Below are 144,179 nucleotides of genomic sequence, written 5' to 3'. Positions count from 1 at the left end.
ATTTACATGGGGCCTCAGGGCATGAATTTGGGAGGAAGAGTAGGCTATCTGTAAGGTGGCATTTCGTCCAGGGGTCGTGGCCCCTGGTCCCGGTCGGGCGCAGACGGGCTTGCCTTTGGCGCGCCGCCGGCGCACCCGCTGCACGCGTGCGCTGGTTCTGTGACATAAATATACTGGCAGTATCCAGGGACTGCTGCGCTAGCCCGGACATCCGCCGGAAGTGGGTACAACTTGCCCGTACCAGCCCTTCGAGCAAACGGGACAAGCCGCGTTGGAGCGGGGCTGCGGGGGTGAAATCTAATGTGCAGGTAAAAGGCTCAAGTTGATTATGTCCACACAATTGTTAAAACAAGACTAGTTGTGCAATTTAAAATCTTTTCGTCAAAGGGGCTAGCGGCAGCGATCTCACTCAGCAGCCAACGTTGTCCAAAGTGCTCGCGTTAGCTCTGTGCCCTAAGTAATCTAGCAAGAAAAACACCAATATTGCCACCTTATTTGAATACTGGATCTCGGGTGATCTCTCGAATGACTGAATTAAGCAGTAATTCTCAATGAACCATGTTTCAAAATGAATTGATTTTGTTTTATTTTTTACTTAAATGCATGTATCAGTTCAATATGCAATGTTTTGTTTTTTTGATTCAAGGAACAGTTTCTTTAGTTCCACAATGAGCACAGATTTGAAACAAATAACAATACGTAAAAACAATAATTAGACAGCAAAATCACAACTAACACTCATCATTCATACCACACAAAACAATCAAGATATAATACAATTATTTACAATCTATACAATGTCACAATTGAAATACAGACACAGCATTGGAAATCAGTAAGTACACAATGTAATTATTTCCTGAAATGATCAAAAATTCCTAATGCTGAATAGAAGAGGTCTACGCGTTTCGATAACCCCTGGTTATGGGGAAATCTCATCAGGACCGTGTGCCTGTGAATGGAGAACGAGATTCGATCAGAAGGGGGGGACAAAACCAACTTCTTCACAACACTACAGTGGGAGAAGAGAAAACTAATCATACCTCTAAGTAGCTGGCTTTGCTTTTGTGGTTATCACTGTTGGTAAAAAATGAGGTGGATTTTAATCCTCTAACGTGAAAGTGCCAGAGAGGCAATTATTCAATCTCAAAAAGAACATTCACTCGTGTCTACTTACATCGTGTTACGCCTACTGCGGCTGTTTGTTGAACTTGAAAAAAGGGTTGGGTTGATGCGGGTAGCTGAGGGGTAGAGGAAATGGTTTTTAAACTTTTTGGAGGGGGCAACTCGGTTTCTTTTGTTATTGTTGTACATAAGGAGACTTACTGTTATTTATTAAGCGCAGGGAGTTCACATGTATCCCAGTTTTTGTTGAGCTAGTCAATAGCGTGCTCCAGTTTTCCTGCAAGTAAAAACGGAGCAGGTATCAGGTATCCGGATAAATAAAAAAGATCGCCTAACTTGCGGTGGTTAACTGGCTTGTGTAAGCGTTTTACCTGAAAGCGTCGTGTCCGCTGTCTTACTCGGGGGGTCTGCGCTCATCGATCTCTGTTCAGTTAGTCCAGTGACCGGCACCTTCCAGTCGGTAGCTTGGCTCTCGCGTTTGGTTAGGTTTAAACTCACTTCCTGGTTACCCGGGGATTCTAGGGATTGTAGTTCCTTCGCCCGTTGCCATGGAGACGGGCTGCATTTGGAGTATAGAGTATAGTGGGTCACGGTCTCTTTGGGAAACAGCACGCTGAATCTCAGTTCTTTCATTATCATCAGCCTATTGAAGGCGGTAGAGCTCGGAGAGTTCATTAAGACCGTTTATAGCAGAGTTGAATTTAACTATCAGCATTGCTTCCGTGTGTGATAGTTTCTCTTCTATGTCACCACCTCTGGGGTCTTTCTCAATTTTAGCAATTACTGTCCATCTTAGCTCGTCAACGGTATGTTTGTGATTGATCCAATGGTTAACCAGTGGGGCCGTTAGAACATTCTTTTTAATGCGTGATTTGTGCTGGGTAATGCGACATCTCACCTCTTGACTTGTTTTACCGATGTAAATTTTATCACAGGGGCATTTGATACCATATACGACGAACTTGGATTTACAATTTGTAAATTTGTCATGTTTCCACGATATCTGTTTGTGCTGGAACAGATTTCCTTCCTCAGTACTGGCACAGCAGATACAAGAGCCACATCTATGGTGGCCTTGGATCGGTGGTAATCCAAGCATGGTACTGATTGTTGGTATGCTCGGTTTGACTGCCGCTCGAACTAGGTGGTTGGCTACGCTTTGGTCCTTTTTGAAGGCAAATAATGGTTTATCTTTAAGTGTCTCATCGATGTTTTCCACTAGATGCCAATTTTGTAAAATTGTTTTTTTGAAATCATTTGAGTTTGGGCAAAAAGTAGATACACAAACCATCCTATTTTGGGGTGGTTTAACCTTATTTGTTAAAAGAGTGTCTCGGGGGATCCACCATACTCTTTTCATTGTTCTTCGGAGAAGTTTTATGGGGTAGCCTCTTTGGGAAAGTTTTTCCGTCAAGTTGGCAGCATGTAGCATATATGCATCCTTGAAAAAGCAATTTCTCTTGATCCGCAGGTATTGGGAAAAAGGAAGATTCTATTTTAGATTCCGTGGGTGACTGCTGTTAAAGTGCAGTGCCTTGTTTCTGTCCGTCAATTTTTTGTACAGTGTTGTGACCAGACCATCATCTGTCGGGTACACTTCGACATCGAGGAATGCCATTTTAATTTTAGAATAGTTGATGGTGAATTTGAAATCAAATTCACCATCAACTATTCTAAAATTAAAATGGCATTCCTCGATGTCGAAGTGTACCCGACAGATGATGGTCTGGTCACAACACTGTACAAAAAATTGACGGACAGAAACAAGGCACTGCACTTTAACAGCAGTCACCCACGGAATCTAAAAGAGAATCTTCCTTTTTCCCAATACCTGCGGATCAAGAGAAATTGCTTTTTCAAGGATGCATATATGCTACATGCTGCCAACTTGACGGAAAAACTTTCCCAAAGAGGCTACCCCATAAAACTTCTCCGAAGAACAATGAAAAGAGTATGGTGGATCCCCCGAGACACTCTTTTAACAAATAAGGTTAAACCACCCCAAAATAGGATGGTTTGTGTATCTACTTTTTGCCCAAACTCAAATGATTTCAAAAAAACAATTTTACAAAATTGGCATCTAGTGGAAAACATCGATGAGACACTTAAAGATAAACCATTATTTGCCTTCAAAAAGGACCAAAGCGTAGCCAACCACCTAGTTCGAGCGGCAGTCAAACCGAGCATACCAACAATCAGTACCATGCTTGGATTACCACCGATCCAAGGCCACCATAGATGTGGCTCTTGTATCTGCTGTGCCAGTACTGAGGAAGGAAATCTGTTCCAGCACAAACAGATATCGTGGAAACATGACAAATTTACAAATTGTAAATCCAAGTTCGTCGTATATGGTATCAAATGCCCCTGTGATAAAATTTACATCGGCAAAACAAGTCAAGAGGTGAGATGTCGCATTACCCAGCACAAATCACGCATTAAAAAGAATGTTCTAACGGCCCCACTGGTTAACCATTGGATCAATCACAAACATACCGTTGACGAGCTAAGATGGACAGTAATTGCTAAAATTGAGAAAGACCCCAGAGGTGGTGACATAGAAGAGAAACTATCACACACGGAAGCAATGCTGATAGTTAAATTCAACTCTGCTATAAACGGTCTTAATGAACTCTCCGAGCTCTACCGCCTTCAATAGGCTGATGATAATGAAAGAACTGAGATTCAGCGTGCTGTTTCCCAAAGAGACCGTGACCCACTATACTCTATACTCCAAATGCAGCCCGTCTCCATGGCAACGGGCGAAGGAACTACAATCCCCAGAATCCCCGGGTAACCAGGAAGTGAGTTTAAACCTAACCAAACGCGAGAGCCAAGCTACCGACTGGAAGGTGCCGGTCACTGGACTAACTGAACAGAGATCGATGAGCGCAGACCCCCCGAGTAAGACAGCGGACACGACGCTTTCAGGTAAAACGCTTACACAAGCCAGTTAACCACCGCAAGTTAGGCGATCTTTTTTATTTATCCGGATACCTGATACCTGCTCCGTTTTTACTTGCAGGAAAACTGGAGCACGCTATTGACTAGCTCAACAAAAACTGGGATACATGTGAACTCCCTGCGCTTAATAAATAACAGTAAGTCTCCTTATGTACAACAATAACAAAAGAAACCGAGTTGCCCCCTCCAAAAAGTTTAAAAACCATTTCCTCTACCCCTCAGCTACCCGCATCAACCCAACCCTTTTTTCAAGTTCAACAAACAGCCGCAGTAGGCGTAACACGATGTAAGTAGACACGAGTGAATGTTCTTTTTGAGATTGAATAATTGCCTCTCTGGCACTTTCACGTTAGAGGATTAAAATCCACCTCATTTTTTACCAACAGTGATAACCACAAAAGCAAAGCCAGCTACTTAGAGGTATGATTAGTTTTCTCTTCTCCCACTGTAGTGTTGTGAAGAAGTTGGTTTTGTCCCCCCCTTCTGATCGAATCTCGTTCTCCATTCACAGGCACACGGTCCTGATGAGATTTCCCCATAACCAGGGGTTATCGAAACGCGTAGACCTCTTCTATTCAGCATTAGGAATTTTTGATCATTTCAGGAAATAATTACATTGTGTACTTACTGATTTCCAATGCTGTGTCTGTATTTCAATTGTGACATTGTATAGATTGTAAATAATTGTATTATATCTTGATTGTTTTGTGTGGTATGAATGATGAGTGTTAGTTGTGATTTTGCTGTCTAATTATTGTTTTTACGTATTGTTATTTGTTTCAAATCTGTGCTCATTGTGGAACTAAAGAAACTGTTCCTTGAATCAAAAAAACAAAAAATTGCATATTGAACTGATACATGCATTTAAGTAAAAAATAAAACAAAATCAATTCATTTTGAAACATGGTTCATTGAGAATTACTGCTTAATTCAGTCATTCGAGAGATCACCCGAGATCCAGTATTCAAATAAGGTGGCAATATTGGTATTTTTCTTGGTTTATCATTGTTCTGGTGAGGCTTGTCCTTATTGCCAGTCAGCCCAGACCCTGTATACGGTGTTAACTAAGTAATCTAGCGGCATCCAAAGACTAAAGCGCTAACCCAGACTTCTGCCGGAAGTGGGTACAACTTGCCCGTACCAGCCCTCCGAGCAAATGGAACAAGCCATGTCGGACCGGGGCTGCGGAGTTGAAATCTAATGTGCAGGTAAAAGCCTCAAGTTGATTATGTCCACACAATTTTTAAAACAAGACTAGTGCAATTTAAAATATTTTCGTCAAAGGAGCTAGCGGCGGTGATCTCACTCAGCAGCCAACCTTGTCCAAAGTGCTCGTGTTAGCTCTGTGCCCTAAGTAATCTAGCGGCATCCAGAGACTAAAGCGCTAACCCAGACTTCCGCCAGAAGTGGGTGTAACTTGCCCGTACCAGCCCTCCGAGCAAACGGCACAAGCCATGTCGGACCGGGGCTGCGGGTTCAAATCTAATGTGCAGATAAAAGGCTCAAGTTGATTATGTCCACACAATTTTTAAAACAAGACTAGTTGTGCAATTTAAAATCTTTTCGTCAAAGGAGCTAGCGGCGGTGATCTCACTCAGGAGCCAACCTTGTCCAAAGTGCTCGCGTTAGCTCTGTGCCCTAAGTAATCTAGCGGCATCCAGAGACTAAAGCGCTAAGCCAGACTTCCGCCGAAAGTGGGTACAACTTGCCTGTACCAGCCCTCCGAGCAAATGGCACAAGCCACGTCAGACCGGGGCTGCGGGGGTGAAATCTAATTTGCAGGTAAAAGGCTCAAGTTGATTATGTCCACACAATTTTGAAAACAAGACTAGTTGTGCAATTTAAAATCTTTTCGTCAAAGGAGCTAGCGGCGGTGATCTCACTCAGGAGCCAACCTTGTCCAAAGTGCTCGCGTTAGCTCTGTGCCCTAAGTAATCTAGCGGCATCCAGAGACTAAAGCGCTAAGCCAGACTTCCGCCGAAAGTGGGTACAACTTGCCTGTACCAGCCCTCCGAGCAAATGGCACAAGCCACGTCGGACCGGGGCTGCGGGGGTGAAATCTAATGTGCAGGTAAAAGGCTCAAGTTGATTATGTCCACACAATTTTTAAAACAAGACTAGTTGTGCAATTTAAAATCTTTTCGTCAAAGGAGCTAGCGGCGGTGATCTCATTCAGCAGCCAACCTTGTCAATTGTGCATTATATATAAACATGTATTACAATCAAATTCATTCATATAAGTTAAACAGTGAAGACATTGAAACTGAACAGTGGCTGATTTATTTTACAATTTAATTGTGGGAGACCCCTCACCTGGTTGGAACTTAAAGTCTTGGTGGTGATGATGACGACTCCGAGTAACATTTTGCTCTTGTTCGTACTCATAGAAGGGAAGCTTCTGTCTGTTATGAGAAAAATGGTGCGTGGTAAAAAGCAAGCATTCATCAGCTTTGCCAAAAAGTGTAGCTTCTTATCATGGCTAAGCATAAAAAAAAAACACCCTACCCTTCCGAAAAGGGAATTTTTAGTTTAGACTAGAGAGCCACAAATAATTCAATTTGTTTAGTAACATATTTTTTCATTCCTAGACAAAATAGGGAGTGGTGTATGGCATCCAAAAATGTCACATGTATTTTCTAGGCGTAACACCATCGGCACAGCCAACCACCAGTGCCGTGGCCAGCGCGGAGGCGGTCACTCCAGGGGCGGATGCAGTGCCAGCAGGAACTGCTGTTAGGGATGCCACGGTGGTGGCGGGCAGTGGTAAACTTAAGCTATTATATTCCTTCCTTATTGAGATTGCAGAGTAGGCTTGCTGCAGGGGTGTATATGTTGTATAGTACAAGTAAGTACACTTTACTGTTAACAAGTCTTACAAATTTAGAAGTAAGTTTTTGTCAACCAGGTAGAACTTAGAACTGAAGACAGTCACCCTTGACTTCGCATTAGCAATAGCATTAGTGGCAGGAGTTGACGAGTACCCAATGGCCTACTCTAAATTTGACTTCAACTCAGCTGTGAAAGTGTTATCGAGAAGCCAAATCAGATCAGAGATGAACTTGATGAATGGGATGAACGAAAAGGGAAAGAAGGGTGTAAGGAAGGACGAGCAAGTTAAGTTAACGCCTGGCAAAGAATGATACGTGTTTTTGAATGCAGGCACAGTTGGCTGTGAATCTGATGCATGGCCGGTTCAAGGCTGAAGCAAGGATGGGTGGAAGGAGAAATAAAAGAGGACTGCCTGGGTGGGTGAAACAGAAAATGTATGTGTGCGCAATATAGCCTTTGGTGCAAATTCAAATGCAAGTCAAGCACGGATGCATGGCTGGCGGCTTTCAAAAAACAAATAAAAAGGGTGTTTTTGGTGAGAAAAAGTAAGGGTTGTTCAATAAGAAGAATGATTGACATTTACTTTGAATGGATGGATGCCTGGATGGTATCTTCCTCATAGATAGCATAGGTGTATGTAGAGTAGACAGAGTAGACGGTCACTGGATGAAGAATAAGAGTGTTACTTTGAAGAGCTTGTAACACCGCATGTCCGTGCCAGAGTAGCAAAGCCGTGGAAAGTAGGAGTTGTCATTTTTCAGAATACTCCCTTGACTAACAGTAGTTTGCAAGCACAGCATATATTGTGTATCTATATTGTATAGTTCACATTATCAAGTCAAGTCCCATGTGCCTTCCTCCGGCGATTTTGGGTACCACTCACTACCTCTGTTAATCATTTTTTTTCAACTCTGTCATTCATGTGTGGCCTATCGGTGTTCACTCAATCAATAAAAACCAAGCACGTAAACTCATCCCTTATATAAACAAATATCCTGATCATATTATCTTCTTCATTTTCCATTTGTAGTAGTCAGGGGCAGGGCAGGGTGAAAGTTAAATTAATTGAGCAGTAGCCCTTGTAACAGAGTATGGCCTGTGCCACCCGTAATATAAAAGTAAGAGCTTCACCACCTGCATGTACTGGACTGGTAACAGTAACGCAAGTCTGCGTCATCATGAATTGCGTCTCTTTTTCTTGGGTGCAAGCTGACTGCGCTGGCATTAAGCTGACTTCCACAAGTTTACGTACTAATTTCGCAATACAAGAGAGAAGAAGACTGGCGTACTGTCTAAGTCTAATGTAGTGAGCCCATATAGTGCTAGTAGAATTTTTAAAATTATGTTAGAGCAGAGGCCGACAAAGTTGGAGGTTCGATAGATACATGCCACACAAATGTTATGTACTGTGCTTGCAAGTTGCTAGTGCAACTGTGACACAACCTTCTGTGGAATTATTTTGTGTTAATCTTAAAGAGTACTGGACTTGGTTACAGTATTTTTCTGTTTCTTCATCTAGATACTCCTTAGTCTAAACTATCTCAGAAGGAGTTGGCTATCCGGGCCAGGTGCCGGAAGCTGGAGGCAATTGTCACCTAATATCGGCGGCTGGTGGCCCAGGAGTAGGAGGAATTGCAGTCAACATCGACAACGGCTGCATCCTCCTCTGCTGCCCCTGGGTCATACGGTCAGCGCAATCCTCCAGCGGTATGGTGCTGTTGTCTGGCAGCCACCCGCCGCCGCCGAGCAGCGACAACAACACCAGCTGCCCCCGCCCCCCATAGTGCCTGCAAGGCAAGGATGCACCGTTTGTCCCTAAGAGTGGCCTACCTTGAGCAGCAGGTGGCCCAACTGTCGAGGCAGAAAGCCCTGCTCAAGGTCCTCCGTTTAGAGCTCCGCGACCACCTGGCCACAGGACACCGCCGGCGGAAGTAGATCATGGAGAGAGACAGTCCCTTGCCCCTTTTTTAAAGACTTTTGGGGGGGGGATTGGGCGTTCGGGTTTTTGGACTTTTGATTTCATGGACAGGGGGGTGGGTTGGTTCTTGCAGGATAGTTTTTTTTGTTAGGGACAAAATAATTATTTATTTTCTACTGAAACATAGCATCGGCATTTTATGTTTTGTGTGGGAGGCAGGGTGGGGTTAACTCAACTGTACGTTTGTTTTCCTGAAACTTAACTGGCTGCTTGATTTTAATTGTCTAAGTAATCGCCCAAATTGCTACAAAAGTGCCACTGACAGAGTTAGTGAATTCAATTGTCCTAGTACTTTACTAGTACTACTGTCAATCTCTCCTCTCCTCTTACTCCATTATTCTTCCTCCCACAAAATGCTTATCTTACCTGTCATTAGTCTTTGAGAATAGGTCTAGGCACAGGGCTGGCTGCATGGCAAATGGCGATTAAGGTTGGCAATGGAATCCTGGACGGATGAAATGGCATTGTTGTGGTGGTAGAAGTAGTGGTACACACTGGCAGTAGCAGCATATGAAAAAAAAGGAAATTAGACATTGAGTCGCCTGAGAGGAGTGTTAGAACAGTACAGTACACAAGAACAGTGCCATAAATTAAATTGTAGCCTAAGCAATGCTAAAGTATTCAATCAAAAGTTTAGTTAACTAGTACTTGCGTGGATTATGGCTACTACAAGAACTTGTACTGAAGGACACAGCAGTGTAAACTTTCGGCACATGTAGGAGGAGGTTGTTGTTTATGAATCCACTCAATGGCAGACATGAAATTCTGAAATCATTTGCAAATACTCATGGGTGTGTGTCAAGCAGAATAGGAATATATCCTCGGATTCCTTAACCTGCCTTTAAATTGATTTTCTGTTGCTCTGACCTTATCCTCCCCAGCAAGCGTGTGGCTTTATTTCTGTCATTTACTCACACACCTCAATGAAACCCACACAGCCCGGGGGAAGAGGGTTAGAATTTGAAAAATGGATGGGAATGGGGGTTTTTGGGAACGTTTTTTGGAGAGAGAAAAAGAAAACACAGCATGGAGAAACAACAAATGAAGAAAAACAAATCTACGATACAACCATATCCAAATCTTTGAAGGGACTTAAAGGAAGTGCATGCATGAATAGGTTTGCTAAGTAGACAGTTAGGTTAATGAAAAGCAGTACTACTTATACTACAACTTACTAACTAGTACTAAACAATTAAACAGTACATGCTGCACGAATTACGCAATTTAACTTGCATATCTGTCCTCCGAAAGAATAAACACTTAGTAGTGCATTACACTAGTTTTACAAATAGCAAAGAAACTTATCAAATAGCTGTAGGGATGAATTTGAAGCAGAGAGCAAACACACCGAGTCGCACACTCATAGAAGTTCACAAGCAACAATAACATTATTTAAAAGATAAGGACAAGTGAAGTGGATACTGTACCTATATGTTGTAGTTGTCCTGGTCAAATTGGGAAGTTGCATTCATCCAGCTATTCCTCTTATTCGCGGTACTCCTCCATTCCATCGGGAGCTCCGTCGATCAATCTTGGTAACCACACTGTCCACTGCCTGCCTGGGGGATGCAGAATTGCGAATTGCTATGGTAAGTAATGTGTTTCCCATTGCACAGGGTAAGTGCCGGCCTGTAATTATCGATGGAAAAACAGAAAGGGAATGGATATTAAGACACCCCAGAGGAAAAATATAAGGTACAGTGTGTGGTTCAAAAATAACACTTTCACTTTCAGAGGCGACAGTATTACATGCATGCATCATTTCTAAAGTGCCTACTCTGAGTCTCTGTTTCCAGGATATGAATTAGCACACAGAGGCCAGGTCCATGAAGACTGTCAAGGCAGACACCACTGAGTGAACCAACCTCCATGTAGCATACCTCTTGACACAGACTAGACAGACATGTAGTTCTGCTGTGGTTGTTGTTGACTTTTTACCTGTTTGCCACTCACGAAATGGCCACAGTTCTTCCATAAACCAATGATGATGATCCCTCCATCCCAGTGAGTGACTGTAAAGATATTATGTAACTTTGATCATCAAGGCTCATCATCATCATCATGGTATTGGAAAACTCAATGTTGTTCATGCAGTCACAGTCTACACACAGTGAGTCCAAGCACATTTTCCATGTTAAAAAATACAACGTAGTTGCCCCTGCAGTAGAAGTACAATTTGCATTAAACAAGGTAAAAACACTAGTAGACTTGAGCATTTATTGTGTAAAAGATTAAATAATAACAGAACACATAGGATTCATTTCATGCACAACAAACAAACAGCAATTGCTTTCATCAGAGCCAGACAGCCAGTGTTGTCCAGTGCATGCCATCTCACTATTCATTCATACATTACCTGTACCACTTTTTGTCAGCATCTGAAGAGCCACAGGGCAGTCTCTCGTGTGTCAATTTCAGAAGTAACAGTCAGCATAGTCAGTAATTCCAGTTCCACTTCTTATGAGGGGACTCGTCTACGAAGCGACAGTTTCTTGATTCTGTGTAATCCAGCCATCTGCCTTGAGGGAAATGGATAGGGGGAGTCTGGAGGAGAAGGATAGAGGAGCATGACTGAGTTGTGTACGTGTGAACTTCAGGAACGCAGACAGTTGCACCTTCAATAAGGAAATAAGACGAAGACAGTGCTGCTGATGGATTTGTTGTGATTAGAGTTTTGTTGTGGTAAAAGGTGCAAAACAAAGAAAGACACACAGGAATAAAAGTGAATAAGGACGAAAAAAAGGAAGTCAGTTTCTGGCCTAGGTGTCAGGAAAGCAGAGCTTGTCCTCAAACTCTGTGAATTGAGACTGGAGTAGGTCAGCTAACAGAGAAGAACTTCCGTCACCTAAGTCAGTGTCCTCTTCTTCCTGCTTGGATTCACCTATTTTGTAATCTGGTGGTGCTGATTCATCTTGATCATTGTTAACCTCTCCACATTTTTGGGCGAGAGGCGGGTCCTTTTTGAATTTACAATGGCACCAGCAGCACTGAAAACACGTTCAGAAGATACGCTTGCGAGTGGGCAAGACAAATAATTTAGAGCCAGCTTGGTGATCAGTGGCCATTGACCCCTTTTCCCATACCAAGACAGCAATGGGTTGTAATCAATGAAGACCTATGTTGGGTCATTCAGATAGGCCTGCACCATCCACTCAAGGTCATCCAGGGGTGCTGAACTTTGGGTACCATCCGAGGCCTTTGCATCAACACTGGAACGAGAAAACCCTTGATGAGTTATCCTATCCGCTTCCAACAATATCATGGCTGGGCCTGGTGCAAGTGAGGATGATGATTATATGGTTGCTGGTGTCGGTAACGGCTGTGAGGGAAAGTGACTGCCTTTGGCCACAGAAGTGGACCTTGACGCCGGATGGCCTGCTGATTCAGTAGTACTTCTGCCGGTTCCTTCAGTTTCCTTTTTTTTTGTCTTTATTTGAGCAAGACCAAAATACATTTATCAGTAAACAACCATCAAGGAAACTGAATCATTTAAATATGCATCACAGATTTAAAAAAAAACTAGAAGAGTAATAATCGCGAACTATGTGAATACAACAACAAAGAATACAAATATTTACAAAGGAAGAAAAAATCAATTCACATATTTGTATACACAAAGGAAATAAATAATATATAATTCAAGTCATTGAAAGTTCTAAGAGTTCATTTTGTTCTCATGCCATCTAGTGATAGGAGCCCAAATCTGAGCCCCAAGTGTTCTTGATTTCCTTCCTCTGGTTTTATAGATGGCTAGTGCATGCTTATAAATTCCTAAGAACCGGCATAGCCACATTTGAAAAGTAAGGGCTTCTGAGTCTTTCCAACGGGCAGCCAGTATAATTCCGAGCACTGCCATACCCAGAAATACTGACGACAGTTCTTCCCTACTATAACCCATGGGTTCATCATGACCCAAAATATATATCGTCATTGAAGTTCTTAGTTCATGCCCGAAAACTTCAGTCCAGTATTCTGAGATCATCTTTTTAATTAGATCTAGGTTAGGGCATTCGGCAAACATATGGGTAAGATTCGCAGGAGATTGACCACATCTTGGGCAGTTGTCGTTTGTCCGGAAACCCCATGAGAATAATTTGGAAGGTGTAAAATAAAGATCATAAACAGTTCTGTAGTGCTGGGCTTTTAAATTGGAGGCTATAAATAATTTAGATGACAGGATAAATGAAGTGTCAATGTCTCTATATGGGTTAACTAGTTTAGTAGCCCAGCCTGTCTCAACTCGCTCCATATCGTCGCTAAGATTTTCCATCAATATTTCATAGATGGTCCCTATCCTAGCGGTTCGCCTATCTATAATTTCAAAGAAGGGAATATTGTCTAGTTCAATCTGCGGTAAGTTAAGCCGAATACACGAATTAATTCGAATACATTTTAAAAAAATCGGTTGGGGGTATCTGAAAATGTTGTTGTAAGCTCTCAAATGTAGGTGTAGGTCCCTGTCCAATAATATTACCCAAAGTAATAATACCTGATTGTTCCCATCTTCTGGAAGTATTGTCATTGAGATATGGTGGTAAGATCGAGCTATGCCAAAGAGCGGTATATTTAGTATACTTTGGTATGGCTATATTTTTTGATATCTGTTTCCACACCTTCCACGCATCAACAATAACCTTAAATTTGATCTTTTTAAAATATGAAGGTTCTACCTGTCTTAGTAGCAACCCTCTAGCGGTGTCCCCTAATATTAGTTCATAGATTGAAGGTATGTGATGGTCTGTTATAGTAGTCGCTGTAGGTTTAGTGTTAAATAGGGGAGCCATTTGCTAAATAAGAGTTGCCCAAAGATATAATGTCAAATTTGGGAGGGCTAACCCTCCCCTATGTTGAGGTAGCGAAAGGAGTAGTAACGCCCTCCTGATTTTCCCAAAGTTCCAAATAAACTTTGACATATTGGCATCGAGGGCCTTGATGATATTATCCTCAATCATCAGTGAAATTGCTCGAAATAGATATAGAATTTTGGGGAAAATATTAATTTTAAGGTAATTCCCCTTACCTATTATTGACAACCGGAGATTATTAACTCTGGTGAGATCTATTTTTATTTTCTTAATTAGGGGGTCATAATTAATCTGAGTAATTTCTTTAAGTATAGGAGATATGACCACACCTAGATATGTGGCCTGGCCAGTTCTATAAGAACTCTCAAAAACAGTATTTTCAGTGCACAGCACCATGCTTTTATCCCTATTTAGGGAATATCCTGAATAGGAGCCAAAAGTCTGGGTAATTTGCTCTATTTCTTGGATGGCCTCGGTGGGGTTAGAGGTTAATACCGCCACGTAATTGGCATAGGCTACAATTTTAGTGCTAGATGTTCTTGTAATTATAGGTTCTATTACTGGAGATATGAGTAGTTTTAATATTAACGGGTTGATATAAAGGGCAAATAGAATTGGGGAGCACGGACACCCCTGCCTCGTGCCCCTTTGGATGTTAATAAACTCTGATTCGATACCACCTATGGAAAGTTTGGCTCTGGGTTCTACATAGAGAGCCTTGATAGCTTTAATATAGGCCTTTCCGAAGTTGTTTAATTCCAATACTTCCCACAGGAACTGCCAAGAAACACGATCAAAGGCCTTCTCGGCGTCGAGTAGGATCTTTGACATCCGGACCCCCGTGGCTCCCATGATGTCAAAAAGAGAAAAGGCTCTCCGGGTATGATCTGTTGTGCCCTTACCGGGAATAAAGCCATGCTGCCACGGGGAGACCAGACGCTCAACAACCCTGCTCAGCTGGTTAGCGAGTTACTTGGCATAATGTTTCGAATCAGAGTTTATTACTGAAATGGGACGATATAAAGATGGTAACTTGGCAGGCTTCCCTTTTTTAGGAAACATAACAATATGTGTGTTTTTCCAGGATTCAGGTGGTGTGCCACTATATTGTACTCCAAGGAACAAATCCAATAAATAGGGGATAATCTGCTTCCCAAGAATTTTATAGAGGGCCAACGGGATCTTGTCGGGACCTGCTGCCTTACCATTAGCAAGTTCTAATAATGCTAATTTAAGTTCTATTTTCGTAATCTCTTTATCTAGATCTTTCCTGACTAGGCCGTCAATTGATCTAGTTTCCGTGTGTAACAGCCAGTGATGTAAGAAACATTTAGTATCTGTTACATGCGGATGATATTCATTTTGAAAAAGTTTTTGGTAGTAGCGTTGGAAAGTGCCTGCGATATCAACAGGGGATGTATATTCCTGCCCCTCAAACTCAATTGTTTGGATAGCTCTATGGGATTGTTTCTGGCGTGTTCGTAGGGCAAGCTGTTTACCAATTTTTTCTCCATTCTCGTAGATATTTCTTTGGTTTGCCTGAAAGGTCTCGGCCGCTTTTTGTGTAAGGCCAGAATTAATCTCTGTCTTAAGAACTAGTATTTTCTGCAGGGTGTTCTGACTTTCTTCTCCAAGCTGTATCTGGGTAGCGTGCAGAGTCTCTAGATTTGCTAGTTCTAAGTTAAGTTGTTGATTTAGGTTGTTCTGATTCTTTTTTTGCTTGGCCACAAACGCGAGAGTCTCACCTCGGAGAGCCGCCTTGAAGCAGTCCCAGACCACGAATTTAGGGGCACTATATTGATTGTAATCGAAAAATTCCTGAGCCTAGATCGTAATATATGTTATATAATCCCTATTGACAAGGAGCTTACGGTCAAATGTCCATTGAGAAGGTGGTTTCCTATAGCTGGCAACATCAAAAGTAAAGGTTAGGACATTGTGGTCTGATATAGTTTTAGGCAATTTAGCTATCCTAGAATCTGCTATGTTTTCATTAGATACCAATACGTAGTCTATCCTGACATATTTGTTATGGGGAAAGGAAAAATAGGTGTAACCAGGATCATTTATATTTTTTCAGACCCCAGACTTCAGTTTCCTGCGGCTCTTTTTCAAACCGAGTGGCTGACAGAGCTAGCCAATGTTTGTACTTTGAAACATCTGCTTCACTAAAAGGAATGAACGCATTGCTGGCCACTGCCTTTTTGTACCGTGGATCCAGAATAGTGGCATGAATGTATTGTTGTTCATAATGTATTCCTTTAAGCCTTACATTGTCAAGTAGGCGGGTTAATAAGCTCTCCGCCAACTGATATGCATCTTGCTTGTCAGTATCATCTTTGAACGTTGAAGACACCACCTTCAGTTGGTGCTCTAGCATGCGCAACAATGGGATAGCTTTGCCCAAAGTACAGTCCTCCCTGCTGGCTTCCTGTGTGAAGACCTCAAAAGGACCAAGCATGTCTGTCAGGCTTTTAACTAGGTCCCATTCCTCCACCTCTAGCCTCATGTCTTTAATACAAGAACCCAGTGCAAAGACTTACTCATTTATTACCAAGCCCTGCTCAAATAGACGCTCAAGCATGTAGAAGGTTGAGTTCCAATGTGTTGCCACCTCCTGGAGGAGTCCTCTGACAGGCATTCTACAGACACGTTGAATGATCCTCAGCTGCTTCCGGGCCTTAAAAAAATGGCTAAAATGTGTGAAGATTCTTCGGCAGGTGGTCAGTAGCTTGCTGACTTTGTTTTCTTTTTTTAAGAAATCTTGAACAACAATGTTAATACTGTGCGCCAAACACGGCACTCTGAAATAGCCACCATCATTCATGGCCCTAACTATATTATTGACAGTGGGGAGCATAAAGATGCTCCGCTCCCAGTCGCACTGCTGAAAAGGATGTTCCGTCCTAACTCAGTTTCCAAAGATCTCAAAAAATCATTTTTATCCATTTTAACAATTTTTGTCCAGTCTATTTTATGCTTTTCACTTTTATGTTCCACAGGCATATGTAATCCTGCGTCTTGAATGCTTCATATATTCACAGCGTGCCACAGGCCTCATCAGGAATACGACCAAAACTCAAGATTTCGTCGAGCCAGCATTTCTTTATTAATACCCAATGCATTTCGGGCTTTACATAGCCCTTCATCAGGGGTAACTGCAATTAAATCATTACAAAAAAATCATTAATTTTATCGTGTCCTGGGTCAGACATATACAGTTCTCTGTCCTTTGGTTTCGCACAACATTGTAAGCAAGAAACCCCGTGTACCCCCATGTGAAAAAAACCCATGTAATCACGATCAATACTACATATGCATTCTCTGTGCCCTCATTTGCTTTTTTTCACCCTGTGCATTTCCAAGTTTTATATTCACTCCTATCATCATTCCACGAGCGTCGTAATTCAACCCCCCACTATGTTTCACAACATATCTTATTAAGTTTCCTTCATCTGCCCTTCTGCATTATCCTATCTAAACTTCCCCGTTACCTCTGTCACACCCTTCTCTACTATCTTCCGCTCTCCCCTTATCCATTTCTACACAGCACCATCCCTCGCATTAGTCATTAAATCAAAAAACGTCTCCCAGCTTCTATGCTACTTTTAACCCTACGACAATTGCATCGGTTTCATAACACCACTACATTCTTGTCCTCCTCTCTTCCCACTGGTTATACTTTCATCCGTGTCTTCCCCTGTTTTTTTCACAAAAGACTAAAACACAACCTCCCCTTTTCACATACCTGACTCGACACCACGTTTTTCTTAACCCTCTTCGTTCATCTTTCAAATGCAAATGAAGTTTCCCCTGTGTGAAAACTACTATTTGAAACCAACACTCCTCCCCCCTGCCTCTGAAGATTTGCACCTGGGCGAAAATCCTTGCCTACAGTTCCCATGATACTTTGCCTCTCTCTGTGAAAAACACTAACGTGAATCATCAAATAAACAGTGAACTAAATATAAAACGAAACTAGTAGTTTTGCTTCCAGTTGCTCGAATGTAAACTCATACATCTGTCCATTTCCAGATTATTTCTGGCGTGTTCGTAGGGCAATCTGTTTACCAATTTTTCTCCATTCTCGTAGATATTTCTTTGGTTTGCCTGAAAGGTCTCGGCCGCTTTTTGTGTAAGGCCAGCATTAATCTCTGTCTTAAGAACTAGTATTTTCTGCAGGGTGTTCTGACTTTCTTCTCCAAGCTGTATCTGGGTAGCGTGCAGAGTCTCTAGATTTGCTAGTTCTAAGTTAAGTTGTTGATTTAGGTTGTTCTGATTCTTTTTTTGCTTGGCCACAAACGCGAGAGTCTCACCTCAGAGAGCCGCCTTGAAGCAGTCCCAGACCACGAATCTAGGGGCACTATATTGATTGTAATCGAAAAATTCCTGAGCCCAGATCGTAATATATGTTATATAATCCCTATTGACAAGGAGCTTACGGTCAAATGTCCATTGAGAAGGTGGTTTCCTATAGCTGGCAACATCAAAAGTAAAGGTTAGGACATTGTGGTCTGATATAGTTTTAGGCAATTTAGCTATCCTAGAATCTGCTATGTTTTCATTAGATACCAATACGTAGTCTATCCTGACATATTTGTTATGGGGAAAGGAAAAATAGGTGTAACCAGGATCATTTATATTTTTCAGACCCCAGACTTCAGTTTCCTGCGGCTCTTTTTCAAACCGAGTGGCTGACAGAGCTAGCCAATGTTTGTACTTTGAAACATCTGCTTCATTAAAAGGAATGAACGCATTGCTGGCCACTGCCTTTTTGTACCGTGGATCCAGAATAGTGGCATGAATGTATTGTTGTTCATAATGTATTCCTTTAAGCCTTACATTGTCAAGTAGGCGGGTTAATAAGCTCTCCGCCAACTGATATGCATCTTGCTTGTCAGTATCATCTTTGAACGTTGAAGACACCACCTTCAGTTGGTGCTCTAGCATGCGCAACAATGGGATAGCTTTGCCCAAAGTACAGTCCTCCCTGCTGACTTCCTGTGTGAAGACCTCAAAAGGACCAAGCATGTCTGTCAGGCTTTTAACTAGGTCCCATTCCTCCACCTCTAGCCTCATGTCTTTAATACAAGAACCCAGTGCAAAGACTTACTCATTTATTACCAAGCCCTGCTCAAATAGACGCTCAAGCATGTAGAAGGTTGAGTTCCAATGTGTTACCACCTCCTGGAGGAGTCCTCTGACAGGCATTCTACAGACACGTTGAATGATCCTCAGCTGCTTCCGGGCCTTAAAAAAATGGCTAAAATGTGTGAAGATTCTTCGGCAGGTGGTCAGTAGCTTGCTGACTTTGTTTTCTTTTTTTAAGAAATCTTGAACAACAATGTTAATACTGTGCGCCAAACACGGCACTCTGAAATAGCCACCATCATTCATGGCCCTAACTATATTATTGACAGTGGGGAGCATAAAGATGCTCCGCTCCCAGTCGCACTGCTGAAAAGGATGTTCCGTCCTAACTCAGTTTCCAAAGATCTCAAAAAATCATTTTTATCCATTTTAACAATTTTTGTCCAGTCTATTTTATGCTTTTCACTTTTATGTTCCACAGGCATATGTAATCCTGCGTCTTGAATGCTTCATATATTCACAGCGTGCCACAGGCCTCATCAGGAATACGACCAAAACTCAAGATTTCGTCGAGCCAGCATTTCTTTATTAATACCCAATGCATTTCGGGCTTTACATAGCCCTTCATCAGGGGTAACTGCAATTAAATCATTACAAAAAAATCATTAATTTTATCGTGTCCTGGGTCAGACATATACAGTTCTCTGTCCTTTGGTTTCGCACAACATTGTAAGCAAGAAACCCCGTGTACCCCCATGTGAAAAAAAACCATGTAATCACGATCAATACTACATATGCATTCTCTGTGCCCTCATTTGCTTTTTTTCACCCTGTGCATTTCCAAGTTTTATATTCACTCCTATCATCATTCCACGAGCGTCGTAATTCAACCCCCCACTATGTTTCACAACATATCTTATTAAGTTTCCTTCATCTGCCCTTCTGCATTATCCTATCTAAACTTCCCCGTTACCTCTGTCACACCCTTCTCTACTATCTTCCGCTCTCCCCTTATCCATTTCTACACAGCACCATCCCTCGCATTAGTCATTAAATCAAAAAACGTCTCCCAGCTTCTATGCTACTTTTAACCCTACGACAATTGCATCGGTTTCATAACACCACTACATTCTTGTCCTCCTCTCTTCCCACTGGTTATACTTTCATCCGTGTCTTCCCCTGTTTTTTTCACAAAAGACTAAAACACAACCTCCCCTTTTCACATACCTGACTCGACACCACGTTTTTCTTAACCCTCTTCGTTCATCTTTCAAATGCAAATGAAGTTTCCCCTGTGTGAAAACTACTATTTGAAACCAACACTCCTCCCCCCTGCCTCTGAAGATTTGCACCTGGGCGAAAATCCTTGCCTACAGTTCCCATGATACTTTGCCTCTCTCTGTGAAAAACACTAACGTGAATCATCAAATAAACAGTGAACTAAATATAAAACGAAACTAGTAGTTTTGCTTCCAGTTGCTCGAATGTAAACTCATACATCTGTCCATTTCCAGATTATTTCTGGCGTGTTCGTAGGGCAATCTGTTTACCAATTTTTCTCCATTCTCGTAGATATTTCTTTGGTTTGCCTGAAAGGTCTCGGCCGCTTTTTGTGTAAGGCCAGCATTAATCTCTGTCTTAAGAACTAGTATTTTCTGCAGGGTGTTCTGACTTTCTTCTCCAAGCTGTATCTGGGTAGCGTGCAGAGTCTCTAGATTTGCTAGTTCTAAGTTAAGTTGTTGATTTAGGTTGTTCTGATTCTTTTTTTGCTTGGCCACAAACGCGAGAGTCTCACCTCGGAGAGCCGCCTTGAAGCAGTCCCAGACCACGAATCTAGGGGCACTATATTGATTGTAATCGAAAAATTCCTGAGCCCAGATCGTAATATATGTTATATAATCCCTATTGACAAGGAGCTTACGGTCAAATGTCCATTGAGAAGGTGGTTTCCTATAGCTGGCAACATCAAAAGTAAAGGTTAGGACATTGTGGTCTGATATAGTTTTAGGCAATTTAGCTATCCTAGAATCTGCTATGTTTTCTTTAGATACCAATACGTAGTCTATCCTGACATATTTGTTATGGGGAAAGGAAAAATAGGTGTAACCAGGATCATTTATATTTTTCAGACCCCAGACTTCAGTTTCCTGCGGCTCTTTTTCAAACCGAGTGGCTGACAGAGCTAGCCAATGTTTGTACTTTGAAACATCTGCTTCATTAAAAGGAATGAACGCATTGCTGGCCACTGCCTTTTTGTACCGTGGATCCAGAATAGTGGCATGAATGTATTGTTGTTCATAATGTATTCCTTTAAGCCTTACATTGTCAAGTAGGCGGGTTAATAAGCTCTCCGCCAACTGATATGCATCTTGCTTGTCAGTATCATCTTTGAACGTTGAAGACACCACCTTCAGTTGGTGCTCTAGCATGCGCAACAATGGGATAGCTTTGCCCAAAGTACAGTCCTCCCTGCTGACTTCCTGTGTGAAGACCTCAAAAGGACCAAGCATGTCTGTCAGGCTTTTAACTAGGTCCCATTCCTCCACCTCTAGCCTCATGTCTTTAATACAAGAACCCAGTGCAAAGACTTACTCATTTATTACCAAGCCCTGCTCAAATAGACGCTCAAGCATGTAGAAGGTTGAGTTCCAATGTGTTGCCACCTCCTGGAGGAGTCCTCTGACAGGCATTCTACAGACACGTTGAATGATCCTCAGCTGCTTCCGGGCCTTAAAAAAATGGCTAAAATGTGTGAAGATTCTTCGGCAGGTGGTCAGTAGCTTGCTGACTTTGTTTTCTTTTTTTAAGAAATCTTGAACAACAATGTTAATACTGTGCGCCAAACACGGCACTCTGAAATAGCCACCATCATTCATGGCCCTAACTATATTATTGACAGTGGGGAGCATAAAGATGCTCCGCTCCCAGTCGCACTGCTGAAAAGGATGTTCCGTCCTAACTCAGTTTCCAAAGATCTCAAAAAATCATTTTTATCCATTTTAACAATTTTTGTCCAGTCTATTTTATGCTTTTCACTTTTATGTTCCACAGGCATATGTAATCCTGCGTCTTGAATGCTTCATATATTCACAGCGTGCCACAGGCCTCATCAGGAATACGACCAAAACTCAAGATTTCGTCGAGCCAGCATTTCTTTATTAATACCCAATGCATTTCGGGCTTTACATAGCCCTTCATCAGGGGTAACTGCAATTAAATCATTACAAAAAAATCATTAATTTTATCGTGTCCTGGGTCAGACATATACAGTTCTCTGTCCTTTGGTTTCGCACAACATTGTAAGCAAGAAACCCCGTGTACCCCCATGTGAAAAAAAACCATGTAATCACGATCAATACTACATATGCATTCTCTGTGCCCTCATTTGCTTTTTTTCACCCTGTGCATTTCCAAGTTTTATATTCACTCCTATCATCATTCCACGAGCGTCGTAATTCAACCCCCCACTATGTTTCACAACATATCTTATTAAGTTTCCTTCATCTGCCCTTCTGCATTATCCTATCTAAACTTCCCCGTTACCTCTGTCACACCCTTCTCTACTATCTTCCGCTCTCCCCTTATCCATTTCTACACAGCACCATCCCTCGCATTAGTCATTAAATCAAAAAACGTCTCCCAGCTTCTATGCTACTTTTAACCCTACGACAATTGCATCGGTTTCATAACACCACTACATTCTTGTCCTCCTCTCTTCCCACTGGTTATACTTTCATCCGTGTCTTCCCCTGTTTTTTTCACAAAAGACTAAAACACAACCTCCCCTTTTCACATACCTGACTCGACACCACGTTTTTCTTAACCCTCTTCGTTCATCTTTCAAATGCAAATGAAGTTTCTCCTGTGTGAAAACTACTATTTGAAACCAACACTCCTCCCCCCTGCCTCTGAAGATTTGCACCTGGGCGAAAATCCTTGCCTACAGTTCCCATGATACTTTGCCTCTCTCTGTGAAAAACACTAACGTGAATCATCAAATAAACAGTGAACTAAATATAAAACGAAACTAGTAGTTTTGCTTCCAGTTGCTCGAATGTAAACTCATACATCTGTCCATTTCCAGATTATTTCTGGCGTGTTCGTAGGGCAATCTGTTTACCAATTTTTCTCCATTCTCGTAGATATTTCTTTGGTTTGCCTGAAAGGTCTCGGCCGCTTTTTGTGTAAGGCCAGCATTAATCTCTGTCTTAAGAACTAGTATTTTCTGCAGGGTGTTCTGACTTTCTTCTCCAAGCTGTATCTGGGTAGCGTGCAGAGTCTCTAGATTTGCTAGTTCTAAGTTAAGTTGTTGATTTAGGTTGTTCTGATTCTTTTTTTGCTTGGCCACAAACGCGAGAGTCTCACCTCAGAGAGCCGCCTTGAAGCAGTCCCAGACCACGAATCTAGGGGCACTATATTGATTGTAATCGAAAAATTCCTGAGCCCAGATCGTAATATATGTTATATAATCCCTATTGACAAGGAGCTTACGGTCAAATGTCCATTGAGAAGGTGGTTTCCTATAGCTGGCAACATCAAAAGTAAAGGTTAGGACATTGTGGTCTGATATAGTTTTAGGCAATTTAGCTATCCTAGAATCTGCTATGTTTTCATTAGATACCAATACGTAGTCTATCCTGACATATTTGTTATGGGGAAAGGAAAAATAGGTGTAACCAGGATCATTTATATTTTTCAGACCCCAGACTTCAGTTTCCTGTGGCTCTTTTTCGAACCGAGTGGCTGACAGAGCTAGCCAATGTTTGTACTTTGAAACATCTGCTTCATTAAAAGGAATGAACGCATTGCTGGCCACTGCCTTTTTGTACCGTGGATCCAGAATAGTGGCACAAATGTATTGTTGTTCACAATGTATTCCTTTAAGCCTTACATTGTCAAGTAGGCGGGTTAATAAGCTCTCCGCCAACTGATATGCATCTTGCTTGTCAGTATCATCTTTGAACGTTGAAGACACCGCCTTCAGTTGGTGCTCTAGCATGCGCAACAATGGGATAGCTTTGTCCAAAGTACAGTCCTCCCTGCTGACTTCATGTGTGAAGACCTCAAAAGGACCAAGCATGTCTGTCAGGCTTTTAACTAGGTCCCATTCCTCCACCTCTAGCCTTATGTCTTTAATACAAGAACCCAGTGCAAAGACATACTAATTTATTACCAAGCCCTGCTCAAATAGACGCTCAAGCATGTAGAAGGTTGAGTTCCAATGTGTTGCCACCTCCAGGATGAGTCCTCTGACAGGCATTCTACAGACACGTTAAATGATCCCCAGCTGCTTCTGGGCCTTAAAAAAATGGCTAAAATGTGTGAAGATTCTTCGGCAGGTGGTCAGTAACTTGCTGACTTTGTTTTCTTTCTTTAAGAAATCTTGAACAACAATGTTAATACTGTGCGCCAAACACTGTACTCTGAAATAGCCACCATCATTCATGGCCCTAACTATATTATTGCCATTATCCGTGGAAACATAACCAATCATGCGCTTTCTTGGATGCAGCAAGAACTTACTGTTAAACCCCTCCAAAATGTTTACTGCAGTATGAGATTTCTCCATGGCAAACATGGCTACTGTTGCATGTTTCTGACTAGCTTGAAAAATTGTGGCACTGTCAACACCTGCAGCTATCTTATCTCGAAATCTGCAAAAGAGACCCAGTGTGCAGTGACGCACATGTAATCAAGGGCTTGGCAGCTGGTCCACATGTCAGTTGTCAGGTGGATAGTGTGAACAGCACTCTTCTGCAAAGATGCCCCAATCACCTCCAGCACATCTTGATGTAGTGCTGGAACAGCAACTCTGGCAAAATAGGACCGGCTAGGAACCTTCCATTTAGGGCAGACTGTTGCCACAAATTCTAGAAAACCCACCCCTTCCACGAAAGAAAAAGAGAGAAGGTCCAGCGATAACATTGTAGCTAGCATTGCATTATAAAGACGTTCAAATGGTTGCGTTCAAATGGCGCCTCCGACCAAAACATGCTTTTTTTGGTGGTCTGGACCGTTTATATATGTGATGAGGATGATCCAGACCTCTTCAACCCAGTTAGGCTCATTGATGTACTTTTTCGCATTGGTGTCTCTACTAGTCTACTGTGCCTCCTTGATGTTGTTGGGTAGAGGAGGGTGTGGGCGCTACCACTGCAGTGCTGCTGCCAGGGGTACTGTGTGTACCAGAAAAAAATGTCTCTCTGTTGTTCACCTCCCCCTTGCAGGATCAGCTCCTCCTCGTCATCAGATGTCATCAATGTCTAAATTTGGATTTGTACATTTGGCTTTCTGGATGTTACTTACGTGTGCCTCCCACTGGATAATGTGGTGTTTTTTTAGATGACCTCTCTGGCCTCCGGTACCATAGTTGGTACCAAGCTTCCCCCTGACTAACTACTTGTTTACAAATCGAAAAAATGACTAGGTTTTCCACCTTTTTGCTAATACTAAAGAAGTCCCAAACTGGAGACTGGAGATTTCTGGTGGTGGTGGAGGTGCTACTTTCAATGCCAGATGAAGTGGAAGATGGGCGCGGCTGAATTTGACTCTGATGTGCACTTACAGCACCACTACCTGAGGTAATGGAGGTCGAGCTGGATGGAGGTCCCTGCCGGCCCTTCGGATGAGAAAATATGGAAGCTGTAGGTCGTGTTGGTATAGTAGTTACCCGTTTTGGTGGTGGTATCACCAGTGGTGCCACTCCACACACATCCTGCACAGCAGCATTTTTGGATAGGATAAAAATGTCTGTCTGCTGCATGCCCGCTGGGGCTGGAGTGATGACTGTGGTGACTGGGTCGTCACCGCCAGACTGTTCATCAGCAGCAGAATACACCACTTCTTCTTGTTCGCCGTCATCACCCATAGGTTAAAGCCCTGCGGGAACCTTCCTTTTAGCTACCTTTGTCGGCTCATGGCGTGCCTCCCTCTCAGACTGCATTGGTGGGTTCCAATCAAGATCTAGATCATCAGAAGGCAGGGGGCTTGAAGAAGAACTTGTACTAGCCCTCCTTGACCTTTTTCTTGCTGGGGATCTGGAGGACAATGGATCATCAGGAGGAGTGGCTTGCTCGGATGATACCTCCGCTTGAATCTTGATTTCCTGATGTCCTCCTACTTCTGGAGGAACAAGCATTGTGGGCAATTGTGCCTCTCCATGCGCCTCTCCAAGCGCCTCTACTTGCGCCTCTACTTGCGCCTCTACTTGCACCTCTCCATGTGCCACTCCTTGCGCCTCTCCTTGCGCCACTCCTTGCGCCACTCCTTGCGCCACTCCTTGCACCACTCCTTGCACCGCTCCTTGCGCCACTCCTCGTTACACCTGTGGTTGTCGTTGCGGCTGTGGTTGAACACTCGTCAGATGAGTTACACCCTGGGTTGATTGGATGCTACTTTGCAATGAGTCAACGCCAACATCACTGGTCGATGGTGAAAGAACAATTAAAGAGGCTGCCTCTGTAGCACTCATGGACTTGACCCTAACTTGGCGTGGTGGCACTGAGACCAATGAAGCGGAGGTGCTGCTCCCCGCCTGGTCCCCGGCGGACACCCATGCTTACAGTGTAGTTTTTTTTCCCCAAAAAAGTGTCTGTCGGCACACCAGTCTCCTTGGTAAGTGGTGCCACTTGCTTCTTGGACATGGCCCATGCACCACTGACTACCCCTGGGCCTACTGGCTTTGTGTCCTTAACACACACCCCAAAATTAAAAAAAGAAATCCACATATGTGCAGTTACTCAATAACATGCCATAAATTATATTTAAGTTCAACAAAACTCACAGAAAGAGTTTATCATGCACCCATGATTAACCCTGGGCCTACCGGATACTGTGGGTACCCACAATATATATTTTTTAAAGTTGTGAAAAAGTTTATAAATTGCAGTTGCAGCAACTGCAATGCCCCAATCAAACAACACCAATTTACTTGTAAAATCTAAAATCCAAAAGTGATCCCCAAAAAAAGTCCTCAAATACAAATATCCAGCAGCAGCCACAAAGAGTAATCCTTCCAGCTCCCGATTCAAATGAAAAGTGACCAGGACATGGACAAAGCACTGGGAGGAGCCTGCTGAACAGGAACAGGAAGTTGGAGACTGTGGGGCACTTCCTCCCTCCCACCCACCAATAAAAGGACTCCTTGCACAAAAAAATGCAGCCAAATGTCAATCTAAAGATTTATTCTGATCCAAATCATCAATTTCAGAAGGTTTATGCTGCCAGCGATGGATTTCTTGTGCAGAATTACAGTTTTTGCTATTTCGAGAAAGCGAGCTGTTCAAATCTCCCACCGGATGTCAGCTGCACAGCGCATCTACATGATTGCGGGCCCTTATGACGTATTCGCGTTCTGAAAGTTTCCCAGTGCAAGATGGCATGACTCTATGACGTACTCGCGGTCGAAAAGTCTTGCGCGATCACACAATGGCGTACTCGCGGTCGAAAAGTCTCACGCGATCACGCAGCAAGATCGAAAATGGCGCAGCGCACGCAAACCGGGAGGAAAACAACTCGGCGAACTCAGAATCACGATAAGTCAACGCCGTGCGGCAAGACTGTATTTTTGAGGTGCGACCAAGCAAAAAAAATCTGCCAACTCACGAATTACGAATTCTTTGACAATTTCACGCAATACGCGGACCGTGAAATTGTAAAAAATTCGCAAATTCCGCTATGCGGGAAGGATTTTCAGCCCATACTTGGTTGCAATCAGCTCCCTAAGGCCACGAGGCACTCTCCCCACTTATTTATATTTCCCCAGGCTTTTCTTCTCCCACCATTTGGTGAGTTCTGTACGTTTTAGTTTTTCTCAGGCTTTCAACATGCTTTTGACATTCTGATTCGCATTTGATGTTGCTGCACTCCCGCTTGGCATACAATTAGTTTCCGGTTAGTTAAGAAACAGCGCATCTGCTGCAGCTTCCCTGGCTCGAAGCGTGTCTGCTTGTGTTGACATTTTAAATATGCAAATGAGGCAATATTAATGTATTCTTTTCACTGCACTTCTATACCAAATATTAAGGAATTGTTCAGTTTGGCGCATTCTATTTACTTCATGAACTCAATCTTCATCACCCGCTCTACTTAAATATGAGGAAAGGCTTAAACCCGCTTACCCGCGCCACATCGCCGATGACTCAATGGCATCCTCCGACTTCCCTTGAGACGCCGACCGCGGCTTATGATTGCACAGGTCACGTTCGCCCTCCTCAATATCTCTGGCGAGGGGCTGGCTTGGACGTATACTCCTTCCGAGTTTTCCAAAAGAACGCTCCTGCGTTGTCGACTGAAGTCCTGCCATGCCGCTTGCGATGAGAGGGTCTGTGAAGGGTGAAGACAGCCGACCTTCACCGTAATAGATAAACAATTGCACAGTCCTGTTCCAACTGGGAGCCGCCAGGAGTTCAGGTACAGACAACAGCGAGTTTCGTAGCTTTCACGTGCAGTTTATTGCCATAAAGTCATCTAAAGTGGCGAGTGCATGGCATGACACGTTTCGACAGTATACAACTGTCTTGATCATATGACATGCCTCGGGCCAATGTGCAATTTATACAAAGTGAAATGGTGAAAAAACCATAACATTACAACATCCGGTTTCTACAAATAGAAATAGAAGAAAAATTACGTCAGCATAAGCCTATACCGAAAGTAGTACTAATTCTCCGGATTTTTTATTGTGCAATATCGCAAAAAGATAAATAACATATGATAATGATTCTGTGCAAGTGCTAAAAAATCATAAAGATACTTAATGAATTAATTCATTACCTAATAGTTCACCATAACTTATATTCACCAAAATAAATAGATACATTTAGAGAAGCCTATATGATGTCTGCTCATTATATAACTTATCATCATTTTTATATATATATATATATATATACACACACATATATATTCTCTCTCTCCCTCTCTTTATCTACATATATATGTAGAGGGAGAGAGAGAGTGAAAGAGAGAGAGAGATGCACCTTTAAATATCAGCTGCAATTGCAAAATCAAACAAATAAATATGATTCCCAAGTATTTTTAAATTAAATTTAGCTCCACAATACATAGCTTGATCGCTTGCTGTGCAAAGTCACACACCAAATGCGGTGCTCATAACCTCATCATTGATGTATCAGATGAGTGCACAAATGCTGCATAGGAAAGCAACGTTTTGTGTAGGAGTTAAAATAGAAAAATATACGCTTGATGGATCTGTACAAAGCTGTGACATCCTGATACTCACTCGATATTTTGGAACTTTTCAGTTCTGTGGAGATTCTTCAAACATCGCCAAAATTATAAGGGAAGCAAAATCAATGGAAATGCTATCAGAAGCAAATTACCTGACAAGCACTCATACACTTTGGTGTATATATATTTAACACTCACAAACTTTTAAAAACACTCAGTCACCAGACAATGACATCAGTGATGTCATTGAGATGTCACCAGTGATGTCACTGACCATGCCATGTTGTAATTCACAACTGAGGTACGCTGCAGGTAGGTCATATTGCAAGGTAGTATAAGTTTAACACTTAACATATGTCTTCTGAAGTTTCAGTGCGCTATATGCAGTCTTAAAGATCCATGTGCCCAATTCTCCATCCAGCCTGCCACCCACACTTACACATGACGTACCAAAATAGAAAAGCATACAGACACTAAAACATCCATACAGATTGTCAGAGAAGCACCTACAAATTCACACACCCAGAAAGACAAGACAGAACTGATATGTATCAAGCACTAATGGAGGCAGTTCTACACACACTCAAATAAGACAATACTCACTTACACACCCAGGAGGCAATCCATGCAATGCAAGGAGGACACATTTAGACACGCATACAAAGTAAGGCAGTCATTTAGTAACAAACTTATATATGCATGCAATCACTGCCTCAAATAGGTACTGAGGCACTCATTCACAATCTGCTACAAACTTTCAAGTCTACCATGCAGAAAGGAAGGCCTTCCAGCATGTCTAGGCATGCAACATTTGAGCCTGCGCACTCACTTTTAAAGCTACAGCTGTATTCTCACGTAAAACTCCTACACAACCTTCAGACTGCTTTTGTACCATATATACTGACCAGTAACATAGGATGTAGCTACTTTATAGATCAGGGAGGTAACACATGTACTCTGAAGTTTTCAGATGGCTTCTGCTCAAAACCAGCTAAAGTACTTATCGGCAGAAAACTGGACAATGGTAATGCACTTTACGTTGTAATCTCTGCAAAACTCGCCATGAAACTCCAGATTCAACCTCCCACCCTACACCCACATATTCTTGCACCTCAAGACCTCCATTGGCTCCCCGTTCAGAGCCATGCCTTTTTCAAACTACTCACACACACATACAAAGCATTGTGCAACCAAGAACCCACCAACCTGAACAGCCACATCAGTTTCCACAACGCACCCAACATCTTCGCTCTGCCAGCCAGTTGCTCACCCATAGCCCCCTCATGTAAAGAGTTAAAGCTACAGTTTTTTCCTACCTGGCTCCTAACGCCTGGAACAACTTCCTAGCACATTAGAGCTGCCACTTCAGTCCCACAAATAAAATAAAAAACTAAAAACCCAGGCTCTTCCAATAGGACTCAGACACAGCAGCAGCCCATTCTCCAGATACCAGGGTACTCTTCTGGCTATAGTACAAATACACATTACATAACTTAACATGTGAAAATCAGTGTACAAACACCACATTGCGGTCACTATGTGGCTAATTATGATTTGGCTGCTAACTAGAAGTGAAAATACCAGGCTCGGAGTCACTGATTGCAGCTAGTATCTCTACCCCCACTTAGCTGATTTATGAGGTAGCAGGCCCAAAATAGGAGAAAACATGCAGGACCAGCAATTTCTCGGTTCATTGCTGCACTGGTTCCCCGATTTCAGGCTGTTCACCATGTACATTTTACACCTGCTTTCAGCGCTGTGTTTCAGCAAGGTGGAGGGAGACTCCTCCAGAGATACCACCGCTCATGACTCGGCATGACTGAGTCCTGCAGAGAGGAAAGATACCGAAATACACAAGAAGTGAGAGAGAATGTTATAAAACAGAGCTCTTGATGGTGACAGCTTTAGATATACATATCGAATGAATATGCCCGCCTATCGATATATTTGGTCGTCTGAAGTTTTAAAAACACGGAGGTGTCTGGGTCTATTTTGAGGAATAATAGGACAGGAAAGGATCAATTCTTTACTCCCACTTAAATATTTTCTTATGCAATGTGAGTAATCTTAATGAGTTTTACCTTCGCTAGTTAACGCAGGAAACATCCTGCTGCTTGTTAGAATAGTCTCTGTGCGGTCCTTGCAGGAGTCTCTGGATGAATTCACAGAGATTATTAGCATGCAAGGATGCAGTCTTAGTTATTGTGTTACCATATGCCAGCCCTCCAGGAATTGCAAACATCTCACACGTTGTAATAATTTTCTCACAGCACTGCTACAAATATTGCTGAACTACTCTGAAAATATTACGAACACAAACAGAATATTGCTCTTCCCAGATGAGTTGACTTCTGCAGTCTAAAAAAAAAACTATCACCTACTTCGTTTTTTGCACTAAAGCAATACAAGTAGGCAGGAACAGCACATGTCAATCAATCCGCTTTAAAGAAAGAGGGACCATTGTAAATGCCAACAGCGCTAGATTGAACAGGCGCCCCCCACGCCTAGGGGAGGGGCGCCCTTAATTGCGCCAAGTGACTGAGCCCCCCACGGTTTGGCTAACAAAGGCGGTGGATCGCGCAAGGAGGGAAGGTGAAGTAATCAGGGCGCGCAGGAATGTAGGCGATTGTTATTTAAGGCTGCGCCCGGCTGTACGCTGCCTCTTTGTCCCCTCAGACCTCCAGCAAGCTGCAGAGGCGTTACTGTTGTCATTTGGGACTTTCTTCTGTGGGTTCAATCCACTGGAGGTTGGTTTTTGAAGGCCCATGGAACCGCAGAAAGAAAGAAATGCAGAAGTGAAGGTTAGAGAGAGGAAAAAAGAGAGAGGGGATATAGGGAGGGATGGGAGAGAAGAGCAAAGAAAGAGGACGAATGGCTGGATCAAGAGACAGAGAATGGAAGAAGAGATATAAAGAAACAGTATCTGTGTGTTGAGAGGAACTTCTGACCGGGCTGTGCTCAGAGGGTTGGTAGTTTGTAAAACATATCAAATACAAAAAATCACATTCGCTATCACCACGACCATTACAGAGAGTCATTGAAAAACCAGCGTGTGTATACATATTGTCCAGATGAAAGAAAAAGTGAGGCGCCCAAGGACGCTCTGATACCGAAATAGAAACAATGAAATTCCCTGAAATAGACACACTTTCTCTTCTGCTGGACGAAGCCAGAGCAAATATTCTGACTTTTCTTCGTTCTGTTGCTTGCATTGGCATATGTAAATTATTTTCCCTTACTAACTATATTTTCCCTTACTAACTACCCTAGGCCAAGACTATAATACCAAATGTGTTTAGGTTAGCTCAGTTGATCTCCCTAGTCCTAATTCTGCAAATCGTTGATAGCTATATTGCTCTACGAAGTGGCATGCTAATGTCATTGCTCACATATGTGGAACAAATCATTCCTTTTCCTGGAAGTCCCAAAATACGCTAAGGCTAACATATCAAACCAACAAGTGTCATGCTCAGCTCCAACATTGTGAAGCAGCGAAACGCTCTCCTTCCATAAAGCACTGACGAAAAAAGTCCTCAAAGTAACTCTGTTAAACTATCAGCTGTTCACTCGTTTCAACGCAGACTTCTCATGCTTATAGGATCACCGTAAGTCTGCTAGCAAACAACCCAGTTTAAGATACTATGCACCATACAAAAGGCCTTCCATGGTCCTCACTCGTTGCTAAATTTGGCCTCATACTATCATCCTACAAATAGTTTGAAGTGCAATGAAGATTCCTGGCATTGCTAAAACAATCCAATATGAATACAACATGGAGGAAAATAGTCAAAGTGTTGGGCACTCTACTTTGGTAAGAACTTGAGGACAGATGTAGTAGTAACATTAGGAATAGTGATTTTCTAATTGTGATTTTCTGCCAGTCGCAAGTAGGACATTATTATTCCTAATATGGGACTCTTATTTTTAAAATAGAGATTCCTAGTGGGTCTAAAATCGACCCACCTCTCGAATATTGATGAGGTGCATTCTAGTTTCCATCCCATTAGGAATGCTAGACATCACAGGGATGGTGACCTGCTGGGGTTAGTCCTTAGGCCGACTGTATGCTCTTAAATATTTGTTTACCATCTGGAAAGGGACCCCTTCCTGTTAGCAAATGTTTATTATCACCTTTCAGTAGTCGGTAAAGAATTAAGGTTTTGCAACCGTAATTTGGTTGCATACATAAATACATGCTACTGTGAAGTAAGTATTTGGAAGGGAAGCCATAAACACGCCATTTCCAAATATAGATTTACAAACCCAAACTGCGAGTCTGTAGAATTGCGGTTTGGTTGGTTGTGCAAAGCAAAAAGCTTTTTTGAAAAGCAATTCTGAAAATTGGGCCAGTTGCAACCTCAAAAATGCTTCGCACATCTGGCCCTTGATTTGTCCAAATGAGATTAACCACCTCACCTTCAGGAAAGACCTCAAATGTTTTTATTTAAAACTCTTTTTCATATTCCAGTTGCTGAAAGGGACCACTTCCACTTCCTTTTCAGGGGCTTGGCCTCACCATCCAACAGAAGCTGTCCAAGACCCGATATCAATGATAGTATTTCTAGGGAAGAGTCAGAAGTATCCAATTCAGCTGCAGTTCTTGGAGTGAACAGAATATGAGATAGGAACTACCACTGAGTGAAAGCTGTAAAGCAAAATGACAAGCGCTATACAAGACTCCTAAATTAAATAAACAAATAATGCAAGACACAGTTTTTCGAATCCAGGGGCATATTATCAAGGGGGTTTATCTCCGCTTTTTTGGCTTTAAAAGCCAAGAATGCGGAGATAAAATTATCTCCCTATTACCAAGCTGTCGCTAACACCAGTTAGCGACAGCTAGTAGGAGATAGCGACCATCTTGGGCCCCACTTTGCATGTCAGTGATATTTATCACTAATGAGATGCAAAGTGGGCGTGCCAAGATGTTAGAGACTGAAAACAGTCGCTAACATCGCTATCTCCTATTACCAACTTTTGGAGATATTCGCGCTAAGCGGGAATATCTCCAAAAGCTAACACCTGCCCTGAGCAGTTCTTAGCCATGTTATCCAATGGGAGGTGGATAACATGGCTAAGAGCATTTGCTCGATAATGCATGAATATCGCTGACTTTTCAGCGATATTCATGCATTTCGGCCGTTTTTTATCGCATTTGCGATAAACCTTGTTAATAGCAAGGTTTATCTGCGATAAAAATCGCCGATGTGCGGCGATAATTTTTGTCTCTAAACAAGTTAGAGACAAAAATTATCGCTAGTTGTTGGTAATATGCCCCCTAGTTTATATGAGCCCTGAAAATGTGAAGGAGGCAGTTGCATTCTTTAGTCTGAGTCTGTACCAGACTGCTGTAGTGAGTTGCCATGTTAGTATGCTTTAAAATTGTTTTCGACAATAGGATAATTTATTGCAAAAATAGTAGCTCATTTAAACGCAAAATGAGACTAAGAAACATTCAGACTGTGCCAGCCTCCTACTGACTAAATCAAATTTCACACATATATAAGTGTCTCGCTGTCATATTCAAACAAACATAATCATTTTGAAAATACTCTTTTTTAACCAAGAGTAATTATTTGCCACTGCTAAAAATCCATTAATAAATTACTATTCACATTCAAATAAGAACATACACAATTTCTTTTCACATTCCGCCCTCGCTGGAGTTTAATTACAGACTTTTAAAATCACCAACTTGGAATTTAACAAGTAAAGTGTTTCCAATGCAACGCTCAAGGTGCAGTAAAAAAATGTATTCCAGTTATTTGAGTACTTAGCCAACATTGAAATCAAACTATTTAATAAATGATCCTCCAAAAATAACCTCGGTGCAAATGCTGTCATCATTAGAGAACGTTTAGATGTTGAAGAGAGGACATTTTTAAAGATATAAAACAAATCCAGCGCATTCTCTTCTGACACATAATATATGTTACACTTAAGTGCTGTTGTGATGTTACATGGAGTCTGCACCGGGCCTGACTGTTGATACACAGGATGTATGTTCAATGACAACTTGCGATTCAAGGCTCAGGCAAGGCCATTAACTTGACCTCTTACTCATTTCAAGGTCTTGAATAGGTGTGGGTAAAAGTATTTCACAAAGTGCGAAACAAGCGAAATTCACACTTTTTTACATTCGGCATCAAAGTGAATTTGGGCAACAAAAAGTCCTAACTTCCACCTAAGGCAAAACTAAAACATGGGTGGCTTTTGGGCATTTTTCCTACTTCGTGTACAATGTATTGTTACCCCTGGAAAAACAAGCTCCTGGGGAGAACAATATGTTTTAACCTATGCTTGTTTGATATATACTTGATTGGAATGTTGCTGGCTCAGAACCTTACAGCCTCGGTGTTCCGCGCCGGTGTTCTAGTGGTGTCAGTTGTATTTTTATTTTTTCTTGTGAGATCTTCTGCTGCTCTGCTCTGATGGCTCAGCTTTACATTAAATAAACCTTCAATCTTCAATCAACTTACCTGGCGTTCATTATTATTCACCACATCTTTATTGGCGACGAGCGCTGGGCCATCCACACGATGCCAGAAGATATCTTTCCTCATCTCGGCTGTTGCGGAGAAACTACATGAGCCTTCAATTAGTATACAGAAGGCAATAGGGGATTTTCCGCAGAAATAGTTTATTATAATATCAGAAAACTTGTAGGGCCCTCTAGTCCATGCTCTAAGGGTGAGATTACACCCTTGCCAACAGTTGTAGCCACAGACAAACAATGTATGTCTGTTTAAACAATTACAAAAATTCTCCACCTGAGCAATACTAGGGGAATATCTAAGGGTCAATCAACAAGAGAATACTCTTCATTTCAATAACAGTAAATATCAATAAAAGTATTTTTCCAATAAGTCTTCTTTATTTCTTCACTTTCTTTCAGTCACTCAGTACTATTCTTCCAATATTTTCATAATATATTGTTCATTGCCAATGCCATGCCAACACATGTTTCGTCCAGCTTTGCAGCCTATGGACTTCGTCAGGGCATTGTTTCTTTCCATGATCTGTAGATTGGCGAAACCAAAAGGTGTTTAAAATATTTTGAGTCCCAATTCTTCAAGAAATCTGTCTTTCCAATTTTAGTATGCTTCTGAATGGTAGTATATGTGTGTAAAAGTTGACCGCGTCCTCGACTTTAATTAATGGCAACGGCGCGGGAGCTTCCATACATCAAAATAGAAGTAGTAGTCTTTAAGTATATCTCCACTTAAATTAGTGGCCTCCGAAGCGGGCGCTTCCACACATCAGATTAGAGGTAGTGGCCTATAAGTATATCTCCCCTATGATTAAAGGTTCACCATAGCGGGTGCATCCACTCAGAGGATAATGGGTAGAGACTTCTAAAATTATCCGGTAAATAAGAATTCAGTAATTTCCGAATCGGTAATTACCGAATTGGATAGGAAAGAAAAGTGATACTCAGGAATCAGCCAATCAGGTGCAACCACCCCCCTCCCAACCAGGAAGTGGCTACACCCAGGCAGCTGGAAGTAATTAGAAGGTTCAGGAGAGGCTGTGAAAGCATGGCTGAGTCCATGAGCCACAGGAAAACTTTTGTGCTTTAAATTTGGAAAATGGCAAGCAGCAGTGAAAAGGAACTTCCACAGAGGAAGATAAAAATTTAATTCAGCACCATGGAGCTGCAGGTCCTCGTGGAGGCGGTGGTTAAAGAACACCAGAAATTGTTTGGAAAGCAGTCCCTGACTGTGTCTGAATCTGCCAAAAGAAAGATTTGGCTGGAAATACAGTCATAGGTGAATGCTGTAGGAGTGACTCCAAGGGACATAGATGACCTGAAAAAGAGGTGGTACGACCTCAGGAGATTGATTAAGAAGAAAATTGCAGAGCCCCACAAAGAGGCAAACAAAACTGGAGGAGGGAAGAACCGTGCACCTCCCCTGACCGAGCTGGTGGGGTCCACCATTGCACCAGAGAGTGTCTGTGGACTGGGAGATGCAGACAGCTCAGCCAGAGCTGCCACCAGAAAAGGTAAGACGCATGCACAGCAATCACCCCCACCCCATCACCTTCCCTTTTCCATTTGTGGCAGTGTTTACCCTACTCCAGTAGAGGTAGCACTATACAGGAGCATTGCATTATGGGCATGTAGTCATTGAAAGACCTACCATGTCATACAGCACACCAAGCAACAAGTTACGTAAAACATATCAGTCATAATCAAGCTGAGGCAATATGTACAGTGTTTCAGTGAGAAAAATGTAATTGTAGAAACAGTGAGGCAGGAGCACAGAGCTAATGAACGCTTTTATGTCCACAGGTGAGACATCTCTCAGGCGTACCAGGGAGAAGGAAGGCACTGCACCACAGAGGGATGGCAGCCAGGAGGCAGGCACAAGTGCAGAGAATGTCACAGAGAACACTGGTGCACCAACACCACTGCCACCATCCCAGAACCTTGAAATGTCTCCACATCTGCATGCCTCCCCAAAACGTTCAGGATCTGCTCTCCAACTGTCCTCACCTGAACTGCCTGCATCAGATCCGCAAACAACACCTGCACCTCAAAAGAGCGAGAAGCATGCAGTTGCTCCACTGCTTGAAACGGAAACAACAGCAGGTGAAATGGAGGGGAATGACACTCAAACCATGGCTGGGGTGGCTGGGGAAGGAAGCACTCCCCCAGAGCAGTCCAGTGCAGAGGGTGCCCGTACAGGTACCAGATGCCGCAGGCCCAGAGATAGCAGTGCTGCACAACAAACATCTGGAGGGTCCCAGTGTCTTCCGTGGGCTGGAGGGTAGCATGGTAAAGATTGAAAGAATGCAGGGGAAGGCCATCCAGTCTGTGCAACGCCAGATGAGGCACCTGAATACAAATATGGAAAACATAGGGAAGGGCATCAGTGCACTGGTGGATGAGAACAAAGAGATGGCATCAGGTATGAGGGAGATGGCTGCAGGGATGCGGGAGATGGCCACAGGTGTGCGTGACATGTCACAATCGGTGCAGCTTCTGTGCACTAAACTGGACCAGGACAGGTTAACAAGGATAGGTAGCATGCACAGCAACAAACTAAGGCAATGAACCGCCTGGCCACAGCCACTTCCCTTCTATGCAGACGATGCATCAACATGCAAGAGGGACTAACACACAGCAGCCATGAGGTGTCTAGGGACCTTGCAAGGGTGGCCAGTGCTGTAGAGGTGCTGCTTAATGCACCAACTGCTGCTCTGGATGTACCAGAAAGTGAGGAAAGCACCAGTAGGAGCAGCCCCCCTGTTGTTGAGACACGGAGGAGCAACAGGCGCCAAGGTGAGCCAACAGCCCAAACACCCAGTGAGGACAGCCAGCCACTTTCATCTGGCACTGGTAGGCATGGCTGGAAATGACTTATGCAGCCCACACTCCATGACCTTAAATGGGGAAGTGAGCCAGGACTACCATTATTACTGGATGACATTTGTGTTGCACATTTGTGCATTTGAGTACCTGCTTAGTGCCAAATATTAAACTACGTTGGGTGCATACTCCAACTGTCTGTGTCTCTTTACTTACTAAAAAAAAGTTCTGTGTGATCTCTGCCTGTCTCTGTCTGCCATATGTTGGTTGTGCAACTCCTACTTTGTTGGGTTCAGGCAGTGCATGTTCATCATTGTGGTCCTCATAGTCGCTCAATTCCACCTCTGTGCCCTTCTTTGTAGCAAGGTTGTGCACAATTGCGCAAGTTGCAATTATCTTACAGCAGATGATTGGTGAGTACTGCCGTGCCCCTCCACTTTTGTGGAGGCAGCGGAACCTGCTTTTTAACAGCCCAAAGGTGCGCTCCACAACGTTCCTAGTGGATTTGTGTGCCACATTGTATCTGGCTGGGGGTTGAAGGGTTGAGGGAGGGTGTCAGGATGAATGAGCGGACGGCATATGCACTATCCCCTATTTGTAAATGAGAGAGCCATTACTCACATGCACACATACACATACATCTGCAATAACTAGCAGGGTGTGTCACAGTGTTTTACCTAGCAGGTATCCTTCGCCGAATTCCCCCGCTGTCAGGCGTGTGTAGATCCCACTGTTCTGAGAGATGTAGGAGTCATGGGTACTTCCTGGGAACTTCTCCACAATGTCTGTGATTATGTTGGTGGCATCACAGATTACCTGTACATTGATAGAGTGGGTTGACTGCATGTTTCTGTAAATGTACTCTGTGGCAGCAGGTGGGCATATAGGGATGTGGGTGCCCTCTATACAGCCGGTGACGTGTGGGAACTGTGCCATTTGATAAAAGTCAGTCTTGCTCTTCAGCAGTTCCACGTGTGTTAGGGAATCAGATGTAATGATGCATCCTCTGCATCATGGCCTGTGGGAACTTCCTGAAGAAGCGGGACAGGCAGCTCAGAGACACCCCACCTACCGCAGCAATCACCCCCTGGTAACTCCCAGATGCAAGCTTGTGTAGGCTACAGAACACCTGCACATGGGGTGGGATGGCATGCGCCCTTGGGGTTGGGTGCTCCAAAAGTAGGTGCAGGTCCCTGATCAAGTCCAGGATGGTTCGGGGGTGTAGCCTGTACCTTTGCAATATCTCTGGCTCAGTCAGTTGAAATAGCCTTAGCCTTAGCCTCTGTCTGTAGACTTGCTCCTCCCTTCTCCAGACCCTCTCTCCTGCTGCCTGTAGCCGTAGCCGTCTTGCTATCATGTAGAATGCTGCCCTTCTGGTCAAACTGTTGCATTTTGGGGCCTTTTTTATAGCCTGCACCTGGTTACCACAATTTCAGGAAATTTAGTATTTTAGAAGTTTCCTACATCTCAAAACTCATTTTTTACCATTTCTTATTTACTGATTTGGTAAATAAGAATTCGGTAATTTCGAATTGGTAATTTCCGAATCGGAAAATACTGAATCGGTAAATTCCGATTCAGTAAATTCCGTTTCGGTAAATTACCGACTAGTATTTAGTGAATCGGTCTTTTTTGGGCCCCTACATCTCAAAAGCCAAATACTGGTCGGTAACGGCCGAAATTCTTTATTTTTGGCCGTTACCGACCGGTATTTGGCTACCTACATCTGGCCCTTGATTCTTTGTGTGCCAAGGGTATAATTGAACCAGTCAAATCTTCCCTATGGTTATCCCCTTTAGCGGTCGCACAAAAACAGAACGGTGAACTCAGGGTCTTTGTTGACCTCTGCTGCATGAACAAAGAGATACGGGTAGACTCCAACCCTCTAACAATATTGATGAATTGGTGGCCAGTCTTAAAGATGCAAAAGTTTTCACGAAATTATACTTGTCATCTGCCTACCACCAGGTAGAGCTAGCTCCTGTGTCAAGACCACTCACTGCATTTGTTTCCCCTTTTGACACGTTCCAATATGTACGTATGCCATTCAGACTTGCTTCAGCGGCATCTGTGTTCCAGCGTCTTATGTAAAAAATTCAGAGGGGATTGTTGGGCTGTCTGTTTTCCAAAATGGAGTTCTTGTTTTTGCTCCTAATAGAGTCACACATGAAGCCAGCTTGAAAGAAGTACTGTCAAGGTTTCAATCCAATGGTGTGGTTTTGCGCAGTGATAAATGTGTTTTTATGGCAAAAGAAGTTGAATACGTGGGACACTTAGTGAGTGAGAATGGGATCCTCCCCAAGTCTAGTTTGGTTGATTCCATAGTTAAATCCAAAGCTGCTTCTAATAAGGCTACTCTCAAGTAGTTCCTTGGGCTGTGTGAATTCTATTCATGGTTCGTTCAAGACTTTGCAAGCAAGTTAATGCCTTTGTCACAAATGCTAATGAAAGTTGTTGTATTTGAATGGAGCAGAGAATGTCAAGATGTTTTTGAATGGGTGAAACAACAACTAGTGTCACCAAGGGTCCTTAAGCATTATGACCCGTCTCTTACCTGTACCCTCACAGTCAATGCCAGCAATGTCGGTTTAGGTGCAGTTCTCTCTCAGAAGAAAGGGGGAGAGATCAGGACCATTGGATTTACCTCCAGAGTTCTATCTCCCTCAGAGATGAAGTATTCAATTATAGATAAAGAACTGTTGGCATGTTGGTGGACTGTGATGAAGTTTAGAAACTTCATTTGTGGAAGCAAGTTCTGCCTTCAAACTGACCACAAGCCCTTGGTTTTCATTCTCAGTGGGAAGACTGTTAGGAGTTTCACCCCTAGAATTGCACAATTATCATGTAAACCCCTTCAGTTCGACTTTTATGCAGAATACATTCCTGGTTCCAAGAATGGGTGTGCTGATTTTCTCTCTCGCTCCTCTGATGTGGTGGAGGATGATCTAGACATAGGAGAAGAGGACAAGGAGGAGTTCATTGTGGCAGCAGTGGAACTTCCACAGTTGTGTGCTGTTTCAGAAAATGAATGGCGCCAAGCTCTTGGTGCTGATGCCTCTTTGGTTCAGGTCATGAAATTTGTTGAGAAAGGTTGGCTTAAGGAGAGGAATTTGTGTTTTGACTTCAAAACATTTCTGCAAGAAGCAGATAAGCTTACCATTGATAGTGGATTGTTGCTTAGGGGTGACAAGCTTGTTCCTCCCCTTGCTCTAAGGGCTGCTTTAGTGAGACATGCACATGAGGGACACCTTGGCTAAACGTTGACAAAAAAAGGGTGCAACTTTTTTTCTGCTGACCTTCCATGGATAAGGTGGTTGATGAGATCATTAAATCTTGTTTAAACTGCTCCAGCAGTGATAAAGCTGCTATGTTGCGCACACCCTCTCTTTCTCCTATAGAATTGCCTTCTGCACCATGGGTAAAGTTAGGGCTAGACATTATGGGCCTTTTCCATGCACTTGAATCTTCATCGAAGTTTGCCTTGGTCCTCATGGATTATTACTCTAAGTGGACTGAGGTCAAGTTTGTAAAGGAAGTGAATGCGAGCACAGTAGTAGAGTTCCTTAATGATGTTTTCTTGAAGGACAGGTTTCCTGAATTTCTGGTAACAGACAATGGGACCCAGTTTGTTGCTTCTGAGTTTGAAACTTTTCTTCACACTTGTGGTATTAAACACCTCAAAAGCTCACTATATCACCCCCAGATAAATGGTTTAGTTGAATGAGTGAACAGTGATAGGTAAATACATACAGTGGGCCCTGTCTAACAAGTGAGTTGTTACTGCTAATTCTGTGAGGAATATGCTGTGGTTCTACCGCACCACTCCTCACTCAACTACTGGTGTGTCACCTTTTGAGTTGCTGCATGGTCGCAGGGTTTCTACTGCCTTTTGTCCTGGTTGGATGAGCAAATGGATCAAAGGTAAACAGTGGACTGATGAAAGTGTCAGGGGACAAGTGAGTTTAGCTCAGAACAAACAGAAAACCTACTTTTATTCAAATAAGTGTACTAAAGATTTTGAGATAAAATTGGGTGACTATGTTTGCGTTAAGGAACCTCTGCATGTAGAAAAGGGCTCTCCCAAGTTTGGTTCACCGATCAGGGTTGTAGATGTGAGAGGGAACTCTGTTAAGCTCATCAATGGGCAATGGTGGAATAAATGCCTCTTTGTGAAGAGTCCCCTTCTTCACACTAATCCTGGAGGTGAGACTGGTGAGAGGAATATAGATTGTGAGGGCAAACCTGCCTTTAGGCTCTGTGCTCGTTCAGGGTCATGTTTATATTGTGCGGGGCAACCTGCCCTGAGGCGTAGTGCTCAAGACAGAAAGATCCCTCATCGGTATAGAGTTTAGTTAGTATAGAGTTTGGTTTTCTCCTTCACTTCTTTTGCTCCTCCTGCATTGTTGATTCCTTTCTACTGTTTCTTCTTTTCCTTCCTTATTTGTCTTTCCTCTTTTCCTCTCTCTTTCCCTATTTTCATTCTTCCCATTTTGTTCTCATTTTAAGGGAAGACCCATGTTGTAACCTATGCTTGTTTGATATATACTCGATTGGAATGTCACTGGTGCAGAACCTTACAGCCTGGGTGTTCTGAGCCGGTGTTCTAGTGGTGTCAGTTGGTTTTCTCTTGTGAGAGCTTCTGCTGCTCTGCTCTGATGGCTCAGCTTTACATGAAATAAATCTTCAATCAACTTACCTGGCGTTCATCATTATTCACCACACAATGTGAACTGCCCGAACTGTCCACGAAGCCCGTGATTCTTTCTGGACCTTGTTTTGGTAGGGAGAATGACAATAACTGGACAAGCTGCCAACGAAGTGGACAGTTCTCGGTACATGGGCGGATTGACCACTTTCCGTGCACCTTTTTTCTTCCATGGCAGGTAGAATAATTTCGAAATTTTGCAGAAATGTTTTGGAGCTCACTTTTGCACATCACAGAATAAAATAAATATTTTTCACAGCCATAATGTTGAACACATTTCTGTTACGTACTAAGGTGCCATTGTTAGGACCTTTCATGCTCTGCAGTCAGGACTATGTCCCCTCTCTCTTGGTTTTGATTAATCATAAAACATCAAATGTGGAGCAATAAAGCAAATTACCATAGTTTAGGCATGAACCCATATGCCTATTATTAAAGGAAAAGGTGGTAGAAGAAGGCAAGAAGGGGACATTTCAGTTCACACTGTGACTGATCTAGCACCCTTTGATACAGTGTGGTAGGGCATAAAATTATAAATTGCTCTTATGAATATCCCAGAGTGTATGTGCAAAAATTAAACACCAATTTCCGAATTCTTAGGTTGTATTAATACAGGTATATTCAAACATATGTTGCACTCTTAATAAAAAATGATAGTATGATGTAGCTAGATATGTGATAAGGCAAGTCAGGAGATGAGCGAAGTTATGGGAATGCAAATCCTCTGGTACAGATACTTCTAAAATGCACTTGTGAACAACAGACAAGGACATTTTTATTTCGTTATATACTTTGTTCCCCTTCGTCCGTTGCCCCAATGGTCTAGCCTGGAGTCTTGATAAAAAAAAGTAAAAGTCAAAGCTACTCTGAGTAGGCCAGTAAAAACCTGACCAACTTTAAGTGCATGTGATCAGCCTGATATTGATAGTTCATAAAAGTCAGTTCTTTTACATTTGGACTAAAAAAAAATCCTCAGCAGATACAAACTGGAGAATATATCCAATTTGAGTGCAAGAACATTGGACATGTCTTGCATGAGTCCTCCAGCAAATGTGGGCATCTTGTTTAAGGAGCTGAAGGCGAAATGGCATAATTTCTATCGATAGGCCTCACAGCCAACTCATGAAACTGAATGTGAAAGGAATGATGTGCTTGTTATACAAACACAATGTTTAAATTAAAGAGTAGGGTCTTTCACCTTTTCATGAAGTTGCGTGAGATGGACTGTCATGCTTTAAAGGACATGCTTCAAAAAGCATAGTTGAGGAGTTGTGGCACTGATGCAGGCCAATCACCCTGTGGATGGCAGGCAGAGGACTAAAGAGTCCTTGATTTAGAAGACAATTTACAAAGACCTACAGTCCAAGATACTGCACAGACTTCTCTTTCTACTTCAACTCAAATATATATATATATATATATATATATATATATATATATATATATATATATATATATATATATATATATATATATATATATATATATATATATATATATATATATTTGAGTTGAAGTAGAAAGAGAAGTCTGTGCAGTATCTTGGACTGTAGGTCTTTGTAAATTGTCTTCTAAATCAGTGATCAAGGGCAGTCCCTGCCCGAAACGCGTCATGCCTACCTGAACTGCTGTTGAAAATGGATAATAAAAGTTCGCTGTGACACTCTGCTGAATCGTGTGGTGGTCCATCTCTTCTGTGGTCAAAACTGGAAACAGAATTTTGCTCTATATATATATATATATATATATATATATTTAAAACACAGTTCTTTCAAATTAACCAGCCATTTTTAAAACCAAGAGTATCGGTGAGAACAGCACAGCCTTGAAAGAGCCTATAACAGACCACTATATAACTTATTGTGCAGATTTTAGCATGAATCAGGGCCAGAGGTCACATGAGGGGACTAAACTTAATTTGTTTTAAACTAAAATATTCTCTGTACATATGTTTACACTAGCATACCAAACTCATGTTGCCACTAACTAGTCTTGATAAAAAAAGATGTGATAAATTACAAAGATAATAATAATGTATGAAGCACATGTGACTAGTTCCACAAGATGCAATTCGTTCTTTCAACTGATTTCTCTACAGAAAGTATTTACAGTAACCAGCATATTGCCCAAATTCCCATAGGACATTAGGGTCTCCTGTACCTTGTACATTGACTGAGGAATGATAGACCTGCAGGTGGGTGTTGTTCTTGAACTTTTCATAGAGTTGATTATCGACAACCTAACTGATGATCTTTCCAATGAAAAGCAAGTAGCTGACAAGTCAACTGTTCGCAAAGTCATTGGAGTCCAGGTAAGGCTTCTTTTTAATGAGTGTATGATTAGTTAGTGTGAATGGTATTCAAAAAGGTGCCTTCCTTGAGGAACACATTGGCAGTGTTCAAAGGGAGAGCCAGGGCTTCAGTGGATATAGAGATATTTGCTCATTTGTCAAAGGCTGAGATGTTGGGTGCAAGTATAACATACCATATGGATTTGTAAAGCGCATGTTCACTCCCAAAGGAGCATCTTAGCACTGAATAACAGATGTTTATTGTTACCCAACTCAATGGTACTCCTTTTATCAACCTCAAAAAGGATGAAAGGCTGAGTGGACCTGCCGGGATTTTGAACCTGTGCCCATGAGGTCAAACATAGGCCCCTGCTGTGGATGCATTAATCCACTGAGCCACCAGACCCGCCTGTGTTCTTGCTGGCGAATCAAGTCAATTTTGTCACTGATGCCTTATAGCTGTGCATGTCTCTTTGGGGGTGGGAGTGGTTGTCCATTATAGGATTCATGTAGTGTTTGATTACCTTGAAAAGCCCCATGCTACAGTTGGAAGGCGTGTTGAAAGTGGTCTTGTAACAGGTGGTTTTAGCTTATGTAGAGTTGCCTGTGATTGTTTCCAATTTCTTTTAGGGATTACAGGTTGTATTGCACCTGTATTTATTTCTACTTTTCGTGGCACCTGACTTAGTATTTGCTGTCTAAATGCCCTTACCGGTAATATCCTGCTGAATGTGTAGACCTTATGGAGCGTGATGTGATTGAAGTATGAACATCTGCTATCTCCTGTGGCCGTACCATGATAGGCTTTGCTGGTACACCGCAGAGGCGAGCCGCTGTCTTATGAGCCTACGGTTCGTAAAATGAAATCAGTGCTTAAAGGGAATTAATTCATTGAACAAGATATCTCTAAGCTAGTGATTCGTTTTAAGATAGTGTAGCAGGGAAAGAGCGAGCAAGGTTTGCTTCTTTCTGTTTCTGAGCTGCGCTGTCTGAAAATAAAACACTAACTCTAAGAAATATCAGGTTAAATGAATTTACTTCACACAGTGCCGGCAACTCATACAACAGGCATTAGGCTTTGCTCTGCACCAGCAAACCCATCATGGTACGGCCCCTGAAGCGCGCAACTGATTCCTGAGCACTGAGAAGCAATATTCCTACTGGGGTTAGACTGTGCTGCCATGGATTCCAAGCTGTGCTAATTGGATGGTGCTTGGAGTACTTCTGTTCACTTAAATTGGCTTCCCTTATACTTATACTTATGGCTTTAAATTGAATATAGTCAATTCCTTTCTGTGTTTCGTAGGTCCCAAAGCGCTCAGTAAGTATTTTTAAAACATCTACTGGGATTTGTTATGGGTCAAAAACCAGTTTTTTTAAACTTGCTTTGTCAGGTTTGGTCAGCCAATTAAATCATGCAGTTCTGTCAGAGTCTCCAAGTTAAACAGTCGCAATGCACAATATTTACATACATTGATCCAATTAAATAAGCTTTAGAGGTTTAAAACATCCTTCAAGGGTAAGAATAACAACTTTCATCAGCTATTATGTTTTTTATGCTTTGCAGAACCTTCATCAGAATTTTAGTATTGTATTGCTCGGGTATATGTCAAGTGTTCCCCCTAAATCCCAGTGACAATCAAGGGCTACAAATGGAGCATAAGACTAGGTATATGCTGATATACTTTCATGGATACCTCATTTCAGCAGCTCTGTATCTGCCAATGGGCTGGCCTCATGGCTCCATTTTACTATGATAGACAGAGGGCTGTCTTTATTGTCTGCTCTTTGCATGAAAAGTAACCCCAAATCACCAGTGGCCGTGCTAGACACAGCATTAGACTGATACCACTTCATAAAAAAAGCCTGCCTCTATTGACTCTCTAATTGCCCCCATCATTATTCTTCCACTCACGTGTATTTATACGTTTCTGTAAGCATGCCTCCTTGAATGACACGAGATATTTCTGGAGAGTGTTGCTTAATAAAACCACTTCGCTAGGAGTGAATAAGCTCTATAAGGGCATATATGATTCAGAATCTCTTCAGTAAATATTATTGTCTTTCGCTCAATATGCCAAAGATGTGAGAGAAATCTCAGTCATGACAGCTGTTTTATAATCAGCACAATTTACTGCATTTCCCAAAGGTTAGGGAATTTCCGCTCTTTTAGCTATGGAAAAAAATTATTCTAGGAAGGCAGGCACTTAAACAGTGGACTCCTACTTACAACCTTCTGGAAGTATGTGGTTGAGACCCAGTGATTATGCTTTTTTGTGCTTAGCTTGTAGCCAATTTCATTATGAAAAAGGGATTACATCCTTGCCAATAACTCAATTGCCCCAGCATAATAATAATCTTGAATGCAGCGCAGGCATGACTGAAGCATATAAACCATCTATCTGCATGAAGGAGTTAGCTATAGGTTTATTCTCTAATACGCAAAATGTCCTGGGGCTTATTTTATTCACCAACCGTAACTACATACACAGCTTATGAACTGCTCCCTTTTAATGGAGCCTGTCCTTCTAAAGATCTCTGTTCAAATTTACGTTGATTCCCAAAAGACAAGATCTGACCTTTCTAAACTTCTTATCTAACCACGTTTGTAGGTGTTTCAGATCAGACTTTATAGACAATGTTAGACACAGATACAAACAATGGAAGAAAAGCCTTGATACTCATACTAAAGTAGTGGATGAGGCTTTGACCAAGACACATGGCAATCTACAGGTCCTCATTTGGGAGCGAGGTCAGATCCTGTGCCTAGCAACTGTACGGACATAATCTACTTTTACACAGCCTTAGGCCAGAAGCAACTTAGAAGATTTAATTTTAGAGTGTATTGAAATATCTATGTAAAAGTAAAATTCTAATATTTTATAAAATCTTATTGCATAACAGATTAAAATAACATAAATTACAATAAAAAGTACACTATGTTCAACGATGCTAGCCAAACATATATATCATTTTATATATGACCAAGAACAACCAGGGTTGTTCAAAACGCGTTGTCCTCGATCGCTTGCTGTGCCTGAATAAACCATCTGAAAGGACTACAGGCTCGTCTGAATTCTTTTTGCTTACCGGAATTCTGCTGTTCTATAATTATATATATATATATATATATATATATATATATATATATATATATATATACATATTAAGTGGAAAAAAAACCAAAGGTTACAGGGACGTTATAGTTAGGCTCAGATTTCACTCGTACAAAACCAGTGAAATTCTGCAGCTATAGTTACCTGAGCTAACTGTACCTTACGCCCGAGCAATGCTTATGACCTCACATATTACATTACTCATGACAGGGTCATTGATATCTCTCATGACATCATCCAGTGAGTTTGGTATCAAAGACATCATCCAGTGAGTGTAAGAGTTTTGTAAACGTTTCTGAGAATTAAATATATATACTAAGCTACAGCATAAGTTAAAATACTAATCTTTCCATACTACTAATGAATGATACTGTTTCTAGCCTATGTAATCTGAGTGGCTTTGCGACTGTATCAGTTTGTGAGTGGGTGTCTGAGTGGCTGTATGGTTGTTTGAGTGGGTTTGTGAGTGGCTGTCAGTGGGTGTATGAGTGTCTGCATACGTCTGTCAGTGGGCATGTGAGTGGCTATCTGGGTCTGTTAATGGGTTTGTGAGTGCTTTTCTGTGTATGTGAGTGGTTCTATGGGTGTGTGAGTGGCTGTATGAGTGTGTGATTGAGTGTGTGATTGGGTGCGTGAGTGGCTGTATAGGCGTGTGAGTGGTTCTACTGGTGTGTGAGTGGGTGTCTCAGTAGCTGTGTGTGTCATGGTGGTATACCAAAGGGCGGGATACAAACTAGATAACGCACACATATGTAACACACTCATTCTAACACCTGTGTTATATAATGGTGTGACTGGTGGTCAAATGCGGTACAGAGCTAAAGCCGTCCCTACTTAGAAAGAAACTACAAGTCTCAGAAAACCTTGGGACAGTAAGGCAAGGATACTTCCTGTATTGCCTAATGAGCCAACGTTATATAAACGACGCCCAGGAAATCTGCAGTGCTTGACAATTTCTTCGATCCCGATAGATAATTACCTCCAGGCTTGGCAAGCAGGCGGTGTTCCGTTTCCTGACTCCGTTCTCTCGCACTGCTGTGTAAAGCTTTGTTGTGCCTTCATTTGACTCTCGGCTGTGGCTCTTTAGCCTTTGCTGAACAGTTTTCCTGGAGGCTTTCTGCGTATGCCAGGACTGGGCGTCTTCATTTGTTAGTTACTCCTCGACCGCTGATTAGCATTGATATGTTTTTTTCCATTTGCCGTCTGTTATCGGGCATAGTGTCGCTCGACGTCAGATTCGGAGCAGTCGTGCACTGAACTATTTGTTTCTCCAGCTGCTGGGAATGCAACCAGTTCCTCGTTTTGCTAAGCAAAAGGTTCAGTTAGCACTTACATGTATATCGATACAAAAGACTTGCCTGCCGCATAAACATTGTACTCATTGTAGATATCACTTGGCAAGGAAAGTTAACGAAAGCAGAAAAGTTATTTGCATTGTGCATTTTTTTCCTTCTTTAAATATTTGTTTTTGCTCATAGTACTCTGACTGCACATTCCGTTTTTATTTACTACCACATTATTGGATTATCCCCATGGAGGAGAAAGACCTTTGAACATTTCGTTTTTAGCATTCAGCTCTCTGAGCCATCCACTCTGAAGTAATCCTTTCCTTGCTGATTTGCCTGATATTATGAAAGAGAGCGAACTTGATTTGCTAATTGTTCTACAATTTCCTTCTTCTTCTTTAAAGAGTGGGCAGGAGTATGAGAATGTATGAGCAACATTTGTAGTACATGTTGTGAATATCTGTTTTCTTTATGAGTGTTTGTTCTTTTCATATTGTTCTACAGGGTGCACACACCACGTTGGCTATACACAGGTATATATAAAAAACAATATCCCAACTGGTATGATTGGAGGACAATTAGTAAGGATATAAGAACATTATCCAAGGACGGACAAGGAGACTCTATTCACTCATTATATGTGCTTCAAAAAAGCATCGGTTTTAATCAACATTTTTGGAGTGAGACAGGAAAATTATTTACAATTAATAACAGCACTGCAATTGTAAATACAGAAATTCTATTATAACCCAAGTGTGTATAAGAAGCACGAGTGGAAAGTGAGTGACACTACGGCGAAGAATCAGCGTGAACGGCGCAAAGTGCTTTGTGCAAGAATATATACAGTGGCTTCGAACATAGAGGTTTCAATACACTTTCAACAATTGCTTTTGTTTATCATTTTTACAGACAACCACTATGCAAGAAGCGCCTAGAGTCTGGCTGAAGAGTCAACGGCATTTCGATCCATGCAATTTAAGATTATCATCAGGACTAGATGGGTAGATGCAGTGCCGGGTAGGCGAAAGAGAGGAGTGGTGGTCGGGCTCCTATGTAAGATCCGGAGTTCCGTGGCCGCCACGAGGGGCAATACTTCAATGGATTTCAAATGGAGGGTATTGGTTTTGATGTCGAGTCAATCGTGCATCAATTAATTTTTTTTTATATATATACCTTATTACCCCAATCCCAACCAGGTTGACGGGTTTCCACTCTGGTTGCTCTAAACAAGGCTATACACAGGGACATACTTATCTATGCTAGAGAGAACACTGCAGACAAAGCCTTCCTTTTTTCTTCTGCAGTTTTTTCTTATTTTATCCCATTTCCCTTTTCTCCTATGTGTTGCCCTTCAAGATAGATTTTCGTATTTGCTCTTGCGAGTTATCACAAAGGGTATTGGGAGAACCAGCTTCGCACTTCGCCTGAGCTGGTTGCAGACATTGAGCAGTCAAAAGTGCTGCTCCCTGCATGTGGGAGCAATCCTTTCATCTGTTTTCCTGCCCGTTTGACATTGGGTAGGAAAATAGATTAAAAGTTCTCCCCCAGCAAGCAAGAGCAGTTTCCCTGATACCACTCGCTGTGATCGAACTTACTGTTTGATCTCACTTGGTAGGAGCTGACAAAGCTCCCACCCAGTGACAGCAAACAGCTGCCTCCTGGGGGTGGGCAGGGCCCGGGACATAGGAAGCTGGCCCTGGGGTGGGGCAGCTTTTTTCCGGGACATAGGAAGCTGGCCCTGGGCGGTGGCCGTCCCCAGGTCCATTAATGACTCCAGGGGGGCACACATCCCCCCTTCTTCTTGTTTAATATTCAGCCTAGCCTAGCCTGGCAGTCCCTGTGGGCGTAAAAGGCCCTGGAGGTTGGTGGCCCCCTCCTTAAAAAAAATTGTATTGGCCTTGCCCCAGGTGGGGGGTCCCCAGCCTGTGAACTGCCCAAGGGGATGGGACATGAGGCCTACTCCTTCTCATTTTATGTTTACCTTTGGTCAGTGAGGTAGCAGTACCCAGGGTCCATATCCACATTGGGGAGGGGGGAGCCTGTGCCTCCCTTCCCTATTATGTATAAAAATAAGCCACTTCAGGGCTGATGTTTAAATAAGCATGGAAGACCACACTTGTCTCTTTTTTTTTGCAGCGATTTATGAATCTTTGTGATTTTCCCCACAAAATAAAAAAATGAAAGCTCTTTGGCCCTGACTGGGTCCCTGGGGACCCCAACACCAGGCCTAGTGGGTCAGGGTATTCCTACCCTTCCTTTTTCTCTTTTTCTTATGTTTTTGTTTTGGACTCAGCTGAGTTTGAGTCCCGAGATGGCTGCCAACACTTCCTGGTTGAAGTGTTTGGCTGACAGCACAGCAAAATAAGGGCTCACTCGGGACACAAGAATCATCTGTGTATATATATATATATATATATATATATATATATATATATATATATATATATATATATATATATAATGTTGCCCGTCACTTTGAAAAACAACATCAGGGTGACCCCTCAGTTCTAAAATACAACTGTGTGGCACAAGTTGCTAAAAGAAAAAGAGGGGGCGAGAGAGAGAGAAAGAACAGCGCAAACTAGAAACTTGGTACATTCTAGAATTGGACAGTAATGAACCGATGGGTTGAATGTAGATGAAGAACTGTACACATGTCTTCTCTAATTATTGCTGCTATTGTTGGTATAAGTTGCATTGCCTATTTTAATGCCTATCTACTTTTGTTGAGATATCCCTGAATTGCACTGCTATGGACACTGATCTTGTACATCATGTGTATTTCCTGGTCCATAAACCCAAGGAACGCTATGAATTTGGACTTGGGCAGACGTCTAGTCTTATGTGTTTTATAAGAATACCATCCTACACAATTTTTGTTAACAAGAGAATTGTCCCTAATGGCTGGTTGTGTCCAGTAGCTGACTATTTGGAAATCCAGTACCTTTATCTTATGAAATATTGATTGTATTTGTTCAGGCCAATGATGAACTTCTAACTCTCTGCAAGACGAAGAAATACTCTTTATGCCACTTGTGCACGTTATTAAGGTGATTGAATAAAAAATGTAGATAGACATCAGGCACTTGCGTGGAAGAAAGATATGTTTTTTAAATGAGACTTAAAGATAAGGGCATTTCATGTGTAATTGTTTTTATGTATTTTCCTGCTTTTTTACATATACAATCCCTAATGAAATAGCTTCTATAACAATGATTACAGTTCATCATCGTAATATGTAGCAAGTTGCATTTTTTATAATTGCACTGAAATTTGAATGAATGTTTATTGTAAATGTTTATGTTCTTTTTAAAAAAAACGTTTTAATTCACATAAAAACCTACATTTAAAGTGCAGTTATGGTTATGAATTAAAACCAAAAATAACACTGAAATTCACAACACAACTGAAGCACTGAAACATAGGTCTCACTCAATGCTGGGTTGCATTTTACAAAAACAACAATTCCAGTGTGCACAGCTTTGCAAGCAGCTCTCCTTCAAGAGAGAATGCAATAGCTTTGCAACACTGACATTCATTTAGATAGGGTTCCTTATTGCTCATGACGACCCTGATCATTTCAGCAAACAAAAATAAAAAATGCACTTTATGATGAGAATGGTTGTTGATATTAGACAAAGCAGGCTTGAAAACAAAGAACTGAAACATACTTATTGCTATCCCCATCGAATCTTTCAGGCATTGCTAGGGGTTTTTGGGGGGTGTAACTACTGTCACATCAACCAGGGTGGAAGTAGGGGTAGAGGGTGCAACAGTAGCTGGTGAAGGGACTTGGAAATGGGCAGGTTGTATGTAGCCACGTTTGTGCTTGGTATTGGTCTCAGTCACCCTAGCCTCTATCTGTTTATGGGTCTTTAGAATGTCTAACTCGGATACAAGGAGCTGGTTCTCGCCTCACAATAACCTAAGCTCTGCTTGTAAATTAACCACTGTAGCTGCTAACTCATTCATAGTGGTTTGGGGGTTTTCAAGGGTCAGGGAATCATCCATAAGTGCGTCATTTGAAGCGCCTTTGTTCATCTTTGCTCGGGGATAAAACTTTCGAGGGCTTGGCTTTTCTGACGGGTTCCTGTCCCAGGTCAGAAGAGTCAATATCCACGGGAGCAAAGATTGTGCCTCTCCACTCAGGTAGGGTACAGCCACCTCTAGCCAACTAGGCACACCGAAGGTAGACTGATACCCCCAGGGAGTGAAGAGATGAGGAAGGACCACCAGAAACTTCTTCCAATAAGGAGGAGGGAGGATCAGTAGATCGGGTATTTTTTCATAAAACAGACAAAACAGAAGGCACTAAGGTTACACTAAGGACAACTGACCAGGAATAAATATAGGACATCCTTACATGTTAAATATTCAGATTATATGCTTCCCCTTACTCACTTCTGAAATGCCAGCCTCAGGTATAAATCAGGTCTCTCCACATAAAAGGCAAAAAATGAGGGTAGTAATTTTCATTACAAACACTCTCCGTGAGTGTATGCAAATCACTTTGTTTAAGGCGTATACCTGCCTCGCATCAGTCCACAAAATCAAAGGAGGGAAAAATACGGCAAGCCAAGATACCCCAAAAAAACTTGAAGTCCTCCAGCAGTCCGTGTATCCAACTAGACTGCTTTACAGGAAGTGGCATTCAACTTGCTGGAAGACGCAAATGGGGATACAATGCACCAACCACATTCTGCCCGCGCGTGTTCAAAGAAAACAAAAAGACAACCGTTGCTTACGTGCACGCATTATGAAGAAAAGGAAAGTCACCATCGGAGTAGAGCTGCTTGCGCTCTACTCACAACAGTAAAACCCAATCTAGCAGTCCGACAGAGGGCAATTTTAAAAGTGAGAGACCAAAATAATACACAGCGCTCTATAGCGCGTAATGTAAACAAAAAAGGAATACAGCCTCCAGCGCGTCCTTGCGCTCAGGATAATCCGGGAGACTGCAGAATGCAGCGCGTCCTGGCATGTACAAAATAAACAAAAAGGGAGACAGGCTCCTGCGCGTACTCGCGCTCGCGGCAGTAAGGAAGACAGTGGAATTCAGCACGTCCAGGCTGATAAGAGATTGATCAGGATCGAAGTACTCATACAAAAATGCTATTGGTGTGAAGATTTACCCGAAGCACAGCAACACAGGGACTGCAAGATTCCAAGCTATATCAAACAGGCAGGAAGGGCGTGGTCCTAGGTGCAGCATGGGAAAGCATACAATCTGGCAGCTGTCCTAGTGCATCATGGGAATGGTAGATTTTGGCTATTATCAAGCAGGGACAAGGTACAGGAAGCCTGACGGTTACCAGAATGTTTCTAAAAATAGACTTGAAGCCAGTCTGTATGCCAGATCAAACAATTTTAAAAACATGCATACCTTTTGTGTTTGCGATAGAAACTGAGTTTGTAAAAGTTGTTAAATCTCGGATGCAGAAATTGCTGTTTCATGAGCAAATGTTTTGGGCACAGAGGCCAATAGTATCTCTTTCTGAGTTTGAATTGCTATGACCTTATTCAATTAAGCAAAGCACATATTTATCATGTCAATTTTCCCACATTAAACACTTTCAAAGACTTTTGCTGGAGGAGGATGAAAAATAATTCCCCAACGTTTCACTACTTTTTGAACAGATAAACAGATACAACATATACAAAACCATGTAGTCCACAACAATCATTTGTTCTCACTAAATTGCTGCCATTGCTTAATGTGAAAGGAAGGAATCAAAGAAGCAGGTATTGTGAACAGTTTACAAGCAAGGCCAGGATTTAATGGGTATCAAGTGCTGTGGATAGTTATGGCCTTGGAAGGGAGGGTCCTAATTGATTAGTACATCGAGATGTGCTGATGAAAGCACAGTTGCTGTTATCCATACAATGGAAGTCTTCAGGGAAAGCCTGTTGTATGAATGTATTATGTATGTGTTCATGATACCATGGGTTGCATACATCTGACATTCATACTCTGTGCAATAGCCACATAGGATGTAGGTTTTTAGTGATAAATACAGGTGCTCTCGCTATCTGTGTGATCAAGCAATATCTATAGGATGCCTCTTTTAAAGAGATCATCATCTGTCCTGCAGGGAGATCATCAGAAAGAAAGATAGCGGGTTCATTAATCAACAACCAGGTCACCTTATGTGCTTTTAGTGTTTGTAGTGCCCAGCTGATTGTGCCAATGAACACATTTGAGCTTGTCAATATTTTTGGTTTCTTTAAAAAGATTTAAAGCAGAAGAGATGATAGTGGGGAGAGTATAGACGTGTTTGGATAAATTGAGAAAGCCATTATAATTAACTTTGCCAAAGTGGTTTCTATAATTTCACTGTCAACTTCCCTTACCCTTTCTGCAGCCTCTTTCTCTGAATATGCTTGCTCTTCTTTAAAGACCCATTTATTATTTCTGCTATAGATCTGTTATTCTTCACAACATTTGATCCTAAAAGAAAATGACTCAAATCCATACCTTCAGTTATTTTCAAAATGTTTGGTCACAGGATTCAGACTAGATTGTACCAGCTATCCCTGACATAAATCCCCTATACAATTGGCTGTCACTTTCTTAGGAGAGTATCAATTATACCTAGGATATGGTCTACTTGCTTGCAGCTTTAAACAGAACCTGTACATACAGATATCCGTATCTATTGGCCATACAGCTATCCATTCAGAACTAAACAATGGTGCGTTATAGGTTCCAATCTGAACCATCTCATTAAAATTAATTATCAGCAATGTTCTATTTAAATTTCCAACCTGAAAAAAATGTGTCAAATTCTTTTTCACAACTAATGGTGTCTTCAAATCTAAAGAGAGTTTTAAACTCATGCAAGTAGCTTGCTGCAGTTTTATTGAAAAGGATAATATCTTAGGAATCAGTAATGTTCTGAACAAGGTACAAGGTATCAGTTCCCTAAACTTGCTGAGAATTGGTTCTCCAAACATATTTTCCATTGATATTTTACTTTGCAATACGTTTAACACAGTCCTAGATATGAATTGATAAATTGTGATACTTGTATAAATCTATGACAGGTATTCAAAATCTTTTTGAACTTTTCAGACTTTTGCAAGTGATAAAATGCAAATAAATAGAAACAAGATAGGGTTCGTAGGCCACTACTTCCTTCATCTTCAGAAATTCCTCTGTGGATTTACAATGTTTTACGTCAAGGTAATTGTTACAGAGTACCCAGCTCCAGTAAAGCTTCTTCAGAACTGCCTTGGGGGGGCGGTCCTTGCTTTCCAAGCATTCCCAAGCCCCAAAGCTCCTAGCAGCCGTTTCACATCCCTCAGCCACTTAATCTTGGACCAGCCCTCCAGAGCCATGACCTCTGGTAAGGCCTCTGCGTATGGGGCCAGCTCGGGCACTCGCCACAGTCGTGCCCAGAGCAGCAGGGGGCTAATTTGGGCTTGATCCTTGATCGATCTACAACCCATATCCATTAGTATGGGTACTGAAGGGGTGCTCTGGGGGAGAGCCATCAGGTCTTTCAAAAATGTAGTCTCTGATCTGGCTAACACTTCGAGATTACAAGTGCCCCACAGTTCCGCCCATACAAAGCAGCACTAATCCTTCTAGCTTGGTAGATCTCGAGGACTGGGGCAATAGGCTTGGTTGTAGAGGAGCGTGGCTCCTTCAGTAGGGCACCGCCCACCCTTTTGTGGGTTAAAAGCATCTTTTGGATGTGCGAGTTCCAATGCATTGAGTCTGAGAGACGGATGCCTAAATAATCAAATTCAGACACCCTCTCCAGTGTCACGGAATTGAGCACCGGGGGGCGGCCCATTTTTTTGGGTGGGTTCAGGACCAGGAACTTTGTTTTGTAAGTGTTTATTAGCAGGCCCCTTTGCGAGCAGAACTCCTGGTAACTGTTAAGGAGATTCTGCAGGCCCACAGGAGTCTTCGAGATGAGGAGGGTGTCATCGACAAAAAGCAAAGTGGGGATTCGCTCGCCCGCCATAGAAGGTGCATCTGCAGGATGTTTTAGAAGATGCTCCACCACTCCGTTCACATAAAGAGAGAACAGAATGGGGGCAAGCACATATCCATGGCAAAAGCCTTTTTCTACGGGTATCCTGTCAGTTTTTTCGCCATTCTTGCCCCACCGCACCTGTGCATAATTATCAGTATGTAACCTGACCAAGAGGCACAAGATATACGAAGGCAACCCCATCTCAGACAGGACTCTCCATAACCCCTCATGTGGTACTAGGTCAAAGACAGTCTTCAGGTCTATAAAGGCCAAATAAAGACTGCCCTTGCCTAGCACCACCACCTTCCAGTATAAAAGAACCAGTCTGAAGGCCTGTTCAATAGTCCCTGTGCCGGAACGAAAACCGGCCTGAAGATCTGATTATGATTTTCATCTATCCACTGGAGGACCCTTCCCAGTAGTACTTTCCCCACTACCTTTTGAGATGAATCGATTAGGCTTATGGGCCTGTAATTTGCTGGGTCGTCCCGGCTCCCCTTTTTAAATACTGGGACGACCTCCGCCCCTTTCCAGGACTCTGGGACAGGTGCACCATTATTGATGGCGTTTAGCAGGGATGAAACCAGCTTTCCCCACTCCTTCCTGTTCACGCGCATCAAGTCGCCCGGTATCCCATCGGGCCCAGCAGCTTTTAGGGGCACCAGCAACTGGATTACGCTTTCAACCTCTCTTGGGGTAAAGGGATCACCCAATGTGTCTCCAAGGGGGTCGGCTAACAAGAAGGTTCTGTGAGTAGTCTGACTGGATAATTCACATCCAAGGAAGTTCAAATTAAGATATGCAATCCTAGGAGTACAAAAATGTATTTTAAATCTTTATTGAGCCAAAAGAGTCACTATTTTGCTCACACTATATAGGTACTTTGTTAATTCATCAACTGTGATGTATATGTCATAAATGTATGGGAGCACCACAGGATCTTTTCTTAAGATTTACATATCACTTGTAGCAAAATGCCCCAGCACGTCATTATACCTTTGGGACTATCTTATATAGGTATGTTGAAATCTCTCAGTGACAAAGCAGTTAGATACTGTGATTCAAGCACACAGTACTTTGATTAAAGAACCCATTTAAGATGTCCAATAGTGTTTTGTGATATTTCATAAGTACGTCATCAGTCACATTTGTGTGTGTGTTTATAGGTGTATTCAAATTTCTATAATCCAAATCAAATCTATATGAGCTGTCTGATTTTAATTCCATTATTAACTCCTCCCATTGAGGCTAGTTCCTTAATGCAAAAATGGAGACCAATAATCCTGTCTGAGAATAAGGTTGTAATAGACATTCAATAAATATGACTTAAATACAGCTTCATTTAGGACAATACGCAAGGTGCATAGGGCTTGGTGCAAGGCCCCGCCTGTAGCCAAAAGTCTCAAGTGCAATATGGAGAATATGAAAACTAGAAATGAGCTGAAAAAAATCACAGTCAAAGTGGAGCCTTGGGTAAAATTTCTTGTAAGAACTTAACATATGTTTTGAAAACACCTCTGAAATGTACTGCAAAAAACCAGTTAAAGTATAGTTATGGTAACAAAACCTAAAAAACACTAATATTTGCCACTTATGGTTAGGCAAATCAACTAGAACTCCCCCATAATGCACTTTTGACTTCATTAGCATGCTAAATGCCACCATTGATGACATCTCTAATTAAATCATTGTTCATATCAGTGATGGCATTATCCATGATACTGATGTTGAAATTACTCTGCAAATCATAAAAATAATTGAAAAAAGTGCCTATGGCTCTATGCAGCAGACTGTTTATTTATTTATTTATTTATTTGATGAGTTTTATATAGCGCTGTCTAGACCCGGAGGTATCACAGCGCTTTACATACAGAACTCCGAGTTGCAAGTTACAAACAAAGGGACATATTATCAAGAATGGCTTTAAAATTATCGCCGCTTTGGTGGCAGGAAACTGCAGCTAAAGCGGCGATAATGGCCTTGATAATATGTCCTTGAGAATTCCAATAGAAGCCCATGTTCACACCAGAGTCCGTCCGCCACCCCCGAGGTGGAGGGACCAACCGCAGGGGCAGCGGTGGTGCCTCCGGTGCAATTAGGATGTGACCGTCACCCTGGCGGTCACATCCTGTATCTTTAACCTTGCGGCGGGTGCTGCTTAAAGCAGCAGTCGCCGCAAGGTTAAAAATGCATGTTTAACATTTACATGCACCAAGCGACAGGCACTGCGCGGTGCCTGCCGCTTTGTGCATGTAAATGCTGGGGGTTACCATAGGTACCCCCCATGTGCACCCCCCACCCCCGACACCCTGGAGGCCCACAAAGGGCCGCAAAACACCAAAGACCACATGCTTTTCCACGGCGGAAAAGCCACAGTGGAAAAGCATGTGACGATGCACATCCTAATGTGGCTGACGGTGTCTTGCAGACCCCGCCACCAAATGGCCCTCCACACTCCTTGGATCAGCGGCGGGCGGACCTGCCGTCCGCCGCTGGTCCCACTGCAATCCCACCACCATCCTAATCTGGCAGTGGGTGTATTCTGTGGCCGCGGCGGTGAATCTGCATCCTCCGGGCCGGCGGTGACCCTTTAGACGCAGCACTACCTGGCTGCCTTAACTCGGAAGCAGCGATTGGAGTTAGTATTGAGAGGAGTGAGAACATAGTGATGGGATACCCTTTAACAGTTATAGTCCCTTACTCTGTTGATCTTTCCTCACCAGAATAAAAACCAGTACAGGACTAACAGTAGACTTTCCAAATAGGAGCAACAGATATTGGAAGCAGACAACAAAATATTAAAGCGTGCCAAATTCTAAATCCCTCAACCCTACTACCAGTGTATGAAGATTGCAATGGAGATGAAGTTGAGCATGATTGCCTAGATGACACAAACGTATGCGCCAAGGCCAAACATAAAAGATGAGCCTTTGAATGATCCTGCTGTAATGTCTGTTGATTGCTCATGTCTGAGAAACAATGATGGTAACCTGAGAGCAGCTTAAGCTATGTCTGTACAATTCAAGAAGTTGTAAAAGCTTCCTGGCTTCGAGTTGTGACTTCAACACAAGTTGCAGCTTGCAGTTTAACAACCCACTTGAGAGTGACTATATTCACAGATAGTCAATGTGGCTTTGGTGTTGTCCATGATTTTGGACAACTATGTTCACAAAGAAGTTTCATGATCTCATCTGGATCCCCAAAACAAAATGGGGAACCTGTGAGAAAATTATTGGAAGCACTCAGAAACCAGCAGAAATTGCAGTTGTTAAATGTGTAGCTCACTGGAGTAATAATGGATATATCCCTGTTCGAAACAGATTTGCTGAAAAGTTGCATGGTATAGTGGACTAGTGGCTTGTACATTTAATGGGCTTGCTCAAATGAATCTGAAGAGGACACTGTTCCCACACAGTTGTTGTCAGTGGCTGATACATGGGAAGAGCTTAAAAGAATTGCATTAAGATATTTCAGAAGCAGAACAACAGGGTTGGATCAGAGCAGCATGTGAGAACATTTCAAATAACAGTTGGGTGTCAGGAGATAGAAGCCCAGTCATAAAACCGCCCCCTTTTGGAATCAATTCAGTTTACCCAAGCCTATGAAATGCCTTTGAATTACATGCTGTGAGACCACATGACAAGTGTTAACAAACTGTGAAGCACTGTTTTGTTTTTAATAAATATTTTGCTCAGGATCAACTAAGGAATCTCAGTGACAATTTTCTTCAATTATCTTTCTTTGCGTTATGATATTAAATAGATTTTGATTCAATCATATGTGACTTAAGTGAACACACTATAATGAATCTGACAGTAGGATCGATTGTCTTATTGGAATATTTTTGTTTTTACTGTAGACATAAAAATAATAAATGCTTTTAAGGAATCACTACTTCATATACTTTTTGACATTTGATCTTCTATTCTTCTTGGGTCTATAAAGCAGTGACTATATAATAATAAACTATTGATAACTTGGGGAACTATTCTTAAAAGAAAATTATGCATTTATTGTCTCAGGGTTGCTCCCATATTTGAAGAAAATATATAAGTTTGGAGAATTTACACTAGTTCTTTAAGTACTCCTGGGAAGGTTTGCCAATCACAGCCTTCCAGCAGTACTCACATTTATAACCATTTACACATGTGCAAATATAGCAGATATAAGTGCTACACAAAAGTGCATTTGTGCCTTTTTCTTTTTCTCCAATGGTAAAAAGAGTGCTATGTTTCTTTGACAATGCTTTAAACCTCACCACACCAATGTTAGGTGTGTTCTCTGCCAGTCGTGGATAGAGATTGACTCCTGCCTTTCGAAGTGGCAAATCCTGGACGAGATTCAGTGTACAAATGTACACTGCCAAGTTTTGAATACCCACATACATGCATATTTCTCAATTTCTAGGAGTCCCTGCTTTGGAATGTTTACATCATATGTCTGTAATTAGAATAATTCACACATAAACTGGCAGCATGAAGGAATATTTTTTGTTGTATGAGTATTCAAAACTAGCCGCTATGCACCTAAACTCAACTTTTGTGCTAAAATTATTTTGATAATGATTTTGATGGAAATCTGCTGGATTTAGTAGATACCTGCTTCATTTAATGCAATCCTTCACTAACAGTACCGTATACGGCCAACCCAAATCAGGCACTTCATAACCATGAGCACCTAAGCCGCAGCTGCGTCATCTGTGAGTGTTTCCCTGACATGCTGGTGCAGACATCCTGGGCAGACGTTTTCACTACCGCTACCAATAGTATGGCCACTATCCTGGGTTTAAAGAGCTCTCCTCCTCTTTCCCACATGCCCAAGCAGAATTAGTGTAAGGTAAAGCTCATTTTAAAAGTAATCCGTAACACCATTTACTCCATGCTTCATACACATTATGGGAGGGATTAGAAAGCACCCCATATCTATCCACCAGCAGAGTCCTATTGTGCCAATCCAGATCAGGTGCTAGATACAGAATCCCATTACCTCTTAGTCAGACTTGGCATCCCCTGTGAGGGGCCTCCACAAAGCAGTAGTGTTGGCAGCTTGTGTAGCCCAAGCTCTATTGAATGTGTGGCCGCCATCTTGGCATCCAGGCATAGATAAAGTAAACCCCTCTTTTCCCTTTCTCACGGGCATCCCTCCATTTATATTCTATTGCCCCAGGGTGTCTCAGCATCGCAGCTTGGGATTACAGCAAAAGCCCTCTTTAGGTCTGCTCCGGCCCTCTAAGGGCAAGGACTTTTTATTTCCTTGGACACCACATGTTGTTCTTTCAATGTTTTGTTACATGTTCAGAAACACACTTCTCACCACCCTCCTTGGTTTCCACTATTGGTTAGCTCAAGATACCAAATGTCTTAACAGCGGTAACTATCTTTGGGTTTATTTAATGAAAACTCATGTAAATATATTATATGTAAATATAATTTTCACCTGAACAAAATGTGATGCAATCTGGTAAAATTCATAACAACATAAATGAATGAGTCAAAAATAATGTGGTCAAAATTCAAAGAGGTTTAATATCGTCATACAGTTATAGTTCTGTCAAGGAGCTGCCAATATACTATTATCTTAGACTCTTTACAAGAAGCTTAAATTACATATATTCTTCATGCTTTGAATTGTTACAACCAGTGACTTTCCATGCTTGATATGTGTGTCTAAATAAAACAACTTGACAAAAAGAAATTTCAAATTGTTCACTGACACTGCTTAAGAAGATACTGCGAATACAATTTTGCGTATATATTTCCTCACCAAGATCTTATTTTACCAAGAATTAGGCTGCCTAATTCTTTATGAGCACCAGTCAATATATAAATAATTGGTTTATCTGTGGTTTCTAAAATCTGAGTTGGTGGCTGGCTGAATGCAGGTTGAATAAAAGCAAGTTCAAGGCTTTGGCATTTAAAATGGAGAAAGCACGGTGTAGGAAGCTGGCTCTGTATATACTATATCAAAGTAAGGTATTGTGTGCACAGAGCCCAATGGAACCCCAAATGTAGGCAGAGGTAAAAGTAGATAATACCTTACGCTCTATTTGTGGTAGTGTGGGTGAGTAGTAAGGCTTTATCAGAGGGTAGTGTTAAGCATGTATTGTACACGCTTAGCCAAAAAGTGATGTCACACACTCAAAGACTTAACTAATTTGTTTGTATACAAATATTATTTAGTTGTATTTTATTTTCTAGAACTAAGCCAGGCCTGGTAAGTGTAATAGTACTTTGCAAGAATAATGCAGTTAAATATAGTTTGAATTCAGTTGAAGGCAAATGGATTGGTTATAGGTAAGTCACTTGTTCATAAAACAGTTGGAATTACTTCTCAGTTACTATTGAGATTACTTTGTATGTTCCTTTTCAGATTACTTTTTAAGTTACTTTTTCTACTCAGTGGGAAAATGCCTAGATATCACACTGGGACATTTCCTAGATAAAAGGTAAGTAAATCAGTGTTTTGTACATATGCAGTTTCCTATGGTTTCAAACAAACCAACACCACACTTCGAACAATTTTAACAAGAAAGCAGTCAATGCAGTCCTATGGAAGAAAACCAGGTTATCATTTTAACAATAAGCACTTAGGCTTAGGAGTTGGTTTTCTGGGGTTAGATCAAGTGTTCCCCCAGAGTCAAGGATACACTCTCAAAGCACACTCAATTGCATTAGGGCGGCTGGGTGCAGACAGCTAAGGCCCAATGTTATCCAATGGGGGAAAGCCGGCCTCCGGTTGGCGGCTGCTCATGAGCAGGCCATAAGGTTGTGGGAGTAAAGCTCCTAGACTTAAGTTAAGGGCAAAGGGGGATCCGATTTAGCACGTAAGGTGCACCCACTCACAGCACTTTAGAGAGTTCCTTTGAAGTCATGCCCTACATCAAGGGCACTTTTGGGTATAAGTGCTGGGTTGCTGACCCCTTAAAATCAGACACTACAGGATATTGAGCTGAACCTCTGTCTGAAGGACTCCTGAGCTTCTTGAAGGGCTTAACTGGACTGCTGTTCTGCTTTTTGCCCTGTTGCTCCCTGACTCTGCTGGAAGGCGAGCTGGACTCTCGCTCCACTCCAAGTGATCTCCAAGGGCTTTCTGTCTTGTATCCTGTTCTTCTGAAGTCTCAGGGACACAACATACTTCCTACAATCCAATGGGTGCTGCTGGACTCTGCATTCTGTGAGTCCTACCATTGCCTGAGGTGCCCCATCAAAGCTCTGAGCCTCAGAAGTAGGTCCTGCAGCTGTTTTCATTAACATTCAATACATTGCATTGACTATGTGAGAAATTTCACTGTATCACCCTACGACGCAGACACAGCGATTTCCCGACCAAAGTGGTTCCACAGCCTGCACCGCTCTACGATGATGCATTGCCTTCCCTTGAGAGAAGCTCGAACAAAATGCAACGACCCGACTATGTGGAAAAGATCAACGCATCAGGCCCTCAGTATTGATGCTTTGCTCCATCCGAGGTACTGTCTTAAAGTACCCTGAATGAGTCTTTTAGATGTCCTGCCCTCTATCCTGGTTGAACGGAACCATTGATTTGCACCAGTCCCTTAAAGCCTCAAATAACCTTTTGACCACTAGTGACTTCTAAGCACTATTTTTGGTTTATTTTTTAAAACATCTAATCTCAACTTCTCCTTTTTGAATTTTTGTTGTTGTGGTCTAATTTTCCTTAGATAAATATTATCTATTTTTCTAAACCTATGTGGAGTCTTTTTGTGCAATATTCATTGTGTTACTGTGTGTGTGTTGCACAAATGCCTTGCACATTGCCTTTATAGATAAGCCTGGCTACTCTGTGCCAAGCTACTAGATGGTGAGCACAGGTTATCTTATTGTAATGTAGCTAGAGTGGTAGTTCCTGCATGGCCAGAGTGCATACCTCAGCAAACCAGGAATCACATTTCTAGCACTCCAGGAAAATCAAAAAGATGAAGAGGACATTTCTGTAAAGAACGACAGTGACCAGTGGCAACAAGACATGAACTGCACTTTGCTGTTGCTCTCTGCCAACACCCCAATAGTCTTTAAGTGTTCCTCTTGAGGTTCTGGGAGCCTTGAAAGTCTACTCCAGTGGTTGTGTGGGCACCAACAGACGTTTGACAACTATTCCAAACTGTTTGCTTCAGGCCTCCAGAGCTTCAAGTGCACTGGCTGTGAAAAGTGTCCGACCGTCAGTTCATCTTTGCTGGATTTAAGGTCTGTCTCACATGAAAAAGAGTTTTGCCCAGAAAAATGACTATATTTCTTTTCTGACTGGGAAGAAAAAACTTTTTCCAATGTTCCTACTTCTGGTCTCTAGTGGGGCCAATCTACTTGGTGTATTCGGCCCGTGCTACTTCTCAGTTAGCCTCAGATACCACCTAGGTTCGAGTCTACCACAACCATTGATTACCATTAGATTTTTGCCCTTTTTGGTGCTATTTTCACTTAAATGTTTAAAAATACATGTCTCTGGTTCCCCTCATTGGATGTTTGTTGTCCATTGTCATTTTGTTCATCAAAATGTATTCTAGTTTTATATATTGGAGTAGAATTTTTATTGTGTTGTGTTTTCAATTTTTTAACCTGTTTTATACTTTTAAATGCCTTATACATTTACTCTAAGTTACGCTTGTCTGCTCTGTGGCACAGCTACAAAGGTTTGAGCTCAGGCTTAATTTACTGAAATCTTTAACTGGCCCTAACACAATAGTGACTTTCTTACTTGTGATTACACCAATCCACTGCAACTAATAAACTACTTTCTAACAAAGATGTAGCATGGCTCTGTTGATTGCTGTATGAAGAAACTTCGACCATGCCATTAAAATCTATAAGGATAATTACCTTGTTGGATTTCAATGTAAGTGAGTTAACCTTCTTTAAAAATTATTAAGAAGGAAGTTAAAAAATCAAATGGACAATATGCCAAAAAATGCTTGATATTGATAGCCATGCTTACCATAATTCTTATTTAAATATTGGCCAATCAAGTCTGGTACAAATAGACAAGGAAGAAAGAAACGTTGCTGATAACTGTTGCTCCGTTTCCAGGACGGGAAAAATGATCGGCACACAAGATTTGAGGTCTGGTAGTGACAGCTACAGAAATATCTGGACCACATGAGTAATTTAACCACGCCTTAGTGAAAAAAATGAGTTCTAGTTTGTGCTCTGTTATGAAGTCATGATTCTCAGTCACATGCTTGGCCATACAGCATGCTTTGAGTGAAATGCATGAATAACGTTCTCTGTTTTTTACAACTATCAGAGATGCGTTTATTGTTACGTTCTGCGATATCTTCACTATGGTTAGAAATATAACATCCTCTAATTTAAAGAAAAACGCACAGTCACAATATTTCCGCTGCTCTATTTTGTGAATTACACAGTGTCACATACAAAAGTGGGAAGCTTGTGATGCAATCTGAAATCGGCCTCCCTCCAGAGGCAATCAATATAATGATGCCCTATCTTCACACAACCTGTTTCAATCCCAAATAGCATCACTACGTGAGTCCAACCTGTTAGAAGGTCCTATTTTTCACATTTTAATTAACATTCACTTAGCACTTACTCTAAATAAGATCAGCTACTTTGAGGGACCAAACAAGGCCAAGGTCACCCCGACCTTAACCCCACAAACAATGGCCTCTCAATTCTGCAAAGCAATGTGCAAACATTGCTTGTTGTTCAGTTCACTACACAAAAACATGAATAAATAAATAAATATTAATGACGAATGAATAAATTAGCCTCTGTGGCAAGCGGGAACGTACAGGAAAGTGTGTGTGGTAGCACTTTAGTTGTGGTTGTGCACAACCTCAGTTATATTCCAGTACATTGGTGTGAAATAGATATGGGGTGGGTTTTTTTGGTCAGGACACCGCGCACAAAGCTTCTTGTTTTGAAGTGTGTTATTCATTTGTTTTACATTAGGTGGTAATGTCGAATTCAAACATTTACATAATTCAGCCACCACCCGCTTCCGTATGAGGCACCCATGCTCAAAATGCTACTAACTCGGCGGCTGAACGGTCCAGTATGTGTCGGGATGCAGTCTGGCAGAAGAGTTTACTCGTGTCTTGTCCTTACATAGCATAGCATAGCATGGGATCAGTTACATTTTTCTAACTTCAGTTTGTTGCTGGAACTCATTAGAATCCTTAAGATTAGAATAAAAAAAACTTGGCACCGGAGTGTATGAGACATCATTAGCCAGCAAAGCAATATGTAAGGTACAACATCCAGAACTGAGCCAAAACATCTAGACCTCTTTTAGTGAATTCAGAATATGTGAGAGTTGCGTCAAGCATATGCAAATCATTTCCTCCTTCATGCAACTACAGACAAAATAAATGTAAAAGTCTGATTTGTGTAGATTTGGGAAAGGGCCAAGGGAAGATGTGCAGCATTGTTTTACACCCTGATAAAGGAAATCGCATTTTCTATCCTACTGTTGAAACGAGTACAGTAAGAAATGTTCATGCAGTCTTCAAGTTCATCTGAAGTGTGGTTTCAATTGTAAAATAAAGCGAGTGTTTCTTACCACGCAGGCTGCGGGTCTCCTCTGGTCAGTGACAAGAGCAACATTGAAGGAGCTCGGAGGTTCCAGGAAAAGAGACAGCATCCTGCCCAATCAAAAACAGACCGTAAATATTACAAGCATAAAAAGGCAATTTTTATGTTATTAGAGTGACTTAAACAGTTAAAATGCATTTGGAAAAAGGAATCATGGGTTGTGGCAGTCAGCTGTCAGCACCTTCTTCTGAGACAGTATCTGAGTGGGAACGGTATACTTCATAAATGTAGAGATCCACAAGTAGGCCTACAATCTATTTATGAAGCAGGACACGTTTTAAAAAATTTCAAAAAGTGTATGCTGAACAATTGGTTGCATGAGAGGAAGCGAAGAAAGAGGAAATATTGGGTTTACATATATACCCATGGCATGGAACATGAAAAACATATATGACAGCAACATGTCACATTGGCAGCAGAGTTATTTCAACTCTCAAGCATATCATAGTGAAAAAACGCGTAGAACCTTGAACGTCAGCCCTGTGACAAATAGTGATTTCAGAGAAAAAAATAGAAACAAAAAGATTAAACGAAGAGAAAATTTAACGCAAAAGGAAAAAGAGAAAGTAACTAAAGTACATAGACCCCAGAAAGGCTGTAATGCAAAGGAAGACAGTAACACAACTGAAAATGTGGAAAAGAAATTCAGAAAAAGTACCTTTACAAACACACTGCTTTTGTAGATTAAATTAAAATACGTTTAGTGAAGTATCCTTTGCCTCTATGCACGAGCTTCAGAAAGAGTGTCCAAGTAAGAGATTCAGAAATATAAACAAATAAATAACTAAAACCAAACCATATATGGCATTTGTTTTTGGAAACTGCCAAGGTTAAATTCGACAAACAGATACAAGATGGAGGGTGGGTTCGACAAAAGAAAACATTTATCTCACACAGTACAAATGTAACTTTGTTAACGCTGTAGAAATGTACTGCCTGAATGGGTACACGTTCATGGCAGGTTATATTAGGGCATCACATCACTCGGATAATTGAGGGCGTTTTCGAGCATGTGCGGGTATGCGGCAAAGCCATTTAAGAATTGCACTCAGGTACTTCAATTCATTTGAAACCAAAAGCAATTATGGCAGCGGACACCTGTCTCTGTGGACAATGGACCGTGATACGATGTATCCCATGGGGCATCACTGGATTCTGAAACAAACAGTAGGGCAAACAACTGCAGTTACATGGGCTTTATCTAACAGGAGATACACTTTTTGGAGCACGGTTAGGTAAGAGTTCTTTATACCACCTAATCTTAAAGCCACCATCAAGGTCACAAAGTTTATATTGGAAATTAAACAAATACTCAGTGTATAGAAACAAGATTAATCCAATGGAAATCGATAAAACGTAACTATAGAAAGACAAACATTTAAATATAAAACAATTTTCTCCTGGCTACAACACATAGTCCTCTTCTAAACAGATTAGTTTATGTGTGAATCACCACCATTATGGATTATAAAACTGTACAATTATTATATTGTGAAAGAGAAGAGACTTACAACAGCCTTTTTGTTAATACAAATTTTGGAATATGACTTTAAAAAAAAATATATCAGCAGGTCAAACCTGCCAATATTTAAGGGAAAACTTGATAACTGATGCTGGCTAATTATGTAAAGCGATACAAAAGGGGATGATGGATGGAGCGCTTGAGCAAATCAAACACTCACCCCCAGTCAACTGATCTGGGTTTAATCCATCACCATTCTGTAGTTTACTCAGCCACCCCAGTTCAGACATGGCCATATACAAATCAGTCTGACCCTATACCTCATGGGAAAAGTCCATCCTGAACTGCCAAAGCCATGTCTTCCCTGGACCGGAAACAAGCATCCTGGGACCGGTTTCTGGCATTTCAGCTGTCATCAGCCAGGCTAGCTTGAATCCAGTGGCAAAGTGAGCAAGGGACTCACGTCTGAGCATACCCTCCCAACTTAGGGTGAACAAAGAGATACAAAAGGGGATGATGGACGGAGTGCATGAGCAAATCAAACACTCACCCCCTGTCAACTGATCTGGGTTTAACCCATCACCAATCTTTAGCTCACCCCGCCACCCCAGTTCAGATATGGCCATATGCAAATCAGTCTGACCCTGTGCCTAATGGGCGGAGAAAAATATGTTTATTTAGACCATGGTCTTTAAACTTCAAGATCATATAAAATATAAAACTTTACAGATCCGATCAATGACAAAGTGATACACAATAACCTCTCAAATAACACAATTACTTTTCCGGACTGCTCTACTTATATACATCTATAGTAAAACCATAACTACCATTGACCCATATACCTCAATATTTCCAGTTTTTAAAAATCAGTTAAAATGTTAAAAGCGGCAAAACTTGGTAAAACGAGCATTACAAATTTCATACAGTTAAAAAGTCTTGTACATACATCACTGTTATTTTACTAAATTAAAACCATTTTCCTAGGCTTACATCGGTCTTTAGCCATTATCTCCTGCAAGAGTAGGTTTAAAATAAATGGGTCATGGTACTTTCTTGAGTTTTTCCCTAGCCAATCGATTTACACCTCTCAAATAATTCCCTAGTGCAATTGCAATGTCCAATTTTTCCATTCCTATCAATAATGTAACGGCTAGGGCTCGTGAATTTATGCCATATTTTATAAATAGTGGCAGTAAGAACTGCTTTCTCACTGCTAGGCTCGTAAGGCAATCTAACAGAATGTGCAAGATATCACACTTGATCACCAGACCATACTTGCATAGTCTATCGGGGTATAGCATTTCTGCCTTTAATCTCCCCTCCATTAGCCAAGGGTTAATCCCAGTTCGGATTTTCAAAATTTCCCACCTCAATCCATAATTCGGCAGGGTTTCTAAATATTGATACCACACATGATTTTCCCATGCTTCTATCATACATTGGACCAACATTTTCTTTCTCAGATATTCTATGTCCTGGTTTCTTGATAGCTCCTTTCCTTGTGCTCTAAGTAAGCCCTTGGTGAAAGCAATTTCTAAGGGATTCTGATTAACTCTCACCTTTAGACTACCGGTTACCTCCTTTATTTTCCTTTTTCATTCCACTGCCCATTTTAGACTGCTATGCCGGATTTCATTACTACAGCAAAGGGACACCTTCTGGGTTTCCTCTTGCAGTTGGCGTTTCCAGAATCTTGCCACAGCCATTTTGGCCTGGATGTTCCATGCTATTGTTCCTGTCTCTAATCTGATTGCCTGTATCATAGCTGACTTTGGCAGGGACAGAAACATTTTCAGAGCCTTACCTTCTACCCGATCCCACCCTCCTTTACCCCTGAAATGGAGAACTTCTACCCCATACAATACTTTGGGTGGAATCATTGCTTCATAAGCCTTTACGTAATCTTTATTACATTTTTTCAGACCACAGATGGAGGATGATGCTTTTGCCATTTGGGCTTCGATATGTATGCCCCATTTTAAGGAGCTTTCAAACCATAGGCCAAGGTATTTATATTCCTTTGCAGTTTCCAATTTTGTTTTACCTAGGTTCCAGCTAAAGCTTTTGGACCTTTTACCAAACCACAGAACCACGTCTGAGCATACCCAGAGTTCTCTTCTTCTTTTTTGCATAATCTATGCGTCACTCTATGCCTGCAACGGTATTGTTTTGACTTATACTGGGTGCTCCCTTGTGTCTGGACAAAGCTAAACCTCTCTGAAGACCTGTAATGACAGTGAAACATGTGTCAGGGGTTGCTTTTACTCATTTCAGATTGGCTTGGATGGTATTGTACCAATTCAAAGCCGTAATATTGTGCCTGGAGTGATAAATGGCTTTTGTCATTTCACAGCTCGGTATGGATAGCACTTTGCTAATCCTATGCTTAAAGACTTTACTGAACAAATGGCAAAAAACTTTGTCCATTTCTATCATCACGTGGATAGCACTGTGCTAATCCTATGCTTAAAAAATATGATAGAAAAGCAGACATTTGAGGTGAGCAAATGTAGAGTGTCGCTGGTTTTGAGGGGGCTCTATACAGGAGCTGCCTTCAACCTAAACTTGGGAACTACCCAGAGTTCTCTCCTTCTTTTTTGCCTGCGCCTTGCCGGATTATCCTTGGAATGTGAAAAGCCAATCAGAGTCTCTTGACGGCTTTAACGGACCCCCTCTCGACGTGGGCTGCAGCTAATTTGAGAGACAAGTTTTCCTGCGAAAACCGCAAGGATCTCCGGAAGGAGAAAGTTTGTGGAACCCCCTTGACCTGCATCATTACACGAAGTACCGGAAGACGGACTGAGACGCGACTGTTTCGGAGGAAACAGCGGATCAATCAATCAATCAATCAATCAGTGACACTTATAAAGCGCGCTACATACCCGTAGGGTCTCAAGGCGCTGGGGGGGGGAGGGTGCCGCTACTGCTCGAACAGCCAGGTCTTCAGCTTCTTCCTGAAGGAGAGGTGGTCTTGGGTCAGGCGCAGGTCGGACGGGAGGGAGTTCCAGGTCTTGGCGGCCAGGTAGGAGAAGGACCTTCCTCCTGTAGTCGCTCTTCGGATGCGGGGGACGGCGGCGAGGGCGTGGTTGGCTGATCGGAGGTGGCGTTTGGGAGCGTAGAAGTTGACTCGGCTGTTGAGGTAGCTCGGGCCTTGGTCGTGTAGGGCTTTGTGTGCGTGGGTGAGGAGGCGGAAGGTGATTCTCTTGTTGATGGGGAGCCAGTGAAGGTCTCTCAGATGTCCGGAGATGTGGCTGGATCGTGGGATGTCGAGGATGAGTCTGGCTGAGGCGTTTTGGATCCGCTGGAGTCTCTTCTGGAGCTTGGCGGTGGTCCCGGCGTAGAGGGCGTTGCCGTAGTCCAGTCGGCTGGTGACGAGGGCCTGGGTGACGGTCTTCCTGGTCTCTGTGGGGATCCACCAGAAGATCTTCCGTAGCATGCGTAGGATGTTGAAGCACGCCGAGGAGACGCTGTTGACTTGCCTGGTCATGGAGAGGGAGGAGTCCAGGATGAAGCCCAGGTTTCGTGCATGGTCTGTCGGTTTGGGTGCGGTGCCCAGGGTGGGAGGCCACCAGGAGTCGTCCCAGGCGGAGGGTGAGGAGCCCAGGATGAGGACCTCCGTCTTGTCTGAGTTCAGTTTCAGGCGGCTGGTCGTCATCCACTCGGCTACCTCTTTCATCCCTTCGTGCAGGTTGGCTCTGGCGGCGGCAGGGTCGTTGGTCAGGGAGAGGATCAGCTGGGTGTCGTCGGCGTAGGAAATGATGCTGAGGTGGTGTTTGCGTACGATGGCCGCGAGGGGGCTCATGTAGACGTTGAAGAGGGTGGGGCTCAGGGATGACCCTTGGGGGACGCCGCAGATGACTTCGGAGGCCTCTGACTTGTACGGTGGTAGGCGGACTCGCTGTGTTCTACCGTCGAGGAAGGAGATGATCCATTCCAGCGCCTTGTCCTGGATTCCGATGTTGCTGAGGCGCCGTGTTAGGGTGCGGTGGCAGACCGTGTCGAATGCCGCGGAGAGGTCTAGGAGGATGAGGGCCGCTGTTTCTCCATTGTCCATCAGGGCTCGGATGTCATCGGTGGCGGCGATGAGGGCGGTCTCGGTGCTGTGTTTGGCTCGGAAGCCGGACTGTGAGGGGTCGAGGGATCCGTTCGTCTCGAGGAAGGCGGCCATCTGCTTGTTGACGGTCTTCTCGATGACTTTGGCTGGAAACGGGAGAAGCGAGATGGGGCGGTAATTCTTGAGGTCGGTGGGGTCCGCTGTTGGTTTCTTGAGTAGAGCGCTGAGTTCGGCGTGTTTCCAGCTTTCAGGGAAGATGGCGGTGTCGAAGGATGTGTTGATGATGTCTCGCAGGTGGGGTGCGATGACCGCGTCGGCCTTGTTGAAGACGTGGTGAGGGCAGGGGTCGGTCGGTGATCCGGAGTGGATGGAGTTCATCGTGCGGATGGTGTCTTCGGTGCTGATCGGGGTCCAGGCGTGGAGGGTGGTGGTGGGGGGGGGTGGCTGGTCGGTCGTGGTGTGCGTTGGTTGGTTGTTGAAACTGCTGTGTATGTCCGTGATCTTGTTGTGGAAGTATGAGGCGAGGGAGTTGCAGAGGTCTTGCGATGGGGTGATGTCGTTGTTTCCTGCGCTGGGGTTGGAAAGCTCTTTCACGATGTTGAAGAGTTCCTTGCTGTTGTGTGCGTTGTTGTCCAACCGGTCCTTGAATGCTGTTCTCTTGGCGGCGCGGATCAGCTGGTGGTGTTTCCGGGTGGCAAGTTTGTAGGAGGTCCTGTTGTCCGGTGTCGGTTCCCTTTTCCAGACTTTCTCGAGGGCTCGGCAGTTCTTCTTGGAGCGCTTGAGTTCGTCGGTGAACCATGGGGCCTTCTTGCTGCCGGGTCTGCTAGGCGGGGTTCTCAGCGGGGCGAGTTCGTCCGCGCAGTTGCTGATCCACTTCGTGAAGTTATCGGCGGCCTGGCTGGGGTTCGCTGAGCTGGCCGGAGGGTGTTGGCTCAGGGAGGTGGCGAGCTGGTCTGCTGTGATCTTGTTCCAGCTTCTGCGGGCGGTGTGTTGCTGGTGTTGGTGGGTCGTCGTTCTCTTGAAGGTGAAGTGGACGCAGCTGTGGTCCGTCCATTGAAGCTCTGTGGCGTGGCTGAAGTCGATGTCTGTGCTGGATGAGAAGACGGCGTCGAGTGTGTGTCCGGCGAGGTGGGTGGGGGTGGACACCAGTTGCTTGAGTCCCAGGTTGGCGAGGTTGTCGAGCAGGGTGCTGGTGTTGTGGTCGTTGTTGTTCTCCAGATGGAAGTTGAGGTCCCCCAGGAGGATGTAGTCAGCGGAGGGGAGGGCATGCGGGCTGACGAAGTCGGCGATGTCCTCGCTGAATTGCGTGCGTGGTCCAGGGGGTCGGTAGATCAGGGTTCTTCTGAGGGTGGTGTTCGGGTTGGTGTGGATCTGAAAATGCAGGTGTTCGGCGCTGGTCAGGGTGTTGTCGGTGCTGGTCGTGAGACGGATGGTGTTCCTGTGGATGATGGCGATGCCTCCTCCCATCTGGTTGGCGTTTCGGTCCCTCCGGACGATCTTGTAGCCCTCTGGGATAGCGATGGCGATGTCGGGAGCTGAAGAGGCGTTCATCCAGGTCTCCGTGAGGAAGGCAACGTCAGGGGCAGTGGCGTCTAGCAGGTTCCAGAGTTCGATGGCGTGTCTGTGGACGGAGCGGGTGTTGAGCAGGATGCACTTGAGGTGGGTGCTGCTGGAGTTCGACTTGGCGGGTGCTGGTGCGGGGCTGGTCCGGATGCAGGAGAACTTGCAGGCGTGGCAGCTGAACGGTCCGTGGGTGCGTCTTGGAGTGGCTTGGTGGCAATTTGGGAGTCGGCCGGTGTTGAGAGCGATGAGGGCGGCGGCTGAGTACGTCAGGCGGGTAGGTCGAGGTCTTCGAGGTCCAGGGGTCCTGGCGCTGGTCGCGATCCGGTCGCGGACGGGCGCAGACGGGCTTACCTTTGGCGCGCCTTCGGCGCACAATCGGCGCGCCCGCTGCGCGTGACCGCTGCGCGTTCGCACGATCGCCATTTAAGGCGAAGTGCGCGGGTGGGCGGGGCAGCTGGGAGGCGGGAGCGGGGAGGGATACAGAAGACAAAAGGGGCGGGGACAAGCGGTGGTGGCGGGAAGGGAGGGCGGGGGGCGGCGCGGTAGGCGGACAACAAGGAAGGAGAAAAGACACGTAAAAAATGCAAACAGGCACAAATTAACGAAAAAAACAGGAAAAAAAGGATCCTGCCGACCGCCTGAGGTACATGTGTTAAAAGCCAAGGTCGTATCAAGGGGTGAGAGGTGTGCAAGGCCAAGGACCATACGGGGAGTAATATTTGCAAAACCATAACTCCAAACCCACATATTATTGTTTAACTACCGGTGAGCTCCCACAATGTCGTCAGACACAGTACAAGAAAGAGAAAGTGCAGCATTATTAATGTTCGACGAGAAAAAATCAGAACCGGCAAAGGAGAATAATGCGACCACCAAAGTGAATGAACCCAATAATACCATGAGAGACAAGTTTAAACTACTGGAGAAGAAAAGCCGCACAGAACAAAGCAAATGGTGGGAGGCAAGATCGCTAAAAATGTACCTGGATGTAGATAGGGTCCGTGGGCTCCGTATCCTCCAAGTGCCCAGCTATGAAAAACCAAACCCCACGTTGATGCGCGAGTGGGCTGACTGTAATCTGGACTCCTCCAAAAGATTAATGCATATCTTGGTAAAGCATGCAGAGTCGAATAGAACAGAATTGTTAGAAGAAATCAATAAAATTAACGAGGAAATTGAGGCCCTGAATGAGGAAGAAGAAGCAAACAAACTCAGGAAGGAAATAAGCACAAGATTGAAAAAAGAGGAAGACATCATAAAAAATAGAAAAACGTATACGTTTTTCCGTGATAAAACGGATTATGAAACCCGACAAATTTTCACCTTCTCTAGGAAATATGAGGCTTTAAGAAAAAATAGACAAGCAGGCAAACAAGTTGTGACAAAACCTATAACTGTGAGGTCTGTAAATACGGCGACAGGCTCATCAATCTCAGAAGACAGCTCCAATCCAGATAGTGATCAGGAAAAAGAAGAACAAGCAAGGGCAGCAGGCCCTAAAAACACACTGGAGGAAGAGTTGGCCCTTTTTTGCGAGGACAGAAGACAAACCTTGCGCCCTCGGACAAGGCAACAAAACTATACCACTCAAAAAACTGCAAGCGGAGAGAGCGGAGGAAAGCCAGCAAACGTAGGGGCAACGCGCAAAAAGAAAGGGAGATGGGGCAAGAACAATTAGCCCCCATAAATCTTGATAAAACTGTGGTCAATCTTGCAGGAATAGAATTGAGTCAAAAAGAGAAGGAAATACTTAGTCTGGGTATGACATACTGCCCAAAGCGGGATTTCAACTATGTTAATACCAGACTGGTTGTGTTTAAAAGTACAAGGAAACTAAAACTTAAAAAGTATTTTATGGTGAATAAATTTGACAAAGAACAAACAGCGCCACCAACTGACATTAACACAAGAGATATTCAATGTTCACAATCTACGGAGATCTTAATGGAGGAACTCGAAGAATTGTGGCAATCAAACTCACCAAATGAGAGCGGTATAACACGAACACAGCCAGGACAAACTTCCTCACTGGGCCTCATACCAGTCATTCAACAGAGAACACCCCTAACGAATTTTAAAGCCAAATTCACTTGCAATCCAGTTATGCTAAAAGATGCAATAGACCTTTTCCATGATCAAGTTAACAGTCAACTAAAGGTCCTGAACATCAAAATTCACAGGGGCAGACACAAGTACAATAAGGAAACAGCTGATTACAGAGCTTTAATTATTAAACTACAAAAAAACCCTAATGTAATCATCCGAGCCTCAGACAAAGGAGGAAACATTGTACTGATGCATAGAGAAATGTACATAAAGGAAGCACATCTACAATTTAACGACAGAACTTGTTATACCAGATTCACTGGGGTAGAACTTAAGACCATGCACACAAACTGTTACAAGAAACTGTCAAAATGGAAGACAAAGGGCTTTATTACTAGTCAAGAACATAAATTCCTCAGGAATGATTATCCAGTTGTACCAACCATGTACTTTTTGCCCAAGCTCCACAAAAATGCAACAAATCCCCCGGGACGTCCAATCATCTCGGCCAGGAATAGCTGTCTGGAGCACATGTCGCAATATGTTTACTTATTTTTGCAGGGTGAAGTAAAAGGGCTACCATCCTATGTCAGCGATACCAGTGATTTCTCCAACAAAACTAAGAACATTGAATGGCAAAATGACTATTTACTAATTGCACTGGACGTTTGTTCGCGGTATACCAGCATTATACATTCAGATGGTCTTAATGCTCTGGATTTCTACTGAAAGAGATCCCTACCTGACATGCCGGAGCAGAGAAGGATGTTAGTGGATATGGTGAACATGTGTCTGAACAACAATGTTTTTATGTTCAACAACTTAATGTACAGGAAATTACAGGGTGTCGCCATAGGGGCCAGTTTCTCCCCCAGCTACGCGTGCTTGCACATGGGCTGGAGGCAGGAGCTGGTCCTCATAGATGAACACTCAGAAACAATGCAATCACGAGTAGTAACATGGTTACGCTTTATTGATGACCTATTTGTGATTTGGAGGGGGGATATGACATCTGCAGAAGCCTTTGTGTCAGATCTCAATAGAAACAATTTAAATCTCCAATTCACAGCTTCCATTAGCAAAACATCCATCTCATTCCTGGACACTGAGGTCTTTATTGAACAGGGCAGAATAGAAGCCAGACTGCACCGCAAGACCACAGCTGGAAACTCTACCTTGCATGCAAAGACCTCACATATCAAACACCTAGTTAACAGTATCCCATATGGGGAGATGTTGCGCCTGAAAAGAATACATAGCAGGGAGAATGATCTGAAAGATGCCCAAAGGGATAGCAAATTGAGATTTTTAGAAAGGGGCTACTCCCATAAGATCATAGATGCTGCTATCTGCAAATCAGAACAAAAAGACAGATTCAAACTACTGACTGGGAACACACAGGTATCACCAGACAGTGGGGATATTGCCACTAAGCCACCTGAATTTAGATTCATTGTGCATTACAACGCTCAACATAAACAGATACAAACCATCAATAATAAGAACTGGCCATTAATCTTAAGTGACCCAGTGATAGGGAGGGATCTCCCCAAAAGGCATTCCTTTACATATAGCAGGGGGCAGTCTATGAAAGATGAACTGGGTAAAACCAGTCCGGAGGTCTTGGAATCATCAGTTTGGTACCAAACACATGCAGGATTCTACAATTGCAAGGTATGCAACACCTGCCAACAAGCAGTAAACAAAACTTGCTACCACTCGCCATTCGATTGCAGGGAACATAAGATTAACAAACTGTTACCATGTAAGACGGAATATGCCATCTATGTCCTGGTTTGCCCTTGTGATTTGCTCTACGTAGGAAGCACTAAGCTTCCTGTGCATAAGAGAATTTTGCAGGACCTAAGAGCAATAAGCAACCAGGACAATACTTACCCTGTCGCGAGACATTTTAAAGCCAAACACAATTCCCAGAGCAGAGAATTAAAGTACTTCGTAATAGACTGTGTGCAGGCCAGTAGACGGGGTGGCAATGGAGAGGACAAATTGCGCCGCCTTGAAACACAGTATATACATGAGCTTAACACCAAGCAACCCTCGGGCCTTAATACCACGGAGGACCTTTACACTTGTCTGTAATACAAATACTTGAGGCCTTACTATTATCTTGCACAGGTTTTCATAGGATTGGTAAATTATTTAGCATGTTATATGAGTTTTAGGTTGTTATTTATACAAATCATGTATTAATTGTTTTATGCTCCACCATCTTTTATCAATCTTACTATATGTGATGGTTTTTAGATATATTGGTTATGAATTCATTCTTTTAGCCATTAATTAACCATTTGAAAGGTTTTTATCTATTGGCGTATTTATGAATCCTATGACTATGTATATTTATTGATTACCATTGATTGTTATTTATATTTGGATTGAACATAACATCATGCCTTAAACACATGCGTATTTTGCACATTGACCTTCAAAACAACAAGAATGGTGGCCCAGCTATAAGCTATTTGGTTTATGTTAGGGGGTGATAAGGTATTTGACCGGTATTATTTCCCCTTAAATAACAATTGGCAATAACCCCGCGTCTGGGAAGTGGGTTCAACCTGCACATCGCACTTTTTCTCCTGCCACAGTGCTCATGAACAAAATATGGACATTTACAACATATGGGGCTCCATATCGTTTCCACCACAGGCACTTGAGGGCAAGCCTGGGCAATGCGGGCCTATTTACCATGCATCGCACTATTTTATGAACTAAGAAGAACACTATAACTCATGCTGCACTTTCAAAAGTAACTAATTTTAAGTTTTGAATTTTATATCACGGTTTAGTTTATTGCACTATCATTATTTTTTAGGATATGGTTTTTATACTCACACGCTGAACAGTATATCTGTTTTTCTTTTTTGGGCGCCAAACATTTAATTCAAGCCACATTGGGCAAAATGTAAATGATGAAATATTTTCTGTAGTTGTGGGCGCCGAAAACTCTTCTATGTCTATGTTAATTGTAGGCTCTTTGAATTGTGTGATGAGTGTATTTAAACCAATGCCTGGTGACAATCTGTGTCATGTGATCAATCGCTCTGGGAAGCGCGAAACGCGTCGTGATGACTGGGAGCACCGCAACTAAATAAAATATTTTTGCACTTATCTTGGGTCCGCGTCCGTATTTGCAGCCTGGAGAAAGCCTGCGCCTTGCCGGAATATACCTCACACGAGCCACAGGCAGCCTTGATCACCACGCTCCTGCCTTGCTTCAAATGATGAAAACTTTAAGCCATACGCGTTTCGGGTAACCTCGTACCCTTGGTCACTGGCAGCTTGTTCCACAGTGAAGCACGGACAAAACAAAACTGTTGTAGGACACCTGATTTATTTAAATGTATGAGTCCCGCCCCCTTGGGCATAGGCATTGTGGTTAAGGTAGTTCCAAAAATATATGCCAAACTCAATGTCCCATAATTCCCCATGTGGGTGTTTGCAAAGTCCGTAATAGTTGCAAGCATCACTGAGTCATATCCCAAATAGGTAAAGCACTGCGGTGGTTCGTAGCATTCTCAGCCAATGTCACCCCGTGGCTCAGGACCCCTTGATTCCTGTCCAAGCTCAGGTTTGCGCGCATTGTGGATACGCCGTTTCAGGCGGCGGGACGGCTTCGCGGCTGGACACGCCACTATAGAAAATGGGACATTGAGTTTGGCATATATTTTTGGAACTACCTTAACCACAATGCCTACGCCCAAGGGGGCGGGACTCATACATTTAAATAAATCAGGTGTCCTACAACAGTTTTTTTTTGTCCGTGCTTCACTGTGGAACAAGCTGCCAGTGTCTTATTTAAATCAAGGTACCCGTTTTGATAAGTTGATTGAAAACCTCAACTGAGTATGTTTTCTATGTCCATGTCTCAAACACTCACACTTGAAATCAATTTAGTTATCACTGGCACTTTAAAAGGTGGACACCGACAAACAAACATTGTCATGTGAACAAGGCTCGTGGAGCCGAAACGTCATGGACTTTTTTCTGCACTAAATAAAGAAGAAAAAGAAACTTTACTGGTTCGTGTCCGAGTGGTGCTTACCCTGGCTGGTTGCTACTCCAGAGGTAGGAGAGACGGCGGAATGCACAAAGTATAGCTGTGTTGGATTCAAACCGGCTTACACACGGGACCCTGCTCAATAACGGTCATCGGCCAATCGAATCACTCTCTTGGACTTCGTCTTCGAGTTTGCAGTAACTCCGGAAGGAGTAGGACGCCTGACCCCCACCAACCGGAAAGGAATTCCTTACAGAGAGCGGAGAGACTGGTCGACGCGCAACTCTGCTCGGGCTCGAGCGGAGAACCGGAGAAAATTGAGACCCGGTGAACACAGCGCCTGACCAAGTAAGCTAATAAAACTGTGTGGTGGGTGAGCGGCAAAGTAACCAGGAAGAGCTTAGACCCCGGGGAATTTGAATCAGGAGTTCATCAGCCGCCTGTAACAAAGACTAGCATTGCAGAAAAATGTCGGGTGACAATGTTCGGGACCGGGAAACGTTAGCGGCATCAACGTTTACCGACGACGCTCCTCTCCCCGCTAACATCCAGGGGAGGGACACTAATGACGCCAGTAGTAACAGCACCTCAGCAATTAAGGATTTATTTAAAACCCTTGAAAAGAAAGCCCGCCAAGAACAGGCAAAATGGTGGGAATCAAAGTCCCTGCAACGGTATATTGAGGTGAACCGTATACCCCGTGGGCTACGGATTCTGACAGCCCCAACATACGATGAGCCCAATCCCAATTTGATGAAAGAGTGGGCCGAAATCAACCTTGATGCCTCACGTCGACAAGTTCAAGTCCTTATCAAATATGCAGATATTGATAGAACAAGGTTGCTAGCAGAAATTGCAGCTATTCATGAGGAGCTGAATGCTTTGGGGGAGGAAGATGAGAGGGAAAAACTACTCAAGGCAATGAATGAGCGCCTCAAAAAAGAAGAAGCAAAAATCGTGGATAGAAAGTCTTATAAATTTCAAAGAGATCGTAATGACTACGAGATGGGACAGATATTCACCTTCTCACGCAAGTACGATGCAGCACGCAAAGGTGCAACGAAACCTCCCCCCAAAGCAAAGAATATCCAGCAACGAAAAGATAACACCACACTAAGTGACTCCTCGATTGCAACGCTCAGTTCTGACCCTGAAACTGAGTCTGATTCAGACCGCCATAGATCAGAACAGGCAGCCGGCTTAATTAAACCTACTCCAGGTCAAGAGATTGATTTTTTATGTCAAGAAAGACTAAAAACCTTGAGATCTCATACAGGATCCGGGAAAGGAGAAAACACAACAACTTCAAGAGGCGCCAGAGGCGGCGGGCGTCAAAGAGGAGGCTTTCAAAAGAAGTGGAAAAAAGGTGGAAAGGGGCAGGGGGCTGTAGCCCCACAGTAACAAATGAAACAAACAATCGGACTGTTGTGAATTTAACAACGCTGGTTCTTTCCACCAAAGAGGAAAAAATACTCAGATTAGGATTGACGTATGCTGCACCTTGCGATTTCAATTATCCAAATACGAGATGTGATATATATAAAGCGGTGAGGAAACTAAAACTCCGCAAGTTCTATGCTTTGAAGGACAAGTCTAGAAACACCCGAACTCAGGTTACTGAACTTGAGAGCGATTCAATGGAAACATCACAGGGCACACGGACTATAACAGAACTATGGGTAACTGAAGGGGCTGGCTATGATGATAAAAATGTTGTGACCAATAACCCCGATAAATTTGATCATTGGGGTAATAGAATCTCAAATGAAACTCATTTCAGGCCACCTTCAACTTTTTGTCCAGTATTACCTCGTGACAATTTGGACATTTTTCACGAGAATGTGGTGGCTGACCTAAAGGATCTACAGATCCGGACTGGAAAAGTCAAAAGGAAATATGACAAACAGTTGCAACAATATAAAACACTCACTGCCAGATTAAGTAAGGAGAAATACTTAATTGTGAGAAACAGTGATAAGGGAGGCAATATTGTGCTTATGTCTAAAGCTGAATATGACAAGGAAGCCTATGTTCAATTAAATGATCGTGTATGCTATGAGCGCATACAGATGAATGCATTAGCCACAATGAAAGCAGAATACCATCGGAAACTTTCAAGATGGAAATCATCCAAACTACTAACTGAAGCTGAATACAAGTATTTGAAAAATGACAATCCAATCACACCCATCCTATACTTTATCCCCAAGATCCATAAGGACCCCTTACATCCGCCAGGCAGACCGATCATTTCTGCCAGGGGCAGCTTATTGGAGCACACCTCTGTTTATATAGACTATTTTTTACAGGGGTATGTGCAACAATTAGGCTCCTATGTCCAGGACACTGGGGATTTTTTGTTAAAAATCAAGGATGTTGAATGGGTTACAGGTGATTGGCTGATAGCTCTGGATGTGTCTTCGCTCTACACGAGCATTTCGCATGATGATGGCATAAATGCGGTTGAACATTATCTATCCAGAAGGGGCACTGATGCTCAGGACCATAATACAATGCTTCTGGAGATGTTGAAATTTTGCCTTGTTAACAATGTATTTCTCTATAATCAACAACTGTATCGCCAGCTACAGGGTGTGGCAATGGGGGCCAGCTTCTCCCCAAGCTTTGCATGTTTGCACATGGGAGCTTGGGAGGAGCTGGTCCTGGGCCATGAATATCGCCACAACATTCGCAACAATTTGGTTGCGTGGTTTCGTTTTATTGACGATCTTTTGGTTATTTGGCGTGGCAGCAAGGATGATGCATTAAAATTCATTGATGATATCAATAAGAATGAATTGAATTTGAGATTCACAGCAACACTAAGTCAGGAAAGTGTGACTTTTCTTGACACTGAATTGTATATAAAGGATGGCCAGTTAGAGTCTAGGGTTTTTCGAAAAGCAACTGCTGGTAACAGCATACTGCATGCGGCCAGTGCACATCCTCCGCATTTAATATCTAGCATCCCCTACGGCGAGATGTTGCGATTAAGAAGCATTTGCAGCAATCCTATTGATTTAAAGAAAGCACAGGACCTGAGTACTACTCGCTTTTTGGAGCGAGGTTACTCGAACCAACTGATACAAAGGGCCAAGGATAAATCCATGGCTCTTTCCCGAGAGGAACTGCTGACTAGGAATAGCGGCAGGTATGAGGAGAAATCAGACAACACAGTAGCTGAGGTTCCAGGCGATAACAATTGTTTTAGAGTCATTACCGGATACAATAGGCAACATCAACAGATCCGGAAAATACTCAATAAACACTGGCCTTTGGTTACCCACGACTCAGTTATAGGTAACAGTCTCCCTAAGCAAGTCTCCCTCACATTTAGCAGGGCACCATCACTGCGAGACCATGTGGTGGTCACTAACCCTGAACCCTATGTCAAATCAACCTGGTGGCAAGAAAATAAAGGTTTTTATAGATGCAAAACCTGCAAGGCTTGCATCCATGGACAAAATACAAAAACCTATAGGGACGGGTTTACCAACATCCAACATCCCATCACTCAGGTTTTAACATGTAAAACTGAATATGCGGTGTATATATTGGAATGCCCCTGCGCACTGAAATATGTGGTCCACATACGTATTCCCCAACATCTGCGGGCCATTACTAACAGTGATAACACCTACCCAGTGGCCCGCCATTTTAGAGAATGCCATCGCAGTGACAACACTCAGCTCAGATACTGGGTGATTGACTCAATCATGAGCAGCAAGAGAGGTGGAGACAGGGATGCAAAATTGAGGAAACTGGAGGCCAAATACATTCTACTCCTTAATACCAAGTCACCAATGGGCCTCAATATCACTGTCGGTACAGGGTGGCAGGCTGTACTCCAATATTCCCCCCGCATTGTTTATTCAATAAGGGAAGCAAGAATACTATAGGTATTCACGTTTGCATTATAGGACATTGTTGTTATACATACGGGTTTGCTTTTTAAACAGTACTGTTGCAGATACTAGGTCAATACAACTGGATGTGAGTAGGATCTTCATATTTTGCACATATTGCGGATTTTGCACACCCAACTGCTATTTTGCACATATTTGAACGCGAAATTTGCACATCTGATGAGCGTATTTGCACGATTTGGTATAACACCAAAAAAAGCACTTGCACTTTATTATTGATAATAATATGACATTGTGTATTGAACTTGACCATATGTATCTGACATCTTACATTGGAAATTGGGGGACACCTGTGATGTTGTTTCAAATTGACTTATGATTAATGTCTGCAACCTTGAACAAAACTTGTATTTTACCAAGAATTTAAGGCAAATACTGTGCAGGATGAGTTAGTTTGTATATCTATATAGTGGCATATACTTTTATATAGATTTTAATGTTATGGATTGGACCCCCAAATATCTATTTATTTATTTATTTAAGCATTTATCTAAACCCGACTTATGTAGAATTGGTATTTCACTGATATTTATGTCTTATTTAAATCAAGGTACCCGTTTTGATAAGTTGATTGAAAACCTCAACTGAGTATGTTTTCTATGTCCATGTCTCAAACACTCACACGTGAAATCAATTTAGTTATCACTGGTACTTTAAAAGGTGGACACCGACAAACAAACATTGTCATGTGAACAAGGCTCGTGGAGCCGAAACGTCATGGACTTTTTTCTGCACTAAATAAAGAAGAAAAAGAAATTTTACCGGTCCGTGTCCGAGTGGTGCTTACCCTGGCTGGTTGCTACTCCAGAGCTAGGTGAGACGGCGGAATGCACAATATATATATATATATATATATATATATATATATATAGCGTGATCAAGACATTAAGTCGAAACGCGTTGCTGTGCAGCTCATATGATTACATTTTCTGCAATCCATGTGAGGTGTCCGTGGTAATCTTTCTCGAGCGAGGAAGTGGTGGTGTGATATATATATATATTCAGTTCAGTAGATCTTTATTTCGATGATTAAAAACCATCATAAAAATACATATATACAGTTAAAGGTTGATTAAATAGCACGTCTGAAAAGGTGCACAGTTATAAAACGCAATGTTATATACATTCATTCCTTAACATTAACATTAACCTCGTGTATTTCCTAATCTTACTGCCACTTTTAAAAAATTCATAATGGAGCATAATGTTTGCGTATTGTTTGCTCTTTGTAAAAAGAGTAAGGCAGTTTTGACATGACGAAACTTTGCCTCTTTCAAATGACCACCAAGAATTTACGACGAGGCATCTGATAAAAAGGACACAAAAGTACAAAATGAAGGGTGTACTGCGGAGACCTATTGTCGCAGCCGCAGGCACCCTTCTGCTCAATTGTTAGTGTAAAACCAGATTGATAAGACAATATATTTTTTAACATATTGAGCCTAAAACGACACATTAAAAACCTGTCCTGTGAACTATACATCAGAAATAGATAAGGTTCCATACCTTCACTATTACTCACTAGACAATGAGCAGTTACTGATCTCTTGGACATTTCAGAACCTGTTCTGCGAAATGCAAACTTTTCTAGCAACAGTTTTTTAATCTGTGATTTACAGGAAGTAGAAATTGTATTCGGGTTAATAAAAAGATTCTTCCGGTCTATGTCCTCTAGCATAACCTTGACATAATGTAGCCACGGGGTCTGCAACCCCTTATCCCTATGTAAACAATCTGCTACGATTATTCTGCTTAGTTCTGCCTCCGGGTTTACCCAAATTCTGAGCCATGCTATAATGGGGGGGAGCTTTACCTGATCTGTGATGTAAGGGATCCCCAGTTCGCTGTGTGCAATTGCAGCTGGGGTACTCTGCGGGATTTTTAAGATCCTGCTGAGATATTTGTCTTCCTTCAGCTGTAATTGTTTGACATCCGCAAAGCCCCACACATCCGCACCATACAGGGCTTTTGCAGTACTTATGGAGCCATACAGGTTCATCACCTGTTCAGGGGACCAACGGCCCAACCTTCGGGCAAAATGTAGTATAGCCCCATTTGAGGAAACCAATTTTAAGCAGCGTTCCTCTATCAGGGTTTTAAATTTTAAAGCCCCATCAAATAAGAGTCCCAAATAGGAAAAAGTCTTCAACGCTTCTAAAGTGTGGGACCCTATTTTCTATTGAAAGTTCCTGCAAGGTTTTTTACCTGCCAACAACACAAAGGACTTGCTTAAATTCACGGACAGATCTAAGCTGTCCATGAATTTTACAAATCCGTCGATCAAACACTGTTAGCTCCGCGGGGTACGAGCAAGCAGGACCGCATCGTCCGCGTACAAAAGTACCGTAATATGACGCGTTCCAGCTTTTGGGCAGTCTGTGTTCAGGGCAATCAGAGTTCTCTCAAGATTATTAATATAGAGTGAGAACAAGAAGGGAGCAAGGGGGGAGGAGCCTGGCTCGCAAACAATTATGGCCGCCTGACTCCTCGGCTCCGCTGACCCTCTCGCCATTCTCCCGATTTCCGCTTCATCCTGATCTTTGTTCTTGCACTGCTTGCCGGCAGCGGAATCGGGAGGCGGTCCTGGTCATGCCGATGTGCTTCTTGGGCTGATCCCGGCAGAGGAAGCGCCAAAACGCCCTCACCCTCCTCTCCTGCTTCCCGGATGGGATCGGGTCTTTGTCCTTTGTGAGCGTCCGACCCTGCACGGAACGACGGCGGCCATTACCGGCACTTCGGAGTCGGCTGGCATGGCGTGGCAGCTGTTTTACACCCTCCGCTTCCCACTCCGCCTGATTCCTAGGCTTTGGGCACTCTAGCTGGAAGGGCAACATTGTTTCTCTTCGGCTCGGGAGCGGCTCTGCTGTTACATTGTTTCCCCGAGTGTCGAGGCGGGCGCCATCTTCCCGATTGCTTTCAGCTCCTGCAATCGTCGATCCTGGGCTGCTGCAGCGGACGTCACCTACTGCCCACGCCGCTTCGACACTGAGAAGAATGGATGGGGCTGCCCTAGTACCCTTTGACTTGTTTCGCCATGCAGAACATTGGCGGGGTGCTCGGACGCCTGCAGGGGGTGACGGTAGCCGATCACCGGGGCAGCTCCACATCGAGTTGCCTTGGGTGCAGGATCAAGGTGCGTCCTCTCTCCCTGAGGAGCCACTGCAGCTTAGCGATATTCTGGGCGCCCTAAACACCTTGAAAGCTGCCATGTCTACAGCTGCCTGTGAATTGGGGGATCGGTTGGACGCGATGCTGACTGTAACTTTCCTGCCCTACCAAGGATGTCCTCTAAAGCCGGACACTACGCCACACCCTGTCTCTGGCCTTTGTAGTGCCTCCGCCCTGGTTGCTACTGGTAAACTGGGGTTGCCGGACCCCAACATGGCTGCGGTGCCGGCGGGGGCACCTTCACGGAGGTCCAGCGCTTCTGGAGTCACGATATGGCTGGAGGACCATCACTGTGCAATATTTCCTATGGCTTCATTGCAGAGTATTGGCGTGACTCATTCCCTTTTCCGAGAACGGCTGCCACTTGCTTGTTTATTAGATTTTGGGGGGACTTGGCCGTGTGTGGCTTTTTCTCCTACCACTGCAGACCACCTGACTATGCGCTGGATGAACCTTAATGGCTGCTCCTTCGTCTTGTTGTGGTCCCTCTGCTCCTTCACCTTCCCCAGAACGTCTGTTGTTCAGTTGGACTGTGTCGCTACACCGTATCGTAGGGGACAGGGTTGAGGGCACCCCTTATCGAGTCAGGACTGTCCTACTAGTACTGCTGGGATGCTGTTGGACTGCTGGGAATGCTTCACGTTGGTATTGTATTGGTGAAGGGGTCGGGGTACGGACGGGCGGCCGGAGTGATACGTGCCGGTAGTTTTTAGGTATAACCGTGTAGCTGTTTTCTATCCAGTGGGACTGAGTCGCTGCATTATACCGTAAGGGACAAGGTTGAGGGTGTCCTTTCTCAATTCGGAACTGTCTTCCTTGTATTGCTGGGGCGCTGACGGATTGCTGGGGATTTTGCCAATTGGCACTGTACTGGTAGTGGGGTTGGGGTAAGGGCGGCCGGAATAATGTATGCTGGTGGTTTTGGATATGTTCGTATGGCCCTCCCCCGGTCTTATGTGATTTATATTTCTTTTCTTCCTTTCTCTATGGAACTCTTTCTCTTTTCTCTCTTTACTTGTTTCTACATTTCGGGTTCTCTTTTTGGGGCGACAGACACACTGCTAGGGGTGGTAGGCCATAGCCTCTGCATGCGTGTTGGGTGGGGGGTCTTCTTTGGTTCGTTTTTGTTTCTATGGGCCTTATTTTTCTCCTTTTGTTTCTCCTTTTCTTTTTTGCTTCTTCCTGGGTCAGTGGGTTGGTTTGGTGTTAGGAGGGTAGCGGCTGGCGTGCACCACTCTTTGTGTTTCATCATCCTGTTGTGCTAGCTCTGTGCCGCCATTTTGGCTATGTTTATTGCTCGTTGGATTTCACTGAAAGACGTTGCCCGCTTATTATTTAGATGGATGTTCTGTACACTGATCCGTTCTAGCTTCTGTATCTCCTTATATAAAAAATCATTTAAAAATTAACCTTAACTTCTCCTGACACTCGGTGCACGTGGAATTTAGTGTAACATATGTTGTATGCTTTTATGTACTGACGTGCTATCGAGTTGACGTATATTTTGCTACAAAGCTTACGAAGTGTCGAGGCCGGCCGGTTGGTTGTAGGCCCGTATTTGTTTTCTGAAAGTGCAAAATAAAGGTTTTAAAAAAAAAAAACAAAAAAAAAAAGAAGGGAGCAAGGATACAACCTTGCCTCGCTCCACTAGTACATGGAAAGATGGAAAGGGTTCGGTACTTCCCCCCTCCGTGGTATAGCGGAGTGGCAGTGGTGTTCCAGTGTAGTTCTCTGAGAATGTTAATCAGTCCAAGGTCGATTCCTAGGTTACTCATCATAGCCCACAACTTGTTCCTGTTTACATTATCAAATGCGGCAGCAATATCCATAAACCCCAGATAAATAGTTTCGCTACTGGCTTTTGTGTATTTGGCGACCAGCAAATAAAGGTTAAGACACTGGTCGCTAGTTGATTTTCCTGGTCTAAAGCCATACTGGGTGTCTACAATACTGTGGTGCTCTTCTGTCCAATCCATAAGTCGGTCCAGTACTATCCAACCCAGGAGTTTGGCTGAGACGTCGATCAACGATATCGGTCTATAGCATTGAGGATTGTCCCTATTTCCCTTGTTAAATATAGGGACAATTGTTGCTGTGGACCAAGAACGAGGCAGCCCAGTTTTAACGGCTACATTTAGGACCCTCGTCAGGATCGGGGCCCTTAGATCCACATTACTCAGATACAGATCTGGCGGGGTACCGTCAGGACCTGGGGCTTTGTTGCGAGTGAGACCTTGTATTGCCTTACTTATTTCTATGAGGGAAAATTCTACTTCCGAACTATGTATTCCATCCCAACTCAATTCTATGCCCGTGACATGAGTATGATTATAAAGCCCTTCAAAGTGTGTCACCCATTGTTCAGGAAGTATGTTAGTTCCAATCACCATGGCACTGCTGTCCTGAAAACATGGCCTATTGATTATTCTCCAAAATTCCGAGAAATCCCTATTCTCACCAGCCTCCCTCAGGTCGGCCCACACATCAGCTTGAAGGACAACCTTTCTCTGTTTTAACACAGTTTTGTAGGTCTGCCTACAGAGGGCCACTTTTAATTTATCCCTAGGATTGGCTTTAAGGCTAGATTTTAAATGTCTTAGTGCGCGGGAGCAATTTGCATCAAACCAACTAGGCTGAGTTACGTTTCTCCTGGGGCCTTTTGCCTTCATTAGCTCATCAATCAAATTGGATATTGACCCAAACGCCCTTATCAGGAAACGCCCCTCTGTCAGCGGATCTAGACATTCATCAATCTGACTTTTCCCCTTACTATTAATGATTTGTAGAATGCCTGGGCATCTTTTTAGACCACTTAAGCCATCTCCCCTGATATGTTGCCCTCAGCTCAGTATCTACTTGTTTACTCCTCTTGGGACAGCCTGTATACAAGAGTTCCAAGACTAAAGGGTTATGGTAACTGAAAATGCTCCAGTCAATCCTTACCCCAGCAATCCAGTTTTTTGCAAAACTGGATACTACTATGTAATCTATAAAGGAGGAGCAACCTCTTCTTTTAAAAGTTGGGGTAAGGGACCCCTCTTTTCCCGGGACAATCAAGTCTATTGTGTGTGCAAGGGCATGCATATCTAGTAATTTTCTGAGTGCCAACCCCTCAGAGTTATGTTCAAAATGTGGGCCAGACTCAACCTGGCAGGAAGACCAATCAGCGATAACTAGGAGCAAGTTTGGGCATAGGTGACAATTTAGATAGCCCATCACTATTACAATTGGTTTTGCCACCCCTATCAAATATTCTAACTCCTGGTTAAGTCTATAATCTAGTTCCTGGAGAACAGCATTTGTTCCATTTACCGGCCCTGTATTATAGATGTTGAGTATCAACCGCCTTAATCCAATCCCCGAGAATTTTTCCACCTGGAGAGTGTACAATGTCCACGATGGAAGTGTTCAGACTCCTTCTAGGTTTAAACTATATATAGTGCTAGCCCTCTTATCGCCCTACCAGATCTAGCTTCTTGTGCAGGTACAAAGAAGCATTTGTAGGCCGGTATTTGGGAGGGGGTACTATCAATCGCCCATGTCTCCTAGAAGCATGTTATTTGGAACCCACTTAAATGGTTCCGCCAGTTTTGTTATCAAATTTCTCTGCTAAGCCTGCTACATTCCAGGACATTATTTTTAACCCTTCCACAGATCGATGTCCGACCTGTACTCCCTGATTGTCTAAGGTGTGTATATCCCTCGTTGGTGAAATTCCCCCTTGTATCCCCTGACCTTGCTTTAGTTGGAGTTCTTCAGTCCCCCTCTGTGGATATTCCCCTAATACTCCCTGGGAGGTAGGTTCAACACCCTCCTCCTCTGCCATATGATCATGGGAACCCCCTGACCTATATAGTCAGTCATTTTCATCGAGGGACAGTAGGGGGCTGAATCTATTGGACCATTCCGCCAAACCCCGGTCTTTTGAAAGCAGACCTTCCGGAATATGGATCCTTGCCCTGGTTGCGGGTGGGGCCTTTCCCATTCTGCCAACAGTGTACCACGTATCGCGTGTGACACATTGTATTGGGTAAAAATATCCTAGTGTCAATGGTCTTATGGTGCTAGTCTGGTTCATATTACCATTTTCCAATATATATTCTACAAGACTAGTGTTCCTAAAATTCACTATAATACAATTCCCCACCGTGTCTTTACTCCTGCTACCTATCCAGTTTACCCTTCTGACATGAAGAATCTCCCTGCTTTCATTGCCAGGCAAAGACCTGTTCAGATTTAACCAATTTATTATCTTATTTTTTAGTTCTGCGTGCGACTCTTTCTGCTCAGGCTTGAGTTATGGTACCCCCACTAGCACAACTACGTAGGGGCACGCTTCAGGGTGTACATTTATAATTGGTAGCGAGTTGGTAGGTCTTCCTTTTGTGTCTCGACGTGTATGTTGTGTTACTGCTGGTCTAGGGGTTGCAGGGTTCCTATTTTGTGTTTGCAGCCCAGTTGTTTGTTTTTGGCCCTTGCCTGGGCCCTTTTCCCCCGTTTTCTGCTTGTAAACCACCTCTGCCTGTGTTAGAACATTAGGAGGGTCATGAACTTGTGTAATCGTACATTGTTCATTGCTAACACAGTTATTAATAGTAGGGGACTGCCGTTCTGGAATGATGTTTACTGGAACCGGGTTGGCTGGTCTGGGCTTTAAGGCGCCTCCAGGCACGAAAGTCTGTTGGAGCGGCTGCCTGCTGCTGAGCCCCCCTGGATATTGTAGTTTCACCCTCAGCAGCGGCCGCCCGAGATGGTAAGGGCTGCGGCGGCGAGGGGAGACCAATGCTGTGGGCTGAAAGCGTGGCTGGCTGGTGACAACAGGGCAGGTACGGAGCAAAAGATGACCCCACAGGCTTTCAGAGAATATATATATATGTGTATACATATATATTTTTTAACCACAAACCCAAGAAAGAGCCATGTGATTGTGGCTAAAGAAACATTTTGAATTTTTTTTAGTTGGCCAGATATCTCTTGCCTGCCCCTCTTTTATTATTTAAAAATAAAATTTTGAGGACGGGGGCCAAGTTCCTGAGTCCCATAATGACCGTAGCAACATTTCTTTTCATGTTTCGGCCAGCTAAGCAGAGTGCAATCTCTTTCAAAGCAAGGTGGCCACTGAGAAAAAATAGACCCCTCGGCCAATAAAACTGCTAAAAAATGTTTTTTAATTTGCATAATCACTGGACTATTGCAAGAGTTCAGCAAGCCCAACCATCCATCATGATTTGCTTTGGTAAAAAAACGAAACATCATGTGTGCCCCCTTATTAGCAATGTACAAAGAAGCAATGGAGACTGGAATTTTGCCGGCCTTGCTATAGGAGGCAGATATAGTGGTGCTATCTAGGTCGGGGAGGGTTCCAAAGGACTGTGAGTCGTATCGGCCATTGTCCATGATTAATGTAGATGCAAGGCTCCTGGAGCCGATTCTAGCCCACCAGCTAATGGCGGTGATTATACACCCAGACCAGGCTGGGTTCAGAGGAGGCTGCACAGCATCCGATAATATAAACAAAAAGCGTTCCTCATTCCAGAACAGGCCAAAGATGAACAGTGTACCCTAGCCAGCTTGGATGCCCAGAAAGAATTTTGATAAAGTAGATTGGCTCTTCATGAAAAGTGCATTACAAGGTTCTGACCTTGGGAGGACTGCCTGAAATGAGTGGTACTCCTCTATAAGGCAATGATGCTGGAGTGAAAGTGCGTCACAGATTATCGAACAGCTGGATGGAAAGAGGAATGTGGCAGAACTGCCCCCTAACCCCTTCAATATTCGCCTTAGTGATCAAAACACTGGCACAGGAGATATGCTCCAGACATGGGGAAGATGGCATTCTAGTGGATGGCAAGTGTGAGATCATATCCTTGTATGCAGACAACATGCTACTAACAGTCAGAAACCCAGGGGACACATGGAGGGTAAGCGTGGGCGTAAAATCAGTTTCGTTCGCGGAATTTGCTGATTTTTGGCAAATTTGCCCAAAAATCTGCAAATTCGCAAGCTGCGGATTTTTTTGCTTGGTCGCGCTTGAAAAATACAATATCGTGGGTGCTGCGTTGACTTACTGTGATTCTGTGTTCGCTGAGTTGCGTGTGCTGCGCCATTTTGGATCTTGCTGCGTGATCGCGATTACGTCATCGCGGCCCGCCATCTTGCACAGCAAGAGTTTGACAATGCGAGTGCGTCATAACGGCCACGATCACTCATCGCGGGAGTAAACAATGCCGAACACGTAGATGCGGTGCGCAGATGACTTCCGGCGGGAGATTTGAACAGCTTGCTTTCCTGAAATTGCAAAAATTGCAATTCTGCACAAGAAATCCACCGCAGGCAGCATAAACCTTCTAAAAATGATGATTTTGATCAGAATAACTCCTCAGACTGACATTTGGCTGCACTTTTTGGTGCAAGGAGTCCATTTTTGGGGCGGGTGGGAGGAAGGAAGTGCCCCAGAGTCTCCAACTTCCTGTTCCTGTCCAGAAGGCTCCTCCCAGTGCTTTGTCCATGTCCTGGTCACTTTTGATTTGGATCTGGAGCTGGAAGGATTACGTTTTGTGGCTGCTGCTGGATATTTGCATTTGAGGACTTTTTAGACTTTGGAGTTTGGATCACCTTTGGACTTGAGATTTTACAAGTAAGTTGGTGTTGTTTGTTTGGGGCATTGCAGTTGTTGCAACTACAGTTGTAAAACTTTTTTCACAATAAAATAAAATTGATATTGTGGGTAGCCACAGTATCCAGTAGGCCCAGGGTTAGTCATGGGTGCATGATACAACTGTTTCTGTAATTTTTTAAAACTTAATTCTCATTTATGTCATGGAATTTTAGTTCACTATTATATGTTGATTTTGTTTTATTTTGGGGTGCCAGTAAAGCCTCACTAGCCAGTAGGCCCAGGGGTAGTGAGTGGTGCATGTTATGTTATGTTATATGTGCTTCTATAGCGCTCAGCTGCCCCAGCAAAGGGGCGTCCTGGCGCTTTCACTCACACAGACCAAACCCGGGAGCCCAAAGAGCGGGGCCTTAACTGCGGGTCGATAACAAAACTATTGCGGTGGAAAAAGATAAGTTTTACTTGCTCTCCTAAAGTCCATCAGGCCTTTCATGCCTCGAATCTCCAGTGGCAGAGAATTCCAAAGTGGAAAGAGCGACGCCCAGCTCTGGAGCGCTTTACACGAAGGACAGTAACTAAATGCTGGCCAAAAGAGCGCAACGCACGAGATGGTACATAGGGATTCAGAATGTTACAAAGCAGGCTGGGTGAAGCAAATTTAAGTATCTTAAATGCAAGACACAGAGTCTTAAACTTAATACGCTCTGCCACAGGCAACCAATGCAGCTTCCGGATAGTCTTGGAGATAGAGCAATACAGAGGAAGCCCTAACAGAACTCTGGCCGCCAAGTTTTGAGTGCGTTGAAGTTGAACAATCTCGGCTTGATTGGCGCCCAAGAGCAGGGAGCTGGATAATCAATTGACGTGTTGCGGGCTCAAAGAACTTTAGAAGAGGTCTGAGCCCCCGTAGTAGAACCGAAACATGTGGTGGAGACTTTTTTTGTATGAGACCGAAAACTAAGGGAAGAGTCCATCCACACCCCTAAGTTCTTAACTTCAACCTTCGGCTCAGGAGTCTTACCCAGCGCCCTAGGCCACCAATGTTTACCCCACAGACCAGCGTTCTTACCAACTATCAGAACCTCAGTTTTACTGGTGTTTAACTGTAGGTAAATAAGAGGTCATCCATCCGGACACCGCCATCAAACCATCTCTAATTTAGAGGCATGCATAGTAAATTCCTCTGACAGTGCTACTACCAGCTGCGTGTCGTCCGCATACGAGACGATGGCAAGATCCCATTGCTGGCGACCGCAGCAAGTGGCTGAACATATAGATTGAATAAAGTGGGGCAGAGCCCTGAGGAACCCCTTGTTCAATAGGGTGAGCCTCAGATAGGAAGGGCGGACGATAACCTGAAAGGATCTCCCAGACAAAAAAAGAACTGAACCATTCCAGGGTCATAACAATTATACCTGCCTCCTCCAGGCGTTGTATCAAGATGTCATGTGAAACAGTGTCAAAAGCGGCACTGAGGTCCAATAGAATCAGTGCCGCCATCTGACCAGCATCCAGAATGGTACGTAGATGCTCAGTCATGGCCAGGAGGGCAGTTTCGGTACTATGTCCGGACCGGAAACTGTTTTGGGACATATCCAGAATGTTATTGGCGTGCAAAAAGTTGGTTAATGTGGTGTTAGCATGGGATTCCGCTACTTTTGCCACCCAAGGGAGGAGGGATATAGGCCTGAGGTTTTCAGGCTTAGCCCGATCCAGTGTAGGCTTCTTAAGGATGGGGGACACCCAAGCCTGTTTCCCCCGATTGGGCACGACCGCAGAGGAAAAGGACAGGTTGATAATCTGACAGAGTGGGTCTGAAAACAGTGAGAGAGAATCTTTGAAAAGAGCGGGCTTTACAGGGTCAGCCGGAGAGCCAGATTTATTTTTTATGCTTAGCTTACCAAGCTCTTCATGGGAAATCTCGGGGATAACCATAAGCCTAGAGCTAGAGCTCGGGCCTGACCTTAAAGGAATCAGACCAGAGGAAGAGGGCCCAGAAGGAAAGGACTTATATATCGCCTGCACTTTTTCAACGAAAAAGGAGGCCACTACTTCACACTGGGATTCTGAGGTAATTACAGGCTCCAGGTTCTTTCTAACTCTAAGGTCTTTTAGAATCTTAAAAATACATTTGGCAGGGTTAGTGCTGAGATTGATCTCATTAGTATAATAAGCTTCCCGAGCTTTACAGACAGCTCTGTGATATAATTTAAGCTCGGCCAGATATTGTTTCTTAAATCCAAAGTCATACTCCTTCCTCCAGGCACGTTCAGTTTTTTACATGCCTTCCTTAGCATGGACAGCGAATCATTATACCATGAACTGGACTCATGGTACGACTCCTACACCAGCTTGCCGAAATCAAAGAATCCAATGCCCGAGTGATCCAGTCACAAAAAGCAACGTAGCCTGATTCAACATCAGTAAAGGGGCTAAGAAGATCGGCAATAAGAATCGTGTGAAAATCCTCAAGTCTTAGTTCACGCCATGGACGATTAAAAGTGGATCGAGGAGCAGCTTGAGTAAAGAAAGACATCTCTACCACACAATGGTCAGACCAAGTCTTTCTGTGGGTTGTCTTTAATTTAGACATCATTGAGGGCATGGATGGCATTGGAGTGTGGTGATTTTTATGTGGTTTTCGACTTTTTGGGATGTTGTTGGGGCCTGGCCATGTGGGTGGGGGCCATTTTGAGGCCTGGTCCAGGCCTGGCTTGGCCATGTGGTGGGGGGCAAGGGGCCATGTTGAAGCCAGGCAGTGTGCTCAGGCCTACACCCTGTTTGCCTTGCTTTTTTCAACCATTATGCCCAGGGGTACTCAGTGGTGCATGGACCTAGTCTTTCTGTGGGGTGTCTTGAATTGAAACATAATTGAGGGCATGGATGGCATTGGATTGTGGTGATTTTTGTGTGTTTTTTGACTTTTTGGGTGCTGTAGGGGCCTGGCCATGTGGGTGGGGGCCATTTTGAGGCCTTGTCCAGACAGGGCCTGGCCATGTGGTGGGGGTCAAGGGGCCATTTTGAAGCCAGGCAGTGTGTTTAGGCCTACACCCAGTTTGCCTTGCTTTTTTCAACCATTATGCCCAGGGGTACTCAGTTGTGCATGGACCTAGTCTTTCTGTGGGGTGTCTTGAATTGAAACATCATTGAGGGCATGGATGGCATTGGATTGTGGTAATTGTTGTGTGTTTTTGGACTTTTTGGGGTGTTGTTGGGGCCTGACCATGTGGGTGGGGGCCATTTTGAGGCCTGGTCCAGGCAAGGCCTGGCCATGTGGCTGGGGGACAAGGGGCCATTTTGAAGTCAGGCAGTGTGATTTGAGCCATTGGCCTGCACCCAGCCTGCCCTGCTTTCACCCATTATGCCCAGGGGTAGTCAGTGGTGCATGGACCAAGGCTTTCAGTGGGGCCTCTTGAATTGAAACATCATTGAGGGCATGGATGGCATTGGATTGTGGTGTTTTTTGTGTGTTTTTTGACGTTTTGGGGTGTTTAACTGATGTTCCTCTGGCTTCCTTTGCTTTTAGGTGCACAAGAGAACCACCAGTACCAGGAAGAAGTCCTTCAGTGGTGTGGGCAGCACAACGTCACGTGTGGCCACAGACAACTCTGCAACTCGTGCAACTGCGTCCTGCTGTTCTGACATCTGAAGAAGATGGGCCCAAAGAAAGGTGGCCGTAGCTCCTCTACAAAGAAAGTTGCCACTGCCAGTAAGAAGGAGCAGAAGAAGCAAGTGGTACCACTTACCAAGGAGACTGGTGTGCCCACAGACACTTTTTTCGGGGGAAAAAAACAACGCCTGCAGCAGCGGGGTCTGCCGGGGACCAAGCTGGGAGCAGCACCTCCCATTCATTGGGCTCAGTTCCACTACACCAAGTTAGGTCCAAGTACATGAGTGCTGCAAAGGCAGCCACTTTGGTTGTTCAATCACCATCGACCAGTGATGTTGGCTCATCGCAATAAAGTAGCACCCAATCAACACAGGGTGTAACTCAGCTGACGAATGTTCAACAACGGCAGCCTCAACGACAACCACAGGTGCAACTAGTACAAGCGCAACTACATGCGCAAGGGGAGGCGCAAGTACATGCGCAAAAAGAGGCGCAAGTACATGCGCAAGGAGAGGCGCAAGTAGAGGCGCAAGGAGCAGCGCAAGGAGAGGCGCAACTAGAGGCGCATGGAGCGGCACAACTGCCCACAATGCTTGTTCCTCCAGAAGTAGGGGCACATCAGGAAATAGAGATTCAAGCGGAGGTATCATCCGAGGAAGCCACTCCTCCTGAGGATGATCCATTGTCTTCCAGATCTCCAGCAAGAAAAAGGTCAAGGAGGACTACTACAAGTTCTTCTTCAAGCACCCTTCCTTCTGATGATCTTGATTGGAACCCACAAATGCAGTCTGTGGGGGAGGCACGCCATGAGCCGACAAAGGTAACTAAGCTTAAAAGGAATGTTCCCGCAAGGCTTTCACTTATGGCTGATGATGACGACGAGCAAGAAGTGGTGTATGCTGCTGATGAACAGTCTGAAAACGACCCAGTCATCACAGACGTCACTCCAGCCCCAGCGGGTATGCAGCAGACAGACATTTTTACCCTATCCTGAATTGCTGCTGAGCGGGATGTGGGCGGCGTGGCACTGGTACCACCACCAACGCATTTAACTACTACACCAACACGACCTACAGCTTCCATATTTTCTCTTCAGAAGGGCCGGCAGGGACCTCCATCCAGCTTGTCCTCCATTACCTCAAGTAGTGTTGCTGTAAGTGCACAACAGAGTCGAATTCAGCCAGGCCCATCGTCCACTACATCTGGCATTGAAATTGAAAGTAGCACCTCCACCACCAGCAGACATTTCCAGTCCCCAGTTTGGGACTTCTTTAGTGTTAGCCCAAAGGCGGAAAACATGGTCGTTTGTTCGATTTGTAGAACTGTTGTTAGTCGGGGTAAGCTTGGTACCAACTATGGTACAGGAGGCCAGAGAGGTCATCTCCAAAAACACCACACTCTCATTTGGGAGGCGCACATAAGGAAGATCCAGGGAGCCAAAAGTACAACAAATCCAAATGTATCCATTCATATTGCGTCTGATGATGACGAGGGGCTGATCATGCAGGGGGGAAGTGAAGAAGCGACAGACATTTTTTCTGGTACACCCAGTACCCCTGGCAGCAGCACTGCAGTGGTAGCGCCCACACCCTCTATCCCTGCAACATGTATGATGCACACTAAGTGTCTGGGAGAGACACCAATGTGAAAAAGTACATCAATGAGCCTAACTTGTTTGAAGAAGTCTGCATCATCATCATCACGTAAAACGGTCCAGACCACCATTAGTAGAATGTTTTGGTCGGATGCGCCATTTGAACGCAACCACCCAACGGTACGTCTGTATAATGCAAAGCTGGCTAAAAGTCTAGCACTGGATCTTCTCCCTTTTTCTTTCATGGAAGGGGTGGGTTTTCAAGAATTTGGGGCAACAGTCTCCCCTTAATGGAAGGTTCCTAGCCGGTCCTATTTTGCCAGGGTTGCTGTTCCGGTACAAAAGGGGGTAGTGATGGACGGAGCATCTGAATCAATCAAACACTCAAACCCAGTCAAAAGATCTGGGTTTAATTCATCACCGTTCTTTAGCCCACTCTGCCACCCCAATTCAGACATGGCTATATGCAAATCAGTCTGACCCTGTGCCTCATGGGAACAGTCCAGCCCGAACTGCCAAGCCATGTCTTCCCTAGACTGGAAACAAGCTTCCGAGGACCGGTTTCTGACATTCCAGCCGTCTTCAGCCCGGCTTGCTTGAATCCAGGGGCAAAGTGAGCAAGGGACTCACATCTGAGCATACCCTGCCACACTTATGGCGGCCAAAAGCGGTACAAAAGGGGGTGGTGATGGACGGAGCATCTGAATCAATCAAACACTCACACCCAGTCAAAAGATCTGGGTTTAATCCATCACCGTTCTTTAGCCCACTCTGCCACCCCAGTTCATTTGACTGGGTGTGAGTGTTTGATTGATTCAGATCCTCCGTCCATCACCACCCCCTTTTGTACCGCTTTTGGCCGCCATAAGTGTGGCAGGGTATGTTCAGACGTGAGTCCCTTGCTCACTTTGCCACTGGATTCAAGCAAGCTGGGCTGAAGACGGCTGGAATGCCAGAAACCGGTCCTCGGAAGCTTGTTTCCGGTCCAGGGAAGACATGGCTTGGCAGTTCGGGCTGGACTGTTCCCATTTCCAATATGCAAAATGTCCTTGGACTTACTGTTTGCGAATATACCATGATGATTGATTCAATATTATATCTTTTTTCTTTACAGTCACTCAATGGGATGGATGGATCATCAGAGTCGGTTTAGTGAAGAACTATGGCCAATTTGTGAGTGGCAAACAGGTAAACCAGTCTACAACAACTACTACAGCAGAACTACATGTCTGTCTAGTCGTGGTATGGAGTGGTCAAGGCAGTGTAGTGATGTTATGCCAAGCAGATTACAGAGTACAGCAGTTCATGTAAAATTGGGGCTATGTGGCTTGCTGCATACAATTAGATATGCTTTGTCTGTCTGTGTTAAAGAGCCTAGGTATGCTACATCAGGTTGCTTCACTCAGTGGTGCCTGCCTTGACAGTCTGCATGGCCCTGCCGCAAGCATGGCCCAAAAATCTGTTCCGCTCAAGAGTTTGCAAATTTTCGGCGATTTCACGAGATTCTCGGATTGTGAATTTGCTGCTGAAAAACAGTAAATTTCGCAAGCGGAACGGATTTTTGTTTTTGGCCAATGCTTGCGGCAGGGCCATGCAGACAGTCAAGGCAGGCACCACTGAGTGAAGCAACCTGATGTAGCATATCTAGGCTCTTTGACACAGACAGACAAAGCATATCTAGGGTTTAGGGTTCAGTGCGGTTTACTAGGGTTTTTGGGTTTAATGAATAATTTGGTAGGGTTCCCGGAGTCTAGGGCTCAGGGCCTAATGCAGGCTCGTTCAAAATGATGTTGGCTAGGTTATATGGGGGTTTGGCGTTTTTTCTGAATTGGCCGAATTGTGGCCTTTTTTGGTGTTTTGCGAGCACGTGTGTTTGGGTGAACTAGTCGTACACCTTACAGTGGATCGATTTTGTTCTGCCTTGCTGAGATTCTTGGGAATCACTGGAACTGTGTCCTGGTAAGTTTCAAGAGGATCGAAGTAGTGGAAGTGCTAAAAACAGCACTTTTTTGTCAAGGCGCGATTTGCGATTTCCCATGTTTTGGGGGCAGCAGTATTGCATGTTTTTGGGGGGCTGCTTGGGGGGGTTGTAGATGTGTGGGGGTGGGTTAAGGGGTCTGGGAGCACTGCTGGGAAGGTCTAATTTTGATTGCAAGTGGTTTGAAGAAAATCCATGGTGGGAAAGTGGGTTTGGGACTTGTAGCAGACAGCGTTTTGGCACAATTTACACTGAGGCCTAGCAGTATTGCATGTTTTTGGGAGGCTGTTTGGGGTTTCTAGGTTTTTGGGGGTGGGTTGGGGGGGCTGGAAGCACTGCTGGGAAGGTCTAATTTTGATTGCGAGTGGTTTGAAGAAAATCCATGGTGGAAAAGGAGGGTTAGGGCCTAGCTGCAGAGTGCATTTGGAGCGGTTTAAAGGTAGGCCTCGCTAAGGATAGCACTCCTGCGTGTGTTTGGGGGGCTGTTTGGGGGTGTCCTCCATTTCTGGGGGTGGGTTGAGGGGTCTGGGGACACTGCTGGGAAGGTCTAATTTTGATTGCAAGTGGTTTGAAGAAAATCCATGGTGGAAAAGGGGGTTAGGGCCTAGCTGCAGAGCGCGTTTGGAGCGATTTTCAGGTAGGCCTCTAGATTTTTTAAGTGTGGCATTTTCCATTTTTGCTTTTGGCTTGTTTGGGGGTGTTCTACTTTTTTGAGGGTGAGTTGAGGGGTCAGGGGGCACTGCTGGGAAGGTCTAATATTCGATGCCAGTGGTTTGGAGAAAATCCATGGCAAAAAAGTTTTTCTTTTTTAGCTCACTTGCATGTTTTTGGGGGGCTGTTTGGGGGGGTTCTAGGTTTTTGGAGGTGGGTTGGGGGGCTGGGAGCACTGCTGGGAAGGTTTAATTTTGATTGCAAATGGTTTGAAGAAAATCCATGGTGGAAAAGAGGATTTGGGCCTAGCTGCAGAGTGTGTTTGGAGCAGTTTAAAGGTAGACCTCGCTAAGGATAGCACTCCTGCGTGTGTTTGGGGGGCTGTTTGGGGGTGTCCTCCATTTCTGGGGGTGGGTTGAGGGGTCTGGGGACACTGGTGGGAAGTTCTAATGTTGATTGCAAGTGGTTTGAAGAAAATCCATGGTGGAAAAGGGGGTTTGGCCTTGCTGCGGAGAGTGTTTGGAGCAGTTTAAAGGTAGGCTTTGCTGAGGATAGCACTCCTGCGTGTTTTGGGGGGGCTGTTTGGGGGTGTTCTCCATTTCTGGGGGTGGGTTGAGGGGTCTGGGGGCACTGCTGGAAAGGTATAATGTTGATTGCAAGTGGTTTGAAGAAAATCCATGGTGGAAAAGGGGGGTTAGGGCCTAGCTGCAGAGCGCGTTGGAGCGATTTAAAGGTAGGCCTCGCTGAGGATAGCACTCCTGCGTGTTTTTGGGGGGCTGTTTGGGGGTGTTCTTCATTTCAGGGGGTGGGTCGAGGGGTCTGGGGGCACTGCTGGGAAGGTCTAATTTTGATTGCAAGTGGTTTGGAGAAAATCCATGGTGCAAAAGGGGGGTTAGGGCCTAGCTGCAGAGCGCGTTTGGAGCGATTTACAGGTAGGCCTCTGTAGATTTTCTAAGTGTGGCATTTTCCATTTTTGCTTTAGGCCTGTTTGGGGGTGTTCTACTTTTTTGGGGGTGGGTTGAGGAGTCTGGGGGCACTGATTTTAATTTTGTTCTAAAATCGCAGTTTACACTTTACACCTAGCTTGAAGGGAAAGATCCGCAAATTTCACCCACACTTATTTATCCTTGAAAAGGAGACTCAGAGTACAGACTTTCGAAATGGTGCTTGTATGTATTGTAATACTGTCGACTCTGAATCTGAAAGTGTTATTTTGCACTACACAGAGTACCTTATATTTTTTTCTCCGTGGTGTTTTAATATCACTTCCTGTTTTTCCATCAACAATTACAGGCCGGCTTTTAAGGATTAACTCAGGCTTACCATTAGCGAGCCGCAATTCAGCATCCGCCAGGCAGGCAGTGGACAAGGTGTCTTCTGGTCCCCAACATTGATCGACGGAGCGTCAGATGGAATGGAGGAGTACAGCGAAAAAAAGGAATGGCTGGATGCATGCAACTTCCCAAATTCAACAGGACAACTACAACAACATACAGTTACAGTATCCATCTTCTTTTCTACTTATCTTTTAAGTAATGTTATTGCTTTGAACTTCTATGAGTGTGACTCTGTGCATTTGTTTGCTCCCTGCTTCAATTCATCCCTCCAGCCATTGTATACTTTTTTCTTTGCTATTTTTTAAACTAATTTAATTTACTAAGTGGTTCTTCTGTCTGAGGGCAGATAGGCAAGTGAAATTGCGTAATTACTGCATCCCTGTACAGTCACATTGTTTCTTCATAGTTAGTACATTGTAGAAAGTACTGCTTACTTTTCAGTAACCTATCCATTTAGCAAACAACTTCATGCATGCAGTAGTGCATGCACTTCCTTTATGTCCCTTAAAAGATTTATGGATATCTGCATATCCAAAGATTTGTTTATCTTCATTTGTTGTTTGTCCATGCTGTTTTTTTCCTCTCTCCACAAAACTTTCCCCAAAAACCCCATTCCCATCCAATGTTCAAACCCTAACCCTCTTCCACCGGGCTGTGTGGTTTTCATTGAGGTGTGACTAAATGACAACAATAATTCCACACACTTGTTGGGGAGGATGAGGTCAAAGAAAATTAATTTCAAGGCTGGTGAAGGAATCCGAGCATATATTCTTACTCAGCTTTACACACACCCATGACTATTTGCAAATCAAATCTGATTTTCATGTGCGCCATCAACTGGATTGATCATCAAGAACATCCTCCTGCTACACGTGGCAAATGATTACGCTGCTGTGTACTTCACCTTCAGTACTATTTATTGTAGTAGCCAAAGCCAAACTCCACGCAACTAGTAGTTATACTTTGAATTAAATACTTTAGCATTTGTTAGGCTAAATTATGACACTCTTTTTGTGTACTGTGCTATCTATCGTACTGTTCTAATGCTCCGCTCAGGTCACTCAAGGTTTCAATTTCTTTTTTGTCATATGCTGCTACTGCCACTGTGTACCAACACTACTACCACCACAACAATGCCATTTCATCCGCCCAGGATTGCCAACCTTCATTGCCATTTGCCATGCAGCCAGCCCTGTGCCTAGATCTATTCTCAAATACGAATCACAGGTAAGATAAGCCTTTGGGGGGGAGGAAGAATAATGGAGTAGGAGGAGAGAGGAGAGACTGACGGTAGTACTAGTAAAGTAGTAGGACAATTGAATTCACTAACTCTGTGAGTGGCACTTACTTTTGTAAACATTTGGGCGATTACTTTGACAATTTGAATCAAGCAGCCAGTTAAGTTTCAGGAAACAAACGTACAGTTACCCCCCCGCCTCTCCCGCAAAACAGTAAAAACCTGTATGCTATGTTTAAGTTGAAAGTAAATAATTATTTTTATCCCTAACAAAAATAAACTATCCCGCAAGACCCGACCCACCCCCCCTCCCTAACACCAAAGAATGTCCATGAAAAAAAAATCCCCAAAGTCCAAAAAACCCAACTCCCAAATCCTACCCCTCCAAAAGTCTTTAAAAAAGGGACAAGGGACAGTCTCTCCTCCTCTACTGCCGCCAGCGGTGTCCTTTGGCCAGGTGGTCCTGTTGCTCCCTGCGGACGTTCATCTTGAGCAGGGTTTTCACTCTCTCCATCTCCTGCTCAAGGTTGGACACCCTGAGGGTTAGGCGGTGGATGCGTGCCTTGCACCTGCTGTGGGGCGCAGCTGATTTTTTGGGTTGCTTAGTGGTGGCGGGTGGCTGCGGTACCACCGCTCCGTACTACTGGAGGCTTGCGCTGACTGGCTGACCCAGGGTGCGCGGAGGAGGATGCAGCTGTCGTGGTGGATGTTGTTGTGGACTGCGACTGCATGTCCTCCTCCTCCTGGGCAACCAGCCGCTGATATTCTGCAACAATCGCCTCCAGCTTCCTTTGCCGGGCCCGTCTAGCCAGCTCCTTCCATGTTGGTTTGGAAGGAGCATCTATATGAAGAAAGAAAAACATACTGTAACCAATGCTCTTTAAGATTAACACAAAATAATTCAGCAGAAAGTTGTGTCACAGTAGCACTAGCAACTTGCAAGAACAGTACATAACATTTGTGGCCTGTATTTATCTAACCTCCCACTTTGTCAGCCTCTGCTCTAACATTAGTGGGAGTTTCAGGAATTCTACTAGCACTATATGGACTCACTACATTAGACTCAGACAGTACACCAGTCTTCTTCTTCTCTCGTTTAGCGAAATTGGTACGTTAACTTGTGGAAGCTGGCATAATGCCAGCGCAGTCAACTTGCACCCGAGAAAAACAGACGCAAGCCATGATGACACAGACTTGCATTACTGTACCACTCTTGTACATGCAGGTGGTGAAGCTCTTACTTTTCTTTTACGGGTGCAACTGGCCATACTCTGTTACAAGGGCTACTGTGATTGTGATTGTGAGAAGCATTTATATAGCGCATGGCTACCCGGAGGCATCCCAGCGCTCGAATAATTTAACTTTCACCCTGCAGTGCCAAAGACTACTAGAAAGGGAAAATTAAGAAGATAAATAATATGATCATCTATCCCTTCACAGGATATTTGCTTACATATGGGATGCTTTTTTACTTTTTATTGAGTGAACACTGATAGACCACACATGAATGACAGTGTTTAAATAAAATTATTAACAGAGATAGTGAGTGGCCCCCGTAATGGCAGGATATATGCTGTGCTTGCAAACTACTGTTACTAGTCATGGTAGTATTCTGATAAATTACATCTTCTTTTCCTCACCTTTCCTAGACTGGAACGGACGTGAATGTGCGGTTTTAAATGTTCTTCAAAGTAACACTTACTTCATCCAGTGACCGTCTACTCTGTCTACATACACCTATGCTATCTATGAGTAAGATTGTACCATGATCCAGGCATCCATCCATTCAAAGTAAATGTCAATCATTCTTCTTAATGTCTCAACTAGACAAACCTTAGTTTTTCTCACGGAAAAACAACCTTTTTATTTTATTTTGGAAACTGCCAGCCATGCATCCGTGCTTGACTTGCATTTGAATTTGAACCAAAGGATATATTGTGCACACATACAGTTTCTGTTTCACCCACACAGGCAGTCCTCTTCCCTTTCTCCTTCCACCCATCCTTGCTTCAGCCTTCAACCGGCCATGCATCATATTCCCAGCCACCTCGGGCAGCATTCTTTGCCAGTCATTACTTTTAACTCGCTTGTCGTTCCTTACACCCTTCTTTCCCTTTTCGTTCATCCCATCCATCAACTTCATCTCTGATCTGACTTGGCTTCTCAATAAAACTTTCACAGCTGAGTTGAAGTCAAATTTAGATGAGGCCATTGGTTACTCGTCAACTCCTGCTGCTAATGCTATTGCTCATGCGAAGTCAAGGGTGAATGTCTTCTACCTGGTTGACAAAAACGTCTAAATTTGTAAGTCTTCTTAACAGTAAAGTGTACTTGTACTGTACAACATATACACCCGCACAGAGAGCACACTTTGCAGTCTGCAATCCCAATGAGTAAGCAACATAATAGCTTACCACTGCCCGCCACTACCGTGGCATCCCCCACAGCAGTTCCTGATGGCTATTCCACCGCCTCCGTCCCAGGAGTGCCCACCTCCGTGCTGGCCCCGGCAATGGTGGATGGTCGTGCCGATGTTCCACCTAGAAACTACATTTCATATTCTTAGATGCCATATACACCACTCCCTATTTTTTCTAGGAATGACATTTTTTTACTAGTACTTCATAAACAAATTTAATAATTTGTGACTCTCTAGTCTCAAAACTGCTTATTTTCCTTTCTTCAGGGAAGGCTTTTTTTTTAATCTTCTTGCTACACTTTTTGGCACAACTGATGAATGCTTGCTTTTTAACACGCACCATTTTTCTCATAACAGACAGAAGCTTCCCTTCTAAGAACAAGAGCAAGATCAGATCATCTTCACTTGGAGTCAGCAACGATTCATCCCCACAAAGAAGACTTGAAGTTCCAACCAGGTGAGGCCTCTCCCACAATTAATGTGTGAAATCAGCCACTTTTCAGTTTTGAATCCTTCACCGTTTATCTTATATGATGAAGTTGATTTTAATAAATGTTTTTACTTTTAATAACGCTTTAAAACTTACATAGACTCTGTGGTTTTTGGTCATGAGTGAGTGAGAAAAAGGGTTTGCAATTTGCAACCATGAGTCCGTGGCTCAGAGAGGTTGGGACTCTGACTCCGTAGTCTTATGTCCTGAGTTGTATAATCATTGGGGATCAATCATCGCTGCATTGGGGAGCTAAAATAATGACTCTGACACACTAGTTAGTCAGTAAGGAGATTGGGGGTTCAACTTCTGTTATGACTGAGGTATGTGGAAAGTCTAATTGCGCCTATTATAATTCATAACCAATGCCCTATTTCTTGTCCATATTTTCGTTTATGCAGAATAGTCCCTGCAACAGTAGTAGCATGGATTATCCTCCTATCCAATCAAAAAGTAAACTAGTATCTTATTCCTGGTGGCCATTGACATTTTATTTTTTGGAATTGTCAAAGCATAAACATTTAGAAGATTTCAATAGACAGTAAGGACAACTCAGAGGACTGCACTCAGTGCATAGAGCTATTGCTGAATAGAATAGGAGTTTTGTTTAACACCTTTTGCCAACTATGCAAGCTTAGTTAGCTACACAGACCTACTAATAATAATCTAGTAGTACCACAGGGAGTCATACTAGAGGCAGGATAAGAATTTAGAAACAGTCTACAAAAAAATCAAAGACGATTTAGTAAAAAATAGAATGAGGAACGTTTGGAAAAAATACAGGTGCTGTAAAAGATAGAAAGGTATAATTATTAATATTAACAAGACTGGGACCAGCAGAGGAGCCCTCGCCGGACCGATCCTGGCCTTCCTGCTGTTGTCCCTGCTCCGCCAGCGCCGCTACCTCCTCCTGTGTCCCCTTGCCCCTGGGGGAAGCTGATGTACAACATGAAAGAAAGACACAAACATGGATGATTGTTGTCAACCACATCAAAAATTTCAAAAAAACAATAACAAATTATTTCGGGGAAATAGACAACAATTGCACTAAATTTATTGACCTATCTGATGTGGTCTAATAGGATATTGCTGGATTCGCGGACCGTCTACTTGGAAAGTTATGTTACTCACTAAACCAACTACAAAAAGGTTCTATTAGGACTGGCAGGCAGCACTCCGCAGCACGCAAAGTGACAGACACAGTCTGTCATGATCACCACCACTATCTCTTCTTAGTGGCAGAAGTACAAAGGAAGGACTGGACTTGAGTCTCTAATGTCTAGCATTACGCAGTTCTGTAAAGTACACTGATACATAATCATCATCACCCAGGTCAAATGAACACAAAATTGAAAACAAGTAAGCATAGTAGCACCGCCAGTGAGCAGGCCAGCACCTGCAATTACAGAAGCTTTTTAAAACATAATTTACCTGCAATGTAATCGGCAGCATTCTTGCTCTTCGGAAAAAGCAAACATTTACAATATGATAACATAGAGCAGGAGAAAACAGAGTAGTGATTAAATAGCTACTATTACTACTAACCAAGCCCAGGGACCTCGACTCCTAGCAGGTCGAGCAGGTCATGTTCCCGGTCCAGGACGTCGGACCACCAGGGCGTCGCCTGGCTGTAGGTGCGCCGGACCCCACTCACAATACATGGCCCGGCATACATTCCCCCATAGCTGGCGACGCTCCCGGAGCCCATACCCGGCACCGAGCCTGCCGCCTGCCGCGACGGATTTGGGGGGTGGTGCTGAACGAAGAACATCAGTGTGGCCACCTCCACCGCGCTGAAAATCTCCGGGGCTACAACTGCTTCCCCCCCTTAAGCGCCCTTCCCCTTACTCCTCTCGGCTCCCTTTGACATGGTCCTGGACAGCTGCAAAAAAAAATAGGAAAGAATAGGGAAAAAGTAAATAATAGAAAAGAGTTTAAAAAAGTAGCTTTAAAAGTAACCAAAAGTAGAAAAAAACACAAAATATAGATGTAGAAAAAGAGAGGGATAGATAAGGAGTAAAAAACATCCCAAAAAAGTTAAAAGAAACAAAGGATTGCAAAGATTAGCAGAGGATTGGAAAAGCATGCCCAGAACCATAGCAATAAATGAAAAACAAGATGGCCGTGCCCATTGAGGGCCGCTTGGGTAAGTTTGCGCGATAATTCCCCCGCGAGCATGCAAATCGGCCGAAAACACGTAATCGCGCCCCGCGCACAATGCGAGCTTGCAAATAGCGACCAGAAATGGAAATACTCAACGCGAACAAGATTGCTGCGCCCATATACGACCGCATGGGTAACTTTGCGGTCGATGCGCTACAAGCGGCCCGCGAACACGCAAAAAGCCTAGCGAACACACAAAAAAAATCCGCAAATTTGCACAAAATCACAGATTTTGCGGACCGCGAATTTGCTTTCGTGTGAATTTGCGTACTGCGAATATGTGCATTTTGCCCATACTTAATGGAGGGCAGGGAAGCATACGATATTGGGATGCCGGCTGAATGCAGATAGGTTAGTCCTGTACCATATCACTAGAGATTATGCGCTAGAAGAAGGTCTTCCAAACATTAGGCTCCAGACACCCCTGGTCAAGTACTTGGGTATATACCTGAGCACCAGCATGGCAGAATTGTACGTCAAAAATGTGGGCACATTCCTAATTGGCCTGGAGCGTAGTGTCTACAGATGGTCCCGTATGGGGTCTATTGCAATGAGTAAAATTATAATACTGCAGAGAGTACTATATATATTGCAACATATGCCAATACACATACCTGAGTGATGGTTCCGCAAGCTTACTTAGACAACTATACTGGTGTGCCAGAAGGGCCAGGATTAGTCTAGATGGTTTGACACTTGTGTGGGATGGTGGGGGATGTACAGGCACCAAACTTCAAAGTATATAACCGGGTTGCCCAGCTTCAGAATGTAGTCCTGTTGTTCAACAAGGGGAGTATAGATCCACTAGTGCAGATTCTGAATTGTTTCACACATCCTATCCAGTTACTGGTGCACCCGTTCGTGACTCAGAAGAAAAGGGGTATGCTGCCATGACTGGGAGGCACAATCCAAACTACAAAAAGACCGGGATCTTGTCATTAAACCATCAGATAAGAGTGGTAACGTGGTTCTTATGAGTAGGACCATGTATACCAGAGAAGCGTATTGTCAACCTGTTATGGAAAGGTCAACAGAAAATATCTTGTAGACCTGAAAAACATGTATATGGGCAAGCTTCAAACATGGCAGGACAAGGGCCTACTCACGTGAGATGAAGTACGCTTCCTCAAAAATGATACATCCACCACACCAACTCCATACCTTCTCCCTAAGGTCCACAAAAATTATACCAACCCACCTGGCAGACCCATTGTATCGTCCAAAAATAGCCTCCTGGATAATACCAGCAGATATGTTAACCATTCTCTTCCCCTGTGTAACAAACCTGTCATCCTATCTCATGGACACCACGCATTTTTTGCAAAAGATTAGGGATGTTAACATGGGAAATGACCAATGGCTAGCTAATCTCGGTGTGGAGTCGTTATACACAAGCGTCAGGCATGATGACGGCATCAAGGCTTGCCAGTTCTTCCTGAAACAGCGTAGAGCAGAATTCCTAGAACAAACTCTCATGCTCTTAGACATGTTAAAAATATGCTTGAAGGAGAATGTTTTCATTTGTGAAAAAGAACACTACAAACAGTTACAAGGGACTTAGATGGGCACCTGCTTCGCTCCCAGCTACGCTAATCTCATGGTGGGCTGGTGGGAGAAGCAGGTGCTCTGCAACAACTACACTGAACATTGGATATTCAATCTATGACATGGCCCAGGTATATTGACAACATTTTCTTTTTGTGGAAGGGGTCTGAAATGGAACTCGATCAGTTCACAGACTGCTTAAACATGAACAATGTGAACCTCAGATTTACCAGACACTACAGTCAGGAATCGATTGACTTTCTAGACTTAAAACTAAGTGTATACGGGGGAAGATTGCTACAAATCTATTCGGAAAGAAAATAACAGGGAATTCCATCCTTCATGCCGCCAGCTCTCACCCTCCAAGCTTTAGTTGGGGAATTCCTTACAGTGAATTCCCAAGGGCCAAACAGAACTGCAGTACCCCTACCACATATGAAAACACCAAACAAGATATGAAGTCTAGATTCAAAGAAAGAGGATACTCTAGAAAAGCCATTATACAAGCAGAAAAATGAGTCAAAAGTCAATCAAGGGAGGAAATCTTTAACAAAACTCCAGAACAGAGGCCCCCCTAGAACTGATAAAAAGAGTGATGTCAGAAACAGATGGGATATTCTCAGAAAGATCCCATTCCGAGTAATGAAATAAACCCAACTCCCTCTGCGACGTATATGAGAAGCCCATCCCTGAGAGACATGCTGGTTCACAGCCATCTCCAACCAAAGGAGGGTGGCTAGGTGAAACAAACCAAAGGCTTCCACAAATGTGGAAAATGTAAAGTCTGTAAAAATACCAGTAATGTATCTGAGGTTACCCTAGAAAGAACTAAGACCAAATAGAAAATACCTAAATTAATTTCATGTGGAACTGAGTTCATTGTGTATGCCATATAGGGCCATATGTAGGTAATTGTAATTTACCGATTCGAAAATACCGAATTTTACCGATTCAGTATTTTTGAATCGGTAAATGCAATGTAGATAAAAAGTCAGTAAAAAATACTGAATCGTAAAGATTCGGTATTTACTGAATCGGTATTTACCGATTCGGTAATTGCCATTCATTTTTATGGGCCTGGAGGCCCATAGGAATGAATGTCAATTACCGAATTAGGAATGAGTCAAGGGTGGCAGGGTGTCACTTTGACACGCTGTTGCACCCCTCAATAGTGCTGGCGTGCACATGTGGCACACATACATGCCCTAAAGACATGTATGTCTGTCACATGGCACAGGTGTAAATGCACAGATTTGCATTTACACAGGTATTCGTTATTTACCACCAACTAATAGTTGGTGGTAAATAACGAATCCTTAAAGCACAAAAGCACTCTTTAAAGTGCTTCCTACATCTCATTTACCGATTCGGTAAATACCGAATCGGTAAATGATGATTCAGTAAATACCAAATCGGTAAATACTGATTCGTTATTTACCGAATCAGTAAATATACCACCTACATCTGAAAAGGCTATTACCGGTCGTTAACGGCCGATTTCGGCCGTTACTGACCAGTAATAGCCTTCCTACATCTGGCCCATAGTCTTTATATACTCCAACACTCACATATACTACCTTTCACATATGTAGTTACTCACACATATACCGCTGAGATATATATTTACTCACCAACACCCTGATACACGCACTCACTCACCTATACAGCTATTTCCACATGCACTATTGAACCCACACACCTAGTATATTTTCCACTTACACATGTAGGCAGAAAATCACACACCCCCCACCTACCCAAACACACACAAACACTGAGGCACCCATACAGATACTCATGCAAGCAATAAGTAACCTATATAGACAGTTATGTACCTACTCATCAACCCATGCAGCAGCTTACAGAACAACAGACAGACTGATACAGACATTCACACAGCTTAGTCACTAACCCATGCATTCAGTAAGACACAATTAATCACTAACTTATACAGTCAGTGACACAGCAATTAAATTGTGCACCTAAACACGTATACACCAACTCATTCTTCAATACACTTTGGCATCAACATATATAAAATATATGTAAACTTTAGAGAAACACACATACACTGGATGATTTTATCAGTGATGTCATCAGTGATGTTATTTGAGATGTCATTTGAGATGTCATCAGTGATGTCACTGACCATGTCATGAGTGATGTAATATGTGACATCATCAGCAGTGCATTGCGGGGGCACGAGTTATAGTTAGCTCTGCTAATTATAACATTCTCATTTCTTTGGTTTTGTGTGAGGGAAATGTACAACTAACTATAACGTCCCTGAATCCTATGTTTTTTTAGTGAATATATATATATATATTTATTTTTTAATTTTGGGTTTTTTTTCACAAAGGACGCCCCACACCGCAAATTTAGTTTTAAAATGTATTCAGTGCCCAGTCTGACACACCAACGCGTTTCAGCCTTGCGGCCTTGCTAACGGGAGGTGGCACTACTTTCCTGCAACTGTGTATACTATTTCCTGTTTCTTAACACACCCATGAATTCTGGGACATGTAGTTCATTACGACAGATCACCTATGACAGGCAAAATCATGTTTTAAATTTGAAATAACGTCATTGTAATTGAAAATTTCACAGTTTTTCAAAGCAAAGGTTGCTTGTTGCAAATGGATAAATCAATATTATTTGTTTTATTTTCATTCTGACCAGAAATGAAAAATCGATTTTGGAATATCATGTATAGTACACACAATTCCTTTAATCATTTGCAAGTAACAAGTTCTAGGTCTTGCAAGGCAGTTCCGGTATAGTACCTAGCCCAACTGGTCAATATCCATTTCAGTATTTATGCATTAGTTCCCCTTATAGGGTTTGATCTTGCAAGTTCCAGTTAAGGTAGCATTATTTTATTCTAGGTGGACATAAAGTTCTTCATCGAAGTTCATGCCTCTTGGGCTTTTTGTCCGCAATCGTATTATATATTTAGATTCCAATTGTCGCAATTTCTTTCTCTGATCACCCAGTCTCTCATGTTGTTACACCGTGTCTATTGCATAATAGTTCATATTGCGCCAGTCGCCACTTTGACATGTTAGGAGATGTTTTGCTGTTGCGTAAGATAGATCTCGGTTTTTTACAGCTCAGATGTGCTCCAAATTTAGCTTTTTCAACATGCAGATGGTGCTTCCTATGTATAGCATTCCACAGTTACATTGGATGGCATATACCACAAATTTCGTGGAGCATGTGATTCTTTTATTGATTTCAATCAGTCGTTCTTGTGGGTCTCTAACGTTCCTATTATTTATGCAGATTTTGTAGGCTTTACAGGTATTGCATTTTGTGAAGCCATTCTTTTGTTTTTCTAGCCAGCTTGGAGTTTTTGTTCTCTGGTTGAAATGGCTTTGAACAAGTATATCTTTGATTGAAGGCGCTTTTCTGAAGGTGATGAGTGGAGCTGTGCCTATTAAGTTCTTCATATCCGGATCTTGTATTAAAAGTGGCCAATATTTTTGTACACTTTGGCGTATTTTATGTGACTCCTTACTGTATGACAAAATCAATCTTGGCTTTTGTTGGTTATTCTCATGATCAGGTGTGGCTGGTATTTTCGGATTTCGGATCAAAATTTCAGTACGTGTTCTCTTCTCAACTTTGTTTCTACATGTTTGTAATTCTCTTTCTCTGTAGCCTCTTTTCCTCAGTCTACACTGTTCTCGATTTCTTTTCTGCCATTTTCCTCTTGTGAACAGTTGCGTTTCATCCTTATAAATTCCCCATAAGGGATACTTCTGATGAGTGAGTGCGGATGAAAACTGTTGGCGTGTAGGATGCTATTGGTGGCTGTTTTCTTCCTGAAGAGCGTGGTTTGTATTTGACCTTGGTTGATGTATTCACAGATGTCGAGATAATCAATTTTGTGGCGATTGATGTTACAAGTGAAGGATAATCCAATTTCATTCTGATTTAGTGAGTCAAAATATTGAATGAATTCCTCCTTACTTCCATTCCAAATTAGGAAGAGATCATCTATGTATCTTGTCCATAGTATGATTTTGTCTAACACGTCGCCATATTCCGGGCTCCATGCTATCTCCTTCTCCCACCAACCCTTGGTCAAGTTGGCATAGATGGGGGAGGACATGCCCATTGCACAGCCACATAGTTGATGAAAGATTTTGTGGTTGAAGAAGATGTTATTCCTGAGACACATCTGAATCATTGTGAGAAGCATGGCAGAATGTTCCAATTCATTGGTGTTTCTTTGCCTTAAAAAGTAGGCACATGCATTTAGACCAACTGAGTGTGCGATGGACGTGTATAAAGAAACCCCTTTGATTGTGATTTGTAGATAAGATGGATTCCATGAAATGTTTTGATAGAACACGAAGAAAATCTCCTGTGTCTTGGATATATGAACTTAAGTTTCAGACTATGGGTGCCAGGTAGTGATCAATGTAAGATGAGATGATTTCATAGGCTGAATCATTGTTTTATGCACTTTTGTCAAAAAATAGATTGTTGGAATATTTGGATGTTCCTTGAATAAAAATTGACGTTCCTCAGTGTTGAGTAATTTATGGTCATGCCATTCATCCAGATTTTTTCGAATCTCATTGATAATTTTGTGAATTGGATCTGATAATAGTTTTATGTATTTGCTGGAATCAAGGAGTTGACGATAAGCCTCTTTTTTATAGTCATCAACATTTTGTATGATGATGTTCCCGCCCTTGTCTGCGAGCTTTATCACTATTTTGGAGTTATTTGCTAGTGACTGGATTGCTTTATTTTCACAGGTTGACAAATGTTCTCTTGTTTTTGTGTTTCTTAATTTCTCTATTTTGTCTATTTCATCCATAACTGCATCTGAGAATTAATCTATCTTGTTGCCTGGTGATAATTGTGGACAGTACTTGGACTTCTCTTTTAGTCAACTGCTATCATGTTGTTTTTTTGGATCTCTAAGTCTTGGAGTACTGTAATCGCCGTACTCTCATCATCTGTCAATTCATTAGCAAGATCATAGGGATTTTTTAGATGCGGTATTTCCTGGATTGTTAGTGATGTATTTTCCGCAGATGACAGATTTGATGTATTTTGTATTTGGCTGGCAAGTGATGCTTTGGTTGCATGGATTTTTTAAAGTTTCAGTTTGCGTACATATTTATATATGTCGATTTTTATGTCTGTGAAGTTGAAATGTTTTTGAGGACAAAAGGTTAGTCCCTTGTTCAGGGCTTGATGTTCTATTTGTGCCAGTGTATAATCCGATAAATTGATTACTAGATCTTCTGATGTTAATTCCTCTTTGTGCGGTTTCTCAATGGATGGAATCTTTTTGCGCTTTGATCTTCAGGTTTTTCTGTGGCTTCTGAAGATTTTAAAGCGTCTCTGCCATACCTAGTAGTGCAACCTACCGTGAGCAAGGCCGCAAGGCTGAAACGTGTTGGTGTGTCAGACTGGGCACTGAATAAATCTTAAAACTAAAGTTGCTGTGTGCAGCGTCCTTTGCAGAAAAATTGATTCTGGTCCCTGGTCTGGCCCAACGCCAGCACCCGCTGTAGAGCGATCCTGCCTGTTGACCACATTGCAGTATATATATATATATATATATATATATATATATATATATATATATATATATATATATATATCTTCCAAAAAATTGCTCCAGCAATTGAGGTCGCACTCTGAGACAGAGGTAAGAAACTTCTTTATTACTTGAAACAGGCAGCTTCCCCTCCAGTATTGATGTCCTTTTGCCTAACGTGTTTCAATGGATTCGCCCATCTTCATCAGAGGCCGACGTGAGCAGGTAATTTATCGTGCGTAACTCCCCACCCATGCATGCTCATTTAAAAATCTTTAATTGGCCTTCGGTGTGCCGATTATTTCCATTGTTATTGCATGCCGGGCAGTGTAGTTTTAATTCTGCACCAATTGCGCCCTCCAGTGGGGTACGTGCTCACATGTAATTAAGGACCGTTTCTGCAGCCCATATTGAGCCTCTGGAGGAGACTCTGTCTGTTAAGAATTCATTACACCTCCAATGCCCAATTCAAAGAGAAGTTGCTCCTTGAGCGGTCCCCGTCTGCTTTCCTCGGGTGGTGCGTCACCCCCTCGGCCTGCGGCACCCCGTGAGTTACATCTTCCAAAAAATTGCTCTAGCAATTAAGGCCGCACTCCAAACAGAGGTAAGAAACTTCTTTATTATTTGAAACAGGCAGCTTCCCCTCCCTTATTGATGTCCTTTTGCCTAACGCGTTTCAATGGATTTGCCCATCTTCATCAGAGGCAGACGTGAGCAGGTGATTTATCGTGCATAACTCCCCGCCCCTGCATGCTCATTTAAATGTCTTTGATTGGCCTCCGGTGTGCCTAATATTTCCACTATTATTGCATGCTGGGCAGTGTAGTTTTAATTATGCACCAATTGTGTCCTCCAGTGGGTTACCTATATATAGGGCACTCTAACCACAGCCTGCAATCCTTCACACAGAGACCGGAGCACAGACCACAAATTAGGTGCTTGAAAGTTTCTTTATTGAATGTCAGCCATTAAGTTTTTTAGCTCTGATGGGCCCTGATCACATATATGATCACATATATATAAATATTTGTCCACTGGAATACGGGGATTTGCCCTGAAATGCCCTTGTTTGTTTCTAAGAAACATGGGTGAGTATGCTGCCCCCGTGCCTTGAAGATCCATATTAGGTTGGCAGAATTACTGTGTATGCGTTATTCTGTGACAGGTGGGGAGTGGCCGGTAGATGCTTCCTGGAACAAGTTGGATTGGAGGCAGTCAAGTATTTTCTCAATAATCATGATATTTGTCTACATGATCATAATTGCATGCTGCTCAACATGATTGACCTATGCCTCAATAATAATCTGTTCCTGTTTAATTAAACTCTGTATAAACATGTGAGAGGGGTTGCAATGGGGGCCTGCTTTTCTCCTACCTATGCCTGTTTACTGGTGGGATGGTGGGAGGAACATGTCCTCAAAGTGACACACAAGGACATCTGGGACACTCATATAAAACATTATTGCAGATACATAGATGATTTATTTATTGTATGGGAAGGCACTGAGCAAGCAGCTTCACAATTTGTAACATCCATTAATGATAATCTTTTGAATCTTCAATTTACAGCCACTATAAACGAACAGAGTGTTGAGTTCCTAGATGTGGAGAACCACATTCAAACAAAATTGCACAGAAAAGTACAGCAGGTAACTCCATGTTACATGCTACCAGCTCGCATCCCCCTAATCTCATTTGCATTATTCCCTATGGCGAATGTCTTCGCCTACGTTGCATCTGTAGTCTAGAATCTGATTTACAACATTGTCAAAATGAGGTTCTAGATCGATTCTTGGTCCAAGGGTATAAGCTTTCAGATTTATTATCGGCCTCGGATAAGGCCAATTCGTGAATATTATTTTAAGACAAAAAGAGAACGTAACGCAGAATTGATGGTTCAGTATTCACTTGCTGTAGAGAACAGTGACATACAAACTGTTAGATGTATTACTACCTATAGTAATTAGGAACATCAAATTCGAAAAATTATTTACAAACATTGGCCTATTGTGCTCACTGATCTCACATTAAAATTACTGTTGCCTACTCTCCCTGCTATTACTTTCAGGGGAGCACCCTCTATGAGGGGTGCCCTGTTGCTATCCAGCCTCAAATTGACATCCAAATCCACGTGGCTTTCCAAAACTGGCTTTTTTAAATGCTCATCCTGCCGGGCATGCAAGTTTAGGGTCAATATCTCTGACTATTTAACAGCTTTCAGTGACATCCCAATACAGATAAAAGAACATTATACATGTCACACTGAATATGCTGTATAGTTGCTTGAATTTACATGCCATCTTAAGTACATCGGCAGTACCAAGCTCCAGGTGTTCAACAGGATACTGCACAACTATCCGGTTGCCCAGCATTTTAAAGCCATCCATCAGAACAAAGTCAGTGATCTCAAATATTCCATGATTTGGGCTGTTCCCCCTTCAATACAAGAGGGCAACAGAGAAAGGAAGCTGTGACAATTAGAGTCTACATTCATTTCGACACTTGACACTAAGATGCCCAACAGGCTTAATACCAGTGAGTATGCACACAATTATTTATAGTAATGTCTAACTGTGCTGTTCCTTCATGCACATTTGGCCATTCGAGCTGCCAATGTGCCTAGATTCACTGCCTCCTCCGCTGTTCCTCACAGATGTTCCACTTAAATATTTACATTCTTCGTTCAGAATTGTATGTATGAATTTGTACTGTATACTTATATTGATTGCACTACCATTATTCGTATTATATCTTAGAGGCACCATCACTTTATTATGCGGCATTAGCACTTTAATATTGACCTTTGGTTAGGTTTTTATAGGACTGTTAGCGTCTTTTTGCACAGCCCCCACAACTCAATATTTACTAGTGTTCACTAGGATTTTTTGGGGGGTTTTATGATTGTATATGCACTTTGCACATGCTTGTAGCATGAAGCATTTCCCCATTTTCACTTCATATTTATAATGTTTGATGTGATTCAGATTTGTGCCATTTAACGCCTGTGATGTGATTTGGAATATATTTCAACATTAGAAAGACAACGTCATTTAATATTTACATGTGTTATGAGACTGATATATTTTTGGCACATAAGCAATTTTGGGCACTTGCCGTAATTTCGAGCACACATGTGTGCTTAGATTGTTGTTGTTTTTAGTGCAATTCAGATCTCACCAATCATGTTCTTTTGCACATGTAGCATTTAGTGGTTCGTTTTGGTCTTAATACAATATTTATTGATATTTATTCATCCAAGATTTTATCCATGGCGGCTATCAATTTTGTATTGTTTTATGATTATATATTGAAGTACAGTATGAGCTGTGTTGCACTATTAGAACAGCTGGTTTCATGTGTACACGCTCTGCATGGAAGCTTGTCTTTCTGATCTATTGCACTTTCCTATGACCAAGCTTATCCTGTGATTGGCTGCACTGAGTATTTGTTGATCACCAGCGCGTCAGATGATCAAGATCGCATTGGAGATCGAAACGCGTCTGGGACGGACACTCGTCTGTTTCCCATTGGAGATAATGAATAAAGAATGTATTCTTGAACCTTTGCTTCAGTGAGTTATTGGAATACTAAGTTGGTCCGTACCTGTTGTGTTTCCCTCTCGCTGGAAAAGGAGGGACAGGATTTTTGCTCAAGGGCACTCCAAGCACAGCCTGCAATCCTTCTCACAGAGACCGGAGCACAGACCATAAATTAGGTGCTTGAAAGTTTCTTTATTGAATGTCAGGCATTATGCGTTTCAACCCTGACGAACCTTGATCACACATATATACATATATATATATTCACTGAAAAAACATAGGTTTCACACCAGTTATAGTTAGGAATTAGCATTTAAAAAACCTATTAAATTCACTGAAAAAAACATAGGTTTGACACCAGTTATAGTTAGCTGGAAATTTTACTGACATAAAACCATTTAAATTCCCACGTTATACTTAGTTGGACTCACTATAACTTGCGCGCCTGCAATGCACTGCTGATGACGTCACATATTACATCACTCATGACATGGTCAGTGACATCACTCATGACGCCATCCTTGTGACAGAGTGACAGACCTCTTTTCAGTGTAATGTAACCCTTGAAACACATATTCAAAAATAGAAACTAAAATTTTCAAAAAAATGGAGATACCCATACCACTCTGATGATGTCACATATTACATCATTAATGACATGGTCAGTGACATCACCGATGACATCACTGATGACATCTCAAATGACATCACTGATGACATCACTGATAACATCTCAAATGACATCACTGATGACATCATCCATGTGATAGTACAATACACCTCCTCACACTCTAATCTAACCTATGATACACCCAGTGTTAAATACAAACTACCAATCCTGAAACCATTGACACAGCAATACCAGTTACTCATACACCTATACGGAGACTCGCACACTGCCACTCATCCATGGAGTTACTCACACACCTAGTCAGTCATGTAAAGAATCGATCACACTCCCATTTCCTCATCTATACAGTTATACAAAAAAAACCTTTCTTATTTAAACATAGACTAACACATACTTACTCTCTTTCACAATCACTGATAGAACTACACATTAATCCATACAGTCACTTACGCAATCACAGGCTTTCATGTATAGTCATTTATATATGCCAACTCTCACATGCACTGTGTTTTATATATGTATTTACTTGGACATGTAGCATTGAGAAAACCGTTCACTCACCAACACACCCATGCACACAGTCAACCGCCCATACAGCTCTTTCCACATGCACTCTTGAACTCATATACCAAGTGAAGCAACTGCTCACACATCTATGCACAGAGTTGCACACCTCCCAGGCACCCACACACACACTCAGCCTCACATAAAAAATACTTGGGCAATCAATCAATAACCCATATAGCCACTCATATAGCTACTGATCAACACATGCAGCAGCTTACACAACAACAGACATAATGATGCACACATTCAGACAGTGTCGTCACTAACCCATGCATACAGTAAGACACATTTAATCTCCCACTCATACAGTCAGTCACGCAACTACTAAATCCATTATCCAGACACTCATACATACACTCATTCTTCAATATATTAAACACATTTTAACTTTACAGGAACACACAGACTCTAGATGATGTCATTTGAGATGTCATCAGTGATGTCATCAGTGATGTCATTTGAGATGTCATCAGTGATGTCATCAGTGATGTCACTGACCATGTCATTAATAATGTCATATGTGACGTCATCAGCAGTGGATTGCGGGCGCGCGAGTTATAGTGAGTCCAACTAACTATAACGTGGGAATTTCAATGGTTTTGTATGAGTAAAATGTTCAGCTAACTATAACTGGTGTGAAACCTAAGGTTTTTTCATTGGATTTCAAAGGTTTTTTAAATGCTAATTCCTAACTATAACAAATGTGAAACTTATGGTTTTTTCAGTGAATTTCAAAGGTTTTTTAAATGCTAATTCCTAACTAGAACGATTGTGAAACCTCTGTTTTTTTCACTGAATTTCAAAGGTTTTTTAAAAGCTAATTCCTTTCTATATCGAGTTTGTAACCTACGATTTTTAGTGTTTTTTTATTAGCTGTTTTGTATAAGTATTATTATTATTAATTTGTTTTTAAAAAAAAACAATTTCAATGTATTTTTTAATGTAAGCGTACCGGTGAGCGCTCGGAGCGCGCCTATTGATATATATGTTTTTTTGAAGTTGCCTTTCATAAAAACCACAGAAGAAATTTCAAAGAAATATAGAAAAGGCCCTACTACATACCAGTACCTATCATTTTGCCAACTTTGGTGTAATTCCATTCATCCTTTCAAGCTGTAGGCGTGTGGAATGTCCTATGGAAAATTGCATGGGGAAAACACATTTGAAAGTATTGAAATTTAGAACCAATCAAAATATTACTTTAGTTTGGTATTTTTGTGTGTGATGAAGTTTGTTCGGTTATGTATATATCTTAAATGAGAAGAAAACACAGCCTTTTTGTAATACCCCAGTCTGAGGTACTTCTGAGAGAAAATTTGGGTGCTCAATTGCTGGACTTAGAATAACACAGTACTAACTCTTCTATTTTCAAAAAGGTGAATTGTTAATTTGTAAGGGGAACTATGTTGTACACTTTATGATAATTTGGAAAATGTTTTCCATTAGTTATTTACAGTCCTTCTGTTATAATTATTGTTTAAGATTGGCTTCATCACATGCAGTGCTTTATAATTCTAGTTCCTGTCTGATACTATACATGCCCAATTAATTTTAAAGAACTAAATACTTGATTAAGCTACTTTTATGTTATGTATTACTAAAAACGATAATTGAAAGTGATTACTTTTTTCTGCAATTTACAGCAAGAAATTTGAAATTAACATGGAGGATAACAAGGAAATTTCTTTTGAAATTACATCAACACATCTTGAAAATGAAAATGGCATAGACATTGAAAGCTCCATTTCATCACAAAGAGAAGATGACTTAAAAGAGTTTTTTAATCAATCCATAGATGAAGAATTAATTCAATGTTTGGATGAAATAGAATCAATGAACAATTTTCATGAGGACATTAAATATATGAATGATGATGAAATACCAGATGAGGACATGCTACAAGTTCTATTAAATTATGAGAAATCTGAACAATAAATTAATAATTACAAATAAAAAATTAGTTGACATGTTATTCATTTTTATTTCTAATTTATGAGGTAAAAGCGAAGTGATTGTAGTATAATGAAATACTTATAGTATAGAGTGCACAATTTTTATGTTACATAGTAAGTTTACTCATATTTACTGCCCTTCTCCCACTGTATTTTTACCAATGTATATTTGATATCTCTTCTTCATCTCCTGCCTCCTTTCTCTCACTATCTGTCTCTGATACACCCTATTGCCGCCATTTTGTGTAGGTCTGAAAAGAGTGAAATGTAATACTTCAAAACTTGAAAAGAGAGCAGGATAGAGTGCCCCTTACGCCAATTCTTTTTTAAAACTATTTTCTTTCACTGTTTTCCCCTGGGTGCGCTCAGGGTGTGCGTACCGGAGAACGTAACTGAGAACGCACCCAGCGCTTACCCCGTAAAAATTTCAACAAGAAAAAAATGTTTTTTTGCCCTTCAGGGTCCTTCTAGGCCCCACTCAGAAAACCTAGGGGGTCAGGGGGTGTCTACTCTGCCCTCTTTTAATTATTTCCCCCTTTCTTTTTCACCTCTTGTATCTCGATTCTACCGAGACACAAGATGGCGGACTCTCTGGACTGTTTAGAATGTTGACAGACAGCCGATCAGCTTTCCGCTCACGCACTCCCGTAGCGAGCCTGGTGCGCTCCCAGGTACACGTACCGGTGAGCGCTCGGCGCGCGCCTATACCTATATATCTGTTTTTTAAGTTAATTTTCATAAATACCACTGGAGCAATTTTCACCAAATATAGCAAGGCACATCTGCATACCAGTCCCTACAATTGTGCCAAGTTTAGCGTAATTCCATTCAGCAGTTCGGGCTGTACACTTGTTAGACCGTCCTATGGAAATTAACATAGGGAAAACACGTTTTGGGACCCCCCTTTTTTCTCAGCCCCCACTTCACGAAACCCCCCGAAACTTTCAGGGAAGGAGCGGAGCGGAGCTGGCCAAAATTTTGGGAAATTACAGGCAGATCCCTCAACCGGCGCAAGAGTTATTCCCAATAGAATGTTGTGGATTTCCTATGGTAGCTACGTTCTAACTATATTGTGGGTTGATTAACTATAACGTGGGAATTTCAATGGTTTTGCATGAGTAAAATGTTCAGCAAACTATAACTGGTGTGAAACCTATGGTTTTTTCAGTGAATTTCAAAAGTTTTTTAAATGCTAATTCCTAACTATAACGAGTGTGAAACCTATGGTTTTTTCAGTGAATTTCAAAGGTTTTTTAAATGTTAATTCCTAACTATAAGTCTCAGTTTATAAGTAAGACTGTTAGCGCTCTAGTTGTTCTTTAGAACACTCTGTGACATTCTGTCATTGGGCTATATTTGGGCTACATCTGGCTGGTATTTGGGCTACATTTGTTTTTTTTGTCTCTGGTGGCCATCTTTGGGCTATATTGGGCTACATTGGGCTACATTTGGGCTCTAACATATATATAGCCCAATGTAGCCCAATATATATTTTTTCAAAGTTAATTTTCGTAAAAACCACTTGAGCATATACCTTGAGACATAGCAAAAGAACATCGGGCTACCAGTCCCTACAATTTTGCCAATTCTTTTTTTTTTATATTGTTTTTTTTAAATTTATTTTTTGCCTTCAAGCGCTCCCGGTGCGCCATGGAAAGCGTAGTTTTATGAAGCGCCCCGGGGCGCGCACCGGGGAGCGTCCCGTAAGCGCCAATATCGCGAACGAAAACATGATCGTGACATATCGCGTAGCCGCGACCGCGTGATACGCACGGCGTAAACGCAACCGGAAGCACTCGAGCGAATACGATCGCGCAACGTCGGCGTCCGACGAGCTTATGCAACGCGCCCCGGGGCGCGTAGCGTAAGCGCGCCGGGTCATGTGACCCGAAAATAACACTTTTTATTGGTTCATAACAGTTTTGGTTTCATAATGATGAAGCCCCTGGTCATGTGACCTGAAAATAACACTTTTCATTGGTTCACTTCCGGACAGGTCCCCTCTAACCTTAAGGAAGCCCGATTGATTCCTCTCTTAAAAAAGTCAGGGGCTGATACCAAGATCTTGAAAAACTATAGGCCCATTTCACAACTTCCTTTTTTAGCCAAAATACTGGAGCAGCATGTGTTGCCCAGCCTCTCTCACCACCTTGAGAACAATTCCTTGCTGGAACCCAACCAGGCCGGTTTTAGGGCCCACAATAGCACGGAATTAGTCATGCTTTCCGTGCTAGACGACCTACGACTTAAAGCAGATAAAAAAGATCCTTTTGCCCTGGTGCTACTTGACCTCTCCGCAGCATTTGATACGGTCAATCATGACCTACTACTGTCGCGGATGTGGGACTTTGGTATCCAGGGCACGGCCCATGCCTGGCTGACCTCGTTCCTCGGTGAACGGGTTCAAAGAGTGCAACTGGATGACCTGGTGTCAGAGGCAGCAAGGATCACATGTGGAGTCCCACAGGGCTCGGCCCTGTTACCCTTGATGTTCAATGCATATCTGCAGCCCCTCATCTCATTATTGAATCAGATGGACTGCAGTATATACAACTACGCTGATGACACTCAGATCATCATTCAAATTGGTAACACTCCAACAGCAGATCAAAAATTGCAAAACATCTTAAAATTTACTGTCAATTGGATGACAGCAAATTTTTTAAAGATTAATCCTGATAAGACGGAGGTGCTTGCAATTACGACATAATCTAGCCCCTGGAGTGACCTCTTATGGCCCACTGAATTAGGAAACCCCCCAGTACCGGCAGAAACAGTTAAAAGCCTAGGCATAGTTGTAGATGCCAACCTCACTATGTCAGCCCAGGTCTCAGCAGTAGTGGGCACATGTGGGGGCCTAATGAGACAACTGCGCAAACTGTCTCCCATCCTGACGGCGGACACTCTCAGGAGAGCAGTATCAGCATTAATCCTGGCACGGCTGGACTACGTCAACGTCATGTATTTTGGTACTCCGCAAAAACTAATGAACAGACTTCAGATTGTCATGAACGACGCGGCCAGACTCATTTTCAACAAACCAAGAAGGACTCATGCCACCCCCCTTCTTCGCAAACTTCATTGGCTGCCAGTGAATCAACGGGCCAAGTTCAAGGGCCTATGCTTCACGCCGAAAGCCTTGTATGGGCAAGCCCCTAAATACATTAAGGAACGTCTTGTCCCGTATGCCCCTAGCAGGAACTTACGATCAGCAGAGGCCGCACTATTGATCTGCCCACGGTTCAAACTGTCCTCTTTAGTAGGACGCACGTTCTCCTACACAATTCCCAGAGCATGGAATCAGCTGCCTGAGAACCTGCACAAAGAAACAAGTCTCTTGCCCTTCAGAAAAAAGCTAAAAACCGTGCTATTCCAGGAGGCATGGGGTACCATCTAGCTTGCTCCCCTAACAACTTTGTGTCCACTCTCCGCTAAGAGCTTAGAGACCCCTGGGTGATAAGGCGCTCTACAAATCACAAATACAAATACAATACATTTTTTTTTTCAAAAGGATGAAAGACCCCACCTTTTTTCCTTATTCTGACTTTGTCCTTTGACTTAGGAAGACCTGTTTGTACCTCTCTGTACCTTTTTGATCTTTATAATGGCTTCAGTAGCAGCAGCAGCTGGTGCATCTAAACCACTACCACCACCACAACCACCAAGAGAACCACCACAAGATATCATTGGTGGTCAACAAGAGGAGGAAGAAGGGAGAAGATGGCTTGATGAACAAAATACCCCATACCAGCCAAGACCACACATTATATAGGAGTTTTTTTCCATTCCACAGGGGAAGAAAAAAGTAAATGCAGCCAAGGTGACTTGCAAAATCTGTGGCGTGGAACTTTCCAGGGGAAACCCGAATAAGACATATTCATTTGGAAACAACACGATGATACCCCACAAGCAGCGCAAGCATCCAATAAATTATTCTGCTGCAGAGATGAGGGAACTGGCCAGTAACACTCCCCAATCCACAAGCACCACCTCAAAAAGGAAGCAACCCACTCCGTCAGCACCAGAGGAAAGTGAGACGATGCCGTGCATTCAGCCACGATTTGCAGATTTCCGAATTATCTGTAACTATTGTGGGAAGACCATCTCCTATGGAGAACAGAGCGTAAAACTCATCGTCCTTGCTGGGGACAACCACAAATGCTCCAATAAACCCTAATTATTTCTTTTCTTTTTTTTTTGTTCCAGTTGAGCCATTTTCAATTCCCTGTTTTTTCGTTTCTCCCCATGAAAAATACAAAAAAAATATAAAACTGTTCAGAAAACCCAAAAAAAGTACAAAATGTTCAAAAAAACAATAAAAAAAATATAAAACAACAAAAAGAAGAAAAAAACAGTTCTTTTTAGAACTACCTCCAATTTATAAAAAAAGGCTACATTTTTTTCGATTTTCGCGGGGGGGGGGGCACCCGGGGAGCGTACCATGGGGAAAAAGAATGTAGCTGTTTTAAAAAAAAATTCTTTTTGTTGTTTTTTATTTTTTATTTTATTTAAGTACCTACATGTAGGTACCAATGTAGAGACTTACATTTAATGTACACCGTTTCCTCTGTAGATATCTTGCATGTTGTTATAGAAGTTATTGTGGTATATGGAATCCATAATATAGTCTGTCAGGAAAGCAGAAACAGATCCTTTAAGCACTCCCTGAGAAGTCCTAGGGGATCATGGGTAATCTATCCTGCTCCCTTATGATGAAAACGAGATGTAAAATACACATTGGAGATAATATAGCGGGAGAAAGGTAGTAACTATGAGTAAACTTACTATGTAACACAAAAAAGTTGCACAGTATACTATAAGTCTCATTTTATAATATAATCATTTTGGTACTACTTCATGAATTACATATAAAAATGAATATTGTCTCAAACAATTTTTAATTATTAAATATAATTTTATTCTTCTGATTCTTTTTCAAAATTTAATAAAACTTCTAACATAATATTGTCCGGAATTTCCTCATAATTATTTGTACATGATTCTATTTGTTCCAAACATTCTATTAACTGTTGGTCCAAAGATTCATCTATGAAATCAAGTTCTTCTTTTTGTTCTTCTGGATTTTCCACCTTTATTTCGAAAGAAATACCAGTTGATTGTTTTTCTCCTTCCATTTTCTTTCTGAAAATTGCATAAAAATTAACTATATTAGTAGAGTTAGGGTACTGTTGGGTTTAAGTTCAGACAGGTACTTCTGAGTTGTTAACAGTAAAGTCATTTTTGGGTAGTGTATGGTTTCAGGCAGGAAGTAGAACTATTAAAAAGTCCATGTGATGAAGCCTAATTAAATTCATAATTATACCAGAGAAGTCTAACTCAATCCATAATTATAACAGAGAAGTCTATCTCAATCTCTAACTCTTACAGAGGGACGGTATATAACGATCAGTAAACGTTTTCCTAAATTAACTTAAAGTGCACAACATAGTTCCCCTTCCAAATTAACAACTTACCTTTTTCAAAGGAGTTGAAGTTTTCTGTCAAAATTCTTTCAAAATGTACCTCAGGTAGTACTAGTCAAAATGGCTGTGTTTCCCTCTCATTTTTCATATATATTCATGTACTTAACCAATCAAACGTCAGCACATAAAAGTACAAAATGTAAGTAACATTTTAATTGGTTGGAAATTCCAACAGTTTCATATGTGTTTTTGTCATGTAATTTACCTCAGGATATTTAGACAGGGCTACAGCCCAAATGGCTCCTTGGAATTCCATCAAATGTGGGATAATGGTGGGGACTGGTATGTAGTAGGGTCTATTCTATATTTGGTGAAAGTCTCTCCAGTGGTTTTTATGTAATTTCGTTTCCCACATTTTTTGGGGAGCGCTTACCGGTGCGCGCCCCGGTACACGTACCGGTAGCGCTACGGGAGCCTGCCATTTTGTGTTTCGGTCGAATTGAGACACAAGATGGAGGACAAACAACGTTGGGAATGGGTAAAAAGGGGAACAGTAGACACCCCCTGACCCTCTAGGTTTTCTGAGGGGAGTTTAGGAGGGGCATATATGCCAAAAAAAATAAATCGCGAAGGGAGCACCTGGTACGCGCACCGGGGAGCGTACCCGGGAGCTTACTCTGGTGAAAAATAGTGAAAAAGATTAGAGAAAGATAATCATTTTGAGTGATCAGAGGTGGCTGATTTAGGTACCTACAAGTAGGTTCCAATGCACAGTCTTAAATTCAGGAGGAATATTCTATTCCCCTCATCTGAGAAGTGCACACCATCTCCTCTGTAAATATTTTGCATGTTGAAACGCAAATTATTGTTGTATATTGAACTCATTCCATAGTCTCTCATGTAAGCAGAAACAGATTTATTCACATGTTTCCGTGCTTTCTCAAATTGTGGACAAAATTGGTTGGACCAGTTCCATTTCTGTCTTTGACATATATTGGAATATACCAAGGCAGTTTGTGGAAAAAGTGTCATCAATTGATCAAAGGTGTCCTTTAGAAGCATTTCCAGACCTACCCCAGTCAAAGTGCCCAAGTCATTTCCTCCACAGTGCACTATTAAGAGGTCAGGGTTGGGCAGATACAAAAAGGTTTTTACCAATGGTATCAATTGGTGACATCTCAATCATCTCTGGCCAATCCACTTGATTTCCACATTTGTTAAATCAAGGTTATGAAAATTTCTGCTAGCTGCATACCTTTGAGCCCAGTGGATGTAGCTATGTCCACTAATCCACACAGAATACATGGTGAGAGAAGGTTCTAGTGCAGTCAGATGAAGTGTGGGAATGAAATGGCAGTTGGAACAGTAGGAGTTTACAAAAAAAGAATTGTGGACTTTCACTGCTCTTGAATCACAAGCAATGATTGGTGGATTCAGGTAGTTGAAAACAAAAGGTTAGGGTGCATGGTTGTGTTTTGTAAAAGAAGCAATTTGAATGGTTAAGAAAAAGTCATTTAAAGAAACATTTCATCGGATAAGCTGGTGTTTTGAGAGGTCAAACATCCTTGCTTAGTTCATTTGCAACATTGTAGAATAAACTTTTGAACCTGAGAGTTAAGTAAGGAGGGAGTTGCTATGGTAACAGATAGAAAGGGCTGAGGGGGAAGGGTGTTGGTTTGAAAATAGTGAGGGAAGAGTTTTGATTGGTTGGCATATCTGTGTAGAATTAGAGGTTTTCTGTGCAAGTCATGGTTGCAGTGTGTGGAATGCATACCTTTTGCTCTGCTAAAGAAAAATTGGTGTGTGTGTCTGACATTGTTCTCTATCTCCTAAAGCATTTGTAAAGGTAAGAAATGACTCATTTAATTTAGATAGAGAATTGTATGCTCTACGGAGAAGATTTGGAAACAGATTGTTTTTTTAAATGTTGTTTTGTGTCATGTTTATTGATAATGCTTGGTTAAAACATTTTAATGCATGAAATGAAATGAAATGACATGGAATGCTTGTACATAGGACCTGTGCTGTGTTTCTAAAATGGTATTTAAAAAACGATTTTGGTGTAAATGAATGCTTTTTATATTTTTGAGAAGGAATTATTAGTGTTTGCCTCATTAAATAAATATATTTGAACCTTTTACAATGATGTCACCTGCATTACCTCAGATTAGGATGCAGATTGAGCTTCTTTCTGGTTGGTTTGTGTCATGTTTTTGGATAATGCTTGGTAAATAGGTTTTGCAGCATAGGGGAATTGCATTATGTACAATTGAGAAGTTTCTCTAGTGACATGGAATGCTTGTACATAGGACCTGTGCTGTGTTTCTAAAATGTTATTTAAAAAACGATTTTGGGGTAAATGAATGCCTTTTATATTTTTGGGAAGGAATTATTAGTGTTTGCCTCATTAAATAAATATATTTGCACCTTTTACAATGATGTCACCTGCACTACCTCAGATTAGAATGCAGATTGAGGTTCTTTCTGGTTGGTTTGTGTCATGTTTTTGGATAATGCTTGGTAAATAGGTTTTGCAGCATAGGGGAATTGCATTATGTAACATTGAGAAGTTTCTCTAGTGACATGGAATGCTTGTACATAGGACCTGTGCTGTGTTTCTAAAATGTTATTTAAAAACGATTTTGGTGAAAATGAATGCTTTTTATACTTTTGAGAAGGAATTATTAGTGTTTGCCTCATTAAATAAATATATTTGAACCTTTTACAATGATGTCACCTGCATTACCTCAGATTAGGATGCAGATTGAGCTTCTTTCTGGTTGGTTTGTGTCATGTTTTTGGATAATGCTTGATAAATAGGTTTTGCAGCATAGGGTAATTGCATTATGTAAAATTGAGAAGTTTCTCTAGTGACATGCAATGCTTGTACATAGGACATGTGCTGTGTTTCTAAAACCCTAATTATTTATTTTCTTTTTTTTTTGCTCCAGTTGAGCCATATTCAATTCCCTGTTTTTTCGTTTCTCCCCATGAAAAATAAAAAAAAAATAAAACTGTTCAGAAAACCCAAAAAAAGTACAAAATGTTCCAAAAAACAATAAAAAAAATATAAAACAACAAAAAGAAGAAAAAACCCAGTTCTTTTTAGAACTACCTCCAATTTATAAAAAAAGGCTACATTTTTAAAAAACTCTATTATTCATTTTTCCCCATGGGACGCTCCCTGGTCCGCTCCCCGGTGCGCGTACCGGGCGCTCTCCCCGCGCAAATCAAAAAATATTTTTTTTTTGCCCCGCTGGGCCCTTTTATGGCCCCCACATCAAACCAGGGGGGGTCTATCCCTGCCCCCTTACGGTCATTTCCCCCTTTGATTTTACCACCTCTTATGTCTTGATTTTACCGAGACACAAGATGGCGGCCGCTCCGGACTGTTTCGAATGTTTACAGACACCCGAGAGCCAATCAGCTTTCTGTGCGCAAGTCGCGTGACGCGCCCGGAGCGCGTACCGGGGCGCTGCCATGGATATATATATTTTTTTTAACCTAAATTACTCAAAATCCACTGGAGCACATATCTTGAGACATAGCAAAGGCACATCAGGCTACCAGTCCCTACAATTTTGCCAAGTTTCGTGGAAGTGCACTCTGGCCAATCCACTTGCTTTCCACATTTGTTAAATCAAGGTTATGAAAATTTCTGCTAGCTGCATACCTTTGAGCCCAGTGGATGTAGCTATGTCCACTAATCCACACAGAATACATGGTGAGAGAAGGTTCTAGTGCAGTCAGATGAAGTGTAGGAATGAAATGGCAGTTGGAACAGTAGGAGTTTACCAAAAAATAATTGTGGACTTTCACTGCTCTTGAATCACAAGCAATGATTGGTGGATTCAGATAGTTGAAAACTAAAGGTTAGGGTGCATGGTTGTGTTTTGTAAAAGAAGCAATTTGAATGGTTAAGAAAAAGTCATTTAAAGAAACATTTCATCGGATAAGCTGGTGTTTTGAGAGGTCAAACATCCTTGCTTAGTTCATTTGCAACATTGTAGAATAAACTTTTGAACCTGAGAGTTAAGTAAGGAGGGAGTTGCTATGGTAACAGATAGAAAGGGCTGAGGGGGGAAGGGTGTTGGTTTGAAAATAGTGAGGGAAGAGTTTTGATTGGTTGAAATGAGGCATATCTGTGTAGAATTAGAGGTTTTCTGTGCAAGTCATGGTTGCAGTGTGTGGAATGCATACCTTTTGCTCTGCTAAAGAAAAATTGGTGTGTGTGTCTGACATTGTTCTCTATCTCCTAAAGCATGTGTAAAGGTAAGAATTGATTCATTTAATTTAGATAGAGACTTGCATGCTCTACGGAGAAGATTTGGAAACAGATTGGTTTTTTAAATGTTGTTTTGTGTCATGTTTATTGATAATGCTTGGTTAAAACATTTTAATGCATGAAATGAAATGACATGGAATGCTTGTACATAGGACCTGTGCTGTGTTTCTAAAATGTTATTTAAATAACGATTTTGGTGTAAATTATTGCTTTTTATATTTTTGACAAGGAATTATTAGTGTTTGCCTCATTAAATAAATATATTTGAACCTTTTACAATGATGTCACCTGCATTACCTCAGATTAGGATGCAGATAGAGCTTCTTCATGGTTGGTTTGTGTCATGTTTTTGGATAATGCTTGGTAAATAGGTTTCGCAGCATAGGGGAATTGCATTATGTAAAATTGAGAAGTTTCTCTAGTGACATGGAATGCTTGTACATAGGACCTGTGCTGTGTTTCTAAAATGTTATTTAAAAAACGATTTTGGGGTAAATGAATGCCTTTTATATTTTTGGGAAGGAATTATTAGTGTTTGCCTCGTTAAATAAATATATTTGCACCTTTTACAATGATGTCACCTGCACTACCTCAGATTAGAATGCAGATTGAGGTTCTTTCTGGTTGGTTTGTGTCATGTTTTTGGATAATGCTTGGTAAATAGGTTTTGCAGCATAGGGGAATTGCATTATGTAACATTGAGAAGTGTCTCTAGTGACATGGAATGCTTGTACATAGGACCTGTGCTGTTTTTCTACAATGTCATTTAAAAACGATGTTGGTGAAAATGAATGCTTTTTATACTTTTGAGAAGGAATTATTAGTGTTTGCCTCATTAAATAAATATATTTGAACCTTTTACAATGATGTCACCTGCATTACCTCAGATTAGGATGCAGATTGAGCTTCTTTCTGGTTGGTTTGTGTCATGTTTTTGGATAATGCTTGGTAAATAGGTTTTGCAGAATAGGGGAATTGCATTATGTAAAATTGAGAAGTTTCTCTAGTGACATGGAATGCTTGTACATAGGACCTGTGCTGTGTTTCTAAAATGTTATTTAAAAAAACGATTTTGGGGTAAATGAATGCCTTTTATATTTTTGAGAAGGAATTATTAGTGTTTGCCTCATTAAATAAATATATTTGAACCTTTTACAATGATGTCACCTGCATTACCTCGGATTAGGATGTAGATTGAGCTTCTTTCTGGTTGGTTTGTGTCATGTTTTTGGATAATGCTTGGTAAATAGGTTTTGCAGCATAGGGGAATTGCATTATGTAAAATTGAGAGGTTTCTCTAGTGACATGGAATGCTTGTACATGAACCTGTGCTGTGTTTCTAAAATGCTATTTAAAAAACGATTTTGATGTAAATGAATGCCTCTTATATTTTTGAGAAGGAATAAATAGTGTAGTTGAAGTGAGGCCTGTCCAGGGGTATAGGTGAGGTGAGGCCTGTCTAGGGGTGCAGATGAGGTGAAGCCTGTTTAGGGTTGTAGATGAGATGAGGCTTGCACAGGGGTGCAGAGGAGGTGAGGCCTGTGTTCGAGAGTGTAGTGGGGGAGAAGTCTGTTCAGGGGTGCAAAGGAGGTGAAGTCTATGTTTTAGTATGCCGTGGGGGAGAGGCTTTTTGAAGTCTTGTCCATTGCACTCTTGGACACAGGCCTCACCTCCTCTGTTCTACTGGACAGGCATCACCTCATCTGCACTCCTGTTCAGGCCTCACTTCATGTGCACCCTATCACTTTTAATTATACCCAATACATTGAGGTCTGTCAAGGGGGCAGAGAGGAAGTGAGGCTTGCTCAAGGGTCAGATAAGGTAAGTCAAGTCCATTGCACTATTGGACACAGTGCTGAACTCTTTTGCACCCCTGGATAGGCCTCGCCTCATCTGCCTAATCTGTTTACTAGTCTGAGGAAACACAGGTGACATGATTGTGAAATGTGTTAATATATTTATTTAATGAGGCAAACACTATTAATTCTTTCTCAAAAATATAAAAGCCATGCATTTACCCCAAAATCGTTTTTTAAATAACATTTTAGAAACACAGCACAGGTCCTATGTACAAGCATTCCAGGTCACTAGTGAAACTTCTCAATTTTACATAATACAATTCCTCTATGCAGCAAAATCTTTTTACCAAGCATTATCAAAAAACATGACACAAACCAACAAGAAAGAAGCTCAATCTGCTTCCTAATCTGAGGTAATGCAGATTACCTCATTGTAAAAGGTTCAAATATATTTATTTAATGAGGAAGACACTATTAATTCCTTATCAAAAATATAAAAGCCATTAAAATACCCCAAAATCGTTTTTAAAATTACATTTTAGAAACACAGCACAGGTCCTATGTACAAGCATTCAATTTCACTACTGAAACTTCACTATTTCACAAAAGACAATTTCTCTATGCAGCAAAATGTTTTAACCAAGCATTATCAAAAAACATGACTAATCTGAGGAAACATAGATGACATGATTGTGAAATGTGCTAATATATTTTTTGAATCATGCAGATACTATCTAATCAACCTTTTTCTTTGTAATATTATAGCCTTGAGTTACTCCCTATTACACCTATTGTCTGTTTTATACCATCTCTCTGTCTAACCTACTTCTTGTAACATCCTGTCTCTGATTTACTTCCTCTTACACCCTCTCTCAAACTTACTCTCTGTCTCTTCCTTTACAGGCTCTCTCTGTTTTAGTCTCTTTTACAACCTTTTCTCTTCTAACACCCTCTCTCTGTGTTACCTCCCGTTACACCCTCTCTCTGTTTTACACCCTTTACATCCTTTTTCTGACTTACTCCCTTTTTTGACTTACTCCCTCTTCCTATTACATCCTTTTTCTGTCTTTCAACATATTATGCACTTTCTCTGTCTTAGTCCTTTTGTATGTTTTACTCCCTCTACCTGTTTCTTTGTCTGAGTCTCTCTGTGTTTTTGTGTTACTCCCTCTAGCTGTTTTTCTTTGTCTTACTCCTAGTTATATAGTTGCTGTGGTACAAACTTAGGTGTGTTGCAAATTAGTGTTTATATCGTTTGCTTATTGTCATTTCTTTGTTGTTTGCTAATAGTGGTCTATAACGTGTTATTTTTTTCTTTACCACAGATTGAAATCAACATTTCAAAAGTAAGAAAAAATGCTGTCAAGGCAAATGAGAAGAAAAAATGCCATACGGAAAAGAACAAAATCAGCAACGGAATTAAAGGAATCCTCTACAACAAGTACTTCAAAAAACACCAAAAAAGCTCCTGGTAAGACAACTAAGTCTTTTTTTCGCAACATATGTAGAACAAAAACAAATGTTAACGGGAATGTGAAGATCCAAAAGGAGAGAGCAAATTTGAAAAGGAAGGAGAGGCCCTCAAAAAATGTCTCTACTGGAGCAGGAGAGAAGAGTATGGATAGCAATAGAAGGCAAAATCAATTCAGGGACATTCGTAGACGAATGTTTCGCAATAGGGAAGTTTTAAATTTGCTAAAAAATGAAAAGAAAGGTAAACAGAGAGCTGCTTTTTACAAGAAAAAGAAAAGTGTAGAGAAGATTGTTGATCAGGATTTTGAAGTTAAGAAAAAAATATTTATTTTAGTAATCAATAGAATTAGGATAAATAACAAGGCAATTGATGTTTTCAAATCGAACAGTAGATGGAAAAGAATAATTAATCGGACTAATTTTTGTGAAGTATTTTCTGGAGAATGGATGCATAGTTCAAGTTCTGAGACATTTTTTAATGAGGAGAGTTACTTTCAGGAAAATGATTTGGTGCATGCAGTTGACACCAGTGGTCGAGCATATGAGGTGAAAGATGGTTGTCCGATGGAAAAAGAGAAACTTGTGTCTAGAGATGCAGAAGAGGTGTTAGCTGATGAAGTTTTAGGGAGACGTACTAAGGTTCCAGTGTACACATGGAAGTGCAGTAGTATTTGTAGTGTGCAACAGGATTCAATCGATTTGCTTCGAAATTTCTTACGTACATATAGTAAGAAATGTGTAAAACAGAAAATGAAGATCTTGCAAGAGTTAGATCCTTGCACAGTGAGAGAAAACACAGGTTTGCATGGGCATTCACTGGCTTGTCTTTCTAGGAAAGTATGTCAGAGTGTTTTTCATCATTTTAGGATGTTAGCAGTACATCATAATAAGGTGAGGAAATTAGTGAGAAGGTTGTATTATGCAAAAAGTCCAGCACTTAAGCTTAAACAGTTAAACAGTGCTCTTTTGCATGGATCTGAAGTAGATGTGAAGACTATTTGTGAAGAAATTGAGTTTTGTTATTTTGGGAACAAAGAGGACAGTGATGGATATAGTAATGGATGGTAATGTGGAAGACAATGTACAGATTTCAAGTATAGAAAAGTTTGACGAGGAAATTTCCAAGTTTAAGGTGAAATCAAGTGAAAGGCCTAATTTAACTTGTGTGTGTTGTCGACGGACTCATTATAAGATTCAGACTAGGTTAGTTGATTTATATGCTAAATGTGAATTGGAAAATAATAGTGAATGGAAGGATTTTGTAAGTTATTTGCTGGTGGAGAATTCTTTTGATTTGAGTTTTGATCAGCGTATTTGTAATTATTGTTTGAAAAAATTAAATGAAAAAAAAATGCCTGCTAGAGCTGTTCATAATAATCTTCAGTTGATAGATATTCCTTCTGAATTGATGGATTTAAATACTTATGAATCTATTTTGATTCAATGTGTCCATCCTTTTCAGGCTATTGTTCGCATGGAGCCTAAGATAGGGAAATTACCTCCTACAGATTTACAAAGAGGATTAAAGGGAAGAGTTGTTTATTTGCCTCTAGATGTCAAGAAAAATATTGATACAATTGGTGTAGAAAGAGTAGAAGAGGATCCTCTGGTTATTCTAGTTAATGGGATTTCGACAAAGAGTACGAAAATCTGGCAAGATTTAGTGGATGTTAGGAAAGTCAAAAACGCAACGTTGTATTTGGTCAAAAACAATGAGTACTACAAAGATGTAAGTGTTGGAGTAGAGGAAACAGCTACAGAAGAAGACAGTGATTGTTCAGTTGGCCAACTTGAAAAAGTTGATGTGTCTAGAAGTGAAGAAATATATGAACATTATACTGTTCATCCATTGCATTGCAAAGACGTAATGGGGAATGCAATTGACTTGTTTCAAATGAAGGCAGCAAAAGGAAGTCCTATGATGTCTTTTATTACCAAAAAAAAAAAATCCACCCCTTGGAGAGGTTTTGGATTTCTTTTGGAAGAAGGAGTATCAAGCGAGAGGTGCTCCTCACATACATATGTTGTCATGGATTAAAGATGCACCCAAATTTGGAACTGATTCGGATGACACAGTGATGAGTTTCATTGAAGAATATTCAACATGTGCTGTTCCGAAAACTACTGAAGAAAACAGTTGAAGGCAACAAGTTTTACGTTTTCAATCCCATCGTTGTGGAAAGTACTGTCGTCGAAAATTTAAAAACAAGGACAAATTCTACACGAAATGTCGTTTCGCGTTTCCACGACCAGTGATTTCTAAAGGAAGAGCAAATAATTTGATGTCTTCTCTGCAACATACTGTGACAAGGAAATCACCAAAAAATACATACAATTTAAAAAGAAATGAAGAGTCCAAGTATATCACCGACTACAACCCAGTGATTTTATCCATGTGGAATGCTAACCTGGATATTCAGTTCGTTGCTGAAAACTCTACTGCTGTGGCTCGATATGTGACGTCTTACATCACAAAAAAAGAAAAGACTGAACTGAAGGAAATGTGGGAAGACATTTCACATGAAAAGAGTATAAGTAAAAAATTATACAGTTTCAGTCTGAAGATGTTGTCGCATCGAGAAATTGGAGCATATGAATGTTCTGATCGGTTATCATCAGCAAGTCTCTATGCCAAATCAAGAACAATCATTTGGGTGAGTCTAGGTCTTGCTGCAACACGAAACCGAGTTTTGAAATCTGTACAAGAAATTGAATATTTGGCGGAGAAAGAACCAAACAGTACAGATATTTTGATGACAAACATGTTGGATACATACTATTCAAATAGAAGTACTCACCTTGAGAACACTTGTTTGTATGAAGTTCTGCAAAACTACAGTTATTAGAGGAACATCACAGAAGATATCAATAATGGAAAATATGCTGTCATTGGGTATGAAGGATGTCTAGTGAAGCAGAGAAAAGGCCATTTGATTAATCATCGAAAATTGAGTTGCGAATCTCCAGACAAAAGAGAATTTTACTATTTAGCTCTTTTGCAACTCTTTAAACAATGGCGTACAGAAGAGGAACTACTTGGATATTTTCTCTGTTATGAAGACTCTTTTAATTCAACCAAGGATACCATAGAATGTCCTGTTTTTCCAAATTATCTGCAAATGTTGAACGAAGAAATAGAGCAAGAAGCCACAATTGCTGAAGAGATTGCTAGAGACAGTTCTGAAGACAGTCAGAGTTCTACTTCATTGAGACAGGATCCACTAGGAAGACCAATGATCCAAAATGAAGCTGCAATTGCCATGGATGAGGTGGAAAGAGCTATGTAACAAACTCAATAAGATGTAGTTAACTTAAAAGATTTGGTAAAGCAACTAAACGTTGAGCAGAAAATGGAAAGGGGCGACCATTCGGTCCCCCCGAACGTATGGCGGAGTACCACGATCCCCCCGGGAAGCCATCTTGGGCGGGAGGCGCGTCTCGGCTGGTATGCCCGAAGCGGCGTAGCCGGGGCGCGCCTTTTCCCGCCCTAGAGTGGGTTGGCCTAGACACTGACGCGGCCGGCCACGCCCTGGGGGCAGGCAGGGGCGGGTTTACGCCCGCCCTGAAGACGGATAAAAGGAGCAACAAGCCAAGAAAGCATCCTCTTGTTCCTGTGCTCTGAAGCTGCACCTCCTCGCTGTACGTGAGCTCGAGACGGAACGAAGAGCCAATTTTGAGCGTTGTAATCGTTCTTGTTTGTTTTTCAGATACTCTGTTGGAGAATGCCGAAGAAGGCGGGAAAGCGCATGACTACTGACCAGATGCTGCGCGTTCTCATGAAGGAGGTGACCGACCTAAAGAGGCGGATGGATAAAGACGAGGAAGGGGGGCCGAAACGTCCTTTGGCGGGAGCAGCCCCGGGAGGGAAAAACAAGAGGCCCAGGAGGGGAGCAGCTGGGGGAGACATCCCGGGTCCCAGTGCCCCGCTCGAGGCACCCACTCCCGTGCCGGAGGAAGGGAATCCGATTCCCGTTGTGGTCACCCCCGTGTCCAGGGAAGATATGCCGCCCGAGCTGGCAGCACAACTAGCAGCGTGGTTGGGTGAAGGTAGCGAGGGCGCCACGGCTGTCGAAGCGCAGGTGCTGATGAAGCAACTGCGTGAGAAACGGGAAGCAGCGAAGGTGTCCACGCCGGCTGCAGCAGTAGACAAGCCACAGGGGACGAGTTCGACCGCAGAGGCAGCGTCCGGTTCAGGTAAGCGGCCATTGCCGATTGCGAGGGACGAGTCAGCACCCTCTCGTAGGGAAAAGTTGGGTCAACATGTTCCTTTGGCTATTAAAGAGAAGATTTGGGCAGGGGAATATGTAAACATCTTCTCGTTGCTTACTGACAATTATGAGATGGAGCATGTTAAGGGCCAGAAGGACCTCATGCATCCGAGTGTTTGGCGCGCAAAAATGGCCGCCTTTAAGGTAAATGAAAACATTGGCAATTGGGGCAAAGCGTGGGGGATTTTTACGTCAATCTTGGGGGAACGAAGGCCCGATTTGCTACCCGAATTGCCGACTTATCAGTCACGAATCATGGGGTACTCGACATCACACGAGGGTAATCATTGGTTTTGCTATGATAATCTTTTTAGAAAGGCCAAAGAACATGATAAAAACTTAACTTGGGATTGTTATGATTCTGTGTCATGGTCTAAAATGAAGGATACTGGTATGTTGAAATTGCCATTAGTAGGGAGTAACGTTGGCGAATCCTCCCGCCAGTATGCGGGGACGCCCTTTCGATCAGGTGCAGGTACCGACAATTACTCGAGGCCTGCCGGCAATACAGGAAAAAGGGGGGTTTGTTGGAATTTCAACAGGGGTAAATGTACTAGGCCCCAGGGATCGTGCAAATTTAGACACAAATGTAGTGGGTGTGGGCAATCATCCCATCCTGAGTCCACGTGCAGAGCCAAAACGGGTGATAACGGGGGTAGGGGAGGCGCCAAACAGGTCTAACATAGTCCGAGGGGCGCCTTTACCTACCCCGATTGATACCTTGGCAATGATTCCCTGGCTCAGTGAATACCCGGATCGTACTTCTGCTGGGGTGTTGCGGAACGGGTTTTCGTATGGTTTCCGCATCCCAGTGGGGGACTTTCAGGGTGTGGAGAGATGTAAAAATCAGCTTTCGGTCCTGCAGCATACGACCGTGGTACAGGATAAGATCCGGAAGGAGGTTACTCGAGGACGAGTCGCCGGCCCGTTTAGTGTACCCCCGGTGCATAACTTTGTTTGTTCTCCTTTAGGAGTGGTCCCCAAGAAGGACCCGGGTGAGTTCCGGCTGATACATAATTTATCAGCTCCACGTGGTGTTTCCGTAAACGAAGCGATAGACCCGGAAGTATGTTCGGTGCGGTACACATCCTTCGATGAGGCCGTAGCCATTTTGAATCGCCTGGGGCCCGGGGCGCTGATGGCAAAATCTGATATCGAGTCAGCGTTCCGGTTGCTCCCGGTACATCCAGACGATCAGCGTCTCCTGGGTTTCATGTTTCAGGGTCATTATTACATGGATAGGTGTATGCCGATGGGGTGCTCTATATCTTGTGCTTATTTCGAAAAATTCAGTAGTTTTCTACAATGGGTCTTCACAAAGAAGACGGGTTTCCAACATGTCATGCATTACCTCGATGATTTTTTGTTCCTGGGGGCAGCCGGGGATCCGGAATGTGGTCAGGCCTTGGCCGAATTTTGTGTCTTGATGAATCAGTTTGGCGTGCCATTGGCACCAGGTAAGACTGTGGGTCCTTCTACTTGCCTCGAGTTTCTGGGGATCGAGTTAGACTCCGGAGAAGGTTGTTTTCGTTTACCAGCTGACAAAGTGTCAAAGTTCAGGGCATCCCTGCAAATGTGTATATGTGGAGCTAAGGTTAAGCTGCATCAATTGCAGCAGTTAGTGGGTCAGTTGAATTTTGCCCTGAGAGTTATACCAATGGCCCGCCCCTTTTCCCGTTCGATTGCTCAAGCCATGGTCGGCCTGAAGGAGGGCCATCATCGCACAAGGCTCTCGGCTGAGGTACGCCAGGACATGCGCATTTGGTTGGCATTTCTGGCGGATTTCAATGGTCGAGTCGTCTGGAACAAACCGGCCGTGTCCTCTGAGGAGCTGGGGCTGTGGACAGATTCGGCAGGGAGCATAGGTTTTGGTGCCATTTTCGGCACAGGATGGTCTGCACAAAAGTGGCCGGCATGGTGGCATGACAACGGACTGACGAGTAACATCGCTTTCCTGGAACTTTTCCCCATTTTGGTGGCCCTGAGAACTTGGCCCGAAGGGTTCAAAGATCACTCTGTGGTATTTTGGTCTGGCAATATGACCGTGGTCGAGTGTATCAATAGCCAGGCAGCACGATGCAAATTGATTTTGAGACTGCTCAAGGAAATTGTTTTACTGTGTATGCAATTGAATGTGCTATTCAAAGCAAGACATGTCCCGGGGGTAATGAACCAGGCGTCTGATGCACTGTCTCGTTTTCGTATGCAGGCTTTCTGGGGTTTTCTTCCCACAGCGGACCCGGAGCCGGCATCCTTTCCCGAAGCTCTCTGGTCTCTCGGTGCCCCGAACTTCGTAACCTCGTGGGAGAGAGTTTAGCACCCAGGACGAGGAAGGCATATGAAGGGGCGTTCCGGTCCTATTTAGCCTTTTTGGGGACTGATAGAGAGGGGCTTTGGGGCCACGAGGAATGGGTGGTGAATTTTCTGATGTCCTTACATCTGGCAGGGAAATCGGTGGCCACGGCTCAGAGGCATCGGGCTGCCATTTCCTTTGTTGCTAGGGCTCATGGGATCCAGGACCCGACAGCGTCTTTCGTTGTACAAAAAGCGCTA

This window comes from Lissotriton vulgaris, chromosome 6 (assembly GCF_964263255.1).
Source record: "Lissotriton vulgaris chromosome 6, aLisVul1.2, whole genome shotgun sequence".
Classification (NCBI taxonomy): Eukaryota; Metazoa; Chordata; class Amphibia; order Caudata; family Salamandridae; genus Lissotriton; species Lissotriton vulgaris.
Note: the sequence above shows the minus strand (reverse complement) of the source record.